Genomic DNA, 133,713 nt, shown 5'->3' with positions numbered 1-133,713 from the left:
ACGATGCAGCTAACAAAAACATGGAATAATTTTATTTACGATTCAACTTTGTAGTCACAAAATCATATGAGTAACTACCACAAAGTAAAAGGGAGGATGGCAGATGTCTAAGGTGCAAAGCATAAAAATCGTGGTAAAACTTTATGTGCGTATCCCTGAAACGATTCCAGCCAACTGCCCAAGTTAAGTTTACTTTATGGTAGTAGAAAAAATAAAACAGAAAGCAGGGAGAATAAAATAATAAAAACTGAAATTAATGTTGGACGAGGGGCTGGAGGACATGTGTGCGCATAATTTATACAGTCCCAAGACGGAATAAAAAACGAATTATTTTCAAGGTACTTTAAAATTAACCTGGAGGTTTCTAATAAGAAAATCTGAGACTTGATTTAGATAAATTTTGCTTTTACATTTAAGTCCGCATTTTGCTATACCTAAGCTTTCGTTTGAGATTTAAGCTCATTACTGACTTTAATTAAAGGAATCGAAGTGTAAGAGCTTAAAATGTATGAATTATGTTTGACCAAGTCATTGCACTAAAGTGTTCATTTGAATGGAAAATAAACATTTGGTAATAGCTATAAATAAATCAATTCACCTGAATTTTCGAGATTAAAACGTAAGTTCTGATATTTAATTGATTTGGATTTATCGGAGTTGATTTAAATGTCTTTAATATGCTTTCGTAAAGGCTTTAATTTAAGCCCACATTTAAGCTATTTATCAGATTTTCTCTTAGTTGTTTAATAAATGTTATTTTAAGTTTTATTTAAAATTCTTTAATTACATACCTTTGCAGTCTTAAATAAAGAACGCAAGTCACAAGGAACCGAACTTATAGGCAAGAAAATATACCTTACACATTTTGTACAACCACTCGGAAGTATTTTTCTTGTATTGCACGGTGTTTTAAAGAGTTTTGGCTCTGGAGTAAGCCAAAGCCTACTTGACTGCAGTGGCCTTGGACCACTCCATCCCAATCCAGCCCTGGCCGGCCTCATTTCCATCGTTTTGTCTCCGCACCATTGTTCGGCCAGCAGCTCGTTTGGCCTGTGCCTCGGCAGCAACTCATTAAAAATTCCATTTTCATTTCGCCCATCATCCATTTTGATTTCATGGTCGAGTGGATCGCGCTGGGCGGCTGGGCTGCAGTTGGATTCTGGTCGGATTGGTCGGAATTGGATGAGATGGGCTTGCCAACTGTGCGTCGCACAATTTCAAAGTGTTTACTTTCTTGCACATTGATTTCGATGGGACTTTCACTTTGGCTTTTGCCCCTTGCATTTTAACGCTTTCAATTTTATATTTTATTTAAATAACCGCCGCCACTTCTTCTTTCCCCATGCATTTTTGACAGAATTTTTTTACGCCAACGTAATTAAAAAATAAATACGAGAATTATGAAAATTTTCCAGCATCAGCTTAATATGGTGTGTATATACACATATTTTTGGCAAACATGAATGAATCCATACGCAGTCTTGTTGGGAATTGGAGGGAAAGCGGTAGCCACAGTTAATTATTTGCCCTGCCAGTTTGGCGAACGTGACGTATACGTAATTTTTATACCGACTGTTTCACTGATGAATTATTTGCCCAGCACTCAATCAATGTATGTACACGGAACTTATATGCATGTAAATATGCATATATATTAATGCGCGATTGTATATTTGTTCTTGCGTATGCTTCAATTTATTTGGCCATTCATTTTTAAGGTTAACAACGAAGTCGATACTGGTGTTTAATTGGCGATTCCCACTGCGTGGTAAATAAGCTTGATTTAAATTCCAAAGTGTGTATAATGCTATTGCACAGCCAATATTGACGCTTTGTATGGATTAGATTAACTATGCTCAGACAGACAGCAAAATGTACTTACTATTAAATGACTTTCTATTGGTGCAATTTAATAAAAAACACTTTAATGGACTTTAAATAAAAGCGAAAATAAATAATGTTCTTAATTACTAATCCATACAAATGTGCTAAATGAAAATTGACATTTAATCGAAATGCCATCAGCAAATTTCAATAACTTATTTATGAAAGTTTTGTTATAAACGCTAAGTCATTTGTATTAATAAATGATTTATAAGCTGTACAAAATTTGTATATTGAATATATTTGATGTTTAAATATTAATACCTTAGACATTTAAGTCACTACAACTACACAATAAACAAAACAAAAACAATAATAAAATTACGTATAATAGTTAGCTAAAGAAGATGGACAAAATAATGATTTGCATCATTGGATCGGGCAACTGGGCAACGACTATAGCTCGGAATGTGGGCAGAAATGTGATAAATTCGCAAACACTTGATGAAAGGGTGCCCATGTATGTGTACGAGGAAATATTTGAAGGTCGTAAGCTCACCGAAATTATTAACACCACCCACATAAATGCCAAGTATATGCCGAACTTTGAACTACCGCCAAACATTGTGGGTGTAAATTGGTTAAAACCGATTGTCCAATTTGTAATATTTCATTTCCTTTGGCAGGTGGCCGTTGATGACATTGTGGCCACGGCTAGGGATGCCGATATTATAATATTCGCCATTCCGCCGACTTTCGTCAGCAGCTGTTGCAAAACTCTATTGGGAAAAGTCAAGCCCACGGCCCATGCCGTTTCTCTGATCAAGGGATTCGAACGCGGCGATGATGGGCAGTTCGTCCTGATATCCCAAATAATTATGCGGCAGCTAAAGGTTGTAATCAATGGTGTTATTTTATTAAGATGGTCTGGCTTTAGAAATAGATATAATATTTAAATAGGTGATATATTTGATAACATATGAATTATTTTAAGCTAAAAGGGGTTAAGCTTAATCTGGCTTAACAAATGTGTTCATATTTGTATTCACATTTGCAAGTATTTTAAATATCATTAAGAGTATGGCTAAAACTGAGGTATCTGATGTTAGTTGGTTTAAGATCATAAATGGGTTCATTTAACAAAAGAGGACATTCTTCAGATACTATCATTATCATTACATATTATAATAAATTTCTATTTATATCAAAATTGTAAACCTAAATTTTTAGTTATATTTTTTTTCGTATAGATTTTGGTTATGTATTTTATTTATTTTCCTTTTTATTGTCTTATAGATTCCATGTTCAGTCCTGGTGGGTTGTAACTTGGCCCACGAGATAGCTCACGATCACTTTGCCGAGGGAACAGTAGGCTGTCGCGATCAGAAGTATTATCGAGTGCTGCACGACATCTTCAAGTCACCCACATTTCGTGTGGTGGTCACCGAGGATGCAGACTGTGTGGAGATCTGCTCCACTTTGAGGGTAACCCTTTACAATAAAAACATGCTATGACTCAGTTTCTTTTTTACAGAACATAATTGCTTTTGCGGCTGGCTGTTCAGATGGAATGGATCTAAATGAAAACACCAAAGGCGGGATTATTCGGAGGGGATTTCTGGAGATGCTTCAATTCGTGGATGTTTTTTATCCGGGTTGCCGAATGGGAACCTTTTTTGAGTCCTGCGGAATATCCGATTTGGTCACCAGCTGTTATGGTATTTAAAATATTTTAAATTTTAATGAAGATTCAAGACTTGTATCACTAATCAAAAATAGTGTTACGTTTGTATTTAGTATATTTATATTTTCATTGTCATTTCCTTAGCCAATCGCAATCGCAAGTTGGCAGAAGCATTTGTGAGGACAGGTAAGCCTCTAAGTGAACTGGAGCACATCCTTATACCAGGACATGAGCCACTCGGTCCAGTGACGGCTGAACTAGTGCATCACATGCTCAAAAAGAAGGGCTTGGAGGACAAGTATTGGATACAATTAAATTCGCCTAGCATTGACCTTAAAGTAATCCAACATTCTTTCACAGATTTCCGCTTTTCACCACTGTTTACAGGATCTGCACTGGGGACTATCCGCTGCACCGCCTAATGGAAACTCTGATTAAAGCACGCGAGGACATGTAAGGAGGATCTCTATGGAAATATTAGCCGATCTAGTAGTAATAATTCCATCCCTGCAGCTTTCACCCGCTTCATACTTTCCAGCTCTGAGGGGCTCCTTTCAATGTTAAATAAGATTTAAATAAAACAGATTCGGAACCAGAATGCAACCAAACAATTTGCTTTCTTACCGTTTTAAAAGTGGGAAAGTGGAGCACATGCGGTTGGGCTTTGTCTCGGATATACATAAGTACATATATATAAACTATTTGCCAACAAATGCGGCAGGACGCTCCGCTCGATGTTCAAACAAAGCCCCTCAACATTTGTATTGTGCGTCTTTTCTTGCTGCAGTTCAAGTGTTCCTTTGCGGAGAGTGCACTCCATTGAATGCACCAACGCTCCGAGCATAACAAAAAACAACGGAAATCACTTCAGTCGGGGATCCGGATGCGGATGAATGGAAAAGAAAGCCGCCCGCTTTTCCATCTCATTGTTTTCGATGGCTCAACTATAAATTTATGTGTGTTTCTCTGTGTCCGGTAGTTTTCTCTTTTCTTCTCAGCATTGTATTGAGGATGAAGTGCTTTCCAATCCGAATTGAGGAAATGGGAGCAACCACTGGAGGACTTGTCGAGATCCCTACTGGGGTTCAGTGAACTACCCAAACAGGGCTCTATATGTCAACACGATTTATTGAGCCAGTCTACGAAATAACCCGGAACGAAAACATCAATATATGAGTCAGAGCTCTAATATAATATTTTTCCCAAAAGATGACCAACAACTCATCTGATCTCGTCCAAGAAAATCAAAAGCCAATAATGCAACGACGTCTATTCTATGTGCTAGCAGTAGCTCCAATCATCATGTTACTGATTTGGATCCTAATCAAGAAAAATGAACCAACTCTGGAAAAGAGGGCTGTCGTAGGTGATCAAAATGCTCATACATCTGGACTCGGGAACGTGCTAAACGAGATTTATTACTATTTCTGGAAGGATGAAAGGCCCAGCACTAATGTGAAGCCAAAAAGCTTCATTGAAAGAATCTGGAACAATGTGAAGTCCTAAACTCGTATGTCCAAAAATTAGAAAAACATCTTATATTACACATTACTGATTTTTGCAGGCTTAATTAGAAAAAAACTAAAAAACAGCGGGGAGTTGCGGTTGCCGAATAAAAATCAAATACTTCGAGAGTGGGAGACGGGTTCCCAATGCAGACGAGATTAATTACAATTTTTGAGAGGATAAACGCCCCAAAACTGAAGCTCAAGGCAAATCCATCGGCTATATTAAAAACCATCTGGAATTACTATATCATACATCAGTAAAACAACTCCACAAATGTTACATGCGAATTATTTTGTCAACATATGACACACCTTTTATTCTGTTCACTGTCTGTAATAGTCAATTTTGAAATTATTTAATAAATGTTTTATGCAATTAATTTAGTTTTCGGCTTTTCGATTTTGCTCTCATTTTTTCAGGCATAATTAAATCAAAGCAACAAAGGCGGTAATCATCGAGCAGGGGGTGTGATGCGGTGGCTTGATTGCATCCGGATTATGTAAACGGATTAGTTCAAATGTCGAAATTGTCCAAATTGATTACATTAGCAAACAACATTTAATCCGTGCCGAATGACATTTATTGTGGATGAATGCTTTCTGTGATATATTTTTAAATAGCGTGCACGTGTGAAACAATATGTAAATTATTTATTATTATGTTTTAATATCATTGAAACTGGTCGAGAGGCACATATTAGCAGAAAAAGAAACGAGAGATAAATGCACAAAATATATCGAAAGATTATTCCGATGAAATCACTTTCTTCATTAAATATGCATTTAATTTTTTGTAGAGATGCCAAAAAAATTATTTTATGCCACATTATGCTCACACAGTCCAATGGCTCTTCAATTTATTTCGAATTAATTTTTATAGTAAATCTGAAAAATGTTTTCCATTTCAATTGCTTTATTAGTTCATTTTAGATTTGCAGTTTAGGCAAGCATACAGCAAATATTCAGCTTACGTGATGCCCGGGAGCAGGTGCAAAATGGGATGCTAAAAATGACATGGAAATCCCCGAAACCAAATCAAACTGTCCGGTTCGGTCTGACTGCGGCTAAACAAATATGCCTGGGGTACCGGGCAAACAGAAAAAGCTATGAAAATTTGCATATCAGGTGGGGACCAGAAGTGCCTGGCTTATTGGCCCATATCTTGTTGCATTTTGCAGTGTGCTGTGGGTTAAAAAGGATTGGGTTTCGGGTTGCAGTCGCCTTTGCTGATAATTACACGGTAAATTTGGTAAAATGTGACGTCAAATAGCAAACGAGACGCCAGTGAAGGACCCAAACAAGTTGCACGTAGCTTTTAGCAATGTATCTATGCATCCCGACACCCATACATTCGTTGGCGAAAAACACAGATACGCCGGTACAGGATCCACAGATACACCTTTGCTCAGAGGCAGTAGCGCAAGCACTTCAAAAAATAAATAACAATTTGGTACGTTACACACGTCTCGGCTTATGCAAACGTATCTGCAACTTGTCCCTCTCCCTCTGCCTCTCCCCATCTCTTTCTGCATTCATATGCCCATCTCTTTCTACTAAAAGAATGCTTCATTTCGTGACCACCCACTTGGCAAATAGAAAATACACAGGACATGTAGGACGCCCGACGAAAGAGGCTCTCGGAATGGTGTTGTTTGTTGATTCGGTTATTGTTGCTGTCTGTTGTTTGCCCTCAAATTGAACAAATAGCTAAAACAATCATCGCTTGAATAGATATCACTCGGGTGGTACAGGGAACTCTGATAAAGAGGATGGAAATTTTAAAAATATATGTGTGCTTTCTTTTATGGCTTAATTCACAGTGAAATAGTAGGATAGTACCAGGCACAGATACATACCTTTATCATCATCCAGAACTTTTGTGTTCTAATTGTAAGGAAGTAAATTCAAAATGAAATACTATGATTTATGTAACATTAATATTGCCATGTATATTTTTTTCGAATTTGTTTTTTCATTCTATTTACATTTGTTTTTTTAATCATTTTTATCAGGCAAAACACAATATTATAGTAGGAATCTATGGAATCGGCCTAAATATTATGCATATTTGTTTGGAGAAAATTTATAGTTACTGGAATAAATTGATTGTAGAAATCGGAGCAACGTATTCGGGGATTGGGATTGTGCCATGGACCAGCTGTCGATCAACCAAAAGGTGTTTATCAGACGATCCGATGGCAGAGTTCACTTGGCAGGCATCATCAAACTGGAGGGAGGTTCCAGTAATCTGGTGACGGTGGAGTGGCCCGAAGGACTTACGATGCGGGGTAAGGAACTGCCACTGGATCTGGTGGTACTGATGAATCCCCAGATCTTTGATGCTCCCCGCTGCAGCGGAGCACTGGCCAACCAAACGGCCTCCATACCTCCACGTTCCAAGAAGCAACGGATGACGGCTGGCAGTTTTCCACCACGAGTGGTCACAACCAAGCCCCGCCAGGTGCCACCTGGTAGCACCTCGATTCCAAATCGACAGGCTAATGTGGTGATTCAGGTCGATAACATGCGAAAACAACGGGAACGAAGGAGGGAACTCCAAAGCCGGGTTCGTCAAATGCGTGAGAAGGCAAAGAGCGAAGATCCGGGGAATCCCGACTGGGAGATAGCCAGGATGATACGCCAGCAACGTCTCCAGACGAAGAGTCATCCTGTCAAGAGCCGCACTTCGGAAGGTCCCACCAAGGAACACCAAATAGTGGTTTGTGTGAGGAAGAGACCACTGGGTCGCAAGGAGCTGGCAGATCGGGAACTGGACGTGGTCAGTATTCCGTCGAAGGACATGTTGGTGGTGCACGAGCCGCGCAAGCACGTGAATCTGGTTAAGTTCCTGGACAATCATAGTTTTCGTTTCGATTATGTCTTTAATGAGGATTGCTCGAATACCACTGTCTATGAATTCACCGCACGTCCTTTGATCCGGCATATTTTTGAGGGCGGTATGGCCACCTGTTTCGCCTACGGACAAACCGGAAGTGGCAAGACCCATACGATGGGTGGACAGTTCATCGGAAGACGACAGAGCTCCTTGGACGGTGTTTATGCGTTGGCCGCAAACGATGTGTTCAGCAATCTTACCTCAACATCTTATGTAAACTTGAAGTTGGGCGTCTCCTGCAGTTTCTTCGAGATCTATGGATCCCGGGTGTACGATCTTCTGATGCCGGGCAAGCCACAATTGCGGGTCCTGGAGGATGGCAACCAGCAGGTGCAAGTGGTGGGTCTGACCGAAAATGCCGTGAAAAACACCGGGGAAGTACTGGCACTACTCGAATTGGGAAATAGCGTACGAACCTCGGGTCAAACGTCGGCCAATTCCAAGTCCTCGCGATCCCATGCGATTTTCCAAATTGTGCTCAGATCCTCGACGACTGAGCGTTTGCACGGGAAATTCTCACTCATAGATCTGGCTGGGAATGAAAGAGGGGCGGATAATAGTTCGGCGGACAGGTTAACCCGGCTGGAGGGATCGGAGATCAACAAATCCCTGCTGGTCTTAAAGGAATGCATCCGCGCTCTGGGTCGCCAGTCGACTCACCTCCCCTTCAGGGGCTCCAAACTCACCCAAGTCCTTCGGGATTCCTTTATCGGAGGCAAGAAGGTCAAGACCTGCATGATAGCCATGATTTCACCGGGTTTGCATTCGGTGGAGCACACTTTGAACACCCTACGTTATGCGGATCGGGTGAAAGAATTGACTGTAGAGGGTGTTGTCCCAAAACGACTGATCAATCCTTTGGCCTCAGCTTCCAGTTGCGAAAGTAGCTTCATGCCAAACATTATCAGTCAGTCAGAGAATCATAATGTCTTTTTATCTGCTTCATCCATATCGCTACCCGGTCAAAGGGTCCAACCTCAGGATAGCAGTAATGCACCCAACGACTTAAATAGAAACCAAGGAGAACAAATCCATTATTCCACGCCAGAGCGACCTTTGACCCAAAGGAATTTGCGCTCCATCAAGAAAGCTTCTTCAATGCTGGCCAAATCCCTAGCACGATTTCGAGGGCGTAACATTTCCTAAAACCCAAGAAACAAATACCCATCAGGGTCTGGACACGATTTCTACAACTATTTAATTTAATTCAATTGGATAATTTGTCAAAATTATGTGGTGAGACTTAAATACATAATAGATAACAAGAACAAATTTAGAAAATAGGAGTAATTTATTGGGAACATTAATGTAACTAGTCTATGTAACTGATTAACTTTGGTTTGGTTTTTTAGCCACAACATTTAGTAAGGTCTCCGTAAATGTAAGCCAACTATATAAAATTACGCTTCCGAATTCAGTTAATAAATTAAATGTAACCCAGCAACGGAACTCTATTGTAAAAGGACTTCATTGTAATTTCGACCAGAGTAATCTCTGCCGATTGAAGACTGTTCACCACACTTATTCCGGCGTCTTAAAGTTGCCACCACCCAACGTTCCTCCACTTTTCTGGCCCAGTTCATTTGTGTGCCAACCTGTTTCCTGGGCTTTGGGTCCTAGGCCCACTTGCATGTCCTTCAACCAACACACGTAGCGCTGGGTTCATGTGTGTGACTACATTTTCCTATGCCGAACTCAAACTAAGCGCAAATATTTTCCGCATAGTTGCGCATTAAGCCAAAAACTTACTTTTTCCTTTCAGTTTTTCTGTGGTTTTTTTTTCGTGCAGAAGGACGGATGTGGGAAAGTGGAGAAGTGGCTCCTTTGACAGCTGTCAATATACAATATTGGGGATTATGATGGTGCCAAGACACGTCTTACGACAAAGCTTTGTGTCAATATATTAAATTATGGCTTAGGGCGGCTTTTCCTTAACTCCCCGCCCCTTCCGCCCTCTCGCTTAACTTTTTGGCATTTTTCGCGCAAATCCTCACATAAATGCTTAAGGCTGAATGAATATGGATGAAGCAGCAAATTTTTTCTTATTCCTGCGCATTTGACACTAATTGAAATCGGGAAAAATGTTTCTAAAAAGCTGTTGTGTCTGGATAATGCAATTATTTAAATTAGTTTATTTTCTAGATCTTTTCATTCGCTTCTCCTTTTAACTAATATTGCTTATACGCACCGTTGGACGTCTAAAAATTTAAAAAGCACACTTAAAAGAATGTTTTAAACAAATAGTCAATATTTTCTTGATTTTAATTAATACTAAAGATTTATACTGGTTGACATAATTCATTGTGTTTGTATTTATCAAAACAACAGAATGTATTTTCCATGTATGCAAAACGTGTTATAGAATTTAAAGTTTAAATTAAACTTAAATATTTTATAATTGCAAATATTTACGGCTTACAAAACTGCCATTATATATAGACGGTAATTTAATTAAATATTTTGATATTTCGTATATGTTTGTGTATATGTCACTTTCGAAAGCTTCCATCTTGGCATGTCAACAATTTAATGTTTGCAATTTAATTTTAAGTCCCTGCTGTCTTTCGCATCGTTAATCAAAAGCGTCTTTAATCTTATGTCAAGTTATGTAAATAAACAATTACGAGCATTTATGTATGCACACTCACAGAAGCGTACATACACACACACACATACGCACACAAGAGTACAAATTTTGCGGCTTAAAGTTAATTCATTTCGCAAGTGTTTACCTAACCTGGCATTAAAACGGCTAGGAAGACATACGCCCACGGGTTGATGGGTCTGCCGAAATTCCCGCCCTCGTCGTTTTCAAATATGCCATTAACATAGCTACCTAAATAAGTAAATTCGATAAGCACATAGATACTCACCCACACACACACAAGCAGAGAGTAAACAAAACCGGAAGGAAGCGCGTGCAGATTCAGCGGAGTGCAAACATTTCAATTTGGGGAAACTGATAAGTCCTATAAACGTAAACTTAGCGTTGGCTGAACAAATTTTCAGAATCCCCGCCCCCAAAACTCGGAAAAAGCGAGGCGATAACTCAAACACATCTCCTGATTGAAGGCTTAAAGCATTTCGGCAGGACTGCTCCTCCATTCAGTATCGATTACTTTGTGTCTAATGCACTTTCGCATCTGGACGGCTGCTGCTCCATCGCATTTTCCCCCTTTCCTACCTTTTGAAAAGTAACCGAGACTGTTGTCCAGGAAAACTTTGCTCGCGGCAGTCGGAAAAGTGCGAGGCACTAATGGCTTCAGCTGAAAGATATTGCAAAATTCAGAGATATATAAATTTGGGAAATAATTTTATCAATTTTACTTTGTTGCCATCAATGGATAGCAAATAGTTTGTATTTTTAACATTGAACTTCAAAAAAATTTTAATTTATTAGTCAACAATCTGAGTTTTAAGTTTTGGTTTTATAAAGATGTTCTTAAAGTTTATATTTCACGAAATGCCATTGAACTTTGTGAGTTGAATGCTTTAAAATTAAATGGGATGACCCTTAAACTGTTAAACTTAAATAGTTAAATTTAGAAAGCTTTCCACTAACTGAAGGTAAAACTATTTTAATGGTCTTAGTTCAATTTTCAATTTTTCTGACAGTCGGACAAGAAACATATGTGTATCTATGTCGGAACTAAAAAAAAGCTGCTTAAATGGCAAGTTTAAAACATTTTTCCCCCTTCAGTTGTCCATTCCTCATTTTGCTGAAGTCATGGCAAAATGTTTACAATGATAATTGTCCTGCTCGGTCCTTGTCGTTGTCATTGTCCAGCCAATAAATTCTTGGCAGCTGCATGTTTGTTAAGCTCCGGGCTCAATCCTTTCGCCCCCCTCCCCCTCCCCACGACCATGTTTTTCGTCTTGTTTTGACCAGTGGCTATTGCTCCAGTGGATGTTGTCCGTGTTTTCTCCGAGTCCTGTCCCTTATGTCGACGCTTCAACCGCTTGTCTCTGCTCGGGGCGAATTATTTATGTCTCAAATTACTATTGCAGTTAAAACAATTGTACGGGAAATGAGATTTTCATCTTTCGAGTGCATTCCATAGCGGAAATTGATAACTCACATGAATTTAAATGTACTGTGCTGTGGACTAGACATTTGGCGCCTTCAATTTCCATAACTTGGCAGGTCCTTCTTAAAGGCCTCTCACAATAATTGAAATGTCCCTATTTAAGCTCTCACTATATCCTTTAATCCGGGCCAGTCCTTCTGCCAGTTGAGTCCAGTAAGGGGCGTTCCCTCTTGTCTTAACCCAAATTGTTCGCCATTAAGCCGTCAAGTGCTAAACATGCAAGCGATTCTCAATCCCGCCTCGCCTTTTCTCTCGGACTCCTACTTTCTCTCTGACTTTCTCTGGCCCTTTGCAATTTCTTCTATTCGCGTGCCGGTATATGGAAAACGTTGGAGAGAAATGTGCCAAGATAAAAAAGCAACTTTGCATATTTACTAACCCTGTCAGATGTCGGTGGAAGTCTATTAAAAATGGTGTGAGATCAACATGGAAATGTGCTAGGAATAGTTTCATTTCAATTTTCACAGGATCATTATTTAGCAGTAGAAGGATATCGATTTTTATGCAAATTTGTTATTTATCTGTTAACCAAGTATTTTAGAACAAAGTAACAAAACAGGGAGCACTAAATAAAATAAACTATTTTCCCATTTAGTGCGCATTTGCTATTTCACATTTTAATCGTATTGTTCCAAGTTGGTCTTAAAAATATCATAAGAATTTAAACAAGAGAATGCACATTTTACTAGCAATTTTTTTGATGTTATGAAGACGCATTTTTCTTTTCCATAATTTTATCTTACCCAAGCTAAAAAAAACCGTGGACAAAACAAGCTCATTTTGTTAAGCCCGAATTTCAGCGAGCGCCACAAGCAACATAGCAAACATCAACTTGGTTGCACTGCAGTGTCCTTGCAAATGCATCTGTGTGTCTGTGTGTGTTGATATGGTTGTGTTTGTTTGTCACGCTAACCTCAAATTGCCGCCAACAATTTAACAAGCAGACGTTGTGTGAAAAATATGTCAAACCAGAGCACTATGGGGTTTTTGACCACTTTATGTGGCATTTAGTCATTTTTTAAAAGTGCTCTAATTAAAAAAAAAAAAATGGGAATGCATTAACAGAACATCAAACTGTTATGCCTCATACTCAAAATGTTAATACTTAACAGCATATTTTAGCATAACAGCTGTAAAGTCAGCTGTTGCATCCGAAAGCACCAGCGCTAAGTTTGCAATTTTTTTAAAGCGTTCTTTGAAATTAATTTACTCGTGTAAAACACCATTTGAAAAGAAAAAAACAAATGGAAACTGATCTCACAGGCTTGTACTATATGTTAAATGTATTAATTGTTTAAATTATGCGTGTTTATACTAATATTTTGTCATTTTATAAATGCACCTTAAGCTGAATTTTGAGGAACAAATTTCAACTTTGGGAAGAGTTTTGAAATAGAAGTTTGCATTAGTTTTCAATGCGCCCAAGTGTATGTTGTAGCCTGGTCAATTCTGAGCAAAAATCTGTTAGTCTTATTGTGCACTTTTCCGCACTATTGGTGCAATTTGAATTTTTCTTAGATAACCTCACTTTCTCCAACGCCGACTTGGTTGCTCTTTACAATAGCGAGAAGGGCCGGCTTGAGCAAGAATGAACAAATTATTTATAATATGAGGATCATTTTGATATGTTTGTCCTGTCAGTTGCCCATCAACTTGGACAAATTCGAATCATTTTGCCTACAAACTGGCGAATTGTTAGTCGATATGTATGCATGGCTGCCGTTGAGTTTTGAGTTTGATGAAATTTTTTCTTTTTGCTTTTGTTGCACTTATTATCATCAACTTTTATAGGGCTGGAGCAACAAATTTCAGCTACTTAAATTTCATTAATTTTTTTTTAGTTTTAACCGATTGTTCCTATGGGAGCTATAGGATATTGTTTCCTGATCCAAACGATTTTCACACTATATGTGCCTAGGGACAAATAATGACGATTGGTAAAGTTTCATGTCGATATCTCCAAAACTGACCGAGTTATTAATTAATGCCACAAAAACAGGTCAAAAACCCCATAGTGCAGAGGCGAAGGCGGTGACATTTTGTTCGCTTTTTTTGTGAATACGAAAATTGCGTTAGCCCTCACACAAACACACATGTATGTATGTATGTACATGTACCCCGAGTTAGCAACACAAAAAGTGGCAACCCACACAAGCACACACACACACAGAGCAGGACAAACAGTTTTCCAGCCACGTTTTGAATTATGCATGTCTGCCATACATGACTCGAATTTTCTCACTCCCCTAACACTCCCTCCCATTCGAAGTCTAACGCGAAGAAAAGTATACATATTCACAAAAAAAATGAAAATGACACAAAGAAGCAAACGGGCCGAAACTATTCGTGGAGCAACTTGGAAGTATTAGGGTGAGATGGAGAAAAGACCAGCCAAGCAGGAAGGATGTGTTAGGATATTATGGTTCCCCAACCTCGTAATGACTGAATTCTGTGTGTGTCTGCCTGGAACCACTCCAAGCTAACATGTTGCCAACATCAACTCTGTGGCAGGCACCTGTGATTGCCCCAAAATGTCCAAGGGTAAGTGGATTATGCATCTTGATGGAGTTCAAGCAAAGGGGAAGCTCATTTTAAAGTCAATTACCTTTACGTGTAGAGGAGCTCCTCCTCTGCTTAATAATATTTCCATGCAATAGTTTTTGGAGGTCACAAACAAACATTAAATAAAGTTCACTTTAGGGCAGTGTATTTATTAAAACTATGAGATTTATATATAGATTGCCTTCACTGTACGAATTGTCGAAAAAATGTACTTTTGAAAAATGTTATTGCAGTGATTATTTTGATTATTAACTTATAAAAACATTTTGTGGCTCGGAAGATAACATTTTTTCTATCCTATGAATCACGATTACTTTTTATGCGTTTCCGCATTTTTAAAAAATTTAATCATCACAGATTCTAATTATCATAAGATTTTAATTTCGGGGTTAATAAAAATAATTATAAATAAAATAACAATAAACTTTTAATTAAAATAAATAAAAATGTACAGAATTGTACAATTGGAAAACCAAACTATAGCCTGAAAAACATTTGCCCATCACATCATATCCGATTGATTGGGCCAAGTTGCAAATATTATTACTGGTAAAAATGGAAGGGGGAGTGGAAAAGAGGACGGCACAAAATAGTAATTAAATGGAAAACGCACTCGAAGAGTCAGGCGAGCTGGCAAAGTGAAACCATCTTGTGCAAGGCACTTGACTTTGGGCCACAATCGCGTGACTTTGAGCGAGCTCCTCAAAAAAACTCTCAAGCACAAACACAAGTACCGTTCAAGTATGAATTTATTTATACGTAATGCGTATACATGATTTCTTTTTATAATTTTAATTTGCGGCAACCTTGGCCCGAACCATGATAGCCTTGAGTGCGGGAAACGCACAAAAAGAAAATAAAAAGAAAAATACGAGACGGAAGGGGGCTTGAGTTGATTTTGAGTTTCTTGCTTGCCGTTGAATAATAAATGCCGCTATTGATTTCCACCATACCAGATCCCGAAAAAGGAAAATACAAAAATAAGCCAGAAAATTAAACTCCAGCCGGAAAAGAAAGATGGGGGGCCGGCAAAGTGAGACGGCGAAACTTTATTGACTCGCTTCAGTGCCACAAATTTACTTTCTCATCTGGGGGAGCCTAGAGGAAAGTTGTCGGCTTAACTTTACGATCTTGGCACTTGTTGTTACCCCTCAACCAACATAATTTGGCCAAACAGCAATCAACTCCACCCCGACAGCATATTCATATGTCAGTTGCCAAAAAAAAAAAAACAAGAAAGAAAGGAATGCCTTTCCGTTTGTCAAAATGTAATAAAGTGCAAACAGTAGCAGAAAATAATGTGAACACATAAAAATAAGCAAAAAGTTTCCGTCTTTATTTCTCTATATATATATATTGGTGTCGACCCTCACACTTCCTCCCTCCGATTCTATTGTTTTATATTGTTTACCCTTTCTGCAGGGGGAAAACTTGAACTTGGCATTGACAGGGCGTGGACAGAGTTGGCCAGTGGGGATTCCTATCTTATCAACGGAGTTGTGCAAAACTTTCCTCTCACCACTCGGCTTTTGTTAGACACTTCCGCTGACAGTCCCCCAGCAGCAATATAAGCTGTTATAATATGTTTAATTAAGCCAAAACTTTTGGAACTAAGTAGATCTTCAAGAAGGAAATGAAAACCTGCAATTTCTTTCTCGTTAAAAACTGTAACTTAGAAAGAATTAGTAATTTTACATGCTAGTACCTTAAAGTAAAATTAATATATCTGGCTTTTGAAAAATTAGCTATCAATAAACAGATGTGGACATATATCTAAAACAAATATTTGAAATTATTTTTCTTAAGAATTTAAACTTATACTAATTGTTCTTATAGAACCTTTATCATAGCATATGAAAATATAGACAAATTAATCTAAACGTGTTCATTTTCATATTTGTAACTTTCTTAAAAGGCCGGGTTTTTTCCAACATATATTTCATTAGCCTAAATTTGACTTCTGTTTCTTGACACTTTAAAAATCAAAAGCCTGAACTTTTATTAGATTTATAGACATTAAAGAATAGGCGACCACTAAAAAGAGTTACTTCCGACTTTCATGAGACTTGAAATTTGTAAAACAAATAAAATTCCATTTAGTCTTGTCTACAAAATGCACTCAAGTCACCCAAATTCGTAAGCAAAATAAATACAAATCCCAGTAGTCCTTTAAAAATAAAAATCTCAACTATTATTTACGGTCCATGATAAAAAAGTTATCTTTAAATCAATTGAATTTTATTCCAAATAACTTTAGGGCGAACAAAAAACTAGGCGGAGAATTGTATTGATTTATTTCGATAACTTTTGCCTATCTTTGGGGAAACTTCAAATGCTAAAACATCTTTCAACTTTACTTTATTGCTGTGGATATGCAAACCCTGCCAACCAAATATTTTTCCACTGAAAAAGTTTTCCATTTTATTCCATTCGCCGCTGACGATTTAATTTGCGGCCGCCGCTTTTGCGCCACAATTGCGAAAACAAAAATTTTTAGTTGAGGAAAAAGGGGGTTAAGGGCGGGGGTTAGGTTAACAGCAACTTATGCAAATGCCTTATGCAGCCGAGGATCTTCCCGATTCGTACCGCCCACCGCCCCATCTTTATAGTTTTCCCTCTTCCGCTAGCTGAGGCGAAGTCAAATAGAAGGGAAAAATAAAGCGAACTTTTTGTTAGTTCGGTTTAAGTACCGTGGAAAAGGTTGCAAGGGTCTTTTTTCAATGGGAGATGGTTAGTGGGGGTCAGTGGTGCTTGACTCTGCAGCGAATGCCTTTTGTTTCCCAGGGAAATACCCACAAAATGGAATTTTGGTTTGCTCAAATAACTCAAATGGCCGAGGAAGAGAAAAATATTTCCCTCATTTGCATTTTACAAGAAGCTTTTCCGGCGATGGGAGTTATAGTGGGAGTTAAATTCGGCAAGATTGCTAACTGTTAACCACACATTCCTTAATCTTCCATCTGCTGCAATGAATCTTTGCCCTCGTCTCGGTTTTAGGTCTTTTCAGCCGAAGTCAGGCCAATTTGTGGCCACTAATTCGGCACTTGAATAGTCACTTGAGAGAGAGAAAAGCAGTGAGGAACTGGGCAAAATTGGGGAAAAGCTGGGGGAGGGGGAAATTGAAGAAGACGTACTCCATGAGAAGTGTACTTTGGTAGACTTTTAACGATGTCATCGCTATAAACTTGAGGCATCTCATCCCCCTACTTTCCGCCACCCCCTAATTTTACTTTTTTGCGAACCCGCATTCCCTTTATCAATTACGCTTTCATTTTTTTAATGATTTCGACTGCAGTTTTGTTTGGTTTGGTTCGAGTTGAAGTCTCTTTATTCTACCATGATTTCTTCGCCACTCTCCTTTCCCAGCACTTTTCTTCTGCTGACGAGTGCACATTTTTTCAGTCCCGCCCTGCTTACCATATTCCCTGCTTTATGGCCCAAGAAAAGCGCAAAGTTTGTGCTCAGGCACAGGACTTCGAAATAAGTTTGAAGGAGTAAATACTTAGTTGTCTTTTTTTCCTTATTGACTAAGTTTGAAGAATGCATTTTTTCTGTCCCTTCCTTTTCCTTTGCTTTAGTCTTCTTTGTTAGCTTTGCAAATTAGTCAGCCGTGAATGCCCCGGGAAAGTTTTAAATTTTTCTATTAATTAGTTGGTAAAAATTATTAATTATTTTCTTTATGGTTACATTCATCTTGGTAATTAATCATTGTTGGCCGCGTATTAATATAACATCTTTTAGACCTTCCAAGCTACTATGTTAAAGGTTTATTTAATAGCTGCCTTTTTATTTGGACCCCTTTTAGTTTCTCCCCTCAGCTATTTTGAACCTTAAATTCCACTTGCTTTGATGTTGCTTTTCTATAAAGCCCCCGCATTTTCTACTCTCTGAATTTTCCAGCACTTTCCTTTTCAGCTTGTGTTCTAGATTTCCACATAGTCCACATGGGCCTTATCGCATTGCGATGATCTGATATGATAAATCCTACCTCAAATATGAAACGAATTCGGGGAAAAGGAATTTTCACTTGAATACACATTGCTCGTGCGGTTGTTTCCCATGTGTCTGCGCAACTTGTTGCAAATGCTTATCAATTAATAAAAATCATTGCCTACTTTCCTGGGTTTTGCTTTGCTTGGCCTTCCTCGGGGAAATTTTTTGCCTTGGCTTTTCCTTTACTCTTCTCAAATAAGGGTACAGATATTTTGACCAAAGAGTGCATCACACATTAAAAACTTTAAAGTTTCAATGTTATACACTGCGAAACACTCAATTATTTTCGTTTTTATTATCCTTAAATTTTATCAGCAAAAAAGAAAACCATTTTATTCAAAGGCAATAAATCATTGGAGTTTTTAAAATGGAAATATTCAATAGATATTTTAAAACATCAATATCTTATGGGGTTAAAGGTTAAATTTAACACGATGAAAAGAATATAAAAGTTAACAAAATTTGCCTTTTTAAACACAATATTCATGTAATATGAAACCTTCAAAATAAAAATTGAATCCTCCTTCATATATCTGTCATAAAAATATAACAAATTAAAAGTTATATAGCTTAGAGTAGACTAAACTTCGTTTTATTTTTATTCCCACATTTCCCATTCCTCGTACAATCGGAATTCTTATTTATGGTGAGCATTTGGCTTAATCCACCATCATTTATACCAATTTGCGGGAAAATAGTTGCCATATGTGAACAGGCTGGTGGGCAGTTAGTCAGTGGAGAGGAAAGTTAGCCCCGGGGGGCCAAACCAGAGCTTAGGCAACACTCGACGGTCTTTGATGCGACGACGCCTCTGAAATAATGTTGTCAGTGATTTATGCGGATTTATTTGTAACATATCAAGACACCCCTTCACCAACTCAGTGAGAGAACTGTCCACAAAAGCAGCTTACCAAAAAAGCTCTGTATGAAACTATAAAAACATTAAAGTAAATATTGGTTCTGGCCTCATAATTCATTGATAAACTTAACTTTCGGTCCATTTACCTTTCACTAATTGGAGGAACGAAAAACTGTGTGCTAAAATGTGTGAGTCAAAAGGCCTAAAAATCAGAAAAATTTAAAGCCTACCAACCAAAAAATGTAAATTTTGGCTTTCAGCTGGGAAAAAACTTCTATAACAAAGGCCAAGTGCCATAAATGCCGATTAAAAATATGTAACACGACCGCAAAAATTAACGTTTTGTATTTATTATTTTGGCCATTTTGTGGGCAATCGATTGGGTATAATCATTTTATTTATCGCATAAAAGGGATTCACATTAATAGGTGGAAGTTATTATTACTCATCAAAAATGAATAAAACATAATTTTTACTAAAAATATTTTTGAAAGTACTTAATTACTTCTTAAGGGAAAATAGTTTTGATTATTGAGAGATAAAAACAAATATAAGTTACTAGCAAGGTAGCCCGCAGCTTCGCCTGCGGAAATTAAGATTAGCAATTTCCTAACTATATCGCTTAAAACTATACTTTTGATTAACTTTTTTATTTGCTACTTTATTTAAACTAAAACCATTCCACATTTCCACACCACCATAGAGGTAGAGGTTTTGGCGCGTTTTTTTTTTTTGGTTTCCCCATGAGGCCTATTCCACAGTGCATTTTAATTAGAAATGTTTAACATTTTTGCAAGACTTCTCTATAAACGATATTTTTTGATTTTCCTTCTGGCGCTAAAATAATTAAAGACTCAGAGGAGCTAACTCTTGAACAGGCCACATAAAACTGACCATGAGAGAAGCAATCGTCCCTTAAATCTAGTCCAGCTAGTTTTAAGGTCTGACCTTGCGATTTATTTATCGTTATTGCAAAGCAAACTTTTACAGGGAACTGAAGTCTTTTAAACTGAAACGGTAGATTTGATGGTATTAGGGGTATTCGTGGTATAAAAACAATTTCTCCTTTGGCACAGCCAGTAAAAACCACAGCTTCGATTAAATTGTTATGAAGAGCTTTTACTTGCAATCTTGTACCGTTACATAGTTTTGGAGGTCTTAAATTTCTCAACAGCATAATTGGTGCACCAATCTTAAGCTTTAGAATGTGTAAGGGAAGTCCAGGTGGATTTTGTTGGTTGAGAAATTCAACCGGAAAATGAACTGCTTCATCAACTTCAGTGACTGAATCAATAGACTTATACGTAACTTCAATACCATCAAATGATTTTAACAGTATGTTATTTATTACCACAGCTCTATCATTTCTAGCAGTTAATATTGCTCTCTCCGAAAACCAATCTAATGATTTGGTTGAGATTTTTGAAATTTCCGGAAATATATTTGATGTGAGCTCCTCAAGGGAAGTTACAACAGTTCCTAAACCTGAAGGAATAATTATTTTTCCTTCGACAGTTGGAAAAAGACCGTCTCCAATTCTCAATAATGTATGTGCAAAAATTCCAGCAGTTGTATCGCCTTTTAAATGCACACGCATGTTTTTTGTTAGGCACAATTTTTGAATAGTAGGCCAAAGAAATGATGATTTTAAGCAGGCTTGTATTTCATCTGCCCTTGTTCCTCGAGGAACTACAGGAAGCGTTTGACGAAAATCTCCAGATAATAAAACCGTCATACCTCCCATTAGAAAATCATTACCACGAATATCTTTCAACATTCTATCCAACGCTTCAAAAGCACTCTTATGAGCCATTGTGTATTCATCCCAAACAATAAGGCTACATTCTTGAAAAACCAATGCCATATTACACCGTTTAGATATTGAGCAACATGGTGTTTCTACATTTATTAAATCCAATGGGAGTTTAAACACAGAGTGGGCTGTGCAACAGCCAATGCTACATTATTATTATGTCGTAATTTTGCTAACAACAAATTCAATAAAAATGTCTTGCCTGTGCCACCGGGGGCATCCAAAAAAAATATTTCACCGTTTTCATTTTGAACACTTTGTAATATTTTTTGAAATACCATTCTTTGCTCATCGTTAAGGGAATTTTCGTCTTTACTTAATTCGAATTCATTAATATTGTAATTTATTTCGTTTAAATATTCCCTATTTTGAAGTGGTCTACTAACTCTAATCGGTTCGGGCAAACCATAGTCTAATAGAGACGTACCTCCAATGGACAGTGTTATATCTTCGATTAAAATAAGACATTTATTAAACACTCTATCCAGTAGATCTTGATTGACTTCTGCCACTATTAGAGAAAACTCGTACAAAATGTATTCTGAAAAGCTTTCTTTATACATTTCCCAAAGATGTGCGGCATCAGCCATTTGACAATTTACTAACATCACCGCAAATAAATCACGTAATTGAATTGGCGATTTACATAAAGCTGCTTCCTTTAGGGTATATTCCCAGTGTGTGTCATCTTCTAGTAAGCCCAAAGCCTTACATGCCAATTGAAATGTAGCATACGTAATGTTATTAACTGTTTTAAGAAATTAGAATGAGGTTGGTCCCCGCACTTCATGAAGAAGTAGTCTTAGGTAATAGCATTCACTATTTTTAGGGTGTATGGTATACACTCGACCTAAAACATCATCCATTCTAATTCCAGGAAAACCAGGTACAATATTACCTCTCTTTCTCCTTTGGAACTTTTTATTGTTCCACGTGAAATAGGAAGGTACTTCAACATAAAGAAGGGTCCTTGCAAATGAATCCGTTTTACAAAGTTCGAAAAACCCAGTCAGTGTCGTTATTGAAGCGTTGGTTAACTGGTTAACTAATTGATTTTGATTATTAGGATCAAAATATATCCGTTGACCATTTTCCAAATGCACGGCCAAATGTACAATTGCCGGATACCTTTCATGTATGGGGAATGCAAGAATTCTCCACACTGCTTCAGAACTACTGATATATCGACCGCTTTGATATAGTTGAACCTCATTAGTAGGGCTTTCCACAGTAAATGTAGCTTGATCACTGCCCTTATTGATGTATTTGCAAACGTATTTAATGGATTTAATTGAACTACAGAGCTCTACATTAATATGAGCCTCAAAGGTCCGCAGGAGAACACAATTATAGGGCATACCCACCTATTGTCAATTATGTTTCCATTAATTTCCATGGTGAAGCCACCATCTTCAGGTGCTCTTCGCCTATATTTAGGGTAACCATCTTTTCCAGTAACAGTTTCATTAAGCAACGATCGCGGAAACTTTTTGGAACAATTACCCTCGTTCATACAGGGCGATTTTAGGTTTAAGCGGCCACATGGTCCATGAATCATATTAGCCTTAACAATCTCATATAGGAGAGGATCCTTTTCAGAATCTGGAATTTCTGCACATATAATTGAATCAATTTGTTGAGGCGTGATCTTAGACTTTAACCAAATCAGTATATGTGCATGTGGGAGACCACGTTTCTGCCACTCTATCGTATACATAAAGCATTGCACTTCCCCAAACAAACTATGACTATTAATTAAAGACATTATAGCTTTGACCTTTAAATGAAAGACTCGAGCAATGATATCATGCCGATCGTGAGGCTTCTGCCCTAAAAATAGTGCACTTTTAATTTCTTTCCATTTAGGATTACAGGTAAATGTAATAAAAGATCAGGACGCCCATAATAACGAACATATGTCATGGCATCTTGAGTTTTTTCGTGCATGTACCGTGGCGAGCCAGTAAAGGATGAAGGTAAAATTACCATCTGTCCAAACTGTGCTAAATCTACATCATTCCTACCTATAGCATCTTGAAGATGTATGTAGCTTTCTGCTCTCAGCTTTTTTTGATTTAGCCGAATAAAATTAAGCCTTTCTGTTTCTATTTTAGCATACATATCAACCAAAAATTGACTAAAGAGAGCTCTAAAATAGTGCAGGTGATTCCATACATTTTCTCTAAGCATTATTCGGAAACTGTAAAAATCTAACGCTGAGACTGTTTTCTTAACGTTTTTTTTGAAACGGGGTCAATTTTGGGTATATCTATAGTGTAACCATCTTCTCCATGACAAAACATTAATGGATATTGTAGGGCGTCATAAGATCGGTGAAGTTCACTGATTCTTTTTAACTGATTATTATAACCCTCAATAATAATGTCCCTTTTTTCAAATTGTTGGTCAACTAATACCAAAGCGACCTCATTTGCTTGGGGTGCGTTATAACGACCTCTATGAGCCCTAACAGGCTTTTTATTGGCGTGAATAACCATTTTAAATTGGCTACAATTCTTCGAAACTCTTTTAAGAGCAGTTTTAAAATCCTTAACATATGGATTACTTTCATGCAGCATCAACTGTAGTGATTTAACTAACGCATTTTTAACTCCAGGACTGTTTTTACACCTGAAATCGGCTTCTACATTGTCCTCACCAATAAAATAAATTTGGAGAAACTGAGCTTCTTCTTTAGAAGCTGGCAAAACGCTACCAACTAAGTGGTAAACTTGCCCCTGTACTTTAAATGTGGGCATATAACCTTCATTAAAAACTTTTGTCGCACCAAATGAAGTCATTTGAAAACAATTATTATATTTTCTGGTAAGCCCCATAAAATGTGTATGGTCTGGGTGATCACCATTTAAAAGACTTAAAAGAGGATCTGGTAATGTTTTAAGAGATGGAAGCTGGACTTTTCCCTCTTTGCAACACATACCTTTTGACTCTTCCTTCCATTTTAAGGCGCCACAAAATGAGCATCTCTTATTCATTATTCCAATATCAACTGATTTATCAGAATTGTATGCCAGATTTAAATCGTATAAAAAAGCGGAATTATGTTTTACTTTCCACGAATGTGCACTCTTTGTATTCTTTTGTTGTGTTTTTTTTTGCAGTTTGAATTTCCTCACGATGCCTAACATGATAGTTCTTATTTTCAATCTTTTTCTGTTTTTTTCGAGAAAAATCAGTAAGTTGACCTCTTCTTTGAATGTTCTTTTTTTTTCATAGAAGGAACTTCTAATATATTTTGAGTGGGAGAGCTTCTATCATTAAAGGTTTCAATAGGCTTGTAGACATCATAATGTCCACCAGATAAGCTTCCACTGAAACGAAATCTTTTTATGGTACTGCCCTCTGTACCAGCAACTGCAATGAGCGTTTGATTAAAGTAAACTTCAATATAAATAGGGTACAATTTAGCAGCAGCTTTTAGTTCAGCATACGAACCAAACGTGTGCGGTTTAATCATGTCATTTTCATAATCCACAGGATTGGCATAATTATCTCCGTTAAAATTACATGTGTCATCAACAAATGAACTAAATTGGGAAACTATTAATCGAACTATTGATTTTCGAATGACTTGAGCATAACTTTCATTGTCAAACAAAACGTAGGACACAGCCCGGAATAAGCAAGCTCCATCACCTGTTATAGGTATAACAGAGTGAGGTACCGGAGCACCATCTATATTTAAATACTCTACTTCCATTGTAAGCAGTAAATCTAGAAAAAAATCAATATTTCAAAATGCTATTAAAATATACTTGTAATTTAAATAGTTATTTATCTAACTTTTTAAATATATAAGTTTTTGCAATAGTAATATTGATGTTTATATATTGCAAAATATATTGCAAAATATATTGCAAAATAATTTCACACTGCACAACAAAGATTTGCAGATATAAAGATATTAATTCAGTTAGTTAAGACTAAAAAGTTACATGCGTATCATATGTTATTTAAATAATTTTCATGCAAAACTAAATGTAACTTAATTTTGAAATTTTAATAAATTTCAAGTTTTTAAGAAGTCTGCCGATTACAGATAGATTGTTTAAGGCAACAGTTTTGAAAATTATATTTTTCAAAATGTATAACGCTTAAATTACAATCTAACAAACAAAAGTTTGTAATTTTGACCATTAAAGCTATAGAAGCAGCTATAGAGTTATTTTCTAAACTCAAGGTCTAACCGGTTTAATATAACTTTTTGTTGTTTAGCTTTTGTAATAGGTTTAATAGACGTTACTCAAATTATTTTGAGATTACAGAGTGTGTTATACAAACTTCGCCTTGGCAACCAAAAAGCTAACCAAATTAAAGCTATTTAGATTTTAAAATATTAGGAAATTTTAAGTTTAAAAATAATCTGCCGATTACAGATAGAATGCGTAAAGCAACAGTTTTGAAAATTATTTTTTTCAAAATGTTAACGCTTATTTTCACAATCCAACAAACAAAAGTTTGTTATTTTGACCATTAAAGCTATAGGGTTAGCTATAGAGTTATTTTCTAAACTCAAGGTCTAATCGGTTAAACAACTTATTTTTATATAGCTTTAATAAATAGTTGAATGGCACCACTGAAATTATTTTCAGTGTTAAGAGTATTGTTACACACTCTCCGCCTTGGCAACCAAATATCAACTTAATTTTAATTAGGAAAGATTCTGACTTACCACAAAATGGTTAACGTAAATAAAGTTTAAACAAAAATTTGCGTAATCACAATTTAACTTGTTTTAATGTATTAAAATTGATTACAACACGTTTTCTTCTTATCATCAAGAGAACTCAACGATAACTAATTGCCAAGAGAAAACTCTGAAACAAATTTGCAGACAAAGTAAAGAAATATGTTTTGCAAAGCATATTACTACACACTATATTTCTCTTAACTTCCTCCCTTAGGAAAGCAAATATTTATGTAAGAAAAATTAAGAAATATGCCAAAGGAAAAGTTAAATGCGTCCCCAATAATACAATTTCCTTTATTTTTATCTTGGTAAACAATTTTAAGAGGCTGTCCATCTATCACCTAATTACAGTTTTGGCGTTTTTGGGCCCCCAACCCCTCTTTACACACCTTCTTTCCACACATTAAAAAAAAAAAAAAATTGGCAAATAATGAAGTATTTGTACACGACCAACAGGTTATGTTTCACTTGAATTAATTACAGCAAACGGTCATTTAATGGGACGTAAAGAAGTATGCAAAAGAAAAAGATTATATTAATAATAAAGACAGGTGGGGGACGCCGTGAATCAAATTGTTTAAACATTTGCATTTGTTTAAACAATATGAGGCACGTGTAATAAAGAGCGTGAGAATCAATTGGTTTGAATATTTAATGTTCTTTTAATATTATCAATGCGATTTGAATTTTAAATGACAAAAATCGGTTACAAAATGTCTTAAATCTGTTGTGGAAATGTAAATTAAATATTCTTTTAGCAAAAGGATATCAGTATTATCTTGATTTTTTGGATATACATATTTCGTGCGTGTGTGTGTACATAGCAGAGCGAATCATTATTTATTTTTGTTTTTTACAAATCCAAAGTTTGTAGATAACTCAACATTTGAAAACAAATGAAAAGATTTGCGATATAATCGATTTTTTAACCGCGCATTTTAAATTTTTTTGTGACTGGTATTTTCATTTTTTCCCCTGCGCGGTCACACTTAAAATGCTACATACACTCATTTACGACTTAATGCAAAGTGCGCCAGCAGAACATACATACAAACATATGTGGAGGCCGTGACGTCACGCATAAGAGAATTGGAAAATATTGGGGACTTGGTTAAGGAGGCTGAATTTCCAAAAAATTTAAATGCAGTTAGTTGCGGCTATGCCATAAGATTATGATCATAATTTTTTTAAACCATTTTAACAACATTTATAACAGAAAAATGGCAAAAGAAAGAATTTAAAAAAAAACGAATCGAATTTTGGGGCACTTTGGGGTCGTTTATTGTTTTAATTTGTACCTCACACACGTCTCCTAATTATTTCAGAATTATGCGGATTTTTCTAGATTTTTATGTCAATCCGCTCTGGTAGGAATTTACCACTGACCCATTTTTTATTCGAAGACTTTTATATAGTAGTTTAGAAGTTTAGATAAAGACAGGTGGGGGACGCCGTGAATCAAATTGTTTAAACATTTGCATTTGTTTAAACAATATGAGGCACGTGTAATAAAGAGCGTGAGAATCAATTGGTTTGAATATTTAATGTTCTTTTAATATTATCAATGCGATTTGAATTTTAAATGACAAAAATCGGTTACAAAATGTCTTAAATCTGTTGTGGAAATGTAAATTAAATATTCTTTTAGCAAAAGGATATCAGTATTATCTTGATTTTTTGGATATACATATTTCGTGCGTGTGTGTGTACATAGCAGAGCGAATCATTATTTATTTTTGTTTTTTACAAATCCAAAGTTTGTAGATAACTCAACATTTGAAAACAAATGAAAAGATTTGCGATATAATCGATTTTTTAACCGCGCATTTTAAATTTTTTGTGACTGGTATTTTCATTTTTTCCCCTGCGCGGTCACACTTAAAATGCTACATACACTCATTTACGACTTAATGCAAAGTGCGCCAGCAGAACATACATACAAACATATGTGGAGGCCGTGACGTCACGCATAAGAGAATTGGAAAATATTGGGGACTTGGTTAAGGAGGCTGAATTTCCAAAAAATTTAAATGCAGTTAGTTGCGGCTATGCCATAAGATTATGATCATAATTTTTTTAAACCATTTTAACAACATTTATAACAGAAAAATGGCAAAAGAAAGAATTTAAAAAAAAACGAATCGAATTTTGGGGCACTTTGGGGTCGTTTATTGTTTTAATTTGTACCTCACACACGTCTCCTAATTATTTCAGAATTATGCGGATTTTTCTAGATTTTTATGTCAATCCGCTCTGGTAGGAATTTACCACTGACCCATTTTTTATTCGAAGACTTTTATATAGTAGTTTAGAAGTTTAGATAAAGACAGGTGGGGGACGCCGTGAATCAAATTGTTTAAACATTTGCATTTGTTTAAACAATATGAGGCACGTGTAATAAAGAGCGTGAGAATCAATTGGTTTGAATATTTAATGTTCTTTTAATATTATCAATGCGATTTGAATTTTAAATGACAAAAATCGGTTACAAAATGTCTTAAATCTGTTGTGGAAATGTAAATTAAATATTCTTTTAGCAAAAGGATATCAGTATTATCTTGATTTTTTGGATATACATATTTCGTGCGTGTGTGTGTACATAGCAGAGCGAATCATTATTTATTTTTGTTTTTTACAAATCCAAAGTTTGTAGATAACTCAACATTTGAAAACAAATGAAAAGATTTGCGATATAATCGATTTTTTAACCGCGCATTTTACATTTTTTGTGACTGGTATTTTCATTTTTTCCCCTGCGCGGTCACACTTAAAATGCTACATACACTCATTTACGACTTAATGCAAAGTGCGCCAGCAGAACATACATACAAACATATGTGGAGGCCGTGACGTCACGCATAAGAGAATTGGAAAATATTGGGGACTTGGTTAAGGAGGCTGAATTTCCAAAAAATTTAAATGCAGTTAGTTGCGGCTATGCCATAAGATTATGATCATAATTTTTTTAAACCATTTTAACAACATTTATAACAGAAAAATGGCAAAAGAAAGAATTTAAAAAAAAACGAATCGAATTTTGGGGCACTTTGGGGTCGTTTATTGTTTTAATTTGTACCTCACACACGTCTCCTAATTATTTCAGAATTATGCGGATTTTTCTAGATTTTTATGTCAATCCGCTCTGGTAGGAATTTACCACTGACCCATTTTTTATTCGAAGACTTTTATATAGTAGTTTAGATTATAATATCCACGTATTATTATAGTAGTACATACAAGATAAACAAATTACATTTTATTTATAATTCCAAGACAAATTTTAGTCTACAAATATGTTTAAATTCACTTAAGGTTAATCATTGCCGAGATTAAAATAGTGTCCAATAATAAGCTGTATTTGTGAGCAATACATTTTTTGCCTCTATCGGAAAATCAGATTAGATATGGAGAAATTAAAACCGTTTAAGGCTGGGACTTTACTTCCAACTCCAGTTGAACTGCTGAAAGGGAAATGAAGTGGCAGCGAGAGTACTGAAAGCACTTTCAGCTGCTAATTCACTTCGAGAGGCCGTAAAAAGGGGAAATTGAATAAATTAATAAGGCGCACACAAAAACCGAAGTCGGCCAGCTGTTGCCCAGCCAAGGGACGCCGAGGACCTTGCAAGTGTCCTGCCAAGTCCGGGGACGTAATTAATAAAGTTATTACCAACAAGGCACAGTACTGGCAACGGGAACAGCTTACACGCGGACACCATTAACTTGTAATTATGGCCGGTTCTCTGTTGCGCAGAGGAAGTCCGGCTTTATTGCCAAACTTATTGGCAGTCGGGTGGAGCTTTTTAGGCAATTGCCAACTGCATTGCCCCCACAAACACAAACACACGAACGTTGTGATTGCAATTTGTCGGTACACTTCCACTTAATGGAGAACCATGGGGTAACTAGTTCTTGAAAATGATTTCCCTGGAGAATCTCATGTACCCAGGATTGAAATTTTGATGTTAAAATAGTGCACAAATGATAGGTTGCTGCCTATATTATGGAAATTTAATCACAGAACTGTTGCTTTAATTTTGGTAGGGGACAAACTTTATTTATTTAGATAATATGCTACATTTGCTTTAATTTTGAAATTTAGTTACTATTGTAATACTTTCTATAAGCTTTCTTAAATATTGGACTGCGTTTATATTTTAAAGGATCCTTTATTTTATTTGGGCTATGGTAGAGATATAAGTTTAGATAGTGTTGGTCGGAAAGATTTTTGTGAACTAATCGCAATCGGTTGAATTTTGATGGCGGAGGGAGTATTTTTTGTTCTGTTCTAAAGTTAAGATTGTATGTGTTGTTAATGTTTATGGTTTGGCACTATGCGTTGCATTTTTAAAAAGTTGTAATAACCATTGCGCAGTTTATTTTTAAAATATAATCAACTTATCCATTTGCAGATATGAAGTTTGGGTATGTTAGTTGCATTTTTATTTTGACTTACAGAAATCACATATCATTCAAATTTATTAACTTATCTTGATATTTTAATTGTTTTAAATTGTCTGGTGATTTTAATATTATTTTGTAGTATCAATTAAAATTTTTGTAATATTTTTATTTCTATAGAATGTTTTGTTGAATTTATGTAAGGACCTAGTAAAATTGGTAACATACAAAATAAAGTATTTTTAGGTGCATTTAATAGCATTTATTGGTAGTTACTATTATATTTTGTAGGTACTTTGGATTGAGCCCTAACCGAGTAATTCCGAGTAATATATGCTGTAACCAATACATTTTTATTGGATATCGTAATCGAGAACTCCCCCAAAATGGACTCCGGCAAACGATCGAATTACAACTGGCCGACACAAAAAGCTTGCGGGCGTTTTCCTAACGGAGACAATATTTGAATGTTTTCCCCATTTGGAGCATCGATATGGGTGATGTATATGCGTGTGGTTTCAACCAGCGCCTACGCATTGCCATCTGTTGGCTGACAAGCTAATACAGCTTATTGAAAAATGATTGCGTACTTTTGGCCGAAACGGGAATGGAAAAGGCACTACACACACAGAGCCAGAAAATCAGCCAGACAGAGCTATCTGCTGTAATGATTTATGCTGGCACATTCCATTTATTGCACATAATTCGTGGTAAGCCACTCACCCATTTACACCACCCCCCGGGCCATTCATTTATCTTAGCGTTTTGCTGAATAATCGAATACAATTTTTTAGTGTCGCTTAAATAATATTTATTTACAGTCAGCGCCAAAAGTATAACTTGGCACGTAGTTCACCTAGCGGAGGCAGCCAAAAGTGCTAATGTCAGAGAGGGGGCAGCGGGGAAAAGGGGCGTGGCAGGCGACTAGAGGGCAAGGCAGCCTTGTCGTTAACATATTGTGGCATATTTATTTTCTTTCCTGCCGTCGACGTTCACGTTGCACGTCAAATTCGCAAAGCTAGTCGGCCAAAAATAAAAAAATAGAGGAATAGAGTTCAATAATCAAGCCAAAGCTTTAATACACTACATTTGTTATACAAAATAAATTACAATATAAAAATATTACCATTTCTACTTTTTTTTTTAAATCCCATCAAAAAATGATACTTTAAATACAATTTATTGACTTTAGAAAAGATACTAAAAAAAACTCCAACCCATTATTTCAATCTTTTAAATTGCATGTATATATTTATTATTTAATTCTTTTTTTCAACCTGGAAAATCCTAGCATTTTTAATTATTTTACTAAATTTATTTTATTTATTGTTACTCTAAGGGCAACTGCAAATAACATTACCTTATATTTACTATACCTTCTTTTAGAGTATTCAAATATCCAAAATGGTCTAGAAGAGTGGAGGGAAAAACAGAGGAGAACAAGGGAAAACAGTCGAAGTAAACGAATTTCTTTCGTACGTGCCTGACATTTCATTGTTTTCGTTGCGGAAGAAAGAACGCAGTTAGAAGGCAGGTGAGAGGGTGGAAAAAATGAAAGGACGAGGACGAGGACTCACGCACCATCATCGCCGAAGCAACCTTCGAATGTCGATGTCGACACAAGTTCCCTTCATGTGGTGGCAATTTGTACCCTAACACATTCATAGGTAATAATAATTATGGGAACATAAAAAGTTATCCAAGCTTCCGTAAAACATATAACAAATTAGTTTAAAAACTAAAAAAAATTACAGATGTAACTTAAATTTTTACTATTAAAATATTATTGGAATATTACTTCCAAAGTAGGAATATTGTCTTATATTGATAGCCAAACTAACATTGTTTTAAAAATAGTAGGTGGGCAAGTAAAAATAAAAACCTATCATTAAAGTATATAATTGCCTATAAAAGTAGATCAAATATAAAAAGAACTTCGTATTTTTACAATTATAAATAACCCCAACCTATTGTTATATAATGATAGGTATAGTTTTGAAAACTACCTCAAGATATTAGCCCATTGTTTATTAATTCCTACCAAAACAATATGGAAGCGTATAAACGTGACAATATTTACCTCATAGCCCAAAATTTCCAGCTGTATGCGTAAGCGTGGGTGTTAATATGGGAGTGTGAGTTTATGTGGGAATTTTATTCGTCGCTATCGCAATGTGGCATGTCAATTTATTTGTCAAAGAGAAAAATAAGGCAGGTAAAAGTGTAAGCGAGGTAAAAGAGAAATAGCAATAGCTGGAGCATAAAAGCGTCAAAGATACAAGGCGGAGAAAGTTGCAGGGGGAGGAAGAAAACAATGACAGCCTCAAGTTGCCTCCCATCGAGGTGCTTCGCATGTGTGGGTGGTTTTGCATGTCTATGCTTACAGTGCAATATCCTTAAGGTGAACGTACAGCTAGGAGAAATCAAATTAGGGATACATATTAATACCCTTAAGTTGCAAAACAATAACTACATGGATTTGAAATATTATTAAACAGTGTCTTAGATATTTGAGAGATTTGGGCAATGATAACATACAACCCTTAAACAAAAGTGTTTTCCAATTGAACTTTAATTTTATGCGTAATGCGTAAACAAAGCTGAGCTATTGGCTAACCATGTTTAATTAATTGTAATTCTAAGAATTAAAAAAAAGATTTAGATTAACAAAATTGATAACAAAAAGAAAAAATCTTCATTAAAAAAGTGGTTCTATGGATTTATTTCCTTTAATACATAATCCAAAAGAATAGTTGCCATTTTTGTTCACCTAAGTTACGTTACATTCGTTGAATTTTGAAATAATTAATTAATTTTTACTATAATCTTAAAGGATAAATAATAAAGAAGATGTACTGTAGCTGCTCCTGTGTGGGCGACTGTGATGGCAGCTTTAAGCACTTGGGGCGATGCCTGACAGTAAATGTAATCGATATTTATAGTTATGGAAATCGCAACAAGGCCAGAAAAGCAAAAAGGAAAGAGAAAGGAAAAAGGAACAGAGACGGAGATAAAGGAAGGAAGGGGAACTCGACCATTGGTTGAACATCACGTTTGTCCCGAGATAAGAAATAATATCGTACGTTGCCATGAAAATATACACACTCTCACCTCGGCTATAAACTGTTGCCTATAACCTGGCTAAGATTTGCCTCTGATTTTCGGATTCTCTTTTACTTTCTATGTGTTCCTATCTACTTTCCTTTTTCGAAGACCAACTTAAAGGCCATATTTAAAGGATCCGGTTCAGACTGCATGAATTTTTGGAGACATATAAGTTTACATGTCATAAACACATTAGGCGATTCTATTAATAGACTTACATCGAAGTTAATCATGCAAATATATGACTGCAAGTGATGTAAATGCCAGCAAAGGTAATGTAATTAACGCCTGCCGTTAATTAAACAAGATAACGAGGTTGTATTCCTAGGTGAAAGTGTTTAATGCCATGCCTTGTTGGACTCGAACTGGCGATTCTCGGAAGTACTCATTAGGAAATTCGTTTCAGTTTGCAAATTCCTCAATGAATAATTCGCTTATTAATTCAATAAGATTTCTTGGGAAAAATTAATTCGGAATTTCTAGAAATATAATTTGGGGAAATATGAAATTAGCTATAAAAACAATATAGATTATGTGAGAATAGTATAACATTTATTTTTTTTGTTTTTGGCTTTCATAAATAAAATATTTACCAGTGTTTATGCTCATTCAAAAAAGGAGTTGGTTTCATTTTAAATAAAATAATATTTGTGTAAGTCTTTAAAGAGCTTTTTAGATTTCGTTGTTTAATTAATACATGGGAATACTCTTTAAAAGGTTGATATTTTTGTCTTTAATTAATAAAAGAATTGTTTATGTTATATTTAAAACAACAAGAGTAAGCAAGCAACTCATACCGCTATAATTTTGTAATTCCTATCTTTTTATACCCGTTACTCGTAGAGTAAAAGGGTATATTGTATTCGTGCAAAAGTATGTAACAGCTAGAAAAAAGCGTTTCCGACCCTATAAAGTATATATATTCTTGATCAGGGTCACTAGCCGAGTCGATATAGCCATGTCCGTCTGTCCGTCTGTCTGTCCGTATGAACGCTGAGATCTCGGAAACTATAAAAGCTAGAAGATTGGCATTTTGCATGTAGATTTCAGGAGTTCCTACGCAGCGCAAGTTTGTTTCAAAATGGTGTCACGCCCCCTCTGACGCCCACAAGCCACAAGCTGTGACCACAGTTTTGATGCTATTATGAAAATTTTAATTGATATGTATTTGTTTCGTCAATAGCTATCGATTGGCCTAATAAAAGTTTGCCACGCCCACTCTAACGTCCAAAAACTCATTAAACGCTTAAGCCTGGCTAGCGCCTACATTTCCGCAATACAATAGCGCCATCTAACGGATGACTTTGGAACAGCTGGCTAAGGTGCTCAACAGAGTCAACGTTAATTCTCGATAAGGATTTCTATTGAAGGAAATTGCGATGGTTATCATTTGTCAATACCGAACTATATCCCAAGAACTATGCAAATCAATTCAAGTTAGCCAAATTGGAGGTCTGAGTCAAACAATGGCGTATGTGTGTATGCTGGTGGAGGACAAAAGCTGCCTGCGCTAAAGCAGCGCTGGTGCTGATGCTCGTGCTGTAAAGCTGCCAGATCTAAGAGATCGCCTAATTCAAATTGATAATTTGAAAATTTTGTCCTTTTTTCCTGTGGTCACTCTAATTCACATTATGTTAATGCAAAATCTAAAGTTGTTTAGCTGAGTAACGGGTATCTAATGTCGAGGCACTCGACTATAGCGTTCTCTCTTGTTTCAATTAAATTGCTCATCCGGTGAACTCCATTGTGTTCGCCTTTTTAACTCACTTTACTTTTGTCCCTCGCTGCTCTGCATTATTGACAGCTTATTAAATTGATTTAATTTAGGACTTGGCAAACATGTCATGCTGCATCGTCATCATCGCCAGCAGCATCACGCACAACTTTTGTCATGACAAAGGCATCCTCCTCAGACCGTTGCGTTGAGGTGGTCCCCAGTTGGATGTGGGATACCATCCTCATCCACATCCTCATCCGCATCCCCATCCACATCCAAATCCACCCCCCACTGTCATGCCGTTGTTGACTTTTTATTGCGTGTCTCAGCCCCCGACCATCCACACTTTCGATATATCCGAGGGCGGGAGTGTCCCAAGTTAAGTGCTCATAAAATATTTGTAAATGTTTGAGCTGCCGTGGAGAAGAAAAACTAACCGAAAACATTTTAAAGCATACTTATGAGCCTCGACTCGGGGGCCTGTCAATTTTCCTGAATCCTAATGCTGTCAATTAGGGCCTTCTAAATTGTTAAGCACTCTCCTTGCAGCCGTCCCACAATAATCCCATGAGCAGCCAGAAGCCTCACTTCGGAAAACCAACTTGGCCACAAAAACCATAAAATTGTTTCCCTTTTTGTTGGGTTATGAGTACAATGTGTTATTGTGTGAGTGTGCATATAACTAATATTTATATCATATAAAGTGGAGTGAATCAGTGCGGAACTTTGACTTTTTTGCCGCATCGTTTTTGCTGGCTAAAAGTTTGCAACACATTCATTAGCCTGAAAAGGGCGAATCATCTTCAACTTTTTTTTGTTTCGGCTTAACAGTGACATTAAAAAGTTGCAGGAGAAAGAAGAAAGTTGGTAAAAGACATCAAATTAAGGAGGTTGTTATTTGAACAAAAAAATTAATAATTTTTTATAATATACATGGTTTTTGAAAATCATAGATTATGAGTGAATGATATTTATACCGCTTTTTTCATGTTCCTGAATATATTTTTTTGAAAACAATTCCCGCCTAATTTTGGTTCTAAAGACTGGTTACCAATCGCATCTGGCACATGGCAAGAGCTCAACTCCAATGGACCAGGCTAGAATCCTGGGCCAAGACAATGACCTGCCAACTGCACCTGATTGCCCCTAATAAGCTGCCCATTACGATAACCCCGGTGACACAAAAACCCATCAGAGCGAGCCACGGACCACTGCATCACTTCCAATGGCATCACATGGCGTTGGGTGCTTTTATGGGCGATGGTACGGAGCCATTCAATCGCCCCGCCAGACAAGCAAATTTCGTTAAAATCCCATCATAAAAACACACGAAGCGCTGCACAAATCCAAATACTGTAAAAATACAACATTTGGGTCACTTTTCTTTTCTTCTCAATTTTTCCGCATCTTTTTTTTTTTGGGCGAATTTTGTTTGGTTCCAGTTTATTTTATGGCAGCTTTCAAAGTTTTTACTCATCGCCGGACAGCTGGAGTTGCTGCTGCTCTTGAGGTGGCAATAAAATAAATGGCAGCACTTTCGGTTTTACACAAACACACACACACACACCGTGTTACCTGTGGAAAAAGGCAATTTGGAAAGGTGGAAACGTGGAAAAGCGAAGCCTGCAATGGCCATATATCAAAAGGCGAAAGAGTAAAGCACATAAAACCAGCCAAACTAAACGAACGTGAGATGTGGAGAGATCGGACGAGCAGGACAGAGAGATTTGCTGGCGGCAAGTTGGTTAGCGGCAAATATTTGTGGTTCTTTTAGTTGGCCACTGAGTGGTTTATGACTTCTTGGGTCCGTCCCAAATCAGAGGCTCAGGCTAAGCCAGAAGACCCGGGCACTAAAATCCTGTCCCTGCACGGAAAACAAATGCCATCGAAGGTGGTTATAAATTCACTATTAAAATATTTAATGTTTAAAGGAATCAAAGTTTAAAATCATTTAAAATTGTATTATTTTTAAGCATATAAATATATTTTTATTTATTGGGTATAGCAAACATTGCTTAGTTTTTTGATCCTACAAAACTTATTATAAGCTTGTTTTGCTTGAATACATTTATAATAATAATTAAATGACTAAATTTATTTGTAATATTTTTTTCGGTGTGGAATTTTTGTTAAAGGTCTCAGGTGAAACGCTTAAAATGAATGCCTCATCTCATTGTTCAAAGTATTGACAACATTGTAGTTGGCAAAAGAGGGCGAGAAAGGCATAAACCAACGCATAAGAGGGAGCGAAAATGTAATTTCTAAAAGGATTACCCAAAGCTTTAAAGCAAATCCTGGCGACAAGGACTCCGAAGGAGCTGGTGACATGAAAAATGAATTGCAAGCCACGACAAAAAAGGCGAGTTTTCATTTTCCCAAACACACATACACACTCACACACGTGGAGTCATCGTCTCGCCAGCGTAAAAATATGTGAAAAATGAACGGAAATGCCGCAGCGACAAAGCGGAAATGAAAAATGCACACAACCACACTCACATGAATGTGAGTACCCGGGAAAATGGCGGCTACCTCAACGCTTGAAAAGCCAAAATCAAAAAGCAATGGAAAATGGAAAAGCGAGGAGAGTGGGAAAAGCCCTACAAAAACCGAAAGAAAGTCAGTCACTGAGAAAGTCAGACCCGACGAGTACATTGTAATTAATGATGAGGCATAAAGCGCATAATCGAGATGCTGGGACCCTTCGCACAGATGGAATTTCCATGTGAATACATAAATAGCACACCGGAAAGCCCAGGAAGTGACTTTAATCCGCCTTCGGTTAAAACCAATGCCATGTAAGAAATCCAAACTACTTGAGCAGGGACAACCCTCAACCTCTTTCAAAAACACCTTCCACTTAAGTCAATGGCCGAACGAGTTTTCGGCATTTTCCGCATTCAATTTAATTGAAAATCTATGTTCGCACATAGTTTACGGCTAAACAAAGCCGCTTACATTAATTTCACACACCACAAACCGAATAGCAGGTCAGGACTTAAGAACAGCTCGTCTTCTATATATTGAACTTTTAAGCTGTCATTTTCCTTAAGTCATTTTTAATAAGAAAATGGCAGGCACTGTAAGTTTTGGACATGTATTTGAACTTGATACATATTTATTTTTTAATAAAACAAAATCTTACACAAACTTCAGTTTCACAAACAAAAGTCTCAACAGTTCATATCTAACATTTGGTAGTTAGGAGTGTAAATTAGGGAAGTTTGACTGTACAATGGGGAGAAAGGGTTAGTCCACAGACAAAGTGGCCAGGAAACTTGTTGAGAGTGATTCGGAAAACTCACACACTGGTAGATACTCGAAAAGCCACTCAGTCAGGTGTTAAAACTAATTTACGACAATTTGACCAACAAACAACAAAAGTTGCCCCCGGACAGGGCTCTCTGCTCTGAGTGCCCCGCATATTTCACACGATGCATGAAAAGGGTCCGCAGAGCATCCTTGAGAGGGTGAAAGGACGAGGGTTTCCTGCCTCCACCCACTATCCACACTGACCACAAAAGCATCGAAATCGAACAGAAGCCATGTCCGACAAGAACTCGAGGACAACTCGAGCCCAAGTTCAACCACAACTTGATCCCAATTTGGCTGTGAATTTTGCTCACCGCTGTCAGTTTCCTTCTTGCTCTTTGCCCGCAAATAGACTTGAATTCGTTTTTGCAGTTTCTAGTTTTTTTTTTATTGCGGGTAGGCGAAGGGGTTTTTCTAAGGAAATTAATCAGGCACACGGGCACACAGCAAATAACAGCCAGAAATGCAATTCATTCAGCTCGATTCTGTCGAGTCATTCTTGTATAATTAGCATGTAATTAAAGCGAATACGCCTCTTGGGTGGAAAAAACAGGGAGGAATTTGCTAATGATGATGAAGTAACAGTCCGCCAATGCATACAAATTCGTTATACAATCATCAGTGTTTGCGAAATACATAAATAATGATTAGCATTGTTGGGTTAAGAATTAATTCAATTTTTTAACTTAAATTGGCTTTACTATAAATCTTAGGCAAACAACTGGGAATATCATTATTCATTTATATATTTTTATCCATCTGCATTCGTAGAATATAAGTTAAGTTTAATTAATTATTTAATAATATTAAAATATACACATTCAATATTTACTATGAATTAGTTCATTTCTATTTTAGAACTAAACTATCCCGGTTAAATTTATAAAAAGGTGAAAGATATTATCGGGCATACTGAAACTCTTTAATTACTCTTAGAGGGGAAACTCTAATCTCCAGTCAATGATTAACCAAAGAAATCTATCCAGACCCCCAACTCTGTGTCCATTCATTTACCTGTTCTAATGAATTACCAAACCTCATTCAAACCAGGCACAGAAAAACGGAGGGAAATAAGACGGGAAAAGGAGTGTGAAGGAAGCAAAGGTAAATGGAAAGTCATTATGATACACATTTGGCCTAATGAGATTTTTTATGGTGATGCCAAAGGTGGCGGGTGAGGGGTGAGGGATGGCCGCACGCAAACGTCTTCCTAATTATTCACAATGAACGAATATGCCAGCGGAAAGGTGCGGGGAGATCGAGAGCATTTTGACACCTTTATGGCTCAATAAATTGGACCAAAGGCAAAGGAACCCAGAACACGCCAGTTCATTAGAAACTCACACGGGGGATTTTGATATCGCCACTGATTACGTTTAAGATGTCGAGGCCACTCGTAGCTCATTCCCATGTCACTGCGCACAAGGAAAAAATATGTCTCCCTTCTGGTCATCAGTTTGGAATTTCCTAATGCCAAATATGGTTCTTGGCAATAATATTCACATTACCTATAATTCAATCTTATATTCGAAATCACTTAAAAGTTGACAGCTATAAATGCAAACGTGCAACACCTCATAAGCTATAAATGATGTGATTCTTACATTAAAATATTAATATACTCATTTTAAATTCTCATATCTAATCTTGCTTTTTCAGAAACCTTAAAGTTATGGCTTAGTTTTTCTATTTCTTGATAATAAACATTAACATTAAAATGTTAGTGGATCATTCTTATGTAAATATTCGCATTTTTACTGCATTATATATATTTAAAGGTGTTTTATGGACGAATTTCCTTTTTCTGTGTGTATGCAAACTGGAAATGTGGGCACGTAAAGTTTACAGTTACCCAGGCATTGGACTCGTTAGTGCTCGTATATAGTGTGTGTTATAGTAAAAGCAACGACCAGCCGAAGGACCTCATGCCGTTTGTGGGGGGAGGGGGGTTCGGGGACACTTGGACCCACCGATGCCGATGTCGACGTCGTCGACTGCTTATGAATAATGTTTTCATTTTCAGCCCGGCGAATTTGCCAACGTTTCCTTGTCCCGCGCCTTCGTCCTCGGCACGCAATTGCATGTTAAGTGCATATGATTCCCGGACTGGTTCCACTTGGCAGAAACCCTCGGCCCTCAGTGAGCCACGACTAATATGCGAAAATTATGGGTTGTAATGTAAGAGGCACTTTTGCTTCATCTTTTTAATGACATCCAACAAACGCTACATGTTTTCCTTCACTTGAGAGAGCTGGATTGGCGGTGGTCCTGGGTTCAAAATGATTAGCGCCGCGGGCCCAAGACAAACATTAAAAACTGTCATCATTTATATTAATTAATGGCGTCTGCACTTTAGTTGCAAGAAGTAAAACTTTCGAAATTACTTTAGAAACTTTACGCTAATAGGGACTAGGCTAACAAGTTTTACAAATTGCAAAAACACTTTAAAACGAATTAAATAGTTTGTTTTATTTTGTTGTCTCCAAATTACATTTTCTTTAATTCATATTTTTTATTTCCATAATTAAGTATATTGAAAAATAAATAAAATTGCTAGCTATTTATAGATTCACATTATTTTTTATCATTGAACAAATATATTTATATAAGTTTTAGTGATTGTTGACAAAACATTACATTAAATAACGATAACACAGAATTGACCTTTTCAACAATTTTTAATAATAATACCATTTCATGTTTAATATATTTAAAAAGCTAAACAAATATTGTATTTGTCTTAGACTTATGTTTATTTTTAGTGATTAAATACATTTTTTTTTATTAGTATCAAGAGGAGTTTTTTTTTTTTTTTTTTTTTTATGAAAGTAAAAAATTGTATATTTATTGCAAAGCTTAACAGGTATACTGCTACCTATGTGGCAGCTTGAGCAGGTTGTAAATTACAGGGGAATAACAAAATTTAGGTATACAAGATTATACATAAATTCTATATATTTACATTTTAATTTTTAAGCTTCAAACGGTTATATAGATCTTAAAGGAAGGTCATGTGGGTGATATTTTTTCAGTCTTCTTTTTCTAGGTCTCCATATAAGCCTCTTCGCTAGGGAGTTAGGATGAGAACCAAGTCGTGTATAGTACTTTTCTGCGTGCGTACGTATTACATCGCCTATCTTTGGGATAAGAGGAGTTTGTAAATGTTAAGCTAATAAATTTCAAGTGCATTTCCCAGATCAGCTATGGAGCATTCATCTGTTTTCTGTACAATACAATGCTTAATCAACTCTGGTGTCCGTTCGTATTAGACTTCCATCAAATGGAAAGTGCACTTTCCTATGACATGCAAAGCCCCAAAGTATGCAACAGTTTCCGGCTGAGTGCGGCATTGGATTTTCATACAATCAGAAACCATTTTGAACGCATCCGCTTCCGTTTTTGCATGGCGGTTTGCATTTCTGAGTTAAAAGCGTGAGCTTTTTTTGCAATTTGATTTGTCGCCTAAATTCACAACATTTTTGACACCCGTCGTTCGCGAAATTCCGCGGCAGTTGTAGTTTTTGTTGCAGCATGGCATTTGACAGGATGACAAATGCAAAACTATAAAAATTCATTCGTTTTTCAGCCATAACAAATTTAAATTAAGAAGAGCATAAGCCTTGTATCGAATGCATTTTAAAGTGCATTCTGAAAGAGGAACTTGCATTTTGGATGGTATGCAGCCAGTAACCTAGCCCCGCTAACAAAACTCTCGAGACATTCGACGGCATCAGCCGCAGATGATGACCTGAGGGCCTTCTTCCGCTGTTTAATATGCACTTGAGAACGTCGAAGTTTCAGTTTCAACTGCAGCTGCACTTGTAAAAATCGTTGATAAGTAGAGGTTTAAAAAAAAAATAATCATGTAGGAAAAAATTCAATTATATAAAGGCAAAAGATTTTTGTTTAGCGCTGTTGAAAAGACAATACATAAATTAAAACTAAAAGAGGAAAAAACCACATTATGAAATCATTTGAAAAGGAGAACGGTTTAATGTGTATATCAATAAAATATATATTGGCCATTTTAAAGTAATCTTTTTTCTCAATGTAGCTATGTGAGGCTCATACCTAGACCTCCTTCCTTCGCTCACGTTTCCGAGCCTTTCACTAAAAATAAGTGTTGAGCAAACATTCTACGGGCTTGGAAGTTCGCCTCTGCCACATCAGCATCATCTCCACCATCTTTGTCCTCTCGAAACAGGGCCATGTTTGTCAAGCCATGAGCTGCGGAATCTCACTGCAAACAAGAATGCAGTGCAAGATGTTTAACACTTTGCCCAGATCCTTGCCCAGGGGTAGGTCATGGGGTTGCCAAGATGGGTAAGATAAGGAAAACGGACTGCCAAGAATAACATACATAAAATAACGAACTATTTACCACTTTTGTTTAAATACGATAAGGGGTAATTTTTAAGAAATATTTTTGCCAATCCCTACATGGCCATGTAGGGAGTAAAATAGTTATTTGGTAACCTTTAAATTCAAGTGTATAATCAATTATAAAACACTTAGTAAATTAATTGATTGCTGATTAAATAATTTGGTTGTCAACCCTTTACTTAAGGTATCACAGACAGACATCAGTTCATTAGGTCAAGCGAATTGGACGGCAGTACACGTAGTGACGATGCGCACCGTGAGCAGCTGAATTAAAAATACCGATCGGAAGGTATTACGTTGGCTAAGGAAAGTGCATACCAACACTTTAGGTATATCAATTGGTTTAGGAGAAATAGTAGAAAAATTGTTAGAGTGAAAAGTTTAAAATTTGTATTTTAAACGTATTTTCAAATGTATTTATACCCGTTACTCGTAGAGTAAAAGGGTATATTGTATTCGTGCAAAAGTATGTAACAGCTAGAAGGAAGCGTTTCCGACCCTATAAAGTATATATATTCTTGATCAGGGTCACTAGCCGAGTCGATATAGCCATGTCCGTCTGTCCGTCTGTCTGTCCGTCTGTCTGTCCGTCTGTCTGTCCGTCCGTATGAACGCTGAGATCTCGGAAACTATAAAAGCTAGAAGATTGGCATTTTGCATGTAGATTTTAGGAGTTCCTACGCAGCGCAAGTTTGTTTCAAAAAGGTCCCACGCCCCCTTTAACGCCCACAATCGCTTATATACGATTTTAAAAATTTAAATATTTCGGAAAAGTAAAAATGCAGTTTTATTGTGTTTATCAATACCTATCGAAATGTAGAAGAAATTTTTCAAATCGGACCATTCGTTAAAAAGTTATGCGTGATCAAAGTTTCTATCTCCATCTCCCTCGCACTCCCTTTACCTGAGTAACGGGTATCTGATAGTCGGGGCACCCGACTATAGCGTTCTCTCTTGTTTTAAACTTATTTCTTTGCCCTAACATATATGTATGTATAATAGCCAAATTTATGTTTTTGCTCTGTTAGCAATGTGGTTAACAACACCAACTGAGATTTCGCTCTAGTCTGGAGCTTTAATGCCTTTTAAGATTTCCCAACTTTTAATATAAACCACATTTTTATGGGAAAACTTATTCCAGATCTGTATAATTATAATAACATGGCATGTTATGTTTATTTTAATGCGCAGAAAAGTATGCTAAGCCAATTTGATTATGAAAAATTCCTATTAGAGCTTTTTTAAGAAAAAGGAAAACAAGTTTATAATCTACAAAAATATTCTAAGGAAAGCTTCTAAAAGTGAATTTATTTAGTCAAATAATTAATCATTTTTCGTCACAAAATTTGATATCAAAAATAGTTTAAGTTAAAGGAGCGATCGTCACGACATTTATACTTCGTTAGGAGCTATTTTTGTTTGATAATACAATGAAGACCATTCCTGACCACTCAACTTAGTGTTCCACGATGGCTGACTTGGTCAAATGGTGTCTGTACATTGTGTATTATTACGGACGATTTACCGGCCTGGTGAACTTTGAGATCGATTTGAAAACGGGAAGGACACGTGTCACCAAATGGGCCACCATTTATGCAGCCTTTGTCCAAATTATTTTATTCACCATACTGTTTTATCACACATTAGGAATTCGATTTATTACCAGTATGTGGGTAAAGGCCAACTTGCTACACGAGTACGTGTTTATGATAATGTCCGTGCTTCGGATCCTTTGTGTACTGATGGCTCTGATTAGTCGCTGGTTTATGCGTCGACGATTTGTGCGATTGTTTAACTCATTCCGCCGCCTATTTCAAAGTAATCCGGAGGCGATTCAATACTGTCGAATGGGAATCGCTGCCAAGTGTCTCTGCAGCAAGGCTACGGAAATCCTGCAGGTCACAATTGCTTTGGTAATTGTGAAAAAATATTTAACTATTCACCTAGTGCTTGGCATCTGGTCGGTGGTATCTTTGACGGCCATTATTAATTTGATCATTACCCAGTATTACATTGCAATTGCAAATATACGTGGGAGCTACATGCTCCTAAATAAGGAGCTGCGATTGATTTTGTCCGAAACGCAATCCCTGATTCCCAACCGACGCGGAGTCTTTGTGACCAAATGTTGCCATTTGGCCGACCGTTTGGATATTATAGCTCGAACACAATCTGAGTTACAAGATCTCACAGATCGCCTATCGAAAACCTACGAGGTACAGATTTTCTGGATGGCCATTTCCTACTACCTAAACTCAGTTGGAAGCATCTACATCATGTTCAGCTTCGGCAAGTATAAAAACATGGTCGAAGATTGGCCTCTGTCGGTTGTCGTGTTGGGAGTAGCGTATTTTTTATTTTTCTATTTCGATAACTGGATAAATATGTACGGAGTTTTCGAACTTTCGGACTTACACGCCGAAATGTTAATTCTCATGGAGCAGCGAACTGTCCTTTTGCCATGCTTAGACAATCGTTTGGAGGCAGCAGTAAGTTGTTTCATCTTAACAAAGTGATTTACTTTCTGATATTCCCTAATTTATTCGCAGTTCGACAGCTTCGGGCTTAGCCTGGCCCGCAATCCTTTCAAGCTTCGATTTTTTGGAGTATTTGAAGCCAATCGAAGCACGTTACTGCCATGGGCTAACTCTTTGATAATCAACTCATTATTTCTCATTCAATATGACATGCAGAATTTCTAAACAAATTACTCATTAAATTAAATATCTCTAGATTTAAATAAAATAGGTCTTAATAGAAAACAATCATTTTTGTAAACGTATATTTACTTATAGAAATCAAGAGAAAACGACTAAAACTAAATTATAAAAACTACATTATAAAACAATCATTTTTTAAACATCAAGCAACTACAAAATTAAGAGCCTATTTATTTTACAAGCCCAATCGCAGCCCTGTCTCACTTTATTTTAATTACATATAATGATACCGCACTTTCGCAACAGGAAACGAAAGCCTTTCCAGGAAAAATATAGCTTTGCTAGTAATTAGACTTACTGATCCGATAAAAAAATGTGATATTATGGACAGCACTTATCACTCTCAAATATCAGGACATTGCAGACAACTTATTTAGAAATCCATATTCACGTACTGTCGCTCCAGTTTAGTATTTCGCCATGGTCGACTTAGTCAAATGGTGTCTGGTCATTTCATATTATTACGGACGATTCACCGGCGTGTTGAACTTTGAAATCGATTTCAAAACGGGTAGAGCACGAGTCACCAAAAGGGCTACAATATGTTCAGCCCTTGCCCACATGATAATGTGCCTTCTTTTGGGTGTTCAGATGACAAATGTACGAGTAATGGCCAAGCTGTGGTCCCAGGCAAACTCTCTTCATAATAATATGTTTTGGGTTATGTCCTGCGTTCGTATGACTGGTGTTTTTCTGTCGCTGGTTAATCGTTGGTCGCAACGTCGCACATTCATAAGCCTGTATAACTCGATCTACTCCCTTTACCAACACGACCCGAAGATAATCCAGTATTGTCGTAGAAGCATCGTGAGCAAGTGCTTCTGCGCCACAGTTTACGAGACTCTCCAGATTATCATAGTTCTAATTGTGACATCAAATCAACTAACTATTTCATTGGCATTTGGCATTTGGTCCATTTTAAGTTTGACGTCTATAATCAATGTGATTATAACCCAGTATTTTACAGCCATGGCATTAATTAGGGGACGCTACAGACTTTTAAATAAGGAGCTCCGATCGATTTTAGCCGAGACTCAATCATTGATACCCAACAAAAGTGGAGTTTTTGTAACCAAATGTTGCTATTTGGCAGACGAGTTGGAAAACATTTCCAAAGCCCAATCAAGTTTACAAGCTCTCATTGAACGTTTATCAAAGGCTTACCAACTTCAAATTATTTGCATGTTTATCACCTACTATCTAAACTTTGTAGCGAACATTTACTTACTATTCAGTATCAGCAAATACAGCTCGATAATGGAGAATTGGCCAATCGTTGTCAAAGTTGGTGGCCTGGTTTTCTTAGTATTTTACTACCTCGATTGCTGGCTTAACTCGTACAATGTTTTGTACCTAATTGACGCCCACGGTGACATGATCAAATTGCTAAGTCAACGGACTCTTTTTCAGCCAGGTTTGGATGAAAGATTGGAGACAGTTGTAAGTATTTGAGGCTTCTAAAAACTAAAAACCGCATTTTTAATTACTCCATTATCCATTTGCAGTTTGAGACCTTCAATCTGAACCTGGCCCGAAACCCATTTAAGATCCGTTTCTTTGGCTTATTCGATATCAATCGTTCAACATCATTTGCTTTGGGCAACTCAATATTAACACACTCAATTGTATTGATTCAATATGATGTACAAAATTTTTAAAATGCGGTTAAACAAATATCGAAAGAAAAAAAGATTTTGTTATTAAAATAGTCTTAATTTAATTATTAAAAAAGTAAATTATCCCAAAACTACTGTGAAATTTTAAATAATAATTTGTATTAAAAAAAAACTAAAAAGCACTCCAGCTTATAATTCATAACGTTAACAGACCCTATCAAAAGCCTGTTGTATGCCAAGGAAGGCACCCACTACTCGTTATTTTTCAGGGCTTCTAATACAAAGTTAACTACTCGTTGTAGTTGCAAAGGAGTACCGTGCTGTAGTCGGAAATCAAATTGGAATTTACGGATCGCTCTAGTTACATTCTCGAAAGTGAGTAGTCTGTTTATAATCAGCCCTTCCATAATTTTCCCCAGAGATGGGAGTAGACTGATGGTCTTCCAGGCTTGAGTATCTTAATTATACTCGCCGATTTACAGGCTTTCGGAAAGTATCCATTAATTAATATACTGTTGTATATCAACACAAGGAACTGCAAGGCTTGATCCGGTAGAAGACGGATGGCTCTGTTGTCAAGAAGGTCTTCCCCAGGAGTTTTCTTTGGTGACATTTTAGATACTAGGACTTTTTTTCTGCCAATTTTACAGGGCTAACAGGCACGCTCATTTGAAATGGAAATTCCAAGTACTTATCAACTTGTCGACATAGACTTTCCGTCGCATAATCATAAGGCCTAAAACGTAGCTTTAGGTTGTTAGCGAACACGCCAGTTTTCTCTAGGCTCGGTCGAAGAAGCTAGTGCATTTGCGCCAAAATATCCCAGACTCCTCAGGATGTCATAGTTCTAGTTCTTGTACTAAAATTTAAATCTGTTTATAAGGCATTCGGCGATTGGTCCATATTGAGCTTGACAGCTAAAGCAATCTTATTCATAACGCTGTATTTATAAAGCCATGGCAATAAGAGGATAATATTTTATCTTAATAAGAAGCTCCGATCGATCTTAGACTAAACTGAAATCCTTTTTTTCTAACTAAATAGTCCACATTTGTGACCGAATGGCTATCTAGCAGATGAGTTGGAAGAAATTGTACGAACACATTAAAATTTACATGCGGTTATTGAGTATTTATCAATGACTTACCATTATTAAGTTATTAATCATATTAATTTAGCGTCTAGCTTGAAATCCCTGCCGAAGACATCAAGAGAAAACGACGCATTCGGCAACAATGACAATTATAATACAATTATTTAAACGGTAAAACTAAAACCAACTAATAAATTAAGTGCTAATTTATTTTACAAGCTTTAGTCTCACTTTATTTTAATCATATATAATCATACCCCACTGATAGCTGTAAGCAACTCCATTGTATTAGTTTTATTACTCTTCAGTAAAACTGGGCAATCGGAAACGTAACCCTTCCAGGAAAAACGTCAGAAATGTAGCTTTGCTAGTAATTAGATTTACTGATTCGATAAGAAAATGTGATATTATGGACAACACAAACTTATCACTTCCAAATATCAGGACATTGGAGACAACTTATTTGGATATCCATATTAGACCTTTCGCTTGCTTTCGCTCCAGTTCAGTATTTCGCCATGTTCGACTTAGTGAAATGGTGTCTGGTCATTTCATATTATTACGGACGATTCACCGGCGTGTTGAACTTTGAAATCGATTTCAAAACGGGTAGAGCGCGGGTCACCAAAAAAGCTACAATATGTTCAGCCTTTGCCCACCTAATAATGTTAATTCTTATGGGAGTTCAGATGGCAAATGTGCGTATAATGGCCAGGCTGTGGAACAAGGCAAACTCACTTCATAGCAATATGTTTTGGGTTATGTCCTGCGTTCGTATGACTGGTGTTTTTCTGTCGCTGGTTAATCGTTGGTCGCAACGTCGCACATTCATAAGCCTGTATAACTCGATCTACTCTCTTTACCAACACGACCCGAAGATAATCCAGTATTGTCGTAGAAGCATCGTCAGCAAGTGCTTCTGCGCCACAATTTACGAGACTCTTCAGATTATCATAGTTCTAGTTCTAACATCAAAGCAACTAACTATTTCCTTGGCATTTAGCATTTGGTTTATAATGAGCTTAACGTCTATAATCAATGTGATTATCACCCAGTATTTTACAGCCATAGCATTAATTAGGGGACGCTACAGACTTTTGAATAAGGAGCTCCGATCGATTTTGGGCGAGACTCAATCATTGATGCCCAACAAAAGTGGAGTCTTTGTAACCAAATGTTGCTATTTGGCAGACGAGTTGGAAAACATTTCCAGGGCCCAATCAAGTTTACAAGCCCTTACTGAACGTTTATCAAAAGCTTATCGCCTTCAAGTCATTTGCATGTCTATCACCTACTATCTAAACTTGGTGGGGAACGTTTACTTACTGTTCAGTATCAACAAATACACCTCGATAACAGAGAATTGGCCAAACATAGTTAAAGTTATTGGCCTGGTTTTCTTAGTATTCTACTACCTCGATTGCTGGCTTAACTCGTTAAATGTGTTTTACCTAATTGACGCCCACGGTAACATGGCCAAATTGCTAAGTTATCGGACTCATTTTCAGCCAGGTTTGGATGAAAGATTGGAGACTGTTGTGAGTATTCAAGCCTGCCAAAAGCTAAAGACGTTCTTTTAATTTTTTCCATCCATTTGCAGTTCGAGAACTTCAACCTGAACCTGGCCCGAAACCCATTTAAGCTCAGTTTCTATGGCTTATTCGAAATCAATCGTTCATCTTCATTCGCTGTGGGCAACTCAATATTAACACACTCAATTGTTTTGATTCAATATGATTTACAACATTTTTAAAATGTCGATAAACAAATATAGAAAGGAAATTATGGTTTCGTTATTTATTTTGACTTAATTCTATTATTAAAGATGCAAATTATCCCACAACGGCTGTGATAAGAAAAAAGAAAAATTAAAAAAAAAACGAGGACGGAAGCTAACTTCGGCAAGCCGAAGTTTTAATACCCTTGCAGACTTTGACGAAATTGCTAAAAGTGAAAAAATAGCGAAAGGAATAAGGTATACATAAGTAAACTAGATTTGCATCGTTTCAAGTCAATTGCTTTTATACTGCAAAAATGTCTTATACAAATAGAAAACAAGAAAGGAAAGCTAACTTCGGGCGGAGCCGAAGTTGAAAAACCCTTGCAGAATATTCTGCAAATTATATTCTCCAAAATTATTCATATGATGCATTTTTAATACTCATAAAAAATCCCACCTTCCTAACTTTAAAAACACCAAAGTTATTTCATTTCCGATCAATCAGTTATATGGCAGCTATAGGATATAGTCGGCCGATCCTTATGAAATTTAATATGTCGAATTGATTGGGCAAAAATAAAACCCATAGAAAATCCCAACTTCCTAACTTTACAAATACCAAAGTTATGGCATTTCCGATCAATCAGTTATATGGCAGCTATAAGATATAGTCGGCCGATCCTTATGAAATTTGGTAGGTCGGATTGATTGGCCAAATATAAAACCCATAGAAAATTCCAACTTTCTAACTTTACAAACACCAAAGTTATGGCATTTCCGATCAATCAGTTATATGGCAGCTATAAGATATAGTCGGCCGATCCTTATGAAATTTGGTAGGTCGGATTGATTGGCCAAATATAAAACCCATAGAAAATTCCAACTTTCTAACTTTACAAACACCAAAGTTATGGCATTTCCGATCAATCAGTTATATGGCAGCTATAAGATATAGTCGGCCGATCCTTATGAAATTTGGTACGTCGGATTGATTGGCCAAATATAGAACCCACAGAAAGTCCCAACTTCCTAACTTAACAAACAGCAGAGTTATGGCATTTCCGATCAATCAGTTATATGGCAGCTATAGGATATAGTCGGCCGATCCCGGCTGTTCCGACTTATATACTGCGTGCAAAGGAAAGAAGGGTGTGTGCAAAGTTTCAACTCGATAGCTTTAAAACTGAGAGACTAGTTTGCGTAGAAACAGACAGACGGACAGACGGACAGACGGACATGGCTATATCAACTCAGGAGGTGATCCTGATCAAGAATATATATACTTTATAGGGTCGGAGATGTCTCCTTCACTGCGTTGCACACTTTTGACCAAAATTATAATACCCTCTGCAAGGGTATAAAAAGGGATACTTTCGAAGCCTTTAACAATTTTTCCTATCTCCTTTAAGATATAGACTTCCGAGCGGCAAGCGCTTTTACCCTAATCAAGATATGCGTAAATAAATATGAATTGGAAAATTTTATGTTAGTAGCTTACACACTGCGCGAAATATTCTGATAATCATCAAATTTGGACCGATTTCACCCTATTGTTCCTATGGGAGCTATAGGATATAGACGTCCGATCGGCACGCGCTTTCACCTTGATCAATGTATGCATAAAAAAATAGGATTTGGAAAGATTCATATCAATAGCTTGTATACTGCGTGAAATATCCTAAAAATCATTAAATTTTAACCGATTTTACCCTTTTGTTCCTATGGGAGCTATAGGATATAGACGTCCGATCGTCACGCGCTTTTACTCTGATCAAGGTACGCATAAAAAAATAAGATTTGGAAAGATTTATGTCAATAGCTTTTACACTGCGCGAAATATCTTCCATTCTTGCAAGTTATATCCGATTGTTCCTATGGGAGCTATAGGATATAGACATCCGATCAAGGCGGTTTTCAAACTTGATCTGCGTACACATGTTTTAGGACGACTGTGAATGTTTCAGATCGCTAGCTTTTAAACTGTGCTCGTAAACGGTATTAAAACAGACGGACAGACGGACATGGCTACATCGACTCCCCTATTGATTCTGATCAAGAATATATATACTTTATAGGGTCGGAAACGTCTCCTTCACTGCGTTACAAACTTCTGACCAAAATTATATTACCCTCTGCAAGGGTTTAAAAAGGGAAAACGCTTTAGTGGAATGCCACGGCTATAAGATACCCTTCATTTTAGACAGCGCCATCTGCCAAACTTAAGTGCAAGCACCTCTCACAGTTTTCGAGCTCTCCGTTTTCAAATATGCAGCATTGACATCATAATTAACACTTAAAAAATTCTATAACCTGAAAAGTAATGGAAAGAATTATATAAAATGTTTTCCCCATCGCTTTGAGGTTGCCCGAAACAAAAAAGTGGTGGGCTTTTTGGGCGTTTTTTATACCCTTGCAGAGGGTAATATAATTTTGGTCAGAAGTTTGTAACGCAGTGAAGGAGACGTTTCCGACCCTATAAAGTATATATATTCTTGATCAGAATCAATAGGGGAGTCGATGTAGCCATGTCCGTCTGTCCGTCTGTTTTAATACCGTTTACGAGCACAGTTTAAAAGCTAGCGATCTGAAACATTCACAGTCGTCCTAAAACATGTGTACGCAGATCAAGTTTGAAAACCGCCTTGATCGGATGTCTATATCCTATAGCTCCCATAGGAACAATCGGATATAACTTGCAAGAATGGAAGATATTTTGCGCAGTGTAAAAGCTATTGACATGAATATTTTCAAATCTTATTTTTTATGCATACCTTGATCAGGGTAAAAGCGCGTGCCGATCGGATGTCTATATCCTATAGCTCCGATAAGAAAAATAGGGTGAAATCGGTTAAAATCTTATGATTTTCAGGATATTTCGCACAGTGTGTAAACTATTGACATACATTTTTCCAAGTCTTATTTATTTATGCATAAATATATCAGGGTAAAAGCGCTTGCCGATCGGCCGAACTTAGCTTCCGTCCTCGTTTTTAATAATAACTAATAACAAATTTAATGTTTGTATTCCTTTTCCATTTTTTGATGCAACGAAAAATAAGCAACACTTATTCAAAGAAAGTCTTTCTCTAAGCTTATAGCAATAAAAAATCTGTGTTTATGAAAAATGTTTTTTAAATAACTATTTATCGAGTATAGAACCAGCAAACTACAGCAAAAGCACTTTCCACTTTTTATAGGGGGATTTCCTTATTTAATGTAAACTTTCTTTTGGTATTACTCACAATTCTGGGGAGGGCGGTTTTATTTAGTTAATAAATTAGTTGAGTCGAGATGAAATGATAGACTTTAACTAATGATTCACATATATCAAAGGAGTCAAAACATTGAAACTGGCTAACCATATGCAACTTGCAATGAACTTAGTTTTAGTATACCGCAATGGTTTGCTTAGTAAAATTGTGTCTAGAAATTTTTTACTATTATGGACGTCTTACCGGCGTTTTGAACTTTGAGGTCGATTTTAAAACGGGTCGAACGCTTGTCACCAAACGAGCTACAATATGTGCAGCCGGCTCGCATTTATTCATCTTCATCACACTCATTTATCTTCAGATAAATATACATGTTTTTGGCCGTAATTGGAAGTATATAAATTCCCTTCATAAATACGTGTTAATGGTTATATCGGGTATTCGGATGGTTTGCGTATTCCTGGCATTGGTCAATCGGTGGAGTCGACGTCGCAGCTTTATACGGCTCTTCAAAGAGTTCCGAAGTCTTTATCGCCACAATCCGGAAATAATACAGTTCTGTCGGAGAAGCATCATTAGCAAGTGCTTCTGTGTCATGATATTGGATGCCCTTTGTGTTATTGTCACTCTTCTTTTGGTGCAAAATCAACCAGACATTTCGGTGACTCTTTTCTTTTGGGCCATTTTTGGTCAGTCGGCTATTATAAATGTGATCATTTCACAGTATTTTATTGCAATGGCCAGTATTCGAGGGCGCTACGTGCTCTTGAATAGGGATCTAAAAGCCATTGTAGTCGAAACTCAATCGTTGATTCCAAACAGAGGTGGAGTTTTTGTGACCAGATGTTGCTGCCTCGCCGATCGCCTGGAGAAAATCGCCTGCGATCAATCTAATTTACGAAACCTCATCGAAGAATTGTCAAAAGCATACCAAGGTCAGGTCGCATGCATGGTCATTACCTACTCTTTAAATTCGGTGGGAATTTTGTACATGTTATTCAGTTGTAAAAAAAATGCGGACATATTAGATAACGTTTCATTAACCGTTATAGTTTTTGGTATTGCTAACGTAGTATTTTACCAACTCGATTGCTTTCTTAACTCGCAGAACGTATTTTATCTGCTCGACGCCAACGAAAATATGGGCGCACTGCTGAGTCAAAGGACGCTCTTTCAGCCAGGATTGGATAACAGGCTAGAGATGGAAGTAAGTGGCCAACAATCCTTACAAATAAAAAGCCCGTTTAGATGTTAAATCTCTTTGCAGTTTGAGACCTTTACTCTCAACTTGGCGAGAAATCCACTAAAGCTAGGATCTCTGGGCTTATTCAAAATAGATCGATTATCAGTATTTGTCTTAGGATGCTCCCTAATAACATACTCAATGCTATTAATGCAATATGATATTGAACACTTCTAAACTGTAGGAAGTGAATTCTATTATGAATAGTAAAATAATATACAATGCTTTAAAATTGTAATTATTCATGTGTACAATTAATTATGTACTAACACTATGACGAAGTGAGTTCTTTTCACAAATTACGGTTCTAAATAATTTGCGTTTTTCTGGCCTTAACGTCACAGAGTCCATCATTTATACGGCTGTTTAACTCATTCCGCTGTTTTTACAATACAGAGTTTAATCTTTTACCTATAATTTGTCGTAAAAAAATCGTTAAGAAAGCCAACAATGGCTTAGGTTCTAAAAATTTGTATGTTTCTAGTTTTTATGCAATCTTTATCAGCTATATAATTGTTTTACCCTAGATGAGTTTAACAGGAAATGACCGCAAGTGTAATTATTACGCAATAATAAATAATATTCATCTTTATGTTTATAAATAAATTGCATTCTTTATTCTGAACCTGGCTTCAAACCTTTTAAAGCTTCCATTTCTTTATAATGTGAATGCGGTTCAATACCATTCCCTATAGGCAAACTTATATTGATTAAATTATTATAAATGTCCGTACGTTACTGAGTTCGTAATTAGAATTAAGTACTGGAACAATGTTAACCCGTTCTACGACTTGCTTTTGGTGTCGTATAGTGAGCGTGTTAAACTTGTTACTATGTCAACCCGACATAGCTATGTAGATCTGATCCCTAATCATTTATGCCTATCCTCAGTAATAGCCCCATGCTATTAATCTTTATCATAGTCAGATTTCTACTCGAATACAATGCATCATATTACTCTACGACTAAATGTAAATGGTTAATATCCTCTAATACTCGTTAGTGGTAGAGTTAATTGGTATTCCTTGAAATTATGTAACAGGTAAAAGGGAGCTTTTCATTACCTAGAATGGTCGACGCACTCGAATGTAGCTTTCGTTCTTGTTTTCCAATGTAATCAATCATCGACTAATTAGCTTTTCCCCATTGGTCTAATCATATTGATTGAATTGCGTACGTGCTCATCACTGAGTTTGCACTTATTCCGATGCGAATTCAGTACATAAACATGGTTAACTCGGTGCAGGTGATTCTGCGCTTAGCGTATTGGTATGGTATTGCGGTGGGAGTAATGAACCTCGAAGTGGATTGGCCGACCGGAAAAGCTATGACCACCCGACGGATGACGATATTTTCAGCGGTGCATAATATAAATATAATCACCCTGCTTGCTATGCTAAGTCTTAGCGATAACAACTTGAAAACGACCTTAAGTAACGCTCGATTATTGCATGAGTACTTCTTCCTCCTAATCACGGTTGTGCGCAATTGGGCAGTGATGGTCTCTCTGGTCACTAGATGGGTTCAACGATGCAGAATCCTCAGATTGTGGAATCGAATAATTGAATTGGTTCGGGAAAGACCCGCTGTGGTTCTACAGTACCGCCGCCGGATTATTGTTAAATTTGTATTTTGTGTTTTATCCGACTCCATGCACACGATTTTGGAACTAAATGCTCAACGGAAAAATATCTCTTTTGGCTTGGTTGTAAACCTACTGATGGGGGCCCTATTTACCACCATTTTCAACATGATCGTGGTTCAATACTATATTGCCGTACTGCAAATTCTTGGACTTTATAGTGTGATTCACAAAGAATTGCGACTCTTAATTAGAGAAGCTGAAGCCACATGCTTAATTCACAACCGTCGCGGAGGAGTTTTTGCAACAAAATGCTGCTCCTTGGCAGATCAACTGGATAATTTGGCTGAGACACATTCTAAATTGCAGGACACACTTGGCGAAATGTCGCAGATATTTCAAATACAAAGCTTTAGCATGTGCGTGGTTTATTATCTCTCCACAATGGGCACCATATACTTTTCCTTCTGTTCGATTCTGTACAACACAACAGGATTCGGTTCTACAAATTGGGGACTTCTGCTGATTGCTTTGTCCACAATTTTCTTCTACGCGGATAATTGGATCACCATCAATATTGGATTCCATACTCGCGATCACCAAAATGAGGTAGTCAGTATATTGTCAGACCGCACTTTATTCAGCCAGGAATTGGATAAACGACTGGAGACAGCGGTGAGTTTATTTGGTTTTTAATTTATTTTCACTAATATTATTTTCTTTTCAGTTTGAGAACTTTCAATTGCAGTTGGCACGCGACCCTTTTGAGTTCTATGTTTTGGGACTATTTAAAGTAGAACGCGGTCGATTAATGGCCATGGCGAATTCAATTATAATTCATTCTATTCTTCTAGTTCAATGGGAGCTTAATCATAATTGAACTAATAATTGAAAACAAAAGTTGCATTACCATTATCAGATCATTATTATATCTAGAAAGTTATGTTAATGTTACCATAAAAATTTGGAATGGAGAACAAAACTGTTGAATAAATGTAGGAAAAAATCGAAATGACTTAAATAATTACTCAGAGGTTTTGGGGCCATAATTAGAAAAGCACAATGAAGAATGAAGCTTACATTTAGGATGCCATTCTGTGCCAACTAGAATATGGTTTAGACCATCAACAAACTACTGAGTGCCAAAGGCATGTGTATTGGGACGTAGAAAACCGATAATGGCCGTTTCATGCACTGCCAGAGGAATGCGGCAGTTGGTAATGGAAATTGCCTGGCCGGGATTCCTTTGTACTGCCAATTGCCAGGCATTTATAAACTTGGTCCTGTCTTGCTGCTGGAAAACTCCCGACGTCGTCGAGCGACAGTGACAAATCCAGCGACAGCATCAATACTTTGCCGCAATTCGAGCAATATAAACGAGCTTCCATTCAATTTGCCCCTCGCCATCAGTTCGCTTAGCATAAGTCGCAATTTAATCCCTCACCGACATCCAACAACAGGCCACGACATTGCACTGCCAGCATCCGGAGAATCGGAATCGGAATGGGAATCGGAATAGGAATCGGAGGAGCAGACAGGCAGACAGACAAACAAACGGATGGAACCGGAGACATTTTAGCATAATGCATTGCCACTGAGTTACGACTCCTCCTCGTCGTTATCCTGCGACACACAATCCGGCACTTGGTTCGAGAGGATGACTCCGATTGGTTGGGCTAACAATGCAACATTTTTTAACTTCAATGGGGATTATCGATTGTCTATGGATCACACAGCAATATTGCATTAACAGGAGTCCGCAGAAGGTTATCAAATAATAAAATAGGGATTCACTTGGCTATAAACTACACATCTCATTACAACAATAATGTACACATTTTATAAGTCATCCTTAATTAGTTGGACATTTATGTCCTGTTTGTCTTATGTCCCTGCAATTTGACATGCTTTTTCTCAAATCATTCTTTATACCTATTGATTTTTATAGATTTTCTTTACATGTCATTTCTATAGATTTCAAGTAAAGAGATTATCACTCAACCAAATAAATAGCACTAGTTAACATTGAACAAACTATCACTATAAATTCAATTCGAAACCCAATTATGTCGCACATGTAAGATCTTCAGAACTTATTAAAAGGCTAAAAAATATGTAGTACCTCTTTTTTAGACTCGCGCTGAAACTCAATTGCCAATGTGGCGGAACAAACAGTCCAATGGATTCGCTAGTTAAGCCGATTACTCAGGAACTTAGTTGTATGCAAAAGTTTTTCAAAAAGGTGAGGCACCAACAGATAGCCGAGCTTTACCATAAGGAGTCGGAGATGTATGAAGCTGAATTGAGAGCTTGGAATCCCACCATTTGGCACGAAGTAGGTTATCGATACTGCAAATGACTTATACTTCTAGGATATGCACTTTGGACTTTGTACTATAGAATCACAATATTTCAGATGGAATTTTCCAAACTATTTCTTTATATGGCAGGAAGAGTGGATTTTTTCCAAAACAGTTTTTATATATTTATATATTTTATATATTGTATATATTTTTGTAAAAAAAAAAACAGGGCATAAATAAACTTCATTGGTATATTTGGTAGAATAAATAAATGTTCTAATCTGCGGGCTGGACTTTTTCAAAGATTACTGCACCAATAGGAAAATAACTTTCTGTCGGCTGCCAGAAATCAGTATCCCAACACAATTTCTGCCGTACCATAACTTACTCGATATGCAAAGGAGCAAAACGGCGAGGGCTTCAGCAGAGAGCTTCAAAAATTCATAGGATATCCCACAGCAGCAGCCGCAATGCCACGAAAAAATGAGAATTAAATTGAATTTTCAAACGCCACGCACATAAATCCAAGTGCTAAGGCAAGCGAAAATGCAGCCGAAAAGGAAAAAAATTGTAGTTTACTTTTGCCGCAGGCCACAGCGGCAGCAAAATGTTGCTCAAACATATCATAAATATTTGATTTTCTTTCATTTTTACAAGGTCCCTGCGATTTTGACTCCGTCTGAGCGAATGTGTGTCTGGTTCGCAGAGAAAAAATTGATAAGTTTGCAATGATTTTGCCAGGAGATTGATATAATTTGCGCGCAATTTCTCAGCAATTGGCAAAATTTCGCGCACGTGATAGTGGCATTTCGGTTTGCCAAAGATTAAGTTAACAAAGCTAAATGCAATCTGAAAATCAACCCAGAAATCTCTCATTTTCTGCATAAATGTCAAATGGCTTTACCTGAAAATATTCATATATTAACAAATTAAAATCGCATTCCGTTCAATTTTAAACAAGTTCCCCGACTACGAAACTTTCCAATTAGTAAGTTTGTTCAAATTAATGCAGAAACCAAGCGGTTCAAATTGTTCCGATTAGAAAAGTTATACGGTCTTAACTTTGTTATGGAATACTTTAATTCTAGTCGGAAGTTTGCAAAGCAGCGAGAAAGAAGTTTTTAGATTCTCTGCATGAAAATTCCAAATATGTAGATATAAATAGTAAAATAAATCATATATCTATGAAAGACCGGAAAATGAAATGAATGGGTCATTTTATATGCAAATCTGCTTAAATCGTGAAAACTTTTTGTTTTTGAATAATTATTGTAGGATGCAGTAAATATTTAATTGTAAATTCGAGGTGAATAGAGACAATTATTATTATTTAATAATTAATAATAATTAATTAATTTCTCTTGTGATGGTGTCAAAAAAAACTAATAAGACAATGAGTCATCAATTTTCTATTCCTTTGCTTCTAAGATCCGATCATATTGTGCAAACGGCCTTGCTATTTTAAATAAACAAATCCTAAGTAAAGTTTTGAAACTTCATTTAATGGATCGGTTAATTAATTTATCTAAGACCCTAAGAAAAGTAGCAATATCGTTACTTTTCAACACCCATCGATAAAAGTTGGGAAGTATCGAAAAATGTTCGCAAAAGTGTTTGCTGCAACTATCATCTCCAAAATTTGTCTTTCCGCTTGTCATTCCTTTCCGGAGCAGACGTTCCAGTGATTTGAAAATTTTCTTATTTAACTTTTGGAAAACTCTTTCCAAGAAGGATGACCAAGGGAACTACTAGCTTTGGCAAGCGCCACAACAAGACGCACACAATCTGTCGTCGCTGCGGAGACTCGTCGTATCATCTCCAGAAATCGAAGTGCTCCCAATGTGGCTATCCCGCGGCCAAAACTCGCTCGTTCAACTGGTCCCGAAAGGCGAAGGGTCGCAAGGCTCAGGGAACCGGAAGGATGCGGCATCTGAAGAAGTTGCGCCGTCGTTTCCGCAATGGATTACGTGAAGGAAGTTCCGCGATGAAGAAATCTCACTAAATCTAGGAAAGGTCTTGGCTGATCCCAATAAAAACCCTAATGAAGGCCCGAATTCCGTAAAGTGTTCCCAAGTGTTTTAATTATGTTTTGAGGTTAGTTCAAAATTGGACATGAGACAGGTATTCTATGTGGCGACATATGATACATTTTAGTATTTTAAAATGTATGTTTCGTGTGTGTAGTGTGCATGGTGGGTGCTTTCGCATTTTGTGTTTGGTTCTTGGCTTGCGAGCCATGCATTTTATGAATTTTTTATGGCCTTTAATGTACACACACACCTGGCACCGCCTGCAAGTGTATGTGTGTGTGTTTAGAGAGGGACATAAAAAGAAGGAGACAGGCGAAGCAACACCTTTTTATATGCCCCAGCACATAAAGCTCGTGGCGGAAATCTGCTCACGCCCCAGGACAGTATTTCATCCCGACCTGGCCTAATCCGTCGCCATGTGGATTTTGGCCGCAGAATCCTGGCATGAAATATTCCCCGGGATTGCCGGTGAAAAAGTTTCCGCTTGATTTATCTCTCGGGCGCAGCGATGAAACTTAAAGACAGGAGCGTGCAACAATTGCTCACCGCCCACTCATTAATTTTTGGCCAGGTCCAACATCCGGCTGCTTGGTATACGGTATGTATAAGTATATGGATTCATTATTATGCAACGACTGAATTTTTAAAATAATGATGTCTGCCTTCACGCTGGAGATGGCGCTTTATTAATGCGACAGTAAAGTAATGCAGATCCCAAGTGCAGTTCGAGTAGATTGAGGAGATGGGAAAAATAGAGTTCATAACGGAAAAACAAATTTTCTTGTTAACTACAAGACATATTTTCAACGCAAGGAATTGTTTCTTAAGGTTAGTATTACTCAAAGAGTATTTATGGTGTATGAAATATAAAATAAATATTCAGAGACAGCTTTTTAAGTGTTTAAAACTAAATGTATTAAAATTAGAATTTCACATAAAAAATTCTCGGAAACTAATTGCAATACATTAAAGCTGTATACTAAAAAGTTTATCGTTACACATAAAAAAGTTCACTTAAAGCCGCCATAAAAAGGACCCAAAAGCGATTGACGATTTTTTCATAAATGTTGGTTGATTTGTGTTGTTTTGAAGGGGTATTTTTAGGGTATTTAGAATTTATTTCTAGTATTTTGAAAAATATGTATGAAAAAACTCAAAACAAAAATCACGAATAACTAAGGCACTTGTTTTAATAGTTCCCCTTAACTGAATTACATTTTTGTAATCAATCTATTTTATAGGCACACTTCCAAACATTTTAAAGGAGTCATTGCCAAGAAAGAAAGAAGGTCTCTTAGGTAACGAGTTTGCGATATTCGATGAAGATGCGCATTGGCACAATCACTTTCGCCTTTTTCTGTTTTCAATTTCCATTCCATTTCGTTTGCAAAGGCCGACCTCTCCGCCCATTTCCACCATTTTCCAGGATAAGGCATCGGAAGCTCTAATTGCATCTGATTGCAGTGACAGTTTTTCCTACCAACTGACAGCTACGGCGGCAACAAAAAGGAAGGGGAGAAGGAGTTATAGTATGGGTCTGAGTACTGAGTACTGAGTACCCGTACATCCGTTCCGTATCCGTTGATTTTCAATCCGCGTTATTTCTTCCTTGGCTGTTTGCTTCGCTGGTGCCCTGCTCACTCGCTGCACTGCTCATCCGGAGACAATCGTGAGCGAAATTTAAATGCTGCTGACTTTGCAGCTCACTGAATGCCAACTATACAGAAACTCGAAAAAATAATGAAGAAAGCAACAAACGCAGCAAAAAAATTCGATTGAAAATGTTCAATCAACAAAATGGCATTTCTGCCGAAGAAATAAAATCCATTTTGAATATATGGCACAGGTCTAGCAACAAAGTTTAAATTTAAATTAAAAACTTATCAAGGTACAATAATATATCAAAATGGTTTGCTTTTAATCTGCAATTTCAGACAGCTTAAATTTCGGTCTGTGTAAAGCTTTATTTTCTCCCATTCTTCAAAAACCTATATTGGCAAACTAAATACTTAAAAAAGGTTCCAGATTGTAAGCACTATACTCTAATTTCCCCTAAACAGATTTAATAAAACATAAGAAAAACTATGTATATATGATAGTAAGGCATCCCATTCATCTTAAAAATGATTTTAATGGTCCATTGGCAGAAAACCCCGATTTAAACTTGTATTATTAAAGTTTTTGCTTTATTTTATAAAAAAACAAGAAAGAAAGCTAACTTCGGGCGGAGCCGAAGTTGATATACCCTTGCAGAATATTCTGTAAATTATATTCTCCAAAATCGGATCGGTTATTCATATGATGCATTCTTAATACTCATAAAAAATCCCAACTTCCTAACTTAACAAACACCAAAGTTATGTCATTTCCAATCGTTCAGTTATATGGCAGCTATAGGATATAGTGGCCCGATCCGGCTCGTTCCGACTTATATACTACCTGCAATAGAAAGACAACTTTTGGGAAAGTTTCAAGCAGATAGCTTTAAAACTGAGGGACTAGTTTGCGTAGAAACGGACGGACGGACAGACGGACAGACGGAAGGACAGACGGACATGGCTAGATCGACTCTCCTGGTGATGCTGATCAAGAATATATATACTTTATAGGGTTGGAAATGTCTCCTTCACTGCGTTGCAAACTTTTGACTGAAATTATAATACCCTCTGCAAGGGTATAAAAACTTGGCAAATAATAATTTATGACAATTTGTAATTACAATTCCAAGCATTTTAACGATCAGAATAATTTTAACAAAAATGTAGCATCATCATTTTGTAAAATGGAAATTTTATTTAAATAAACTTGAAAACCCTAAATACATGTTGCAATAACTGGGTATAAATGAAAACTAATTTTGAGACCATGAAAATCACTCCTTCATCGATTTTAATTTCCCAAAAATTACAATCTAAAGGTATCTTTGATACATGAGGTATTCATTCTGTTACTCCAACAGGACCTGCTAAAATTATACTCCAACAAGTTGCTCCATAATGAACCTGTGCAATGGCAAAAAGCCAAATTTTCATAAAATTCATCGGACACAGAAAACTTTATATGAAGGAGCCGGAATTGTAATGACCTCATCAAGTTTCGCAAAACCACATTTTGTGGTATTTGTCGTGTTCTGCGGTTGGGATTTGTTGATGCTGTTACTGATGCTCTTGCGTGTCGACATGGCATGAAAAATTCCAATTCCCGTGAATCAATATGATATGGACCCAGGGGCTTTCAGGCAGCCATGGTGTTTGAAAAAACATGAATTAAAATTCATTAGGGTGTGGATAGTGGAATGATCGAGTATAGTAGGAGAAATAAAAATTGGCAATCCATACGCAAGACTCTAATCCCTTTCAATCTCTGCTGGATAAATATTAAATGGATGAGTTTAGACTCGAGACTCGACTTCGTTGCGACTCAGCAAAACTGAAATGTTTGGCATAAAAAATGCATAAATTATGCAAACCATTTGAGAGGCAAACAAGGAGGAAAAATCGAAAATGCCTCAACATTTTCGCTTCGGTCAAAGCTTTGACAAATTGATGCTGGCCAGCCGAAAAGTGCGACGACTGACTCAGCTCGCAGTGTGTGTGTGTGTGTCTAAATGGACATCTGGGCAGGAAGAAGGTCCAAAGCGAAAGGAGCAGAGGCGGAAAGTCTCTTAACGTGGCTTTTAAAACTGCTGCCACCCGTTTCGACCAGGCAACTGGGAAGTATAAAATATTCATGCGTTTTATATATGGAAAAGAAAGAGGCCGGTGGGTAAGTTACCAGGCCTATGTCACAATAAAAGTCAAGAAGCTTTTGCGTGCCGTAATTAATGTAAATCCCCCTTTTTTCCTATACCTTACCCCGTTAACAGGGCGAGTGCGTTGGTCTTGTAGGCCACTTTGCTTGTAAAATGGTTTATTATGTCTTATAAACATGCAACTAGTATTTAATTGATTAAATATTTAATATAACCAGTATTATAGTTTTAAAAATATGATTATAAACAATTAAATATATTCAAATTGTATCTAGCTCTGTCAATACAATTTGAATATATTTAATTGTTTAGAATCAAATTTTTAAGTTCTATAATACTGGTTATATAAAAGAGTGGGTTGTTTATATATATATACTTATTCCATCAAATTAAAAAATATTACAATACATAATAAAATTCGTTTTATTGTATTATGTTAAGCTAAATGTAAATTTGTATATGGGAGTCATAAGTATATTAAAGCTGTTTTAAACATACCACCATTTAAAATTTTATATTAGGTATTAAAGCAGTCTTAACCAATTTTATACACCTTTTTTTGACCTGTCCTATTGACAGCTGCAAGCCGCCAGAGGGCGCCTGTCAACCTTCCTCTATATGTATGCAGTGTATAATTGATTTTCTGTTTACGCACTGCCCCAAAATCGGGAGCAGATGGAAGTGGGCGTGGTCGGGCAGCTAAGTTGCCGAGCCTGATGCTTCCGTTTATTTCTTGTTATTATATTTCATTTGCCGTCAACTTTGTTGTGCTGCCTGATTCTTACACAACCCAACATCAAGTCAGACTTACAAAGATCTAAAACAAAGGTAAGGATCTTTAATACCTATTAAATTGTTTAACCAAGTTAAATTTCGTTTATTTTTGTATACCTCAACTTTTCAATTTTCAGTGAATTAAAAATAATGGAATTTCAAAATTACAATACGTAAAAGTAATATTCATCTGGATTCTAAAAATTTTAAGTTAATAAAGTATAAGCTAACTTTAAATTATAATATATGTCATACCCAAATTTAAAATTACTTATAAATTAAAATGTTTGTTATTATTGACTACTTAAAATATAATACAACAAGCTAAAATGTGTACACAGCATGTTGCACAAAACTGAGTTCAAAAACATTTTTAAACACTTTAAAAAACATTTTAATAGTGTCTTGGTTTTACGGAATCTTAATCACTTGTTCCATTCTAGTTTATCCTGATTTCCAGGGTTTCTAATGGGTATGCCCAAAGTTTCCATTGCAACTTTTGCGATATTTCTGCTCGGTGGAGGGGAAGAGACCGACTCCGAGGTACCGCTCCAAAAGGGGCAGGAAGTCCGGCGGGATGGAGGGCACATGCCAACACTTGTTTTCTGTTAAGTGATTTAGGCAAAACTTTTGCGCCCTCTCCCTCGATTTTGCCGCTGTCAGGGAGCGTGTGCCATTCGTGTTTGGCATTTTGGGCTTAGAAGTAGACGAGGGGCTCGTGATGGGTTCCTGCGATGGAGCTGCTACTGTTGCAGGTTCTTCTGTTGCGGTTCCGCCCCGGTTCGGTAATATTCTGAAACATCGGAAATGTTTTACAAAACTTTCGCGAAAGCTACGGCAGTAGCAACAAATTGAACGAAAACCGTTTAAATGCTTGCCACATAATCGCCGTCAAGTGAAATTCATTTTCTTGACAAACAACATGAACTTCAAAGGAACTTGGCCAAATCCCCGCTTTTGAGTTCCTTAAAGGAAATTGAAATTATTAAATGTGTGCGGGAAACTAGAAAAACTGTCAAACTGGTTTACCGACTGTAAAGGATTGATGTATTGCGCATCTCACGTTCCGGAATTTTGGATTGATGATTTCCTGGAAACGAACAGGCTTAGAATCTTTTACATTTAATGTACAACAATAATAATTTTAAAGAGCTTTTGATAAAGGTAGTAAACTTCACGATTGATGAGTTGTATATCTGCGGAAACCCGATTTTTTTGTAAAAGGAAGAAAGAAGGAATTTCTTGTTTTAATTTTATTGTTCACATTTTTATCGACTTAAAGAAATCGTTTTTTTTCAAGGTAAAAAAAATCAAAATTAAATATTAGTTAGAAATTGATTAATTTATTACATTTTACTTTAACTGAAAAAAAATACCAATGCGTATAAAATGATAAAAAAGTGTGTGCACGTCTCAGGAAAAATTCCGAAGACTTTATTCCATAAACAGCCATCGCAAACCCATCCGAAACCATTATGTATTCAATGCATACTTTTGACAGCGTAATCGACATTACCTGCGCATATTTATCCTGTTAGAATTCCACATAATATTCGATATATTCTCTACTTTTACCCCGCCGAGGAGCCTGACAAGTTTACTTACTTTGCTGCTATCTGACAGCATTAAAACTGTCTCCACGAATTCTGACTTGCCAGAAGAATTTCCCGGCTAAAGTTTGTTTGGGTAACCATATTACATGGATAACACCCACAAAACACTAGCAACATCACCAGCAGCCGCACGCGAGAAATGTTTCGTGACAAAGAATTCCAAGAGTTGAAAAAATAAAATAAAACAGAGCAAGCCCGAAAACGAAAGAAAATTGAGCTAGGGAAGAAAAACGTTTGCGAGACATAGTAAAGCGTGGCAAGTAGGAAACTTTGAAGTTTTATTAAAAATACACACCGCAACATTCCTCAAGAACTTTTCGCACACGAAAACGTGAGATAATTTACTAGAAGCGAGCCGGACGAGGCTGCTCCCTTGCAGGTGGAAAAGCGTAGCCAAAAACCGGCAGCGAAGTGTCAAGTAGTTTGGATAAACTTTTGTGACAGCTCAATTTGGAAGGGAAAATGTATGTAAGCCGGCATTCCCGTCAAGCTGCTCCTTTGCCAACAGGAGAATATTAGAATATTAATAGCGAGCTTTGCAGGGGACAACTAATGAGCGGAAGTCCTCTCTCGGGGGATAGTTGCGAATAGTTAAGTCCGAGGAAGGCCTTGATGTGGGTTCCCATAGTTGAACGTCAGGAACAGTTCGGATTTAAGTCAGAAAGTTTGGACAACAAATCTGAAAACGAAAGGAGGTCACTGGCGTCGGGTGTCTATTTCCAGAAGCTCGTAATCTTTAATTCATAAACAAATTTATGGTTATTAAGGTATAACGTGAAATCAAAAAGATACGTATACAGATACTTTGCAATATACACCGAGAAAGGTGTTACATTAAATTAAAAATTAAATAAGATTTTTAATTATGATGAGTGACCCTGTTGCCAATCGACAGTCCGTCTATATAATGTTATGTAAAACATATTGTCTAAGGACAACAATAGGGAAACACCTTCTAAGGTAAAGTTAAACACAGCTGCACGACGTCAAGGATCCAGAAACATGCACTTAACTAACCAGTTCCGCCCAGCCTTCCGATTTCCATCGCTCCACTTTGCTGGGAAAATGAACAACATGTTGTGGTTATGGAAATTAGCTCAGAAGGATGACAAACACTGTGCGTGCCAAGATTTATGCCCCGATGTTGCCCGAAACTACTTCAGATGCACTGAACATCCTGCGAAATGGGGGCACCGAATCAGGACGACGGCAACAAAGACACATGGCCTGTGTTGACAGGCAGGACAATGTGAACCGGAGAGCAAACCCTCTGGCTAATTGGTATTTATTGCTACTTAAATGCTCAAAACTTGTTGATACTTTTCACCTCGTATTTCAAGCATTTTCCAGCCACTCGAGAGGAACGCCCCCAAAATGTCGGCCACGCATTCGAAGAGAGCAGACCAGAAGATCATCAGCCAATGGAAGATCGGTTGGCTATAATTAGGCGCATCGCTAGAATCGCGGCGATCTCGGTGAGACATATGTTTCGGATTCGATTCTGGGGATGGGATCTCTCGACGACGAAGGCAGGGCGCACTCTTTCGATTTTGAGGCTAATTTCAGTGGGCACACGACTTTGGCACGGTTTAGTATCGTCGCGACAATTATCGTAATTAACTCGTTTATGTGTTGTGAGCTAATCCAATTACCAAGTTCGCACAGGATGCCCCCAGTCGTGGCAGGCGAAGAGAACACAAATTAATTCAATCAATCGCACAAATAAAGAACTGAGTTCGAAATTAAAAATCTGTTGCATTGTCTCGCGATCGCGATCCCAAATTAGTCGAAAGTGTTTTAGTAAATTGATAAAAGGCCAACGACAACAGTTCAACCTTAAATTCCAATTTCGCAATTGATTTGCTAGACATGTTAAACTACCAGCAGCAATTGCATTCGCTGCCCGTCGGCAATCCGGCGAATTTCTACTACGGACCGACGGGATCGCACTCTATCACAGTTTCCGGCGAGGTATATCCAGCACATCAGTCGCAAAATCTTGAGTCGGAGAATAAACTGAACGATCGGGAGGGCAGTGCCCGAGATCTGGACAAAATGCACAGATTTTCGGTAGACAATATCATGGAAATCAAGCACGACGCTTATACCAAGGGCAAACTTTCCATGGAACTCAATAACAATTACGGTGAGTTCATAGTGTAAAATAAGCCAAAATTTAAATTAAATTAATTAAGCTGTGCAACATTTTACTTTAAACAAAATTATCATAATTAAATGGCACTGCTTTGGTAAAATAGAAGCAAGCTTAAAACACCATAAAGTACAAATCACTACATACCACCAGCATCGCTCATAAACGTAATATTTCATATTCGATAGAAACCTTGTTTTATCGCCAGTTTGTCTCCAGGAAAAAAGAAAGTTCAAAACAGAAAAAAATGTATATACATATGTCCAATTCCATTTTCTTCCTCTTTATGTTTCAATAATCTCTCATTGCATACCAACCAGTATCGCTCATAAACGTTATATTTCATATTCGATAGGACCGTTGTTTTATTGGTGGAAATTATAAGAGCAATAGTTTGTCTCCAGGAAACAAAAAGTTAAAAACAGAAAGAAAATGTCTACATATACGTCAAATACCATTTCTTTCCTCTTTTGTTCCTAAAATCTTAATTTTTTAACGACAGCACAAGAGAAATATAGTTTATCTAGTTTGTCTCCAGGAAACAAAAAGTTAAAAACAGAAAGAAAATGTCTACATATACGTCAAATACCATTTCTTTCCTCTTTTGTTCCTAAAATCTTAATTTTTTAACGACAGCACCGTTTTCTACCGGTTATTCAATTACATATGTTCCACTTTAATTTTAAGTAAGAAAATTATATTTGTCAAGAATACATTAATGGTCAACTTAGAAGGTTTTTAGCTTTGTGTAATTCTATAAAGTGAGAATCAGTGTTGGTATGGTTTTTAGAAGTCGGTAAGCCTGGCAAACAGAAAAGTTTGTAAATTATTCAGGCGGCGTCAAGGAATTAACCGAATGTCGGCATTACTGTTCAAAGTCTTCGGAATTTTTTTTGAAAAATTATTGTATACATAATTATTTAAATAGGAATGTGAGAAAAGCTTTAGCCTAAAAGTAAAGTGAAGCTTACATTTTTCAACTACAAAATGTTTATGGTTAAGAAACAAAATAAATCAATGTCCTTCTCAAATTCTACATTCTCCTTAATATCACAATAAATGCGATTCAATTTTCACTTAGAGCTGAGTATAAACGCGTCCTGCTCTGCTATACTAGATTTAATATCTTAAATGTTAAGTGTGGCTTAGATTTAAAATAGCTTTAATCAGAGTGACACTTTGGTTCATTTAACTTTAAAAGCCTCTTAATTGGCATAATAACCAGATGTTCTCAACAGAATGCGTAATGCCAAAGGAGTTAAGGTAGATAGACTCGTACATATATATTCAAAACTAAGACTTTGGGCGGCTCTGGCCTAATTCATAAATGATAGATTCATATGAAATGCGAGCCAAGAGAATTTATGGCGTTATTCGCACAACTGCATAATCGTAGCTATATCCTTACACATGCATACACAAATGGGTATATTTGGGATGGAATGGGATAAGATATAAATGTGTGGCGCAATTCATGGATGACAATTAGGTGCCAGATGTGGGCGACATTCGCTCATTTCTGCCGATCCCGGTGCAATGTCATCTCCGTGCATTTTTCCTGTTGCGGTTGCGGCTTAACCCCTCCTTGCCACCAGTTTTCCAGAGGAAACTGTCAACATATTGCTACTGGCTGTCAGCTTCAGCTTAATTTGAAGCGAAATCCTAGCCGAAAACGAAAATCTCACGAAACTCGTAAAAGAACTCTAACAATTCGTAACCAGTTCGCATAAAGTTTTTCTTTTCTCGCTCCCGGTTGCTAGTTTTTTTGTTTCTTTTATTTTTTGTGTGGCAGAGGAAACATTTCCGAGCCGACAACACTTCAACATTGTCAACATGACAAAACGTAATCAAAGCTGACATGATATTCCCTCAGTGGCCGCATGCCTTTGAAGCATCCGAGGTAGCGAGTAGCTACCACGACTATAATTTCCAAGTGGAGCATATAAAACGCCAGTCCCACTGTAACCAGTCCCAGACACAGCACGCACTCCATTCCCTTGCCCTCCCTCGTTTATTTTCGTCGCTCGATTGGATTGTAACATGTGCCGGTTGCATCCTAGCACTGAGAAAAACATTTTACTCCACCAAATTTCAATGCTGATCGTTATGTAATAATTCCTAAAAAATCTAACTAAAATAAATAGAAAAATTTTACAAAACATTAAATCATTTTTTTTGACAATTTTCTAGATTTTAAATTTTTAAGCAATTAATTATTCCGACTCACTGACTTTTTCAAAATCTATCCTCTTATTTAATTTATTCATACTTGTAATAATATTTGATGAGCAAGAGATTTTTTAGATTTAAGCTATGACTCCTTATTGAAATGATATTCATTTGTAATAATTATTAATTTTTTTTTTATCAAAACTGTTTCAAAACTTGCTTGATCAACTCTTACTATTAAATGTATAATAAATAATCTTTTTCGAAACATGTTTTAGTCATTAAAAACGTTTTCCCCAGTGTATCTCCTTGGCCAATCTTCACCCCTTGCTGTTGCCGATGAACAAATCTGATTGAGGTTTCCCTTTCGATTTGTTGGTTTTTTATTAAGCCGCAACTGTTTTTTATCGCTCGTTGGCAATTCAAATTAAAGATCTTCCCTTCACTCACTCCCTAAGCGCCCTCCCCAATCCCCGGGGACATCGGTTGCCGATGCAGTTGCTCTGGTCTCCCATTTTTTCCGTATGTATTCGGAGTACTCAGAGCTGATCTACGATGCAGTTCCCAACTCCGTGGACAGCTTGGCTGACAAATTGAGACAAATGGCGTGGGTAGGAAAATATCTGATGTTGATAGGGATAGTCACGGCAATGGCCACCCTGAAGCTGAACCAAGAATTTCCAACAAGCTGGATGCCGGAGATATCAGGGGCAATTTATCGATACATCTCGGAAATAGGAAACAAAAAAGAGTGAAAAGTCTTCAATTAAAACGTTTATAGATTTAAATTACGAAATGGCTTACAAACGTAAAAAACAAAAGAATACAAAATCAAAAAAATATTCGAAATCTCTTGGAAATCTCTTCCTACGACTTTGTTTAGGAAATACATAATATTGATTAAAAAATTTTTAGATTAGGAACTTTTAATACCGTAAGTAAAAGTAAGACATGCTTACCTTTTGCTTTAAAAGTTAATAAATTTAAATATTGTATGAACATTATAGTTTTAACATTAAACTAAATTTAATTATATTTGTTTTTTTAGAGTATTAGTATATAAATTTGTATTTAGTTTTAAAAAGCAATGTCTTCAAGCTTGATTATATGAATTATAGAATTCTTAGGGGAAGTATTTAAGTTTCCTTCTACTGTTAACTTAAGTCATGGATCTTCTCCAATTATCTCCAAAATAGAAAAATTCAAGGAAAATTCGTTTAGTCTTTTGTAAAACGATTTCCAAAGCAAATTCTATGAAAATCAATTAACGGCAGCCAGAGACAAAGAGCTCGCTTATGGCCGCTTAATGTCACAATTTCACTTTAATTAATAGATCGTAAATGTGTTAGCTCATGTTTGTTGGGCGACGAAATTAGTAGACAGCTGTCCACCGATGTCGTCAAAAGATATTTTATGGCTCATGCCATTTGTTTACGACCCTTCCCCTCACCACACCTTCGAACCCCAACCGAAGGATCAAACGGAATGCAAAATTTTATGTGCTCCCAATAACCCATAAAAGTAAAGAAATTTCCTAGCTGGCTGCCAAATTAATTGATATCCGTTGGCTCTTATCGATTATTTACGAGCGGGTCCCCCCTTTTCCAGTCACTGTCCGTCAAAGAGATTTTGCATTCACTCCCGCAGGCTAAAACCCAAAAGTAAAAGTGAAAATTCCCAATTTAATGGCTCCCTGATTGCAGGCACCACTGGCGGAGGAAGTGGTGGAGCTGGCTGCTCCGGAAGTCTCCCAGTGGGCCACTCGAGGAAGCCGCGCCGCAATCGCACCACCTTCAGCTCCGCCCAGCTGACGGCCTTGGAGAAGGTCTTCGAACGGACCCACTACCCGGATGCCTTCGTCCGCGAGGAGCTGGCCACCAAGGTGCATCTGAGCGAGGCAAGAGTTCAGGTGAGTTATTAATAATATCATTCTTCAAACAATGTATTGCCTTGGTTTTTTTTAAACATACAACACAGGCAAATTAATTAAAGTGTTAGCACCCACTTATTTATTCTTTGGCTTTCCATGTTGTTTATTTTGTAAAACTGAATTATTTCGCTCATCTGGCATTTTACATTGGTAAATTTCACAAGTGAATGCCAATAATGCTTTGTTTTGCTTTTAGGGCTTTTGTTTGGATTGATAAATCTTATTTATATTTATTTTTACAAGTAACAGTAGAGAAAAACATGGCTTTCCTGTGCAATCCATTGTTTTAAGCTCAGCAATTTGATGATTATTATTGTCTCTGCCAAAAATGAAATATTTACAAGAGAAACAACATCCTGCTTTTTCAATTAAAAGTAGATAATTCTTTAATTCTGACTAAATACATTTTTAAATACCAAAAAGTAACTTTAAATGATGCAGTCATAAATCCACCGATCTGACGAAATTCCAGTTAATCTCATGCTTATTGCACAAGCTCATTTTCGAAATTAGCCGCTACTCGCATAGTTATGTTAGCCACCCAATAGCCAATCCATTCCAATAAAGCTAATTCCTCTATCAATTACTTGGACGCATGTTTCAGGTCTGGTTTCAGAATCGGCGTGCTAAATTTCGGCGGAATGAGAGGAGCGTGGGCTCGAGGCCTCTGTTGGATACAGCTCCGCAGCTGGTGCCGGCGCCCATTAGCAATAATATGCACAAATATGCGAATCTGCCACACCCACCGCCTCCACCGCCCCCCGGGGCGTATGCCCTGAACTTTGGGCCCCTGGAACTGCGCTCGTGCCAGAACTATACGAACTGCTATGGAGGATTCGGAACGAATCCTGCCACCAACAGCGGAGTGTGCTCCTTCTTCGGAGCGGCCACGAACTACTGTGTGGCAGCCAACTACGCGAAGAACGCCTATCCGCCGCTCTGATGACGACGGCTAGCTTTTAATGGGCCCCACGAGGTTGCTTCATGCATATGTATTTCAATTAGCCAAATTGCATTAATGCTTAAAAATGTATTAAGACTAACCTATTCGCCTACCTGACTAATATTTATATTTATACGACACGGCGCCACATGTGACGCACTGAAGGAAGCTCCCAATAAATAACATTTTCTAAGATAATATCAGGAGTTTATGTTTAAATTGGGAAAAAGGGAATATTAAAGACGTATTATGTGAATTTTATGATTTATAGTAAATTTGTTTGTGGTTGAATGGTTTTATAACCCTGGTTATGACTCGTTTTCTATCTGCTTTCATAAAAACGACTCACATCCTTGTACTTTGAAGGGTTCATATGTGAACAAATTCTAAAACTAAATTATCTAATGTTATGACATACAAATCTTAGAAAATGCGGATAAATATATCTTGGATATAAGATATTATCGGAGGTTTAAGTTTGAATTGGGAAAAAGGGAATAATAAAGATGTATTATGTGAATTTGATGATTTATAGTAAATTTGTTTATTGTTGAATGGATTTATAACCATGGTAATGACTCGTTTTCGATATGCTTTCATAAAAATCTAAAACTGTGAGTCGTTTGTATTTTGAAGTTGAACAAGTTCTGAAACTAAATTATCTAATGTTATGACATACAAATCTAATAAAATGCGGATGAATATATCTTGCATATGGCTGTTAACAGTTTGTGTTAACCTAGAATTTCTAATTATTTTGATTACCTTACAACTTGTACATACATACCTATGCCAATGCTTACTTGTAATTAGGTTTACACCTTTTGCGACTTTATCTCATCCTTCGATAGAAAACAGTTTTGATTGAATTCTTCATCTTGTGAGCCAAAATCAATTAGCTCCTCCTCAATATGCTAAAGTTTTCCATTTATTAAACTGTCACTGGCGTATGAATTTGACATGGCTTATTTAATTATTGACTTAGTAATATGATTTAATTAAAAATTCATATGCCCACACCAAAGCACACCAGCTAGGGCGCTTCCATCTACGAGTATGTGTTTTTTCACCCGCATGTGTTAATTTGTATAATAAAACTTAATTAAAGTCAAAACAAATAAACAAACGAGCGAGCGAGGCACACAAACACTCGAAAGCAAACAGTGAGGGAAAACTTTTGCCTAGCCGCAAACGTTGGCAAAGCGAAGCCGCAATCAAAGTGGATTAAGATTGTGGAAATCTCGGTTTTCCAGGGCAATTAAAAGTACAGATTGCCGTTCGAAGCACAATAGAATGTGCATTGCACTCAAACGCATTCCCAAAAGTCAAGGAATAGAGCCGCAAAAGAACATCCCTTGATGCCAGATAACAGATCCTAGCTCCCAGCTCCCAGCTCCCAGCTCCTAGATATATCCGGATCCACTCTAGAAGCAGGAGGAGGTTAACAAGTATGTAATATATTTAAATGCAAATAAAAATTCCCTTTTATCCGCAGGCCAAACATGACAGAGCCAAACAAGCTGGGAGCAAACTGAGCAGCAGGACGAAATGCGAAATGCAAATTAACATTCGGAATGTGGAACGGTTTGTGCAGCTAATTTGCATAAAGCGTTGGCGCTCCGAGCGTAAAACATTTTTACAATATTTACGAAATTGCAATAATGTTTGAAAAGCAGAACGGCAGCGATGAAAAAATGCGTTTTGTCCCTTTTTGCGATGCGGCAAATTGTTTGCCGGGAGAAGGACGACATTTTGCTGACAGGCGAACATGTTGCAGAAGTCCTCCTCGAAAGGGAAATACAAATTTATGGGCCAAGCAACAACAGACACACACATGCGAAGTCCTGTCAAATCAAATGGCAAACGGAAATGCCAGAGCAAACGAAGTCCTTATGCGAGTTAAAAGGTGAGTTATGCGACGGTGTATTCCCCTTTTGAAAGCATGTTGGAGTGCTCACCTGAAGAGAAACCGTCTGAATTGGACAGTTTATATTATTCATGGACATTCTTTCATTTGCAAAGTGGAGCTGAAAACAAATTAAAGAAAATATAATCATTTAAAGCCATAAAATACTACAAACAAAAATAAAATTAATCTACATACCATTGATACTATATTTGTAGTTAATCACTCCTGTATAAAGTTGGTCCAAACCTAATTAACTGCTTTAAATTAATGTAAAACAATTTACATGCAAAATTTGTTATTTTTTAATTAATAGATTTAGCATATAGCGAAACTCCCATTCTCTGAATGCGTGAAAAGGTGAGACAGTTGGAATCCCCCGTGTCAAGCTCTATAATTAGGTGATAATTTTTGCCTCTGTTAAAAAGCAATTATTTATAAAAGACCTAATGAACGAGGGCTCCGCGCAGATGCGAAGTACACACACTCGTCCGATGTTGAAGGCCCCACACTCCATCTCCATATGTGGCACATTGTAGATGACAAGGGCAACATTGTCAGATGAAAGGGAAATGCGATGCGATCGTGCGAGGAAAAGCATGGAGATCCCGGTGACGGCTTCTTAAGTTCCATGCCGACGAAGGCGAAAGATTTGTGTACTGTCAGCGTATTTAGGTTTGAGCACTGTCAAAATATGTCACATCATGATGGATACATCACATGGATCATAAAAAAGGGGGGCCACTGAAATCGAGAAGGAGGACTCCGTTGGGACATTAAACATAAAAAAAATAAAAATGTATTTAATATCTCATAGGTAGAAAAAATTTAATTTTACTTTCATTGACACCTGTTAAATTTACAAAAGAAAAGGATAGAACGCCTACCAACATATCACTTTTGCTTAATTAAATTAAATATTAAATACTTACAAGACTAATAATTTTTATTTGGGATGTCACTAGAAATGTACTAGAGATTTAGAAACAATTCTAAATAATTATATAATTAATTAATTAATTATAAATTCTAATTATAGGAAATTGTTCTTAAATCTCTGAACATTTCAGAGCAACCCGAAAATGTATACAAACAGATTACAGCACAGGCAAAGCCTGATCGACCAGACCAAATTCAGAGTTATGTAAATATAACTATCGCCACCGTAGAATGAGAAGTATTGCCAATACTACCGAAAGGAATAGAATAAACATGTTGGAACCGCTTGTGATACCTTCGTTGTTCTTTGGTTTCATCAACCGCAAACGGCTTTCGATGTTTGCGAAATGCAAGACCGTGTATGAGAATTCCTCTTCCTCGTTTCCGGGTTTGCAGGCCATTTCCAGTTCTTGGGCCATGCGAAAGTAGAAGTCCAAGCAGACCATGCAACTGGATTTTGTATGAACAAAGCTCAACGAATCGCCCGGTCCCACGCACTCAAACTGGTTAACTCCAATCACCTTTAGGAATCTGCAGGATCTCACTTCATCGCTGCCAGTAATGACCAGTAGATCCTTGGAATCCTCGTCTTTTGGTCTGAACACCGCGTAAGGGTCACCAGGCAACGATAGCTGGCTATTGAAACGGATTCTCACATCGTTGGGATAATCGCCGGCACAGATCAAGCTCCACGTGACCTCAGCTAATCGTTTGCAGCGATCAGTGAGTAAATAATACGGGTTCCTCATGTTTGATGTATAATTTTTCGAAAGGGAGGTATTTTTGTGACTCGAAACTCTCCAATGTCTGAGCTACATCCTGCCATACAATCAAGGTGCCTTCCATCGCAGAAGGGCGAGGAGTACGAGTGATATTATCAGATACAGTACGAGTGCTGGGGATTCCAGCAAACGTCCGGCATTTGTGGATAAGCTCATATCGAAGTTTACGTCCTGATTGGTGTAATAGTAACCCGACTGCTCATTTAGTTCCAAGTCATCCGCGCCACAGTGCCTCTGAAGGTCCGCGGTTAGTTCCATCGTATAGTTGTAGCACATGCGATGGCTAAAACCAAAAAACAAAGTACTTGTTTGACTCCTGTGATTCTCGCAATCGAGGGTGTGCAGATCGTTGAGCTGGATGTTACGGCACTCGGAAATGTCCTGGAATTGAAAGACCAGCAGATAGGTGCTGTTTTGAGTAATTAACTGGAAAATACTGTAGGGATCCTCGGGCTTTATTATCCGATTGCGATACTTCTTGCTCAGGTATTCCGGTATCGTGGCCGAGCAGACGAACCTCATGGGATGCGTAAACATTGCCTTACAAAGCTGCATAAATTCATTGCTGCCTGGCATTTCTCGCGGGGCGTTTACAACTGAAATTTTGAAAAACTTTTTAGTCTTGTTTATGCTGTCTTGTTTTAATATATTTTATGAATTTGTGATTCACAGCAAAGTGACCTGCTACCAAGACATCACAGAAGAGGGGATCGAAGATCACTTCAGAACCGGATTGAAATCCAACTGGGATTAGATGTCAAAACAATCATGTGTTTACAAATTTCGATGACAAAGATTTATTATCGTCCAAGGTCAGGTTATTGACATCAACAGCTCTAGTAAAAATATATAAATCGCAAAATATGCATGTATTCTCAATTATTTTAAAGTGCCGATGAAAGACAGTTGATGGTTTTAAGTAGAGGACCAAAAAATACATAACAAATACAGAACAATTTTGGATGCAAAACTCAAAAAACATCCAGCTCCTCATTAAAATATTCCCTTTGGCTCCAATATAAAACAAATAATAAATAATACAAACAATATAAACGAGGTAAACATAGTTTTATTTATGGCGATATTGATGCCCAAAAGACCAACCAGCAAATCGAATAGAAAACCAATTAATGACAGTCTTGATTAGCATAATGTATGTTAAATGAAATACAAAGTATGTGTGACTAAGCGAAAAACAAAGTCCGGCGAAATTTCATACCTATTATTATAAAACTTTTTTGTTTGTATTTTATTTTATGCTAATGGGCAAGCGGCAAAACTCGGCCCGAGTACTTCCCAAAATCCCACAATAAACGCGTAAGTTTGCGAGAAGGGTAACCCCAAACTCCAAAACCTGAATTCCCGAGGGGATGGTCGGCGATATTTTTATAATTGGAAAGGGTATTATAATTTCAGTCAAATGTTTGCAACGCATTAAAAAGTAAAAAAAAAGTATATATATTCTTGATCAGCATTACCAGAAGAGTCGATCTAGCCATGTCCGTCTGTCCGTCCGTCCGCCCGTTTCTACTCAAACTAGTCCCTCAGTTTAAAAGCTATCTGCTCGAAACTTTCCAAAAAAATTTCTTTCTATTGCAGGTAGTATATAAATCGGATTTTAAATTAATTTGTTTTAAATTTTTTCTTTGGGATTAAAAACGGACATATCAAATAGCTTCGATAGGAAAATCGAAAAATAACAAGAGAGAACGCTATAGTCGGGTGCTCCGACTATCAGATACCCGTTACTCAGGTAAAGGGAGTGCGAGGGAGATGGAGATAGAAACTTTGATCACGCATAACTTTTTAACGAATGGTCCGATTTGAAAAATTTCTTCTACATTTCGATAGGTATTGATAAACACAATAAAACTGCATTTTTACTTTTCCGAAATATTTAAATTTTTAAAATCGTATATAAGCGATTGTGGGCGTTAAAGGGGGCGTGGCACCAGTTTGAAACAAACTTGCGCTGCGTAGGAACTCCTAAAATCTACATGCAAAATGCCAATCTTCTAGCTTTTATAGTTTCCGAGATCTCAGCGTTCATACGGACGGACAGACAGACGGACAGACAGACGGACAGACGGACATGGCTATATCGACTCGGCTAGTGACCCTGATCAAGAATATATATACTTTATAGGGTCGGAAACGCTTCCTTCTAGCTGTTACATACTTTTGCACGAATACAATATACCCTTTTACTCTACGAGTAACGGGTATAAAAATGATAAAAAATGTATTTTGTTGTTTTTCAGTTTAACAAAATATTCCTTTGAGATATAGTAATTAGTTACTATATCAGAATTACGCTTTTAGTTTTGTCAAAATCGGACAACAATATCATAGCTGCCGTTGAAACGATGGCTAAATGCAAGGCAAAATTGACAAAGCATATTTAGTAATACAAGCATAGAAATCGAAATGTAATCGTTTTGTAATAACTGTAAGGGTATTTAAACTCTGGCTTTGGCGAAGTTTGCTTTCTTTCTTATTTGTTTTTGACGCAGTTACCCCCGCCTCTCGCTCCGAGAAGTGTGTCATTAATTGAAGTGAATTGAACTTGCGCGCCAACAACTGACACCTCCAGAACCAGACGAGCAGGTTGTTGAACCAAGGGAATCTAGTTATATAATAGACCTCAGAATCCAAATCGTTACACAGTCTCAAACGGAGAGATCCAAAGTAAACAAGCAATCCAAGATGCGTGCAGCCGTCGTGTTCGTTGTTGTGATTTTCGCACTCCTCAGTGTCCTGGAGGCTGTGCCTGCTCCGCACTTTGGTGGCGGATTTCCTGGCGGCTTCGGTGGCTTTGGCGGCGGCTATCCCGGCGGCTACGGCGGCTACGGAGGCGGATATCCTGGCTTCGGAGGCTACAACCAGGGCGGATACTCCAGTGCCCAGTCATCTGCCTCGGCCTCTGCCGGTAGTTACGGTGGTTACGGTGGTTTCGGTAGATAAACCCCTGTAGAGATTATATTCCTTTTCAAATTTTATTTTAATAAACCAACTTCAATATTCTTGTAAATCTTGTTGTGTCTATGTGTAAAAATATCATTTGGGTTTGAATTCCTAGATTTCTTTTAGGATCACAATTCAAAACGATTTTAATTTTATAAATTCCAAACGGCTATATTATATAACTGCTATAGGATCTACAAATTTATCCTAAAATCGGGCTATCAGATCGAGCGACTATATCATATAGCTCCCATAGAAACAAAGGGAAAAAATTCAATTAATTATAGCTTTGTTGCTTTTAATTTTTTTTTGTTCTTTGGGATTTGGTAATATTTAAATAAAATGGAAGTACGGTTTTAATTAAATTAAAATCGGACAACAATATCATATAGCTGCCATAGAAACGATGGCAAAATGCAGCGAAAAATCGACATAGCTGCGTTGTTTTCAGTAATATAGGCATAGAAATCGAAATGTAGTCGATTTGTAATAATTGCAAAGGTGTATAAAAACAGTTGATGTTAAGTAGAGGACCAAAAAAATGCACAACAAATACAGAAAAATGATGAACGCAAGACTCAACAAATAACCAGCTCCCCATTAAAATATTGCTTTCGGCTCGAACTTAAAACAAATAATAAATAATGCAAACAATATAAACGAAGTGAAAACAGTTTTATATATGGCGATATTGATGCCCAATAGTCCAACCGGCAAATCAAATAGAAAACCAATTAATGTCTTGATTAGCATAATGTATGTTAAATGAAATACAAAGTATGTGTCACTAAGCGAATGTGATAGCCGAAAATCAAAGTCCGGCGAAATTTCATACCTATTATTAAACAATATTTTTGTTTGTATTTTATTTTATGCTAATGGGCGAGCGGCAAAACTCGGGCCGAGTACTTCCCAAAATCCCACAATAAACGCACAAGTTTTCGAAAAGGTTAACCCCAAACTCCAAAACCGGAATTCCCGAGGGGATGGTCGGCGATATTTTATACCCTTGCAAAAGGGTAATTTGCAGGAGTGTCGATCTAGCCATGGGATTTTAACTCACTGGAATATCAGAAACCAAAAATTCCAATAGAATTAGGGAGAATACATATTTGGCTCTGGCACAAACTAGGTTTATTAATTTCGCACAACAATTAACAAAATGGCGGATCTTTGAAATTTTTTTTTTGTAAATCGCCATTTTTCAGCCGCATATCAAGTTGAAAAGTAAAGAAGATTTGCACCGATTTGATTTATCCTAGTTCATGCCATAGCTATATATATATGTAAAAAAATGTATTTTGTTGTTTTTCTGTTTATCAAAATATTCCTTTGAGGTATAATAATTAGTTACTTTATCAGAATTATGCTTTTAGTTTTGTCAAAATCGGACAACAATATTATAGCTGCCATAGAAACGATGGCAAAATACAGCGCAAAATCGACATAGCTTCATTGTTTTTAGTAATATAGGCATAGAAATCGACATGTAATCGCAAGGGTATTTAAACTCTGGCTTTGGCGAAGTTTGTTTCCATTCTTATTTGTTTTTGACGGAGGTACCCCCGCCTCTCGCTCCAAGAAGTGTGTCATTTTCGATGGGATCGATTAATTGAAGAGAATGGAACTGGCGCGCTAACAACTGACACCTCCAGAACCAGACGAACAGGTTGTTGAACCAAGCGAATCTAGTTATATAATAGACCGCCGAATCCAAATCGATCCACAGTCTCAAACGGAGAGATCCAAAGTAAACAAGCAATCCAAGATGCGTGCTGCCGTCGTGTTCGTTGTTGTGATTTTCGCACTCCTCAGTGTCCTGGAGGCTGTGCCTGCTCCCCAGTTTGGATACGGTGGATTTCCTGGCGGCTATGGTGGCTTTGGCGGCGGCTATCCCGGCGGCTACGGCGGATACGGAGGCGGATATCCTGGCTACGGAGGCCTCAACCAGGGCGCATTCTCCAGTGCCCAGTCATCTTCCTCGGCCTCTGCCGGTGGTTACGGTGGTTTCGGTGGTTTCGGTGGATAAACCGCTGTAAAAACATACGTATTCCTTTTTTAAATTTAATATTAATAAACAAAATTCAATATTCTTATGAATCCAAAACTTGTGGTGTTGTGTCTATGTGTAAAAATAACATTAGGATTTATCCGATGATATATCCGAATTTCTCGATTGGTTTTAAAATCACAATTCGAAACATCTACAAGATATAATAATTATAAGCGATTTCAGATTTTAATTTTATAAAAAACCCGACGGCTATATTATATAACTGCTATAGGAACGATTTACAAATTTATCGTAAAATCGGCATGGCATCGTCATCATTGATTTTAAACATATACGAATAATACTCGTTCTATAGAATATTTGCTTGCCAAAAATTGCTTTCTTTCATTATTTACTGCTATTATACCAAATATCCAATTGTGAGTTTTTAAGATTTGATGTCTTTGTGATCTTTTATTAATTTTTTTTGTATTTATAGAGAGTTTTCTCTTTATAGAGGTCAAACTATGCGAGTCATTCCACAGATGCAACGAATATTTAAACATTTTTGGGAGAGGGGGCAAAAACTTTTCAGCCCAAAAATAACTTTCACTTGGACGGAAATTTCGATTCGCCACAGCTGTGGCTTACATTTGCCCAAGCTGCAAGTAAATCAATGCAGAAGCTCTGGTCGCCTCCACCAAGGATGCCAAAGTCAGGTCAAATCCACTGAATGTGCATCGAACTTGGTTCAAGGACTTTGCGGCATCATTAAAAACTTTTGCCTGGCATCTTGAGAAGTCCTTAAACGGGCTTTTCTGCTCAGCCCTGACTTTTGGTCGCACACATCTGGAGGACATCTACTCATATTGTTATTTTTTAAATTTATGTCCTGCGGCTGAAAGGCAACACAGAAAGGAAAAGGCCAGGGAATGCAAGTTAAGCTGAATAGCTTCTTTGCCTGTGGACGTTGGCTCAAATTTTCATTGATGGACGCGAGGTTGGTCCTTCTCCAGCTTTTGCTCCTGCCACTGGCCATTCAATGTCGCGGCTCTGGCATTGATGTTCAACCATTGTGTCCTGTGTGTCCTGTATGTCGTGTGTGTCGTGTGGCCACTGCACAATGCCCTGCATCCTGCATCCTCCATGGTCTCTATTCAACGAAGCCCTGCAAGTCATGGGCATTCAAAGGCATAATATAATAACGCGTTTATGTCCTCTCAGCAATTTTATGATGACCGTTGCTGCGTCCAAAGGGAGAAAACTGTATTCTGGGCAAAGCCAGAGTAATGATGACCAGCAGACCTGGCCGGGATATGTGTCCGTCAGTTGTGTGAGTAATGACATGGTTGGATGGTTCATATAAATAAGATTTTTATTGCACTATCCACGATAATCTTCTGAATGCTCCCATTAAATATCCTGGAAATTACCAAACGGCCTTACTTGGTCGCTGAAAATAAGGGATTTAAAAAGTGAGAATCAATGCGTTATTTTCACTAAATAAAAATATTTAATTTCTTCTACAGATAATAAAAAGTGTTCTTAATATGATGAGCCTAACTATTCTTTTGAAATTGAAATACTTTTCTAAACTTTCTGTGGTGTGAAGCTATTTGAAAATGTTTATTATTGATTTTAATCTTGTGACTTGAAAGCTTTTCTTAGCGGAATAAGTAATATGTTTTATTTTAAGTCTTACTAACGATTGAAATGATTTTTCGACCAAAATCAACTTCTGTCTAATCCCAGCCAATTTACAATGGTTTGGCAATGGCAATGGGAATGCCAAATCAAGGATTCTTTTCAGCAACACGTAAAGGGCGGATCCAAAGTTTTCGGAAAGGGGTGAAGTGCAAACTGTTCGCCTAAAATATGTCAATCGGAATGTAAATCATTGCGTAATTTGCATTTTGAGCAAATCAGCTTCAATTGAAATTGTCGATGCCCGGTGCCGCAGCTCCTCCTTCGCCTCCTCCACCTTTCTGAATTCCCCCCTTGATCCACATGCATTTGTTTCTGTTGCTGGCAACACGTGAGTTATGGCGACGATTTTGACAATTGTCAAGCGACGGGACACGCCCACCTACCCAACGGCAATGGGCGTACAGCCGTCGCATCCGTTACGTGCGTATATATGTTTGCTTCTCGATTCGGGCATAATAAATCTTGGCTCTTGTTATCCAACATAATTGTGTTGACGTGCCTCGATGTGAATTCAAATCATGTTAATATATATTTACAGAAATGATTGGCGCGAGAAATCATCTCGGTTTAAAGTAGTTTATTATTAAATGCCGTCATTTGAGTTAAAAATGTAAGACATTAACACACCATTTGCCTACGTAAATATATGTAGCACTAATGCACGAAAAAAATGGTTCCTTGCTAATTTGATTCAATAAATATGGCCATTTACTGACAGACAACCTTTATTCTATGTTAGTTCATTTTTAACATTTTAAGAAGTATGTAGTTTAAATCAATTTAAATATGCATGAAATAACAATATTTTGTTTTTATACCCTTGCAGAGGGTATTATAATTTTGGTCAAAAGTGTGCAACGCAGTGAAGGAGACATCTCCGACCCTATAAAGTATATATATTCTTGATCAGGATCACCTCCTGAGTTGATATAGCCATGTCCGTCTGTCCGTCTGTCCGTCTGTCCGTCTGTCCGTCTGTCTGTTTCTACGCAAACTAGTCTCTCAGTTTTAAAGCTATCGGATTGAAACTTTGCACACACCCTTCTTTCCTTTGCACGCAGTATATAAGTCGGAACGGCCGGGATCGGCCGACTATATCCTATAGCTGCCATATAACTGATTGATCGGAAATGCCATAACTTCCGTGTTTGTAAAGTTAGGAAGTTGGGATTTTCTATGGGTTTTATATTTGGCCAATCAATCCGACCTACCAAATTTCATAAGGATCGGCCGACTATATCCTATAGCTGCCATATAACTGATTGATCGGAAATGCCATAACTTTGGTGTTTGTAAAGTTAGAAAGTTGGGATTTTCTATGGGTTTTATATTTGGCCAATCAATCCGACCTACCAAATTTCATAAGGATCGGCCGACTATATCCTATAGCTGCCATATAACTGATTGATCGGAAATGCCATAACTTTGGTGTTTGTAAAGTTAGAAAGTTGGGATTTTCTATGGGTTTTATATTTGGCCAATCAATCCGACCCACCAAATTTCATAAGGATCGGCCGACTATATCCTATAGCTGCCATATAACTGATTGATCGGAAATGCCATAACTTTGGTGTTTGTAAAGTTAGAAAGTTGGGATTTTCTATGGGTTTTATATTTGGCCAATCAATCCGACCCACCAAATTTCATAAGGATCGGCCGACTATATCCTATAGCTGCCATATAACTGATTGATCGGAAATGCCATAACTTTGGTGTTTGTTAAGTTAGGAAGTTGGGATTTTCTATGGATTTTATTTTTGGCCAATCAATCCGACCTACCAAATTTCATAAGGATCGGCCGACTATATCCTATAGCTGCCATATAACTGATTGATCGGAAATGCCATAACTTTGGTGTTTGTAAAGTTAGGAAGTTGGGATTTTCTATGGGTTTTATTTTTGGCCAATCAATCCGACCTACCAAACTTCATAAGGATCGGCTGACTATATCCTATAGCTGCCATATAACTGAACGATTGGAAATGCCATAACTTTGTTGTTGTTAAAGTTAGGAAGTTCGGATTTTTTATGAGTATTAAGAATGCATCATATGAATAATTTTGGAGAATATAATTTACAGAGTATTCTGCAAGGGTATATCAACTTCGGCTCCGCCCGAAGTTAGCTTTCCTTTCTTGTTATAAATGATACAAGCCTTGAAAAAATTGGCAAAAGGAAAACGTTCACTTTTCGAGTTGTGTTGTGCTCCTCTGTATTGAAATATACAAATATCCCTATTTTGTAGAAATACCAAAATATATACCAAATAAAGTGGTAATTTTAAAGTTTGATTAAAATTGGTATATTCAAAATAGGATTTGCTTATAAGCCGATTAAAATAGGAGACGGGCTATAAATTCCAGAAGCCGCAAATAGAATAGTGAAAAACTTTGATACACGTTTCGCCTGGCAAAAGGAATTAGATTTGCATTCAGCGTTTGGTAGAAACGAATTTATTGCGAAAATTATGCTTTGATTTATTTTATTTCATTTTATTTATGCCTCCCTTAACTCTCGACTTTCCCCCATTTCACCTGCTGCCATTTCCAGTATTTTCCGACTAAGTTGTGCCAGTGTAAAAGTGTGTGTAAGAGTGTGCGTGTGTTTATGACACAACTTTCATCACGTACAACGTAGAGCAGATGTGCATACGCCAAAAAGTATGCAACAGCAAAACGTGATTTCGTTTTAAATTTCAACTGCGAGTGCTGTCAATGCTGAATTTATTTGCTGAACGCATTCATTTGGAAATTATCGAATAGGAAATTATTGGCTCTTGCAGAACAGAACGCTTTTGTTGCTACATTGCTCAAATTGTTGCCCGTAAGCGGTACAAACGTGAGCATTCAAATCCTTACAATTTCTTGTCAGAAAATGATTAGGAAATCACAATAGTTTGGGGGCATTAGAGTGCCAGATTATCCAAATTCAATCTTGGTTGTTTACTTACAAAGTTTTGCAATAAAAAACTATGCACTACTATGTTAACTTAACAATTTAATTGAGGATGCATTTTAACAACAATTGGAACCAATTAAAATTTCTTAATTTAATTAAGCGCAATTATAACAAGTTAATGGAATTACTTTCCCATAACCATATGAAACTGCAATAGCATTAAAATATAGTAAAACACACTGCTGATCGTGCTAAACCAAAGACTTCGATTCGGTTGAAAAAGCCCACAAGTCCTGAGTTGTAACTTCAAACTGCTGGCATAGGTCACATATCCACTTATCTATATTGGAAATTGGATCGAATGATTAGCATATTTTTAAGAATTACAACCGAGTTCCAGTACCTCTTTTGTCCAGCGCTTTTCACTCCATGCGTGCTTAGCCGAACTCTGATACTCCATCACCAAATCGCACATGTTGTCGATGAGATAATTGTCCAAAGCACGAATATAATATCCAATAAATCCCAATACTATCCAAAAAACGGGGGTGGACACTCCGAAGGTGAAAAACGCTCCCCAATAAGCTTGGACTACGCCGATTGTAAAAAAATTTAAACGAGATGCCAACATCTGCGGACCATAGATCCTATTTATTTTAAGTGATGTTTTGGTGAGACCAGCATGAAGTAACCAGAGTTCTTCCACCTCCTTCAATTTCCTGGGGGATGATGACGTTATTATTTCATCCAAGCGTTGATTGACATAATCAAATCCTCGAGCAACGTGCCACAAGGCAAGGAAATAACCCATTGGCACCGTTTCCAGAATATTAAGATTATTACTCAAGAATAAAAATTTTGCAATATTATTCAAGTTAATCGTATCGGTTGTATAAAACATAAATATGGTTTCGGTGATACACAACCAGAATACGGTGAAGAACTTTAGATAAATTAGAATCATTAGGGACCGCCGTATCCTTGTACATTTATTCTGCCTTTGACGTAACTTTCGTAGCAAAGGTTGCACTTCCTTAAACGCTGTATCCCGAAATCCTCGCGACAGGACCGTATATAGAACGACCAAATAGGACACCACATACCTAACATTATAGGTAATCAAAATGAGATTCGGAAAGTGCATTTTCGCCTGAAAATCCAAACGAACTCTCAACATAACTATGGGCAGAATGGTAAGCGTAACGACATTCGCAACCATGACATAGGCCTGGGTGAAAAATGTACTCTGGAACTCATGGTTGACCAGTTTTTGCGAAGTAATTCCAATTGCCAGCGAATAGCCAAAAAATATTTTCACCAACGAATAAACCATGACCACGTCCTTTCTCAACCAGTTTGTAGGCTCAACTGAAGTCATTTATTTTCCCAATAAAGGGAAGTGCTTATATCGATGAAATGTGATCTAAAGATGCGGAAATGATAGTGCTACTAGGAAGTTAGTTAGCATTAACTAAATTATACAAGGTTTCTGTTCAACTGCAGATTAAATTGTTTTACAAATAATTGGTAAGTTAATTATTTGTAATCTGATAAAATAGAAGGTCCTCCGAATTTTCTTGTCGAGTCTTCACAACTTTACATTTCAGTGAGAAGTACCACTCTAAAAAAAATGCACTCGATGACTTTGTCCTCAGATTTTCATTGATTTTTATACCCTTGCAGAGGGTATTATAATTTCAGTCAAAAGTTTGTAACGCTGTGAAGGAGACATTTCAGACCCTATAAAGTATATATATTCTTGACCAGCATCACCAGGAGAGTCGATCTAGCCATGTCCGTCTGTCCGTCTGTCCGTCCGTTTCTACGGAAACTAGTCGCTCAGTTTAAAAGCTATCTACTTGAAACTTTCCCCTAAGTTGTCTTTCTATTGCAGGTAGTATATAAGTCGGAACGATCCGGATCGAGCGACTATATCATTTTAAAAAAATATAACTTTGTTTTTTTAATTTTTTTTTTTTGTTGTTTGGGACTTGGTAATATTTAAATATTATGGAAATAAGGTTTTAATTAACTTAAAATCGGACAACAATATCATATAGCTGCCATAGAAACGATGGAAAAATGCAGCGCAAAGTCGACATAGCTTCATTGTTTTTTGTAATATAGGCATAGAAATCGAAATGTAGTCGAAATGTAGACGAATTGTAATAACTGCAAGGTATATAAACTTCGACTTGCCAAAATTTGCTTCTTTTCTTGTTAGTCGTCAATCTAGGATGAGATGGCCATAAAATGTTCAGCATATGGAGAACTCGAATCATTTGTTGACAAATCGAAACCCATGAAACCATGCATGATGGGGTGTCCGACGATATATTTGCACTTTTTCTAATTATGTGAACGGTTCTAAAGCGCTGCTGGTAGACAAACGCATAGCCACGGCAATATTACATGTTCCGACACCAAATACAAATAAACGTTACCGACCCTAATGTTTATCCCCATGATAAATGAAATGTGTCCGACCAGCTCATCAAAAGCCCGATGTGTTACCTATTCAAACTGGTACAAAAACTGATCAGCCTGCTTTTGGAAGCCTATTGAAAATATGTGCAAAATAAAGCTTTAACAACATAGATCTACAAAAATTACGTATGGTTCGCTTTAAAGTAGTTTATTGATAATCCATAAAAATGTAGCTTTAAGCCATCTATTTTTTGCTCATAACCAGATGAAACTGGAGCAGCATTATGGTGTGTACTACGATAGATGCTATCATTTGCAGCCATTTGTTTCTATTGACCGGATAAAGTCCACAAACCATAAGGTCCAGTCTCGTGCTGCTGTTATATATCAAGAAAGAACTCATCTGAAAATATAAACAGACTTTAAGAAGGAAGTTTTAAAATGTACACTGTATAACTATTCACCTCGTTAGACATGGAGCCCTCGGTGACGAAGTACTTCGGTTGGTTTTGATATTGAGTGACCAAATCGCAAATATAGTCGTTTAGAAAGAAGTCAAAGCTTCGAATCCAATATAAAAGAGCTCCGAAAAACTTGTCGATCGAATCGGATTGGTCATAATGGGAGTAGACTGTCCCCAAGTATCCGTTGATAATAGAGAACATAAAGTAATCAAAACGGGAGGCAAGCATCTGTGGACCATAGTGCCTATTTATCCCACGGGCTGTCCGACTTAGGGTCGCATGCAGAGCCCAAAGGCCACGGATCTCTTCGGCTTGGGCTTTTGGATCCATCGACTTATCTAGGGATATCTCTTTCAGGCGCTGGCTCACGATATCATAGCCTCTGGCAATTTGCCAAAACGAAATAAAATAAAAATACGTGTTCAGAATCAGGATGCTTAAGAAAATGTTAACTAGAAATCCAATCCAAACATGCGACGAAGGCAGTCCGTATTGGCAAATGAAAATGCCCAGTAAATACGACAAACACAAGTAACTCAACGTAAAGGTTTTCAGGATAAACAATTGTCGCAGCTTTGAGTTAATACCCTTTCCCGTGCGCGACATCTCTCGATTTACTTGTATTATAACGACCTGTAAGTCTATCAACATAGCGTCCCTGTAGCATCTCGAAATCAGGGTGTGCGCGATTACGATGTAGTTGATTGAAAACAGGACGTATGGAGTTATCCACATGTAAGACGGCAGCCATTTGGCCATCGTCATTATTTGGGCCGATTTCCAAAATCCCATCGGTAGCAAAATCAAGGTGATGGCATTCATAACCACCGCGTAAGTCTGCGTAATCCTTGTTTGCCGGAATTTTCCTCCAACTGCTATGTATGAGGTCATGCCCATGACCATGCCGTATGAGTTATAAATCTGAACGATCAACCTCATTGTCGCTTTCCGAATAAACCGCCGTCCAAGAGTTTCGAAGTGCAACTAAAGTTATTGGTTCGTATTTTTCATTGGGCATTGGTCAATTAAGCAAAGTGTCATTTGGCTGGCCGATCCAAATCAGCTTTGCGATAGCAGTGGCGTCTCCTTATTATTATAGTAGGAATTAAAAATATCTGTAGGATATAACCATATAAACTAATTTATACGCAATACATACAATGTTTTTGCATTTGAAGTAAATTAAATTTAAATGAATTCACATGTTTTCTAATAATAAAGTTGTGTTATGCATAATCAATCACTCAACATCAAATAGAATTGCAGCAGCAAAATGGAGTTGCTGATTATAAATTCCATCATTCCAAGCCATTGTTTTCTGTTGGCCGGAAAGAGTCCAAATACTTTTAAGTCGAGTCTGGTGCTGCTCTCATAGATTATATAGGCACTAATCTGTAATTATAACCATTAATTTGTGAAATGTTTGTGTTTTCTGGGACTACCTCTTGGGTTATGATTCCTTCGGTGACTTGGTGTTTCGGATAGCACTGATAACTCGATGCCAAGTCAGATATGAAATCGTTAAGAAAGAAGTCAGCAATTCGAAAAAAATATATTGAAATTGCATAGAAATAACAGAAATTTATTCCTTGATATAGGTAAATCATACCAAAGTAGCCACAGACAATAGTAAATATAATGAAATCAATGCGTGAGACTAGCATCGGCAGTCGATAGAATCTATTTATTCGGTTGGCCATGCAGCTGAGGCTCGAGTGAAGAGACCACACTCTACGCAGCTTAATCGAGACTTGAATTTCAGTATCAGATCTTAAGGCAATCAGCTGCTCTAATTCTTGGTTAAGAAAATCAAAGCCGCAAACAATTTTCCATAACAATGTGAAGTTAAAGTACGCACTGGCGGTTAGAAAGTTGTTGCCAATAATAATGAATATGCTATTACAATCATTAAATTTCCCAGTTAAAAGTAATAAAAACGGTGCAAAGCACACATAAGCAACAGTAATAAATTTGATATATAGCAGCCGCTGAAGTTTTAAACTTGTTTTTTTTCCAGCACACTCCATTTTTCGATTTAATTGATTGGTTACCTTAAACAAATAAAAAACCTTTTTTTCACGATAGCACCGCGCGATTAGGATATACACTATAGCCACATATTTGATCGAATAATGAACGACAGAAATTAAAAACATTGATTCCGGGAGAAAGGATTCGCTCTTGGCAGCTCTCATTACTCTCCAAAATACCGGTGGGAGAATAACGATTATAAAGATATTTACGGCTAAGGCATACGCCTTTGTAATGTTCGTTTGCCGAAATTTGCCATTGATATTTATGTACGACGTCAAGCCAATTAGAAATGTGTATCCATGGTAGACTTGGATTAGCCTCTCCATTATCATGGTTCTAAAGATCCGCTGCTCAGGAAAGTAGAACTCAAACTGAACCGTCCTAGTTGGTTTTTTTAACGTCGCATACAAAACAAATTAATCTTGGGTTATCATAGATGTGGTATTCAGTGATCAATTGGTTGTAGATTAACCAACCTGATTCTATAAAGTACCATTCAGAGTTTAAATTCAGTAGCCAATTGTAGGTACATAAGAATGCCTTTGTGTATTGTCAAAACGTTTAACAAGCATTTACTTAGATTTGGTAACTTATTTTCTTACAAAACTTCATTGTTCTGTATTTATATAAAGAAAGTTATTGGAACGATTTAAGCATATAAATTAAGCATCAACAAAATTGTTGCAGGAATATGGAGAAACAAACTATAATTCCCATCATTCCAAACCTTTATTTTTGCTATAATTAAAAACATAACCTATTTAGGCCTTCTTCAAATCATCTTGGCATTTAATTAGCTACTGGGTTATGATTCCTTTGCTTACAGTACGAATTAGATACATTAAAGGGGCATTTAATTTGATAAGATTCATTCCTTGACGCAGTTAAATCATACCTTCGTAGTAGGGCGATTAGCTACTTTATTTATTGATTAACAAAATCAAAGCCTTAAAATAATTGCCCGGAATAAGAGGAACATAGCCGATATTAACTAAAAGCAATTCAAAACAAGACACAAAACTGAGAGTGTTACTTAAAACACGATTAAAATGATTGTCTAAATTGGCAAACTCAAAAACATTACATTTAAGATACACACTTCAACCATAGTGTACCGAATGAAAAACAAATTGTGTTATGCCACCATTATTCCTTTGGCCATACAATGTGGTGGTTACTATACTAATTTCTAGAGCACTTGTTTAAAAAAAATTTGGATTATATAGAGTATTTCTATGTAGGGTTTATCTAGATTCACCCTCCCAAAAAACTTTATTATGCAATAACTCACGCTAAGACATGTTTGTTCGAAACATTTTAACATGCCGTTAAGTCATAACTTCGGCAAAACAAACGGATTAAGATTATGTCTTGACCTTTTTACCCCATATCAGGTACTTGCTGAGATGGACCTTTAAATTAGCGCTTAAATCTTACCTGACTTGTGTACTGACCGTATATATATTACGAGTTATTTTCTTCTTTAAATCATTCGCAATCGGCAGATGAAGAAGTCAATACACTTAAAAATGGATGGTCCTCTGTCGTTTTTCCAAGCCGATCCCGCCTGTCTGATCCTCATTGTCCTGGGACTGTCTCTGGTTGAGTACATATTGAACAATTGGTCCGATGCGAATAAAGATGTTGCCGACTATCCCCAAGAGTTCACAGTTTCCACCAGGAAGAGCAAACGGTGCGAAAGTGAGACTCCTTTGGCCAGAAACTGTGGTTTGAGACATCTGCAGCTGCGGCATCGTGCAAAACTTTTACCTGGCGTCAAACGGCGGCTTGACCTGCAGTTCTAAAACACAACACATTATGTTTAACATATACGCATAAATAATTAGCCTTAAGAAATTAAAATATTACTAATATAATACAATTATACGGTCAAATAAATATTCACCTTTTTGGCGCAATGAACTGAATTTATCGACTTATCGCTGGGCTTTCGATGCATTTTCCAAGGAAGTAGTGTGCTGCCAGATGACAAGGTTTTCTGCTATAGTGGCACCACTATGCCGTTCTAACTATTTTCCCGACAGATTTAGCTATTATTTAATTGTGATTTAAAATGGAAATTTTATTGACATCTGAAAATATCTTTAGATTTGTATGTAAATTTAAATATTTTTAGCCATCACTATAAATAGATCCCAAGTTATTTATCGGTTTTTTAATATATCACAGATGTTGGTTTTGTAGCCAAAAAAAAAGTTGTATATAATTTTTTGTACTATTTTAATGATTATTTATTTTAATTTAATTTTATTTTAATAATTATCCTAATTTTAAACTTTATCTTATGTTATTGTTATCTAGCTATTTATTTAGCTAGAATAAAATAGCTATTTTTAGACATATCTAGGTGCATATAGCACCTCTTTTTAACAGCATGTTGCCAGCACTGTGGGAGTTATTTATTTAGCCGGTTTTTTATGTTGAGGAACTTGTTGAGGTCACGCTTTTCCCGCACAATGTCTTGCTTTTCGCAAGTGATTAACCCGATAACGGGCGAAAACTCCTGGCAGGAGCGCGGAGATGACTACGATTACCACCTGGAGGTAGCCAACGCGGGATTCGGCGACATGCTGCACGACTGGGAGCGCAATCAAAAGTACTTCGCAGCTCTTAAGAAGACCATTGGCGGAATGCGAGCAGCGGGCAGAGAGGTGCATGTTCTGGACATCGGCACCGGCACTGGGATTCTCTCCATGATGGCAGTGGCAGCAGGAGCGGATTCGGTGACCGCCTGCGAAGCCTTCCTGCCCATGGCCAATTGTGCGGAGAAGATTCTGGCCGCCAATGGAGTCGGCGATAAGGTGCGGCTCATCCGAAAGCGTTCCACCGACATCCACGTGGGTGAGGATATGCCGCAAAAAGCCAACCTTCTGGTGGCCGAGCTGCTGGACACGGAACTGATAGGAGAGGGCGCCATCGGGATCTATAACCATGCCCATGCCGAGCTGCTCACCGAGGATGCCCTCTGTATTCCCGCCCGCGCCAGGTGCTATGCCCAGGTGGCCCAATCTCCGCTGGCGGCGCAGTGGAACAGCTTGAAAACACTGGCCAACTTGGACGGCGAACCTCTACTGCAACCGCCAGAGCAGCTTAAAGGTTGCCAAGGAGAGGCCGGTCTGCACGACGTCCAGTTGTCCCAGCTGCCAAGCTCCGCCTTCCGCCCACTCACCGATCCCGTGGAGATTTTCCAGTTTGATTTTCAGCGTAAACAGGAACGTGAGAAGCAAAGGGAGAAACGACTACAACTCCAATCTAAGCAACCTGGAGCCGCTGAAATGGTCTTCTATTGGTGGGACATCCATCTTGATGATAGCGGCGACATACTACTCAGCTGTGCTCCTTACTGGGCGCACCCCGAACTTAAGGAACTGGCAGCCGAGAAGGGGAAGGGTCACCCGCTACCCAATGTGGTGCCCTGGCGGGATCACTGGATGCAGGCCATTTACTACATACCTAAGCCCCTGCAACTGCTCGAGGCAGGTAAATCCTTCCACCTGAGTTGCCATCACGATGAGTACTCCCTTTGGTTCGATGCTCGGGAAGAGGCGCCGACGAAAAGTGTGCGACGTCATACGTGCTCCTGTGACCTGCACATGACCTACTCGCGGAGCAGGATTGGCCAGATTAACCAGGCGCCTCGAAACAAACGTTACCTGCGGTACTTGGAGGATAACATTGAGCCGGGAAAATCAAATGTATTGGTCCTCGGAAACGGCTGCCTGTTGGGTCTGGCGAGTTCTGCTCTGGGAGCTACTTCTGTCCAACTTCACGAACCTCATCGTTTTTCGCGAAGATTACTTGAATCGATTATACAGCACAACAAGCTGAAGAATGTCCAGTTCGTTGAGAAAGTAGAAGAACTTGAAGATTCGCAGCTGACTGCCCTTACCCACATCTTTGCGGAGCCCTACTTTCTTAATGCGATTCTGCCGTGGGACAACTTTTATTTTGGCACCTTGCTCATAAAAATAAAGGACAGGCTGCTGGAAAACGTGAGGATTTCGCCTTGTTCAGCACGGATATATGCCCTGCCTGTGGAGTTTTTGGATCTGCACAAGATTCGAGCACCTGTTGGCAACTGCGAGGGATTTGATCTGCGTTTGTTCGATGAAATGGTGGAGGTATGTCATTAAATATGATTTAATGAAATTGAGTAAAGATGTTTTTCCTTACAGAGATCTGCAGAGCAAGCAGTTTCCCTGGTGGAGGCGCAGCCTCTCTGGGAATATCCCTGCCGCGCCCTTTCTGAGCCTCAGGAAGTGCTTAGTGTGGAGTTTAGCAATTTTAGTAAAGAGCTTGACCTAAAAGGAAGCATAGAACTGAAACAGTAAGTAAAATCCTTAAGTAAAAACTGAATGGAATACCAATCCCATTCGTTTTTTCAGTCCCGGAACCTGCAATGGAGTGGCTTTATGGGTGGACTGGCAGTTGGTCGATGACAGCAGTCCCAGATCCGTTGTGAGCAGTGGTCCGAGTGAACCAGTCATTCCCGGTGACTTTGTAAAGTGGGATATGTTCGTACGCCAGGGGGTGCACTTTCCCAGAAAAAGCAAAGAAGTCAACACCCACGTCGAATGGAGCACGGATTTTAAACCACTGCTAGGCGAACTGAACTTTAGCTTTAGCCAAAAGAAGCTTTAAAACCCTGTTTGGAATTTTAGCATTTATTCACCAAAATTTGGACAAAATTACAACGAGCAATGAACGTCAGGGTAAATGCATTGAATGAGTGATATTTTAAAAGACAGTCTAATCCTTGGGAATCTCTTCCTCCATGCGTGTGAGAGTAATGTTCCTGTCTGTTTGGGAGGAGCCTGTCACCTTGGTACCAAATTCCCCTCCTCGGAGGCGCATACGCAGATCTAAAGCCCTGATGTCCGTCATCAGCGAGTGCTGCTTGTTCTCCAGATCCACGTCGATCCTCTTGCCGTGCTCCTCTAGCAGATTAAAGTTGGTCTTGCTTTCGTCGATCTTGGCCTGCAGGCGTCGTCGGATCTCGCGTAGCTTCTCCACCTCCAGGCAGAGCATGTCGTGCGCCTGGTCCATGCACAGTTCCATTCCCGACCTCTGGGCCCGGTTCTCCAGCCGCGTTTCAGCCAGTTTCAGGGCATCGGTCTTGTCCCGTAGTGCATTCTCCGAGGTGCGAATCTCACACATCGCCTTCTCCATCTCGTCCTTCATCTTGAGCTGCTGCCACTCCAGTTCGTTCCTGGCCCGCTGCGTTTCGAAAATACGCTTGCGAATGGTGTGCTCTGCCCGCTCCTGTTGGGACTGGAGCATGTTGCGTGCCTTCTCGCGGCACACGAACAAAGCCTCCCGGATGGCGTACGTATCCGCAAGCTCATTCTCCGCCAGCAGCTTAATATTCTTCACGTTCTCCAGCCAGGTCTCGTAGGAGCAGGAACTTAATGAGTGATTCGAAATTAATTTAAAAAGCCCTTAGCTAAGTCTCACTTTATAACTCACTTCTTTGGGTTCCTGGTGGGATCCGGCTTGTAGGAGATATTCGCCGAGTTGCGATCGAGAGCCAACTGAGAGTTGTCTAGCTGCACCGCCTCCACCTTAAATTCGATCTCCAGGCCGATCTTGAAGCGCACCTCCTCCAGTCGATTTAGCTTTTCCCACGCCTTCTGGCAACGATCAGCTAGCAGCCTTTGGTTATTCTCCAATACGACCAGTTCGTTCTTTATCTCCGTATCGGCCTCGTCGTAGGTGATCTCCGACCCAAGACGACCATCCCTCATGGTGAGGCATTCGGCTATAACGGAGATCGGACCCGCCAGTGCCTCCAACTCCCGTTCCGTGGCGTTCTTCTCCTCCTGCAGCATAAAGATCTCGCGCTCGATCCTCTCGAAGGACTTTGAGATTATATCCCTCCAGCGATTCAATTCTGATATACTGGTACACAGGAAAAATTTTATTTCAACTTTTATAGTGCATGTAGATATCGCTAATAAGAATAAACTCAGGTCTTATATAAAAAAAAACATAAAAATATATTGCAAAAAAAGGTTTAAAAGCAATTCCCAATTCCTAGTGAATCCTAAATTCATTTTGGTGTGGAAAGTAATAAATTCCAATAATATTTTGCTTGTGTCTAAAATGCAATTCAATTAATTGCGATGTAACTTTTATAGTCTCACCGATCTGTCAGGGCTTCATTGGTCTCGTAGTTGGCCCAGTCGCCCTCGATCCTCGTCTCGTTTCTCAGCGATCTGGATGAATGGCGCATAGCGAAGGCGTCTGACCTCCGGGCATCCGCCACATTGCGCATCTGGTTTACCCGGGCGTACCAGTCCGTCAGCGATATGTGCTGGAGCGGCTTCTCCATCGTTACCACCGAATGGAAGGCCATTGTGTATGTTTTAAAGTTTTCAATTAAACAATTGGATTTATTCTTCAGTAATTTCAGAAAATGTATGCTGTCAACTAGAACTCTCAAAGTGGACTGAAATAGTCGGCCGAAACATCGATTGCAAATGGTTGTTTGATCAACGAACACTAGATCTCCAAGGTGTTTGGGTCATTGTCAAGGACAACGCCCTGTAATTTGTTTGTTAAGGTTTAAAGATACAGAATTTGGTATATATACATTTCATTTCGCGTATTACCATAGTAATATATAATGAAATTATGTTTACTTTTTGCATGGTTTTTAAACACTTTAAAGTTGACGGGATTAGATTTCTGAGAAGATTGTTTTTTTTTTTGGAGTTATCTCAGCTAGTAGCCCTATGATAAGGAATTTCAACTCAGAGGTATTACAGTAATAAAGTACTTATACCCGTTCTTCATAGAGTAAAAGGGTATATTGTACTTTTTAAAAAGTATGTAGCAGGTCGATTAGGACCCTATTAAAAATATATATTTTTGACAGACTGACATGTCTATTCGTCCGTATGAACTTCAATATCTCAAAAACTATAACAACCAGATATTTAGCATAAAGATTCTAGGTTCTAGGCGCTTCCTAAAATTGATTTATTTTAAAATCTTATCTTAGGTATCTTATAGTCGTGGCACTCGACTATAGCGTTTTATCTTGTTTAAATTTAAGTTTATTTGGAGGTACGACACTAACAAAAGAACACAATCATTACTTAATAAATGGTCCTTGACCCTAATGACCTTGTGGTGGTGACTCAGGTGCCCCAAATACCCAGTGCTCTCCAATGAGTCCGTAGTTTTTTTTCAGCGTGTGTCGGAAGAGATAAAAACACTTTTAGCGGGGGCGGGGGAGCAGCTCTTTCTCAGCTTGTGTTGATCTCAGTTCGACAGACGGCGCTACCTAAAATGGATTTATTTTAAATTCTTATCTTAGGTATCTTATAGTCGTGGCACTCGACTACAGTGTTTTATCTTGTTTAAATTTAAGTTTATTTGGAGGTACGACACTAACAAAAAAACACAATCATTACTTAATAAATGGTCCTTGACCCTAATGACCTTGTGGTGGTGACTCAGGTGCTCCAAATACCCAGTGCTCTCCACTGAGTCAGGAGTTTTCTTTTGGTATCCTCTAAGAGGCTAGCACTCTCAACCTTTTACTCGTAACATGTAAGGGATCGAACTAACCGAGTTAAGGTTTTATATATATAAATCAATCAAAGAACCTGCCCAGATGATTATTTATTTAACTCGGTCTACGATTCGTTTGCCACCCGCTGGTTAAGCAGCACCTTTGATTTAAAGCCCGAGGCGACAAGCGGAGCCACTTCGAAGGGTTCGCGACCACGCGTCTCCGGCAAATATCGTTTCGTCAGGATGAAGAGCAGCAGGCAGGTGACCGAGAACGGCAGGAAGACCAAGGCGCCCCAGAGATTCTGGAAGGTCGGAAAGGTCATACCAATGACAAAGTTGCACAGCCAGTAGACGACGCTTCCCAGTGACATGGCAGCTGGACGAGAAGCCAGCTCAAACAGTTCTGTAGAGTCAATATAGTAGACGATTAAGCCGCCATTATTGGACAGATCAACGCACCTGCTCCAATGAAGAAGGGTATGGGACCCAATCCAAACTGGAAGAAGAATATATACAGGAATATGCAGCCAATGCAACCCATGGCGAACCAGCTATAAATCTCCTAAAATGAATTGGGTTAATACTATGTATAGATAACTATTAGGCCCCATACTACTCACAATAAAGTACAGCATCATGGCAAACAGAAACAGGAAGACAGTGCAGAAAAAGGTGGAGAAAAGCATCAGTGGTCGCCGGTTGACTCGTTCCAGTAAGACGGGACCCAACATCGAGGTGGCCAAGTTGAGGGAACCTGCACCCAAGTTGGCCCACTCCGACGCCTGGACGGACAGACCCGCCTTGCGGAAGATGGACACGGAGTAGTAGAAGATCTGAGGAACAGAAGAGGTTGGAAATTACACTCTGGAATGTCCGAAGACTAGTCCAATACGTACTGCATTTATCCCCGAAAGCTGCTGGCCACCCAGGAAGGCGCAGACGATGATCAGCGGTAGACGCAATTTAGGATCCCGCAGCACCTCCACCAATCCGCTAGCCGCCACCTTGGAAGCAGCCTCCAGTTCCATTTCGTCCATCTCCACCTGCAGTGCGACGCTGTCCGCGGAGTAACCCCTCAGCTGCTGCAGCTGGCGACGTGCCTCCTCCTTGCGCCCCTTGACCACGTACAGCCACTTGGGGCTCTCGGGATACCACCTAAAAGGGGCATAGCATGCCGCCACCAGGAGGCCGTAAAGGGCCAGGCCAAAGTGCCAGGTTTCGGGACCTCCAAGCACCGACCGCAGGCTGCATACCTGCGCCACCACAACGCCCAGGGTCAGGCCCATCGGACAGAGTGGAGCCAGTGTGCTGCGCTGGGAGAGAGCCGAGATCTCACTGTGCCACATGGGCATGAAGGCCGTGAGGAGACCACCGGCCAATCCAACCAGCAGCCGACCCAGCAGCAGGAGCTCCACGGAACCCAAGGGTCGGCACGAGTAGAAGCAAATGGCGCCCAGCGCCAGAAGGATGCCACAGATGTTGAAGCAGCCGCGGCGTCCGAACCTGTTGGCCATGGTGGCGCCCGTCACCGACCCGATGGCGCCTCCCACTAGGAATATGGAAACAAGGGCCGACCACAGCAGCTCCAGACTGGACTCGCCCAAGTTCACATCGTAGCGGGCAATCAGAGTCTCGTTGCACCAGGAGCGCATGAGCTGGGGGATGAGTTTGGCTTCTTGAGGAACTTGAGTGCCGCTGGCGGAATGGGGTGCTACTCACCTCAGCGGGACTGTTCATCACACCCGTGCAGTATCCCACTGGAACGGCTGCTCCGAGCGAGGATCCGATTGCCGCCCACTTAAGGGACCAGCTCCATTGGGGCTGCTCCTCCTGGAAACAAGGAGTAATGGGACCTCTTCCAGGATATCAACCTTCAGTTACCTTACCTGATTCGTCTTTCTGTGTGCCATTAGGGGCTCCTCTGGACTCAATGATCGTTCATGAGGCGGTTCGCCGCCTTTTTGCCTTTCCATTGCGCATCTGATGGGTAAAACGTTGCTTATGGAGCTTTTGTTGGCGGAACGTTGCTGGGAAACGGATCATCGCAGATCGTATATCATTAGGAGATTAGGAATCACGTTTATCAAACGTAAAGATAACCGATGGCATAGTCATCCGAATGCCCGATGGGCTTGGCATACAATGCCTATAATGAAAAATGGGAATGTACCAATGTGCATCAACATGATTGCGGCTTCTTATGGCTTGTTTGGCCATTCATCTTTACGAAGTTTCCTTAATGGTTTTGATTTACAATGAGCCAAACGGTACGTTATTTGCATTATCTAATCAATGTCACGATGGTGATAAATGGTGTTGAATATACCTCAGCTCCGTATCACAGAAGCCGCAATAAAAGCCTATGACTACTGAAATCTCGTTTCGTTTTATTTCGTAAGTTGGATTAGTTGGAGGAGCGCCGCACGTTTAGTAGCTCAATAAGGAAAGCCCGTATGGACAGGCTGACTTATATTCATTAGAGGTATACGACCGTAATTGAAATAACTTTGGAAAGGCTAAGGGCGAAAAAACCGTGATGAAATTTCTGATATCAAATTTTTTCCAAATTTACTGAAATCGGGATACGGATTCTAACATCGGGACACAGGCCCTGGGTTCAGGATATGGATCCTAGAATCGGGATACAGATTCTGAAATCGGAATACGAGCCCTAAGACCGGGATAACAATTCTGAGATCAGGATACAGATCCTGAGATCGGTATCCGGACTCAGAGATCGGTATCTCTACTTTAACAATTTCTCCAGATTGACAACGAACAACACATATGTTTAAAAAACCTCATAAGTGCATTCCTGCAGGACTCTAGTAGAAATACTACAGGATGGAAGTGTCCATATGCCATAATTTTGCTTATTTTTTAAGAACGTCAGGCAAATTAAAATATATAAAGTTGTCGTTTATCTACTATTTTCACTCGTAGACGAAATGTGTTGCAATTTGCTCTTGAGTATGACAGTCATTATTCATATAAATACAAAAATTAAAGTATTATCTTTAGTTGTTGTCTGTTGTCTTATTATCCGTCTAAAAAAAAAAAATATTTTATTTTTTTTTAAATCAGGAAATATGTGCCGGCGGAATTTAATCGAAGTTCTTCTCCATGGGTCTTGACATCGCTAATCTTCCATTCAAGTCAGCCACCTTATGGCTTATACATTTTTTGGTATTTTCGGAAACATTTGTTGGTATTTCAACGCGGTCACACTGTCACACACACGTGTTTTTCTTTTCGAGCGTTTTGGTTGCCGCGTGTTAACGGACCCAATCACATTTCGTTTAAAGTTGTATTAAAAAGTGCAAGTACAGCAGCTTAAAATGGGCAAACCAGGTGCGCAAACCTATCAATTAATGGGTCTAATTAAAACAATCAGTTTATCTACGATTTAGACCACTAAACTTAACCTCTTACTGTGTAAATATTAAAATGTGATCATTTTTCTTTGCAGGATTCAGTCCTCGTGGTGGCGGCGGCGGCGGTGGAGGAGGTGGTGGCTTCCGCGGGCGTGGCGGCGGCGGAGGTGGTGGCGGTGGAGGAGGATTCGGAGGCGGCCGTGGACGCGGCGGCGGTGGAGATCGCGGAGGTCGAGGCGGATTCGGTGGCCGTGGAGGTGGTGGAGGCGGACGTGGTGGTGGCGATCGCGGAGGCCGTGGTGGCTTCGGAGGACGCGGTGGAGGCGGTGGCCGTGGTGGCTTTGGAGGACGAGGCGGAGGCGGTGGTCGCGGCGGCGGTGGACGTGGTGGAGGCGCCGGCGGCTTCAAGGGCGGCAAAACGGTCACCATCGAGGCCCATCGTCACGAGGGTGTGTTCATTGCCCGCGGCAAGGAGGATGCCCTGGTCACCAGGAACTTTGTACCCGGATCCGAGGTGTACGGCGAGAAGCGCATCTCCGTCGAGGTTTGTCTTCCATTCCCTCTCCTTAGTTATAATCCAGATCCCCAGCTGATGATGAGGTTGTGCAGGGGTACAGAACATGGCATCATGTGGCCATGAGCATCCTTGGCGGCCACCTGTGGCTGTGTGCACTCCAGGTGCACGTGAAGCAGTCGCGGGTGCTCCAAGGCCTGCTTAGAACAATGCACAACTGAGGCGCTACCTATCCCAAAACAATCCAAACCCAAACAAATCCACCATTTTGAAAAGTGATTTTCGGATAGTTTCAGACCGCTTATCTTCGAATACCACATGTTTATTACCTATCTTCTTTGAGAATTCAAGTGCTGCGTTTATATGGTTTCTGTTTTTGATTGATTTGCCTAAAAATTAGTTAAAGCTACTTCGTGTTTTAAAAGTATATTATTTTCAAAACCCGTAATTTTAGATAATAGTATCTATATTCATATTACAAAAAAAGAACAAAAATATTTATTACGTGTGTGAGAATTATTTAAACTTAGAAAAATAACTTTCTTTTTTAAGTTTTAAAACAATGAGAATAATCAGATCTTAGTTTTTGTTCATACATAATTAATTAACTTCAATTTTGTAAAAACTTTCCGGGTCCTATAAATAAATTTTTACCATGTAGAAATATATAAATATTAAGACCAATGCCTGAAATTATCCAGCGATTATTTGTTCCTCCTATCATTTCCCAGTCTTTTTTAAAACTATTTTAATATGAATTCGTCAGCATATTTTTAATTAACTTACATTTCTTTCCAGACAAATGGCGAGAAGATTGAGTACCGTGTGTGGAATCCTTTCCGCTCCAAGCTGGCTGCTGCCGTCCTGGGTGGAGTTGAGCAGATTCACATGCCGCCAGGCTCCAAGGTTCTCTACTTGGGCGCCGCTTCCGGAACGACAGTTTCCCATGTGTCGGATGTGGTGGGACCCGAGGGTCTGGTCTACGCCGTGGAGTTCTCACACCGATCCGGTCGTGATCTAATCAACGTTGCCAAGAAGCGCACCAACATCATACCCATCATCGAGGACGCTCGCCATCCACACAAGTACCGCATGCTGGTTGGCATGGTGGACACGATTTTCGCGGACGTTGCCCAGCCAGATCAGGGTCGTATTGTGGCGCTAAATGCCCAGCACTTCCTGAAGAACGGCGGCCACTTTGTCATCTCGATCAAGGCCTCCTGCATCGACTCCACGGCGCAGCCTGAAGCGGTATTCGCCGCCGAGGTGAAGAAGATGCAAGCGGACAAGCTGAAGCCGCAGGAGCAGCTCACGCTGGAGCCCTACGAGCGAGACCATGCCGTCGTTGTCGGCGTCTACCGACCACCGCCCAAGCAGTAAGCAGATGACTTCTGCCGGGCTTAGTTTTAAGGCTATTGTACTAATACAGACGTGTTGTATTAAGTTTCTTTTTAAATATAAAACCATAGTTTTAAAGATAAATCAAAATGCAAACTATTTTTGTAGCAGACGTACAAAATATATACAGAAACCAAAAGCGTGACGGAGGGCGTATGTATAAAATGTGGTTTTGTAAATCAAATGAAAACGAGTCATTGGCTTGTAAAAAAGCCAAGGAAATTGTGTGGGTTGGATCGAAATTAAAGTAGTTCCTAATTAAAATTTTCCTTATTTTATTCCGCCAAGATTTTTGTACAATTATCAAGTCAAAGTGGGTCGATCTACGGCCTTTTCAAACTAAAACCAATAAAGCTACAAATTATCAAATCCAATTTTTAATAAGTTTATAGTAAAGTCAGACTAGGTAAAATAATAAAAACATTTTCCAAACATCACGGAAAAATTAGAATTAAGTAAATAAGTGTACCAATGAAAAATGTTACAAATAAAATAAACACCCAATATTTGTATGATCCGCAACAAAATAAACTACTACATAATAATAACAAAAATTAAATTTACAAAATAAAAAAAGAACAATTCGCTGCGGACAGGATTCGAACCTGTGCGGGTAGAACCCAATGGATTTCAAGTCCATCTCCTTAACCACTCGGACACCGCAGCTGTGCCAGCGATGTGGCAAAGTTCAAACTTGTTATAAATGGGAAATTTTAGCACTGTTCCCAACCCCTTCTGGTCTATTGAACGAAAATGTTTCCAGGGATGGCTTAATAATTATAAGAGCCGAGAACGCTTCTAGGATCGTGTCTTGGCTAAACATATTATTTACCTATATTAAACGGTAGTGGGAGTTCCGCGTTCGTGGCTGAGTGGACTATAGGAAGCCAAAAAAAATTAATTTAAAAAAATATATACATAATTTTACTTTTTAAATTAACTACATAATGATTTTTTTACAATTGAGTTTAATATATCCTTCAATTTTGTTTTAATCTGATAGTATTATCAAATAAAATTAAATATGCAGAAGTTTTTACAATGGAACTAAAATAAATAATAATAAAACTAACTGTAATGGTTATAGTAAATTGACTGCCATTTTCATTACGAGACATCTGCATAAAATTATGCAGCACCAATGATGACATAACAAATATCCCACCTTTTGATAAGGCTGCGGTGTCCGAGTGGTTAAGGAGATGGACTTGAAATCCATTGGGTTCTACCCGCACAGGTTCAAGTCCTGTCCGCAGCGATATGTGGTTTAACAATTTTTTTTAATTTGGTATTGTTTCAATAATAATCATGGAAAAAGATAATCGAATTTTTCTTGTTTTCTACAATATTTTTCGGTCAAGTATTATATAAATTTCTAGTTGTAAATAAGACTAAATTGCATGTAAGCGGACAGATAAGGGTCCACACGGACGGACATGCCTATATTTATATTGGTGCTGGCCAAGGTTGTACAATTCAATGTTATTTGTTATAAGTGTTGTTAAAATATTATGTTTTTTTATTCTTTCTGCATTCAAGAAATTTGTACTTTCAAGTCCATCCAAAAGCAATTTCGTTAAAACATTAAAAAATATATATTTACTATTTAAATTACTTTATTTAGCCGTTTTGCAGCGATCTCACAATATAACAATATAGAGGCATAGAGCATTTTTCTGTGTGTTGATAGAGTACGACATTAAGCTTAGCCTAGGAATTTCCCTTGCGGGCGCTTGAAGATTCTGTCTTGCGAAAGACACACAGATCATAATCATTCCAAGAGGACATTGGTTTTAATTTTCTCGTTAAACTTTAGGTCTTAGCATCTAGGATAAAATCGTAATCGCGTTGATTTTTGAATAAATGTATATCACCGAATTCGTCAGCGACTCTGCAAAAGAGACGCCTACAACTTGGCGCGCTTGGGCACGCCGATGGCCTCCAGGACACCACAGGTCTCCAAGTGATTGAAAAGCGTCTGCAGATACTCATCGCGATGCTTCATGAAGTGGGCAGCATGCTGGGATCGCTCCCAGCGCTTGAAAGTCACCTTAATGTCTGCACGCTCCCAGTTCTCGCGCACCGCCTGGTTGGAGGATGGCGGGCCAATGGGATCGTTGTCGGACACGAAGAACAGCGCTGGGGCCTTGAGCAGTGTGGAGTGGAACATCTGGCTGGATCGCATATAGTGGATGGTGGCCTGGTTGTGGAATGTCTTCATGTGGTACAGCGTATAGTTGCGCAGGGCGCTCTGCATGCGCTCGTTTCTTGGGAAAATCGATTTGGGCACACCCACTGGGATCTCGGTGATGTCGGCGGCGCTGTCCCAAATCTGGCACACAAAACGCTCCAAGATGCTGCCATAGCGATCCATGTCGCGTGACATCTGTAGCATGATCTCGCCCAATTGGTAGGCGCCCACAGAAAAACCATGCATCACGATCGGTTCATACGACTGGTTGTTCTCCAAAAATCGCAGAGTCTCAGCGGCCACCACCTGGTTAGAAAAATAGAGAATTATTAGTGTCTGGTAAATTTAAAAGCGAATTATTACTTTGATTCACTGGTACACTAGACTTTCTGCAGTTTCCAATTTATCAAAATAATATTTATTTTATACCTGAGTTCCCTTGACCGGCCAGAGCAATTGCCAGGGCGTAATGTGGACCACCACCACATCGAATCCCATCTCCGTGTAAATCTGGGCGTACTTCTTCAGATGCTTCTGCTTGGCCATCAGCCAGGCCATCATGAGGACCAGTGGGTTGCCAGTTGGTTTCTTAAAGGCCAGCGTCTTGGGATCCACCTCGATTTGAGTCTTGTTGTTGGTGTACAGAGTCATATTCTTGGTAATATCCTGCGAGGATATATACCGACGATTCTTCGACGGGGCCATGGCGCTCTGAGTAGGAGAGAGATTCACTATTAATCTTAGTTAGGCACACTGATATGACATGATTAGTGAGGTTAGAGGAAATGAAACTTCAACAACAGAACAAATAAATTAAGCGCTTTGTACACATCATAGATTCAACATTACTTAGTATATATGCATACAATTTTAACTATCTCCGCTCAGTAGTCAATAGGCCCTAAAAATAAATTACCAACCGCGTACTATTTCATAAGCTAATCGCACTAGAAACCAACGATTGGATAGGTCCAGTCGCTACCTGAAACCGCGGCCGATTAGATTTGACAGTCTGAGAGGTTAAAATGGTCTGATCGGTTAGAGTCTTACGGTAGATTGATTGCGGCACCAAAATCCGTGCAAATTATGCGGAATATTAGATATAGCTAAGATTTATCCACGGCAACAGCTGCTGACCTTGAAAAAGTCGCTGAACACGTGATAATAAACAGCTGTCCCTGATAAGATTACTCCAGGTGTGCGTTTGGTCTTTTTGTGGGAATCGCTAGTGTTAATGAGTAGGATATTAAATTTCTATGTTCACTTTGCGAACGCCTGAACACAATATCACACGCCTAATTAGAATACAGATCTAGCTGACAAGTGTACTTAATGGTAGTCTGTTGAATAATGTGTACTGCAATCGTTTTATTATACAGTTTCGCTTCCGTCCAATACTTTTTAGAACCGAAATATCAGAAATAGCTTCAAGCACGCGACTAATTACCAGGAAGGCAGAAGACTAAATGAAGGCGGTGCAAAGGTTTTAGGTTCTTTTCCTATATTTTAGAAGGCTAAACCGACTGATAGCATTCTAAGTTCGATGATAGGCCTGCATAATCTAACGATAAGCAGTTGCAATTTAGATTAGAAAAAGAGGAAGATCAAATAATTGAGGCACCGGGTGAATGAGAGAAGCTGGAAAAAAACTTTCACTTTGGCTTGACATTTTGAACTTGAACCGAAAGTTCACGGCCACTCACTCGTTTCGCCCGATGATAGATTTTTAGCAATATAATTGCCAATATGACCAGCAATGTTATCTCAATTAGGAAGTCCATATTGAAGATAAAACTAAGCAGGTGCAACAACTTTGACTAACTGACTGATCCACAATATATAGCATATACCCAGCGATCCACTGAAAAGTGGAACGATCACGGATAGTTGAGCGGAATTGAGTCGAGCTTACATTCCCCATGGAAAATAGTTATTTCAGCTGATGTGTGTGTATATGGAGGAATATGTTTTTTTACTCTTTGCGGCATTGGTTTAAATTACATTGCCGCACTGGAAGCCTCAGTCCCCTTTGAGAAAATGTTGAGTCCCGACTAAGAAATACCATCTAAAAATATACTACACTGTGTTAGAGAGACGCGATGTAAAAAGGTTAAGGGTTTGATCCTATTAAACCAGATAAATAAGACTGGAATTGTCTATAAATAGTTTTTAATTGATAATAACTTATTTATGTACAGATCTAAGACCCAGAATACCCTAACACACAAAAAAGTTTTAGGTATGATAGACTTGCTGCCTAAAAATAAACAGAGAACACAAATGTTTGGCGGCTCGGGCGAAAGCTTGTCATTGGGCGCCATCATGATTTGAATCATTGAAAAAGCTATGCCCACAGCTCAATTGAGCTTGCTCAATGCGAGGGTAGTTCCAAAAATACGCCTAAGGATTACGTTTGGAGCTCAATGAAATTCGATATCGGTAATATGACTTGCTGAAATACATATGTACATTTGCTCAATAATTTTCTGGTTAGTTCAAGCGGCTAATGAGCCTTTACTAATTGCAGGCCATTGGTAAACAACAATTAAAAAAATATTATAAATATATATAAAGTAAGCGGAGCTTATCTGTACAAATTATCATAGAGGAGGATGAGAGGTTGTGGGGGATAGAGAGCCGAAATCATTAACCGGGTGCAAAGTGCGAGGAATACAATTTTTTGAAGCATGCAAATTTTAACAATCACAAAATAAAATATGCACGAAATGAAGAAGCTAAATTATGTAAAAGTTTAAATTAAGATCAACAGAGGTATAAGACAATTTGCTTGAGAACTTAAGTAACGAAAATATGAAATACCCTGACAATTTAATCTTTAATATGAAATCTATTTGATTTGTAGATCGGACTTTAGCTAAAATGCATTTACAACTTGCTAACTTTACTGAGATTTCTTAAGAAACAATTTTTTTTACCCAAGTCTTGATTGAATGACAATAGGAAAATAAGATGGATTATGTGTTTCATGATTTTGTGTTTTTATCTAAGGAAATTATAAGTCATCGTAGTATTTTTAAATACTTGTCGCTTATTTAATTATTGCTCGCGGTTTGTAATAGACATATATAACCATATTTAATCTCAAGTCCATCTCGGACATTCAGTCTTATCTTTTTGATAAGTAGTCACTCCATGAAATAGATTTTTATAAGAAATACTTTAATCGACGAGCGATTTAATTCATGTTGTCCATTTACTACAAGACTTTCAGAACTTATAAATTAAAGTATTTAAACACATGAAACTTGAACACGCTCAGTAAAGACAATGACTTTTATAATAATGCAAATTTAACCTATTATGTGCCAAGGCTCATTCGATCATAATATTTTGATACTTTATTTTCTATATTATCAAATATTAAGTCAAGTCAAATGTTAATAAAGATAATAAAAAGTGTAACAGTAAAACTTTTACAGCCTTGTTCTTTAGTATTTTAAACTCAAGATGAATTGTTTCAATTAAAGTATGCTTATTCCCGCTGTATAAATAATTAAATTAAATATGTTTTTGGAATAATTGAAGTTTGTTGAGGAGTAAGCGATGGGTTATATAAAAAAGAGGGCACTAGGGAGTGACTAATGCACTTAATAAAGATAAGTGTTTCTTTTAAAAAACAAAATATTGTTTTTTAATCGGAAAATAAACATGTTTTGAACTGCACTCAGATTGATCGGTAAGATATTGCCTGAAACCTTCTTCTAAGCCAAAATAATATTTCTAATAATTGGGACCGTTTGGTGGAGAGCAATTGATCTGACAAGGAATGTCTCATAAAGGAAGGGTATTTGATATTTAATAAGAAAAAATTGTGTCTGAATTTGGACCTCTGGTGATCTTAAACTGAACCTGCTCACTGGAAACCCCAAGAGATACATTGTTTTGGGATAATGCTTACATTCGGAACCGGCTGCTGCTGCTGATGGCCTGTCTGCAAGCTCGAAAAGTTCCTGATCAGCGGGGGCTGGATCTGGCGGATTTGGGGGCTCTTCAGCAGTCCCTGGGTTTGGCAGCCCCCGAAAAAGCTGTCCGCGTAGACATTCTCGTACGGCACGGCTGCCCGGCTATTTTGCGCTATTTAATCGCGAGGAATGGAATGTGCAATGCAGAAAGACAATTATAAATAAACGGAAGCGGAATCGGAATCTGGGAGCAATTACCACCAAAGGACAGGCCCACGGCTAGAGTTGCGGCTGTCCGTCCGGCGAAGGGCAGGCTCATCGATTTTCTCGCCGCCGTTGCGTAAAATGCAGTGCGAAAAAAGTGCGCAGCCATTGCGGAAAATTGCACGGGAAATTGCAGAACGGGGAGTACTTTCACAAAAGCGCTTTGGACACAGACTGAAAAATGATTTGCAATGCAATGGTTTTTCTTATTTGCGTACTGCACACACACCCGGCCGCCCTTACACGCATGGGCACTCACACAAACACAGGCCAATGCACACGGATTGAACTTTGTACCCACTGCAGACGAGTCTCAATTTTTATTATTAAATTGATAAATTGAGATTCAGGTTCTAATTTGTCTCCTTTGCCTGTGCGTGTGAGTGCGGCTGTGAGTGTGAGAGTGGATAAGTGCGGGGTGTGACTGTGTGGATGTTGATGACTTTTCAATTGGTAACAAACTAAATCGATCGCCGTAACACTTACGCTAACGTCGTGCTCCCGTGTTTCGATTTGTTTGCTAATAATTTCAATTCCGCCCCCGACTACAAACCGCTTAACAGTGGGGCCACTTGCTTTTAGTGTTTCTACGCCATCAAAAAATAATTCCTGGTTGTGGTATGTTTCGGTATTTATTTAAAACGTTTTAAACTTTTTCTACACGGAAAGAAAATTTGTTGTGGCCTAATGACCAACTTGATAATTCAAGGTCCAGTTTTAAAGAAAAATTCTTTTTTATCCAAATATCCACTGAAGAACCTCAGTTAATAAATTAAAATTTTAAATTATATCATTAGTTAAAACATTAAAAAAAAATGTACAGTTGGATTGTAATCGAAAATTGACAACATAAAAAGTCATGTTAAATAAATTACATGTAGCAGTGAACATTTTTTCTGGGGCTCGTCTTTGTCAATGATTTTGTGGTTTTAAAATCTAATAATAACGGTACTTTTCGGTCTCTGAATTTGATTTATTGTTTAGGACCGGATAAAATGTCAAAGCAAACTAATAAAATTATTTGATTGCATTTAAAATGTAAGAATAATATTTATATGGCTGAAGTGATATCTGTGTTAGGACTTATTTTACCACAGGCAAATGGCAGTTTACATGAGCATGTCGCCACAGATTTTTGGTTATTTTAGATATCATAGAAAGGTCTTGTAATAAGATAAAATTTGAACTTTCCAGTGCACATTTTTTTTAATTGCAGTATTTTCTAAAGCAAATGTACCAAACAGTATATTTTGGGTAACCCCCTGCGGTCATACTGATTCTTAGAGCAGGGCAGGAAAAGGTAAACACCGACAAATGGAGCACGCGGTGGCTGTTTCTGGGGAGGATTTATCGCCCGAGGAAATTAAATGCAGTCCGCCACTCAAACCGTCGGCAAATACAGCCATAAAGTGCCTGAAATGCGACAAGGTGTACATATTTCCCGCCGACAAAGATGACTGTCTGGCACACTTATATCTGGAGCACCGCCTGGTCATAGCCGATGTGGAGGATATTGCGCTTTTAGAGGACTATCTGCAGTACTGGGGGAAGGAGTTTCAGGGTATGGATGACCAATTCTTAAGAGTAACCTTTTAATTGTATAACCTTAACCATAGAACACGAATTTGAACAATATTGCACTACTATGTTTTTGGATCAACTTCCCGATGGAAAATACGCCAAGAATGAGAAATACTACCTTCTATGTGATATTCTACCACAAGACTACGAGCTGCGACAAAGATTAAAGGAGAAGCGCCTGAGTGAAGCCCTCAAGCGACATCAGTTCGAACTCACAGACAGAAATTTTTCCAAGGAGTGCCTCTTCTGCAGGACCATAATCAATGGACTGAGAGCAGACTACCTGGACCATCTTTTCGACAAGCACTTCCTGCTGGTGGGCAAGCCCGAGAAGCTGGTGTACGTGGACGAGCTGCTGGATCACCTAGAGGAGAACCTTAACCGCTTGGTGTGCCTCTACTGCGAAAAGATTTTCAGGGATCGGCCCACGCTCAAAGAGCACATGCGAAAGAAGGGACACAAGCGGATCAACCCCAATAGAAAGGAGTACGACAAGTACTTCCTCATAAACTATAATCGTAGACCAGCGGCTCCAACGCCCCGAAAACAGCAGCACCAAAAGCGAAGACAGGAAACTGCATCCGTGTCCACATTAGCTGATCCGGAAACCGGCAGCGTGGACTTTGACAAGCACTTTGCCCGTCCGGATTCGGAGGACGAACACGATTCGGACTGGTCGGATTGGGCGGCCGATGGTGAACCGAGTGCTATCAAGTGCCTCTTTTGCTGTCATCTCGGAGACAATTTTGCCGGCCTCAAGGATCACATGCACGATGCCCACCGTTTGGATTTTGACAAGGCCACCAGCTCCTTGAACTTCTACCAACGGGTAAAGGTTGTCAACTATCTCCGCCGGCAGATGTGCATGCTGCGCTGCGTGACCTGCGACCTCCAGTTCGACGAGCAGGAGTTGCTGGTGGAGCACATGGCTCAGGAGTCTCATTGTGGTGTCGGAAGCAAAGTGAACTGGGACAAACCGGAGTTCTTCTTTCCGTACATGGAGAACGATGGACTGCTTTGCGTGCTGGACGATTCCGCTGGTGATGATCCTGAAGCCGAAGTGGTGCGCATCATCTCCGAGGATAGTCTGGCGCAGATCAACAAGGATGCCGAGCGATTGTCTCTAGAGAATTTTAAGCTGTAAAGTGTTAAATCGATTTAGTTTAAGGGAAACTGAGTAAATAGTTATAAAACTTAGAGCGGCATTTATTTATTTACACGTAACAGTTATGAGACCTTTTTAAAACTCGTTGGATTGAAGATGACTCTAAGAATTTGAAAGATTTCTGAATGATTTGAACCATTTATTGAAATAGTTATTGAAAATCAATAGTTATTGAAAATCAATAACTATTTCAATAAATGGTTCAAATCATTCAGAAATCTTTCAAATTCGTAGAGTCATCTTCAATCCAAGGAGTTTTAATTACTATTAAGAGTTTAGTTTGACACAAATTATTTTGAATAAGTGAAAGTACATAAATACCACCATTTATTATACCCTTGCAGAGGGTATTATAATTTTGGTCAAAAGTGTGCAACGCAGTGAAGGAGACATCTCCGACCCTATAAAGTATATATATTCTTGATCAGGATCACCTCCTGAGTTGATATAGCCATGTCCGTCTGTCCGTCTGTCTGTTTCTACGCAAACTAGTCTCTCAGTTTTAAAGCTATCCAGTTGAAACTTTGCACACACCCTTCTTTCCTTTGCACGCAGTATATATGTCGGAACGGCCGGGATCGGCCGACTATATCCTATAGCTGCCATATAACTGAATGATCGGAAATGCCATAACTTTGGTGTTTGTAAAGTTAGGAAGTTGGAATTTTCTATGGGTTTTATATTTGACCAATCAATTCGACCTACCAAATTTCAAAGGGATCGGCCGACTATATCCTATAGCTGCCATATAACTGATTTATCGGAAATGCCATAACTTTGGTGTTTGTGAAGTTAGGAAGTTGGGATTTTCTATGGGTTTTATATTTGACCAATCAATTCGACCTACCAAATTTCATAAGGATCGGCCGACTATATCTTATAGCCGCCATATAACTGATTGATCGGAAATGCCATAACTTTGGTTTTTGTTAAGTTAGGAAGTTGGGATTTTCTATAGGTTTTATTTTTAGCCAATCAATCCGACCTTTCAAATTTCATAAGGATCGGCCGACTATATCCCATAGCTGCCATATAACTGAACGATTGGAAATGCCATAACTTTGGTGTTTTTAAAGTTAGGAAGTTGGGATTTTTTATGAGTGTTAAGAATGCATCTTATGAATAATTTTGGAGAATATAATTTACAGAGTATTCTGCAAGGGTATATCAACTTCGGCTCCGCCCGAAGTTAGCTTTCCTTTCTTGTTTTTTGTTATATTAGTGTACATTTCTGCAACTACCTAATTTTTGTGTAGAACACTTATTTTTCTACAATTTAAAAATTTGTATTTTGAGAAACATTTTTACAATTTAATTTGTGATATTTTAAAGAAACAAAAGCTGTCCCTAATCTTGACTTAAATATATTTTTAATTGTTTTCATTAAAACCTAAGACATGATTTTACTGGTCTTCTTGAGTAATTATGTATAATTTTATTTAATGTTTGTTGAAGTTTTGACAACAAATGTTTTATATGGTTGTTTCTCCATTTTTTTTCATTTTCAATTTAATTAATAATACATTTTTAGTTTGCAATAATTCATTAAAATATATAATAATATAAACGGTTTTATATTTATTGCACTATTTAAGGGTTAATAGCCAGTGAGTACACACCAAATGGCAGAATATGGCAACAAGCGATGGTATCGAATAAACATCGATATTTTTGCTTCAGATCTATAGACTGACATCATTCCCGCACACAAAACACCAAAATAAAGAGAAATCGTGCGAAAATGGAGGCCCTGGACATTCTGGAGAAGCGCATCGACGCCCTGACGCGAGTCCTGGGCCCCGTGCAGGACTCGGAGGCGGGGGAGGGCGTGGTGGACGCCCTATGCTCGGCACACGCCCTTTTGGGCGAAGCCACAACGGGAAGTGTTCCACTGCAGCAGTGTGTGAAGAGATCCGGCGAACTGGAGAAGTACCTGGACCCTAACTTCCTCGAGGAGCAGCAACAGGTGCGCTCCAAGGAGGTATACCTGCACGCCGTGGCCCCCGAGCTGCACACCCAGGCCGAGCAGCTGGACAGGATCAGGCAGTTGGAACCCGCTCTGGGTGCGGAGTACTTCCGCAGCATTCCCGCCGAGTGCCTGGATCAGCTCAAGGGCATCACCCAGAACAATGGGGAGTACGCCCAGCAGAGCGAACTCATCGAGGAAAGCCTGGTTCTGGCCATGAAGCGGTACGGTGAGATCCAGGCTGGATTACTCAGCTCCCTGGATGCTATGAGCGAACGGTTGGACCAGGTGGAGGAGCGCATGGAGCAGAGAAAGCGGGCGGAGCTTAGCAAGGATGTTCCGCCTAAGGATTGAGTGCCTATAGCTCCAAAGACTGCTGAAAGTATTTTATACGACCCTGTTTCCAAATCCTTTTCTAGTCAATTTTGCTTATGGATTCAGTTCTCCAAAAAAGACTCGGATCTTTTTCCAGTAAACTTGATTTTACTCAGCAAACTGTTTTATTCAAAACTGAACTTGCAGAGATTTATAAGCAAATTGATTGGAATTGTAAATGGAATCCGGGATTTTAGATTTCCTAACCACTCTTTAGCGAAAAGTGGCTAATGATGCTCTTTCAATTGTAAGTCCCCCTTTTAAGAAATATTTAATAGCACAATAAACAAAATAATAAAATAAAACTGGCATCTAATACAAATGCTTCTATTTAAAGAAGAATGGCGACTGCTGAAATTATTTGACATATGTGATCTTACATTTCGTAGAAGCTATTCACATTTCTTAATTTAATTCCTTTTATTATTGGTACGCAATGTAAATAAATTTAAAAAGTTTATTCCTTAGAATTTCCCAAGAATATTCAATTTTTTATTTTATACGTAATGTTTTAAAATTCAAGCTTTGAAACAATCTGAAATTGTATAGATCGTGTCAGAATCTCTCCCAATTGGAAAATTTGAAAGTATATTAGAACGTCTTTAAAAACAATTTAAAATAATTGATAAAATGTATCTGTTTTTTTTGTCCAAATTGTAAATATTAAAACCACATACGTTTATTGGCAAAATGTTTATCACCTAACAATGTATGTAATAACAAGAAAGGAAAGCTAACTTCGGGCGGAGCCGAAGTTGATATACCCTTGCAGAATACTCTGTAAATTATATTCTCCAAAATTATTCATATGATGCATTCTTAATACTCATAAAAAATCCCAACTTCCTAACTTTAAAAACACCAAAGTTATGGCATTTCCAATCGTTCAGTTATATGGCAGCTATAGGATATAGTCGGCCGATCCATATGGAATTTGGTAGGTCGGATTAATTGGCCAAAAATAAAAACCATAGGAAATCCCAACTTTCTAACTTTACAAACACCAAAGTTATGGCATTTCCGATCAATCAGTTATATGGCAGCTTTAGAATATAGTCGGCCGATCCTTATAAAATTTGGTAGGTCGGATTGATTGGCCAAATATAAAACCCATAGGAAATCCCAGCTTCCTAACTTTACAAACACCAAAGTTATGGCATTTTCGATCAATCAGTTATATGGCAGCTATAGGATATAGTCGGCCGATCCTTATGAAATTTGGTAGGTCGGATTGATTGGCCAAATATAAAACCCATAGTAAGTCACAGCTTCCTAACTTTAAAAACACCAAAGTTATGGCATTTCCGATCAATCAGTTATATGGCAGCTATAGGATATAGTCGGCCGATCCCGGCCGTTCCGACATATATACTGCGTGCAAAGGAAAGAAGGGTGTGTGCAAAGTTTGAATTCGATATCTTTAAAACTGAGAGACTAGTTTGCGTAGAAACAGACAGACGGACAGACAGACGGACAGACGGACAGACGGACATGGCTATATCGACTCAGGAGGTGATCCTGATCAAGAATATATATACTTTATAGGGTCGGAGATGTCTCCTTCACTGCGTTGCACACTTTTGACCAAAATTATAATACCCTCTGCAAGGGTATAAAAATGACAATTATCTAAAAATTCCACGAAAACAATGCTCTTTCAATAGTCAATTTCTTTTAAAAACGTTATTTATTGGTAGCACAAAAAATAACATTACCAAAATTAAAAATAGTTTAAGCACGTTTGAATTCAACCAGTAATCCTTTCTACTAAAATAAGAGGCACAGTCTTGACTTCTTCTCTTCCCAAGAGAGAAGTCCGTCGTTCCTAGAAGCGGAGCTCGTTCCTTAGTATCCGCTCATAAACGGATAAGGTGAGCGGAGCATATACACCATCCGACTGGACGTAGTATAGTTCATCCTCTATAAGTTCCGGATTGAAGCCCTGCTGTTGGAGCTCCACTTTGCGGAGCTTGAAGGTGCCCGTTAGGTCTATTCTTCGCAGGAATCTCAGGAACTGGGGTCTCGCATAGTTGGGCAGGGCATTGGCCAGTTCCTCACCCAACTGGGTGACCTTTACCTCGCGAGCGGGATCGTAAATGGCTGCCATTCCGGCTCTTCCCTCGGTGTGGGGCACGCTTACTCCGTACACAATCACATCCTTGTAGCCAGCTAGATTGCTTAGCTGCGCCTCCACCTCGCTGGTGGACACATTCTCACCCTTCCAGCGGAAGGTGTCGCCGGTGCGATCCTTGAAATATAGATAGCCCCGTTCGTCGGCCACCAGCAGATCGCCCGAAATGAAGGCCATGTCGCCCTTGGAGAAGACGTCGTGCACCACCTTCTTGGAGGAGGCCTTCTGATCAACATAGCCCAGGAACTCCCGACACGGATTTCCCCTCACAATCTTTCCTATGAAGACGCCTGGCTCGTCGGCCTCACATCTTTCGCATAGTCCCTTGCTGTTCCTCAAAGGCTCTCCCGTATGGGGATCTGCTTTAATGATCGATATCGGATAGATCTGCGGCAGTATCCGGGAAACAAAGCCAATGGCTCCCACGGTGCTGTCATTATTCATTATGTTGGCATTGCCCTCGGTGGCTCCGTAGAACTCGCCCACTTTTTTGATCCCGTATCGCTCCACAAACTGTGGCCAAATCTGTGGACGCAGCCCGTTGCCAAACACCATGCGCACTTGGTGCTGCCGATCGTGAGGAGCCGATGGCGTGGCCAGGATATAGCGAGCCATCTCGCCAATGTACTGGCCAACCTGGAGAATATATCATTAAAAGTTATTACAAATTATAGATTAATAAAAGTTTTTGTAGTTGTTACCGTGCACTGGAATCGTGAGCAGTCCGAAAAATATCCGGAGGCGCTGAACTTCTTTCTTACGACTACCGTTGAGCCAAAGAGCAAGGCCTGACCAATGCTCATCACTCCGCCAGCGGTGTGATATAAGGGTAATGGGGTATAGAACACATCCTGATCCTTAAAACCAAGCGTGTAGTGGATGCCGGCAGCTATGAAGAAGTATCTAAAAGGGAAGAAGTCGTTTCAAGGGACATTAAAGGATACTAAATCGAAGATCTCACCGAGAATGGGTGATGACGGCTGCCTTGGGCAATCCCGTGGTTCCCGAGGTGTAGATGTACACCAGCTTGTCATGATGATCCGCTCGAGAAGCGCCAGCGGCCACTTTATCCTTGGCAGCCGTCTCCAGAAGACCATTCAACTGCTGGGCCAATCCCTGGCTTAGACCCTCTGAAGCCACAATTTCCTGGGTGGCCTCATCGTTGAACTGATAGAGTCCCACATGGGCGGGCAGATCCTTGGCTATATCCATTACGGCGGATCGAAAATTAGCGCCGTAAATGAGAGCCGTGCACTGGCCCACCGTAATACTGTGTTGCAGGGAGGCTCCTCTGAGATTCGTGTTTATCAGGGGCGTGATCACCCCGATCTTGGATAGACCCAGCCAGGTGGCCACGAACTCCGCTCGATTTTCCAGCAGCAGGCCCACCACATCGCCCTTTTTGTAGCCATGGCTGTGGAATACGTTGGCCACTCGGTTGGAGTGCTCATTCACCTGCCGGAAAGTCCATTGCTGGGACTCACTGACTATGGCCAACTTGTCCGGCTGCCGGGCCACATTCGCCTCGAAGATGTCTCCTATGTTCAAATTCTTCCGCTCCTGCCGTTTTATGAACATTAACACACGAATGTAGGCGAAGAGGGCTCTGTAAATATATAAATATAATATAATTTTATTAAACATCTATTAATTTCCATAGTTCAATAATTTAAATTGGGGTTATATATGGTATTTAAAAATGTATATTAATAGAGAAGAATTCAATAATAAAGAAAACGTTTACATTATGTCTTAAAAACAATTTAACATTTTAGGAATATATTATTTTGTACCTTCTTCAATAGAATGTATTAATTAACTTACACAGTATCGCGAGGAGTGGTGACCGCTGCTATATAGAACCATCGCCATCCTGGACGCACCAGCAATGTGGCTATTAAGCTGGCATACAGGGTGGCCACTCCATACCAAGGTCCTTGGTAATATAGGATCAGCCCAGTTACTGCGCTCAATGCGGGAGTTAAGATCCATTGAAGATAACGCCGCCAATCAACCTCCTTCGGTTGTTTTATAATTTCCGGTGAATTTATGCTAATTGCAACCTAAAAAATACAAAAAATAAATAATAATTCAGAAAGTTTTAGATTATATTAAACAAGTGAAATTGTAACATATTACGCAGGGAGTCCGTTTATGGTATGTTTTAGGATTATTAAATTATGTAGTGCAGAAATAAGCCCAAAAAATATGAACAAATTATCATCGGTATACCGCGAATTTTTAAGAATTTATAGAGACTCGTTTTTTAGCAGTAAGCCATGATTCTCTTTTAATTGAAATAACAAAAAGTTAAAAATATATAGTACACGGTCACCCCTATAATACGTGGACTTCCACTGCATCACTCATACGCCGCGTAAGCCCTCTTGAACGGTGGTTAGATAATAAATAGAATAACCCCTCAGCCTGACCCATCCTAATGAAGTTTATTCAAAGCTTTTCCTGATATTCAGCTAATAGCTTGTTGTTTAATTTGCACTCTAGCGACAGCTGCCCCATAACTTATTCCGCATCAATCATTTAGCACTTTATTTAAGCAATTTGCAAACAAACAAACCAAAACAGAGAAAAGCAAACACACAAAATATAAAGTGTTATGTGGGGATAAACAAGAGCTAGTGGCCAAATCGGTGGTCATTACGGCCCGAGGAGAACTCGCGGAAGTGCATCAAAGCCTTCTTCTCGGCATCGGATGCCAATTGGTTGGACAATCGGATCAGAACACATATGGTCAGCGCCGAGATCAGTCCCAGCATAAAGAAGACGATCTAATGTACGGGGGATATAATGCACAGCATGTGTGGGGGACTCCCGATTACCTTGTGCCAAATGGTCAGTCGATGCTGGGTGGTGGTCAGTCCCCCGTCTTCCACCAATGGATCGTTGTCGGTGCCCATCATCATATTAGGCAAATCTTTGCTCAGCTTTTTTGACCATTAGCGCTTGAATGGCACAGACGTCTGTTTTTTCGGGGATTTTTCTTATTTAACTGACAGTTGGTTCGGAGAAATATTGTAACATTGAATTTTTAAAAGGTGTGATAAGTTCATGTGAAAAGGAAATGTTCCGATTTAAAAGGGATTTCCCAATAATAATTTGTTCAATTATTTCAGATTTGTTTCCGAGGAGTATGAAAATATTTGTATCTCATTAAATATTATTGCCATAAATATTGGTCTTCAAAAAATACCTAGTATCGAACAAAAACAAAACAACCTTAGTTAAACACAACTTAATGAAATCCCTTTTATTAATCCATTTTAGAACCTTCTTAGCTTAATTAACAACACCTTTAGTTACTGCGTTTTTGTCATTTAGGTATTCTTAAGGTAAATTGGAGCTTTAAAGTGTTTTTGTGTTTCTTACTTTAGACATACCACTTATTTGTATCTTGTAGTGCATTAAAACTAGTTCTTTTAATTCAGTTTCCTTTTTTAAAAGCAGTTCATTTTAATAACCCCCATTAACTTCCATTTGAAGTTACCCTGATCTTGACTTTCAAATATTTTCGGACCAAGTGAATACAAAGATACCATTTAAGTTGCAATAATCTTTTATATAAACCAGATTATGAGCTTTAACCGAACAGATGACCGATCGCATAATACTCGAGACCCAGACCTAGTCCCGGTTAAAATAAACAGGCCAAAAGTAAACTGGTTTCGGTTTTTTCTGCGGTTTTCGTAGATGTTTGTTTCTGATGGCAACGTGAGTATTATTTTGTTGTCAGATAAGGTTTGGCCCGATGACAAGGGGGAGGTGGAGGGGCTGCGACCCACCAAGTGAAAACAACAAAGCGAATCAAGCGCGAAACGAACCGAAAATATGTATGTTGACCACATTCGTGCGAGTAGATGGGTATATGTTATTTACCTGTGGGGGGTTCAAGGCCGTCGAACTTGGGGCGGCGGCAGCACCACTGTCCGCAGTATCAGCACCACCTGTAGCAGCACCACCATCAACCGCAACGCCAGCGGTGCACATTTTTTTATTTCGAATTTAACAGCACATCTGCAGAGGCTGCGAACTGATGTTGATTAACAGCTCGGCTTGGTTTGGTCTTCAATTAACTCCGCCGCTATTGGTGGTTTTTATTGTGGTTTCTTGATGGTTACACAAGGAAAAAATAGTACAAATTGTAGTTAATGTCTTTTCAATAACGAAAAAATCTGTGCAATATCAGCTAATTATCTTAGAATATAAACCTTAAATTACTTTTTTTTCCCACATTAGAGACCATCATCTTCACAACATGATATTAAGAAATGTATATAAAAATCATCCATATTCACAAAGTTTTTAAAAAATATGTTGTAGTTAATCCTTAAATCTATCAACAATTGCTGCACTGATACAATGTGTTAAGCTGAGAACTTTTTATAAGTCATAATTAAAATTTAAAAAATTTGTATATTTTTAAATTTAAAGCTTATTTCTCTCAAAGACTTATTTATTTTTTATTCACCGGAAATTTTTTCCAGGTACCCCGATTATAAGATTTAAATATTGTATTAAATGGAGAAACAAATTGCTATATTTTTACAGTGCACTTTTGAAGCGAAATTATGGGTAATTAGGCGACGTGCAGCAGTCGGAAGGGGCAAACAAAACGCAAAAAGAGAAAAGGCGAAATGTTGAAGAAAAAACCAGAGATAACGATGTGGGGAATTTGCAATTGTAGTGCACAAGTGACACCAGCAGAAAAGATGGAGAAAAATTGCCTTTTTTGACACGGCTTGAATGATGCTGCGACGATTTTCAGTTCAGGTATGCGACAGTGTGTTTGTAAGCTCAAGGTGAGATTTGGGGTCTGCTGCGGTTGTTTATGCGCGTCGAATGGCAAAAGCTAAGTTAAGTGTACCTCCAGGTGGGCCATAAAACTCATTTAATGAAAAAGACAATTAAAGTATGTTTAGTGTGTAGGAAGTTGGATTAGGATGATGGATCTTGCATTTAAATAGGAAATGGTTATCAGTAAAGATAAAATCTGAATAAGGCTTAAAAAGTTAAGAATAAAGCTAATTTAACACATTTATTTTAAAACAACTTTATATATAGTTTCATTTTAACGAATGTTAATAATGATATTTGTCCAATTTATTCAATATTTTATTCTTTTTTTAAAAATATTTTGAATATAATTTTGGAAAAACTCAAAATGATTTTCTTAATAAAAATCTAAAATTTTTTTTAATTTCTACTATAAAATAAAAACAAACTATAAATGATAATTAGTTTGTAAGATGTGATACATGCAATATTATATACATATAAATATTATCAATAAATTAGCAATAGGAAAAGTGACTATAAATTTAAATAGCTATAATAAGTAGTGGCCATTTAAAATTGTATTTGTCATGTTAGGCTAATGGTTTCTATGCCAAAAAATAATTTATTAAAATATGTTTAACCATTTCTCTTTTGTCTAGTTCACTAATTTGCCAATGCATGAACATGGCTTTTTCTTGGCCTGCGGCTGGTGCAAAACTTAAATTTCAGTCCTCGTGTTGCAAATTATTTTTTTTACAACATTTTACTCATGCAAACATTTAACTTTTGTTTTTTTCTGGCACACATATAGATAAACACATAAGATCGGCAGAGATCATTAAGAGATGCGGATGTTGGTGACGCTTCATCACTTTCACTGAAATCTTCTTCTCCTTTTCTTTTGTTAAATTTCTTTGCCTTTTGTGGGTCCCCACACATGAAGCTTGGAATTTTCAGGGGATTAAGAGATAGGAGATGAGATGTGCGATGCAATCAAATTGCGGTTGAAATTGTTGTTCACTCTATTAACTTGATGGATTTATTGCACGCACAAACGGAAACGAAATAATCATTCAGCTTTAGCTGGTTTTAAAAGTTTTGCATTTAAGGTATACTTTGTCAAATGTTCTTGATTATTTGTATTTTTTTAAAGCAATAATTACAAATTACTTTTAAGATGTATATCACTTTCTAGATAATTATTAACTGGCCTATAAAGGTAGTTAAAATTTTGTGAAAGATTTGAACTTTTTTATTTTTACTGAGGCTTCTTCATTAAAGTCAAACCACTCAAAAATATATGGAAGCCTTGAGTTATTTTTATGTTTTTGAACTCCTGTCCTTTAAAAATATTTTTTTTTTCATTTAAAGCGAACTACAGTCGACTTTCCATAGCTTGAACGACTCATTATATGGCACCAAATAAATTCAGGTTATGGAGACTTTAAGTTGAACATTATTTTGCATTCCAGACAAAATAAGTTTGACTTTTTGAATTTTCCAACTTTAATTCATAAAAAAATTAATATTAATCGTCCTTTCTAGACCGTTTTAAATTTTTTTCTTTGGTAATTTACTTGTTTAGATTTTTTTTATATCAGGTGGGTGATTAAGTCGGAGTTTAAGCCGGTCGCGTCTTTCGGCCAACAGCTTCGTTCATCAACTGCGCCCAAAAAGCTAACTGCCTCTGCATCCGTCGCTGCCCGAGCTCTGCCAACGCCGACGTCGGCGTCGGTGGCAACAGGTCGCCGCAAACACAGATACACACTGACACAAAAAGCCAAGCTTCGGGTCGAAGCTCTGCTTCTTAGCCAAGTTAACAATGTGCTGTTGTTTCGCTGAAATTGTCAGTTGCGATTCTGTTGTGTGTTTGCACGTGATTATGCCGCATGCAACATGTGTATTGTTTTATTTGCCCTGCCTCTTAAGCGAGTTTCCTTTGTGGCCATTAACATGTCAACAACCACAGAGCGTCAAGAATGTGGCTATAATGCGCTAGAGGGGTGGGGTGGTGGGAGGAGGTGGGTGGGAGGATTGTGTCGGAGTGGGTGGCGCAGGGAGAAGGCCGCGCGGAGAAGAGTGCGCATTTAATTCAAAACACGTGTCTCACTTCGTACTCTCTTTGTGGCTGTTGCCCTCTGTTTGCGATTCTTTCCCTCGCATTTCTTTCTATGTATAAATGCACTGAGAGAAATCATACTTGATAACCAGTAATAAAACCGAATACCATTTTGGTGCAGGTTCAGTTACCGGTGCCGCACCGAATTGACTGTTTTAGGAAACAATTCCATTTCGGTTTTAATGTTTTGGTTCCTTTTCTAGAACCGGTTCGTACCTGTACAGTTGCAAAATCTTCAAAATTTGTGTTGATTTATACATTATACACTTCAATAATATATAAAAAAAACAAGAGAGAACGCTATAGTCGGGTGCCCCGACTATCAGATACCCGTTACTCAGGTAAAGGGAGTGCGAGGGAGATGGAGATAGAAACTTTGATCACGCATAACTTTTTAACGAATGGTCCGATTTGAAAAATTTCTTCAACATTTCGATAGGTATTGATAAACACAATAAAACTGCATTTTTACTTTTCCGAAATATTTAAATTTTTAAAATCGTATATAAGCGATTGTGGGCGTTAAAGGGGGCGTGGCACCTTTTTGAAACAAACTTGCGCTGCGTAGGAACTCCTAGAATCTGCATGCAAAATGCCAATCTTCTAGCTTTTATAGTTTCCGAGATCTCAGCGTTCATACGGACAGACAGACGGACAGACGGACAGACAGACGGACAGACGGACATGGCTATATCGACTCGGCTAGTGACCCTGATCAAGAATATATATACTTTATAGGGTCGGAAACGCTTCCTTCTAGCTGTTACATACTTTTGCACGAATACAATATACCCTTTTACTCTACGAGTAACGGGTATAACAATGCCTGGCAGTAAAGCATTCATAGAAGCCAGTGTTTTCTATTATAGGATCTGAAAATGTGAATTTTATATACTCGTATATACACATTAATACTTATAAATAATTTTCTAGTGCTTGAAACTGTATTTTAACATTAAAAAAATCATTGTTTTAATTTAATTAAAATAAGATTTACTATAATATAAAAGAAAAAGTAGGGACAACTTTAAAAATGTTAAGATTTTGTATCTTATTTATTTATCCTCTCTTGTATCCAACTTCTTAAAACCTTGTCAAAATAATATATAATTTTTGACTTGTGTATTTACAAAGTACGTATGTACATGCATTTTGTGCGAGCAATTGATGCGTTACCCCAATACCGACCTCTTACTCCACCCCGTCTCAAAACTCCATAGCAAGTGCAACGCAAACCGTTTATTAAATATAATTTTGCATGTTGATTTCTTTGGCTCAGATCGGTTGCCATGACTCGGCTAAATTGTTATAAACAGTCTGTGGGACTGAGAAAGATAGATCTTAAGAGCTAGCTAAACAGTTAGCCTATAGGCGGGGGGGGTTTGGATCAGAAAAACTAGGTCAATTGGGTGTTGCAAAACAATTTTAGGTTGCTTGCGGTGAAGGTTTGCAGTCAAATGACAGCTGTAAATATTTATGGCACTCTTAATTTAAATTCAGCATCACTAGATAGTTTATATTGGAGCAAAACACTAATTTAAGGCACCAACCCATTTTGCTATTTAGTTGCTATTGCTTGTAAGACAGGAATATAACTGACCCAACGTTTTTATGGGTTACTTATAGTGGGAATCGATATTCAACAAGCTTTCATATCGTGAGATCATATTACAACAAGTTGAACTCACTCAACAAGATTTTCGTTCAGGTAGATAATTCTAATGACACGGGTATAACAATTCAAAGCTCTAATAATACGATAATTGGCCAAGCTTTGACTCTAAAACAAACACAAATGAATCACGATAAGTATAGAGCGGCCCAAAGTTCAGGTCATAGATATAGACGTGATCATACAATTAAATGAATAATCAGTTTGAACTTTTTGGGGTTGAAAAGGGGTTGAATTAGTTTAACAAGGTATCTAAGCTTTTTTTTAATTTTTATATTTGAAATCTACTTATGGTCCTCTTTTGAAAGTTCAAAAATATCACATTTTTATACCCTTGCAGAGGGTATTATAATTTTGGTCAGAAGTTTGTAACGCAGTGAAGGAGACGTTTCCGACCCTATAAAGTATATATATTCTTGATCAGGATCAATAGGGGAGTCGATATAGCCATGTCCGTCTGTCCGTCTGTCCGTCTGTCCGTCCGTCCGTCTGTCCGTCTGTCCGTCTGTTTCAATACCGTTTGCGAGCTCAGTTAAAAAGCTAGCGATCTGAAACTTTCACAGTCGTCCTAAAACAAGTGTACGCAGATCAAGTTTGAAAACCGCCCCGATCGGATGTCTATATCCTATAGCTCCCATAGGAACAATCGGATATAACTTGCAAGAATGGAAGATATTTCGCGCAGTGTAAAAGCTATTGACATAAATCTTTCCAAATCTTATTTTTTTATGCGTACCTTGATCAGAGTAAAAGCGCGTGACGGTCGGACGTCTATATCCTATAGCTCCCATAGGAACAAAAGGGTAAAATCGGTTAAAATTTAATGATTTTTAGGATATTTCACGCAGTATACAAGCTATTGACATGAATCTTTCCAAATCCTATTTTTTTATGCATACATTGATCAAGGTGAAAGCGCGTGCCGATCGGACGTCTATATCCTATAGCTCCCATAGGAACAATAGGGTGAAATCGGTCCAAATTTGATGATTATCAGAATATTTCGCGCAGTGTGTAAGCTACTAACATAAAATTTTCCAATTCTTATTTATTTACGCATATCTTGATTAGGGTAAAAGCGCTTGCCGCTCGGAAGTCTTTATCTTAAAGGAGATAGGAAAAATTGTTAAAGGCTGCGAAAGTATCCCTTTTGTATATGACATTTTTGCAGTATAAAAGCAATTGACATTAAACGATGCAAATCTAGTTTACTTATGTATACCTTATTCCTTACGCTACTTTTTCACTTTTAGCAATTTCGTCAAAGTCTGCAAGGGTATTAAAACTTCGGCTTGCCGAAGTTAGCTTCCGTCCTCGTAATATATAAATTCTTATCAAAGAACTACAATATATAATCTAATAATATAATAAAATAATATAATATAATCTAATTTTTACAGGATTACTTTGATTTTGTTTTACAAAAATCATAATTAGAAGTGTTTTACAAATCAAGGCAATCCTTAAAAAAGATAGTGCGTTCTTTTTGTTTTTTTGTGTCAGTTACAAAGTTGCGTTGCCCTTCGTCGTGACCATAATTTCGTAGTACATTTAGTTACCTGTAAAACATAATTCATATCTGTCAGCAGAAACTTTCAAATTGCATTTCATGGCTCTTTCTGCTCTAACAATTTTTATAGTTCCTGGCAATCAACAGATCGTCGCACTCCCTTCGAACCCCCCTTCGTACCCACAAGATACCAATAACAAGGCTCCAAAGATATGCCCGACATTCAATGGTCTTTTTCACACATACCCGACCAGACATAAAGTGTCTGTGCAAAAAATGCAGGCGCACATATTCAGTTTATATATACTCCGCCTCTTTTATATATAGTTCGGAATATATTTTACCCTTCGGGGGCTTGCCCTTCGCCCTTCCCCTTCTCCCCTCCTCAATACTTGAGAAGGGAACTTGCCTGCTCTTGTGGATTTTGTCAAGTGGATTTTTGTCGAGTTTCTGAGATCATTAAAACAACATCGTTAGGGCGTCCATAATGAAGTACTAAAGAGGAACCCAAGAAGCAATCCCTCGAGAGCGGTACTAAGTCCCGAAATGAAAGAATTCAATTTCAAGGCGATGTTTTATGGGTCTAATGATTAGTTCTAGAGACGCACTGTCGCCTCTTTCAGCTGGGACTAACGCAAATCCAAGGAGATATATCGTACTTTCTCATCCAACTTTATATGGCGTATTGTGTTACGACGCGCTCTGCGGGATTGATGGATGCGACCGTGAAAAGCGCGGCGTGGAAAACTCTCGCTTCAACATCGACGTCGATGTTCATATCCATCAGCGGTGCCATGAATAATTTTTCGCATTTTAATCATTCATTTGGGGTATACACGATTGGTTAATCATTTTGTATTCATCATTAATTGCAGGAACAATAATTATTTTTTGAGACCATAATTTTAAAAGACTACTGTTAATTGCAATTATAAGTGTCACAAACAAAATTATATTCTCTTTTGCCCAAATAATGTTAATTTGGAAATAGTATTAAGGCACAAGAAGTCCTTTAAAAATAAACTTTTAAATAAAGGTTATTTTATGTCCCCGAAAGAGCAGTTTATTTGGAAATAGTATCAAAGCCCAAGAAGTCCTTTAAAAAAAAAAGTTTAAATAATGATTATTTTGGGTCCCTGAAAAGCGTATTTTTTTTTATTTGCACTGACACTATATAAACTATTTGGTTTGTATGCACTTTACATGTCTTGACTGACATATAAAAACAATAAGCTTCTATTAAATATTAAAATAACTTTAGCTTAAAAAGTGTTTTATTGTAATCATAAAAAGTATATTTATGTATATTAAATGTAAAAGGGTAAAAAGGGTATATAAACATTCGACTTCCCGCCGTCTAATTGATTTTTTTGTGTTTGCCGCCATCGAATCTTGTTCTTCTGCGTCTATATGTTTGGCCGCCTTTGGGGACGCTCCCGCGCTGTCAGAAATTAATCTTTTGCCTTTCGCCAGATGTTGCCTGCTGCCTACTGCGGTTGGCCAAAGGGAAATACCGGGGGAGGGGCAAATGGAGAGGGGTAAGACGAGATCTTCGCGCAAAGTGTCAGGCGTTTACATCAGAGATGATCGGGTTCCCAGAACAGGGAATTCACCATTTTGATTCTTTTGATTTCCCGTCTTCATTCTTTTGTTTTCCCTTTCGGGCATTAAGCGATTTTCTTTTTGCACACAGTCAAAATAAGTTTGCTTTCATTCTGCTCTAATTAAGTCTTTTATATTGACTTGCAAAATAAATCTTTAATTTACCCTCTTTAGCATTAGTTTTAAATGTTGATGCTGAATCTATTTATTTTTACATCGAGCAACTTAGCTTAAAAAATTGAAATTGAAACATTGATCAAAATAGTACCATCTCACAAATTGAGAAGAACTTTTAATTCGTATTATATTTTAATTGCCCTCAGTATAATGCATGAATCATAGCTGATAAGTATAGATCTTCGACGTTATTGGAAATATATGGGTTTGATTTTTAATTGAATTTTTTCCTCTGCAGTTAAGAAAGCGTTTTACTTACTTCCTGACTTTTAGGGACGTTGGTGGAGTGGGGGGAAGTCAACAGTTTTTGCCTGCGGGCCAAGTCACTAAAATGTTTTTATGTAAATAAACAAAAGTTTGGTTTGGTTTTCCCTCTGTCTTTGTTGTTGCATTGGATGTTCCTTTTTGGATGTCGACCGCCGTCGTTGTTGGGCTTTTTTATGGATTGTTTTTTGTTTATAGACAACTACAATCGGGAAAGTGTGTGTATGTGAGCGAGTTGCTTTTTATGTGCCTTGCGCATCTTCGGCTGAAAAAATATAAAAGCAAAATATTTATGCGACCGATGCGAGGCACAGCCCGCCCGTCAGTCCGTCCGTCCGTCCGTCCGGAATTGGATCCGTACCGTCGTGGCAACGGGGCGGATGAGTGAGCGAGATGCCCATAGTAGCGATCGGTTTTCTCATACCCCTTTTTTCACGCCCCCGAGCAATTACTTGGAGTCAAATACCCTGAAAGTGCTACTGAAATATATAGGGTATATGCAAACGAGATAAACGATACGGAGTACAAAAATTGACTGGGGTAACATGTATTTTTAAAGGACCTAAAAAGGCCCGATCATTGAAAATAATACAAAAATAAATGGCATCAATTAATATGTTGTATAGGAATGTTTTTAAGAGCATTAAAAATAAATATTAAAAACATAAACAGCTTCAATTGTTTTTATTTGACTGAAAAAACTTGAGAATTAGTTGTAGCGTATTTAATTAAAATTTTTTAAAACTATAATACTCTACCAGGTTTAGTTAAGTCTTTAAGAGAATAATAAAATGATTAAATATTTGATCAAAAATAAATTTTAAGAGCAACTGGTAGTCGAATGACTAAAACTAAGAATACCATTCACTTGTCTTTTTATGAACTTCCACAGACACATACAGCTAGGCCATAAACAAACATTTTCGTACACATTAATATGTATCTTGTAGATGCACATTCGGTACATTAGCTGGGCTTTTTGTTATTGTTGCTGATGGACAGATCGGCCGACTTCATCATCGGTGGCCATTAGTCAGCGCTGGCCTCCGCGCCCCTTGCGATCCCCACCTCCGGAGCGTCTATGAACTTTGATCGCTGATTGATTGGCCAAATGCACTCGAAATGCAGGCAGCACCTCCATGAACAAACGAGCGTATATCGATGATTTTAATTACTTGAGCCGCTGAGCAGTTTGCATATTTGGTTGTCGGTGCAATCGTTGCGTGAACCAGATGTTTTCCCCAGGAATAGGGGTGCTCAGAAGGGTCAGGCGGAAAAGGCATGGGTGTAGCAAAGGGGTTCAAAAGAAAGCCAAAATATAACTATCAAAATAATCAATAAAATAATGTTCAGCAGAACATAAAAATTTAGCCAATAGGTCTCGAATTTAAGGTTTTTAATTAAGGTTTAGTCATAAAATCAAGAATCAAAGTGCATCAGAAGTGTCTTCGATTGAAATTTGTAAAAACATAATTAAAACAATCCAACCGAAATATGAAAGGACATTTAAAAATATCGATTAGGCGGTACTGGAACAAACCAGAGGAAAATTTTTTGATCATTCATGTTTAATATTACATTTCTATCCATTTTTAACCAAATGGAATAAAACCTCCTCTGCCTGCACTAGAGCACTGGATTAGTGTACCAACCACCTATATTTTATCTTCCTCAGTACTAACATTTATTTTTCCCCCCAATAAATGTTTCTATCCACGCCCATGGATACAGGACTGGGGCGGCCAGCTTCCCACTGGCAATCAATCAGCGGGGCACAAATGAGTCTGCGAATGGGTCACAACAATGCATTGCGATCTCCAAGTGGGCAGCAAACGCTTCCGTTTCGTTTTCCTCTCGACTGTCTGGTTTTACTTTGAAATCGGAAACGCTTCGTATAATTTTTGGACACACCGTTTTGACTTTAACATGGACACGGACACGGTCATCTGCTCGTCTGGGAATGGCTAAGGAAACTCGAATGAGAATGGAAATCCGCGGCAGTAAGCGGGTTGATCATATTTCAGAATTTTGCAAGGAATTCGTTGAAATAATAAAAGTAGCTTCTTTGAGTTTTGATGAAATTTATTTATGCAACTTTTGAATAATTGTTTCAAACCGAAAAGTGGTCAACAAATATAATTGTTTGTTAAGAGTGTTATTCACTCAGATAAATTGTTTCATATAATATTCCCTTCATAAAAATAGATTTGTTTTTATCAATAAGTTATCAAGTCATTAGACCAAATCGTCTGTCAATATTTTTCCTACTAATGCACTTGAAATTTCATTTGCCCCGAAACCAAAATATTTTCCTGTCTGACATAGGATGCTGAATTGAAAAATTGAAGGGGGAAAGTCGTCTTTTTCCACTGTATTAGTTTCAGTTACTGCAATTACCGCTTTGAATTTCCACTGAACATTGTTTTAGTTCAGCCCCCGAAGGGGAAAAGGGAATAAATATCTAGGGAACCACCTTAAGGATCCAAGAAGGGGAATAAAGTGAGTTGGGACTCAGAGCTACCTAAAAATGGGAGACACAAAACTGTCAACGCCCCCTCTCCGGCTCCTCTGATTTTACCACTCTCTTCCTTTTTCAAAAACAATTCCAGGGGTTTTCTTAAAAAGTACTGGAAGAGCGGCTCAAATGACGAGGGGTCATAAATCCCGTAGCTAAATTTAGAACGTGCTGAGGATGGCGAGGATCACCGCAGGTCGTGTGAGATCCCTGCGAGGACGAGGGCCATTGCCATTGCCTGTTTATGTGTGATTTTAACTAAATTATTTTTTTCGCAAGGCCAATTCCCACACATGGTAATCAATGGCATGTGCTATGCGCTTAAGGACTGCAAATCTCGCTGCGCAGCGAAAAGGACCTCATGCCAGGGGACAAACCATTTTCGTATTCTTTTCCCAACATATGTGTGGGCGAGCGACTCGAGTCGACTCGTAAATGAAATGAAAACAATGCCAGGATGCGTTTCGGTCCTTTGCCACGATTTTCAATGCCCTCGCTGACTCTCTGAGGAAATAGGCGCCGCCAGTCCAAGGGATGTGCGATCTACGATATATATTGGCCTCTGCCATTCGGATTCATTCATCAGTCATCCGAAAATGGGCGTTCTGGCAACCAATACTCGTATAAATCAATTGTTTTTAAATTCCATCTCTTTTTCTCATGGTTTCTCTCTCATATATCTATAGTTTTCCGCCTTAATTAGATGCTGAAATTCCTTGGAAATTCTTTGTTCGTTGTACGACTATAGCCAGAAAAATAAAATGGTGATTTGGTCTTATTGATGTAGTCGGCTAAAAATTGCCTTGATTAATCGAATA

The 133,713-nt window shown here is 38.1% G+C and overlaps 23 protein-coding genes and 2 non-coding genes across 29 annotated transcripts; 17 read left to right on the top strand and 8 right to left on the bottom strand.

Annotated features, from left to right (window-relative positions):
• The first annotated feature begins 2,161 nt into the window (after positions 1-2,161).
• LOC108038075 (glycerol-3-phosphate dehydrogenase [NAD(+)], cytoplasmic) lies at positions 2,162-4,119 on the top strand. Its single transcript, XM_017114792.2, has 7 exons — positions 2,162-2,450; positions 2,511-2,717; positions 3,121-3,309; positions 3,359-3,542; positions 3,653-3,806; positions 3,869-3,961; positions 4,022-4,119. The coding sequence occupies exons 1-7, from the start codon at positions 2,232-2,234 to the stop codon at positions 4,050-4,052; spliced, it is 1,077 nt and encodes a 358-aa protein (XP_016970281.1). The 5' UTR covers positions 2,162-2,231; the 3' UTR covers positions 4,053-4,119.
• A 2,916-nt stretch (positions 4,120-7,035) lies between these two features.
• LOC108038076 (kinesin-like protein Klp59C) lies at positions 7,036-9,188 on the top strand. Its single transcript, XM_017114793.2, has one exon. It carries the CDS (start codon positions 7,166-7,168, stop codon positions 9,056-9,058), a length of 1,893 nt encoding a protein of 630 aa, XP_016970282.2. The 5' UTR covers positions 7,036-7,165; the 3' UTR covers positions 9,059-9,188.
• Positions 9,189-44,322: 35,134 nt separating this feature from the next.
• On the top strand, positions 44,323-45,555 carry LOC108039487 (putative gustatory receptor 59d). The gene is made up of 2 exons (XM_017116514.2): positions 44,323-45,342; positions 45,403-45,555. Exons 1-2 carry the CDS (start codon positions 44,323-44,325, stop codon positions 45,553-45,555), a joined length of 1,173 nt encoding a protein of 390 aa, XP_016972003.2.
• Positions 45,556-45,993: 438 nt separating this feature from the next.
• LOC108039491 (putative gustatory receptor 59d) lies at positions 45,994-47,231 on the top strand. Its single transcript, XM_017116519.1, has 2 exons — positions 45,994-47,013; positions 47,079-47,231. The coding sequence occupies exons 1-2, from the start codon at positions 45,994-45,996 to the stop codon at positions 47,229-47,231; spliced, it is 1,173 nt and encodes a 390-aa protein (XP_016972008.1).
• A 1,569-nt stretch (positions 47,232-48,800) lies between these two features.
• LOC108039492 (putative gustatory receptor 59d) lies at positions 48,801-50,035 on the top strand. The gene is made up of 2 exons (XM_017116520.2): positions 48,801-49,820; positions 49,883-50,035. The coding sequence occupies exons 1-2, from the start codon at positions 48,801-48,803 to the stop codon at positions 50,033-50,035; spliced, it is 1,173 nt and encodes a 390-aa protein (XP_016972009.2).
• A 5,650-nt stretch (positions 50,036-55,685) lies between these two features.
• On the top strand, positions 55,686-56,919 carry LOC108039490 (putative gustatory receptor 59c). The gene is made up of 2 exons (XM_017116518.1): positions 55,686-56,714; positions 56,767-56,919. Exons 1-2 carry the CDS (start codon positions 55,686-55,688, stop codon positions 56,917-56,919), a joined length of 1,182 nt encoding a protein of 393 aa, XP_016972007.1.
• Positions 56,920-58,064: 1,145 nt separating this feature from the next.
• Positions 58,065-58,457, top strand: LOC108039489. Its single transcript, XM_017116516.2, has 2 exons — positions 58,065-58,116; positions 58,173-58,457. Exons 1-2 carry the CDS (start codon positions 58,106-58,108, stop codon positions 58,396-58,398), a joined length of 237 nt encoding a protein of 78 aa, XP_016972005.1. The 5' UTR covers positions 58,065-58,105; the 3' UTR covers positions 58,399-58,457.
• A 1,543-nt stretch (positions 58,458-60,000) lies between these two features.
• Positions 60,001-60,388, top strand: LOC108039488 (probable 60S ribosomal protein L37-B). The gene has a single exon (XM_017116515.2). The coding sequence runs from the start codon at positions 60,075-60,077 to the stop codon at positions 60,342-60,344; it is 270 nt and encodes an 89-aa protein (XP_016972004.1). The 5' UTR covers positions 60,001-60,074; the 3' UTR covers positions 60,345-60,388.
• Positions 60,389-68,083: 7,695 nt separating this feature from the next.
• Positions 68,084-73,902, top strand: LOC108040082 (protein gooseberry-neuro). The gene is made up of 3 exons (XM_017117322.2): positions 68,084-68,656; positions 72,535-72,740; positions 73,366-73,902. Exons 1-3 carry the CDS (start codon positions 68,380-68,382, stop codon positions 73,702-73,704), a joined length of 822 nt encoding a protein of 273 aa, XP_016972811.1. The 5' UTR covers positions 68,084-68,379; the 3' UTR covers positions 73,705-73,902.
• Positions 73,903-77,370: 3,468 nt separating this feature from the next.
• On the bottom strand, positions 77,371-77,969 carry LOC108040083. The gene has a single exon (XM_017117323.2). The coding sequence runs from the start codon at positions 77,905-77,907 to the stop codon at positions 77,380-77,382; it is 528 nt and encodes a 175-aa protein (XP_016972812.2). The 5' UTR covers positions 77,908-77,969; the 3' UTR covers positions 77,371-77,379.
• Positions 77,970-79,933: 1,964 nt separating this feature from the next.
• On the top strand, positions 79,934-80,314 carry LOC108040085 (protein suex-1-like). Its single transcript, XM_017117326.1, has 2 exons — positions 79,934-79,938; positions 79,999-80,314. The coding sequence occupies exon 2, from the start codon at positions 80,038-80,040 to the stop codon at positions 80,293-80,295; it is 258 nt and encodes an 85-aa protein (XP_016972815.1). The 5' UTR covers positions 79,934-79,938; positions 79,999-80,037; the 3' UTR covers positions 80,296-80,314.
• A 1,740-nt stretch (positions 80,315-82,054) lies between these two features.
• LOC108040079 (neuropeptide-like protein 31) lies at positions 82,055-82,402 on the top strand. The gene has a single exon (XM_017117320.2). It carries the CDS (start codon positions 82,064-82,066, stop codon positions 82,322-82,324), a length of 261 nt encoding a protein of 86 aa, XP_016972809.1. The 5' UTR covers positions 82,055-82,063; the 3' UTR covers positions 82,325-82,402.
• Positions 82,403-87,077: 4,675 nt separating this feature from the next.
• On the bottom strand, positions 87,078-88,226 carry LOC108040078 (putative gustatory receptor 59b). The gene is made up of 2 exons (XM_017117319.2): positions 87,297-88,226; positions 87,078-87,233 (listed from the first exon to the last, which is right to left on the bottom strand). Exons 1-2 carry the CDS (start codon positions 88,224-88,226, stop codon positions 87,078-87,080), a joined length of 1,086 nt encoding a protein of 361 aa, XP_016972808.2.
• A 1,338-nt stretch (positions 88,227-89,564) lies between these two features.
• Positions 89,565-90,723, bottom strand: LOC108040077 (putative gustatory receptor 59b). The gene is made up of 2 exons (XM_017117318.2): positions 89,785-90,723; positions 89,565-89,723 (listed from the first exon to the last, which is right to left on the bottom strand). Exons 1-2 carry the CDS (start codon positions 90,721-90,723, stop codon positions 89,565-89,567), a joined length of 1,098 nt encoding a protein of 365 aa, XP_016972807.1.
• A 2,608-nt stretch (positions 90,724-93,331) lies between these two features.
• On the top strand, positions 93,332-93,716 carry LOC108040084. Its single transcript, XM_017117324.1, has one exon. It carries the CDS (start codon positions 93,348-93,350, stop codon positions 93,621-93,623), a length of 276 nt encoding a protein of 91 aa, XP_016972813.1. The 5' UTR covers positions 93,332-93,347; the 3' UTR covers positions 93,624-93,716.
• A 508-nt stretch (positions 93,717-94,224) lies between these two features.
• Positions 94,225-96,554, top strand: LOC108040086 (protein arginine N-methyltransferase 7). Its single transcript, XM_017117327.2, has 3 exons — positions 94,225-95,960; positions 96,015-96,166; positions 96,225-96,554. Exons 1-3 carry the CDS (start codon positions 94,257-94,259, stop codon positions 96,478-96,480), a joined length of 2,112 nt encoding a protein of 703 aa, XP_016972816.2. The 5' UTR covers positions 94,225-94,256; the 3' UTR covers positions 96,481-96,554.
• On the bottom strand, positions 96,488-98,312 carry LOC108040087 (tektin-B1). The gene is made up of 3 exons (XM_017117328.2): positions 97,983-98,312; positions 97,306-97,737; positions 96,488-97,243 (listed from the first exon to the last, which is right to left on the bottom strand). The coding sequence occupies exons 1-3, from the start codon at positions 98,192-98,194 to the stop codon at positions 96,589-96,591; spliced, it is 1,299 nt and encodes a 432-aa protein (XP_016972817.2). The 5' UTR covers positions 98,195-98,312; the 3' UTR covers positions 96,488-96,588.
• A 1,136-nt stretch (positions 98,313-99,448) lies between these two features.
• Positions 99,449-101,352, bottom strand: LOC108040090 (solute carrier family 2, facilitated glucose transporter member 1). The gene is made up of 6 exons (XM_017117333.2): positions 101,247-101,352; positions 101,080-101,190; positions 100,257-101,015; positions 99,981-100,193; positions 99,820-99,922; positions 99,449-99,763 (listed from the first exon to the last, which is right to left on the bottom strand). The coding sequence occupies exons 1-6, from the start codon at positions 101,331-101,333 to the stop codon at positions 99,483-99,485; spliced, it is 1,554 nt and encodes a 517-aa protein (XP_016972822.1). The 5' UTR covers positions 101,334-101,352; the 3' UTR covers positions 99,449-99,482.
• A 1,246-nt stretch (positions 101,353-102,598) lies between these two features.
• Positions 102,599-104,791, top strand: LOC108040089 (rRNA 2'-O-methyltransferase fibrillarin). The gene is made up of 3 exons (XM_017117332.2): positions 102,599-102,711; positions 102,830-103,278; positions 104,047-104,791. The coding sequence occupies exons 1-3, from the start codon at positions 102,699-102,701 to the stop codon at positions 104,626-104,628; spliced, it is 1,044 nt and encodes a 347-aa protein (XP_016972821.1). The 5' UTR covers positions 102,599-102,698; the 3' UTR covers positions 104,629-104,791.
• A 439-nt stretch (positions 104,792-105,230) lies between these two features.
• Trnas-uga lies at positions 105,231-105,312 on the bottom strand. Its single transcript has one exon. It is a non-coding gene; the product is annotated as a tRNA-Ser (tRNA).
• Positions 105,313-105,822: 510 nt separating this feature from the next.
• On the top strand, positions 105,823-105,904 carry Trnas-uga. The gene has a single exon. It is a non-coding gene; the product is annotated as a tRNA-Ser (tRNA).
• Positions 105,905-106,244: 340 nt separating this feature from the next.
• Positions 106,245-111,620, bottom strand: LOC108040088 (transmembrane protein 53). Of its 3 annotated transcripts, XM_017117329.2 has the most exons (5): positions 111,511-111,620; positions 111,019-111,198; positions 110,757-110,932; positions 107,267-107,548; positions 106,245-107,143 (listed from the first exon to the last, which is right to left on the bottom strand). In XM_017117329.2, the coding sequence occupies exons 2-5, from the start codon at positions 111,131-111,133 to the stop codon at positions 106,553-106,555; spliced, it is 1,164 nt and encodes a 387-aa protein (XP_016972818.1). In that variant the 5' UTR covers positions 111,134-111,198; positions 111,511-111,620; the 3' UTR covers positions 106,245-106,552. The 3 variants fall into 3 exon arrangements, with proteins under 3 accessions (XP_016972818.1, XP_016972820.1, XP_016972819.1); XM_017117331.2 differs by lacking the exons at positions 110,757-110,932; positions 111,019-111,198 and having other exon boundaries at positions 111,511-111,599; XM_017117330.2 differs by lacking the exons at positions 110,757-110,932; positions 111,019-111,198; positions 111,511-111,620 and adding an exon at positions 108,541-108,633.
• A 683-nt stretch (positions 111,621-112,303) lies between these two features.
• Positions 112,304-113,802, top strand: LOC108040080 (zinc finger protein 277). Its single transcript, XM_017117321.2, has 2 exons — positions 112,304-112,585; positions 112,641-113,802. The coding sequence occupies exons 1-2, from the start codon at positions 112,339-112,341 to the stop codon at positions 113,747-113,749; spliced, it is 1,356 nt and encodes a 451-aa protein (XP_016972810.1). The 5' UTR covers positions 112,304-112,338; the 3' UTR covers positions 113,750-113,802.
• Positions 113,803-115,433: 1,631 nt separating this feature from the next.
• Positions 115,434-116,453, top strand: LOC108040076. The gene has a single exon (XM_017117317.2). The coding sequence runs from the start codon at positions 115,512-115,514 to the stop codon at positions 116,088-116,090; it is 579 nt and encodes a 192-aa protein (XP_016972806.2). The 5' UTR covers positions 115,434-115,511; the 3' UTR covers positions 116,091-116,453.
• A 1,322-nt stretch (positions 116,454-117,775) lies between these two features.
• On the bottom strand, positions 117,776-124,694 carry LOC108038563 (long-chain fatty acid transport protein 1-like). Of its 3 annotated transcripts, XM_017115388.2 has the most exons (6): positions 124,614-124,694; positions 122,137-122,366; positions 120,067-120,305; positions 119,204-119,848; positions 118,944-119,145; positions 117,776-118,878 (listed from the first exon to the last, which is right to left on the bottom strand). In XM_017115388.2, the coding sequence occupies exons 2-6, from the start codon at positions 122,245-122,247 to the stop codon at positions 117,937-117,939; spliced, it is 2,139 nt and encodes a 712-aa protein (XP_016970877.1). In that variant the 5' UTR covers positions 122,248-122,366; positions 124,614-124,694; the 3' UTR covers positions 117,776-117,936. The 3 variants fall into 3 exon arrangements, with proteins under 3 accessions (XP_016970877.1, XP_016970878.1, XP_016970879.1); XM_017115389.2 differs by lacking the exons at positions 122,137-122,366; positions 124,614-124,694 and adding an exon at positions 121,083-121,220; XM_017115390.1 differs by lacking the exons at positions 117,776-118,878; positions 118,944-119,145; positions 119,204-119,848; ... (1 more) ...; positions 122,137-122,366; positions 124,614-124,694 and adding exons at positions 120,776-121,031; positions 121,083-121,220.
• Positions 124,695-133,713: the final 9,019 nt, after the last annotated feature.

Source organism: Drosophila rhopaloa, unplaced genomic scaffold (genome assembly GCF_018152115.1).
Source record: "Drosophila rhopaloa isolate 14029-0021.01 unplaced genomic scaffold, ASM1815211v1 contig_115, whole genome shotgun sequence".
Lineage (NCBI taxonomy): Eukaryota > Metazoa > Arthropoda > Insecta > Diptera > Drosophilidae > Drosophila > Drosophila rhopaloa.
Note: the sequence above shows the minus strand (reverse complement) of the source record. Positions and strands in the feature narration are given on the sequence as shown.

What these genes read in the sequence shown, in the direction of transcription:
- LOC108038075 (XM_017114792.2), top strand. Translation starts at nt 2,232, where the DNA reads ATGGACAAAATAATGATTTGCATCATTGGATCGGGCAACTGGGCAACG. An exon ending in TTTGGTCACCAGCTGTTATG is followed by an intron (nt 3,543 to 3,652) that starts GTATTTAAAATA and finishes TCATTTCCTTAG; the next exon opens with CCAATCGCAATCGCAAGTTG. An exon ending in ATTAAAGCACGCGAGGACAT is followed by an intron (nt 3,962 to 4,021) that starts GTAAGGAGGATC and finishes CCATCCCTGCAG; the next exon opens with CTTTCACCCGCTTCATACTT.
- LOC108038076 (XM_017114793.2), top strand. Translation starts at nt 7,166, where the DNA reads ATGGACCAGCTGTCGATCAACCAAAAGGTGTTTATCAGACGATCCGAT.
- LOC108039487 (XM_017116514.2), top strand. Translation starts at nt 44,323, where the DNA reads ATGGCTGACTTGGTCAAATGGTGTCTGTACATTGTGTATTATTACGGA. An exon ending in ACAATCGTTTGGAGGCAGCA is followed by an intron (nt 45,343 to 45,402) that starts GTAAGTTGTTTC and finishes ATTTATTCGCAG; the next exon opens with TTCGACAGCTTCGGGCTTAG.
- LOC108039491 (XM_017116519.1), top strand. Translation starts at nt 45,994, where the DNA reads ATGGTCGACTTAGTCAAATGGTGTCTGGTCATTTCATATTATTACGGA. An exon ending in ATGAAAGATTGGAGACAGTT is followed by an intron (nt 47,014 to 47,078) that starts GTAAGTATTTGA and finishes ATCCATTTGCAG; the next exon opens with TTTGAGACCTTCAATCTGAA.
- LOC108039492 (XM_017116520.2), top strand. Translation starts at nt 48,801, where the DNA reads ATGTTCGACTTAGTGAAATGGTGTCTGGTCATTTCATATTATTACGGA. An exon ending in ATGAAAGATTGGAGACTGTT is followed by an intron (nt 49,821 to 49,882) that starts GTGAGTATTCAA and finishes ATCCATTTGCAG; the next exon opens with TTCGAGAACTTCAACCTGAA.
- LOC108039490 (XM_017116518.1), top strand. Translation starts at nt 55,686, where the DNA reads ATGGTTAACTCGGTGCAGGTGATTCTGCGCTTAGCGTATTGGTATGGT. An exon ending in ATAAACGACTGGAGACAGCG is followed by an intron (nt 56,715 to 56,766) that starts GTGAGTTTATTT and finishes TTTTCTTTTCAG; the next exon opens with TTTGAGAACTTTCAATTGCA.
- LOC108039488 (XM_017116515.2), top strand. Translation starts at nt 60,075, where the DNA reads ATGACCAAGGGAACTACTAGCTTTGGCAAGCGCCACAACAAGACGCAC.
- LOC108040082 (XM_017117322.2), top strand. Translation starts at nt 68,380, where the DNA reads ATGTTAAACTACCAGCAGCAATTGCATTCGCTGCCCGTCGGCAATCCG. An exon ending in GGAACTCAATAACAATTACG is followed by an intron (nt 68,657 to 72,534) that starts GTGAGTTCATAG and finishes CCCTGATTGCAG; the next exon opens with GCACCACTGGCGGAGGAAGT. An exon ending in TGAGCGAGGCAAGAGTTCAG is followed by an intron (nt 72,741 to 73,365) that starts GTGAGTTATTAA and finishes CGCATGTTTCAG; the next exon opens with GTCTGGTTTCAGAATCGGCG.
- LOC108040083 (XM_017117323.2), bottom strand. Translation starts at nt 77,907, where the DNA reads ATGCCAGGCAGCAATGAATTTATGCAGCTTTGTAAGGCAATGTTTACG.
- LOC108040085 (XM_017117326.1), top strand. Translation starts at nt 80,038, where the DNA reads ATGCGTGCAGCCGTCGTGTTCGTTGTTGTGATTTTCGCACTCCTCAGT.
- LOC108040079 (XM_017117320.2), top strand. Translation starts at nt 82,064, where the DNA reads ATGCGTGCTGCCGTCGTGTTCGTTGTTGTGATTTTCGCACTCCTCAGT.
- LOC108040078 (XM_017117319.2), bottom strand. Translation starts at nt 88,226, where the DNA reads ATGGTTTATTCGTTGGTGAAAATATTTTTTGGCTATTCGCTGGCAATT. An exon ending in AAAAGCGCTGGACAAAAGAG is followed by an intron (nt 87,234 to 87,296) that starts GTACTGGAACTC and finishes TTTCCAATATAG; the next exon opens with ATAAGTGGATATGTGACCTA.
- LOC108040077 (XM_017117318.2), bottom strand. Translation starts at nt 90,723, where the DNA reads ATGAGGTTGATCGTTCAGATTTATAACTCATACGGCATGGTCATGGGC. An exon ending in AGGGCTCCATGTCTAACGAG is followed by an intron (nt 89,724 to 89,784) that starts GTGAATAGTTAT and finishes TTATATTTTCAG; the next exon opens with ATGAGTTCTTTCTTGATATA.
- LOC108040084 (XM_017117324.1), top strand. Translation starts at nt 93,348, where the DNA reads ATGGATGGTCCTCTGTCGTTTTTCCAAGCCGATCCCGCCTGTCTGATC.
- LOC108040086 (XM_017117327.2), top strand. Translation starts at nt 94,257, where the DNA reads ATGTTGAGGAACTTGTTGAGGTCACGCTTTTCCCGCACAATGTCTTGC. An exon ending in TGTTCGATGAAATGGTGGAG is followed by an intron (nt 95,961 to 96,014) that starts GTATGTCATTAA and finishes TTTTCCTTACAG; the next exon opens with AGATCTGCAGAGCAAGCAGT. An exon ending in GGAAGCATAGAACTGAAACA is followed by an intron (nt 96,167 to 96,224) that starts GTAAGTAAAATC and finishes TCGTTTTTTCAG; the next exon opens with TCCCGGAACCTGCAATGGAG.
- LOC108040087 (XM_017117328.2), bottom strand. Translation starts at nt 98,194, where the DNA reads ATGGCCTTCCATTCGGTGGTAACGATGGAGAAGCCGCTCCAGCACATA. An exon ending in AATGAAGCCCTGACAGATCG is followed by an intron (nt 97,738 to 97,982) that starts GTGAGACTATAA and finishes CCTGTGTACCAG; the next exon opens with TATATCAGAATTGAATCGCT. An exon ending in CCCACCAGGAACCCAAAGAA is followed by an intron (nt 97,244 to 97,305) that starts GTGAGTTATAAA and finishes TCACTCATTAAG; the next exon opens with TTCCTGCTCCTACGAGACCT.
- LOC108040090 (XM_017117333.2), bottom strand. Translation starts at nt 101,333, where the DNA reads ATGGAAAGGCAAAAAGGCGGCGAACCGCCTCATGAACGATCATTGAGT. An exon ending in AGCTTTCGGGGATAAATGCA is followed by an intron (nt 100,194 to 100,256) that starts GTACGTATTGGA and finishes TCTGTTCCTCAG; the next exon opens with ATCTTCTACTACTCCGTGTC. An exon ending in CCATGATGCTGTACTTTATT is followed by an intron (nt 99,923 to 99,980) that starts GTGAGTAGTATG and finishes AATTCATTTTAG; the next exon opens with GAGATTTATAGCTGGTTCGC.
- LOC108040089 (XM_017117332.2), top strand. An exon ending in AGAAGCGCATCTCCGTCGAG is followed by an intron (nt 103,279 to 104,046) that starts GTTTGTCTTCCA and finishes ATTTCTTTCCAG; the next exon opens with ACAAATGGCGAGAAGATTGA.
- LOC108040088 (XM_017117329.2), bottom strand. Translation starts at nt 111,133, where the DNA reads ATGGCTGCGCACTTTTTTCGCACTGCATTTTACGCAACGGCGGCGAGA. An exon ending in AGCAGCAGCCGGTTCCGAAT is followed by an intron (nt 107,549 to 110,756) that starts GTAAGCATTATC and finishes TCTCCTACTCAG; the next exon opens with AGCGCCATGGCCCCGTCGAA. An exon ending in GGCCGGTCAAGGGAACTCAG is followed by an intron (nt 107,144 to 107,266) that starts GTATAAAATAAA and finishes TTTTCTAACCAG; the next exon opens with GTGGTGGCCGCTGAGACTCT.
- LOC108040080 (XM_017117321.2), top strand. Translation starts at nt 112,339, where the DNA reads ATGGAGCACGCGGTGGCTGTTTCTGGGGAGGATTTATCGCCCGAGGAA. An exon ending in CTGGGGGAAGGAGTTTCAGG is followed by an intron (nt 112,586 to 112,640) that starts GTATGGATGACC and finishes CCTTAACCATAG; the next exon opens with AACACGAATTTGAACAATAT.
- LOC108040076 (XM_017117317.2), top strand. Translation starts at nt 115,512, where the DNA reads ATGGAGGCCCTGGACATTCTGGAGAAGCGCATCGACGCCCTGACGCGA.
- LOC108038563 (XM_017115388.2), bottom strand. Translation starts at nt 122,247, where the DNA reads ATGTGCACCGCTGGCGTTGCGGTTGATGGTGGTGCTGCTACAGGTGGT. An exon ending in GCCGTCATCACCCATTCTCG is followed by an intron (nt 119,146 to 119,203) that starts GTGAGATCTTCG and finishes CTTCCCTTTTAG; the next exon opens with ATACTTCTTCATAGCTGCCG. An exon ending in GCTCACGATTCCAGTGCACG is followed by an intron (nt 118,879 to 118,943) that starts GTAACAACTACA and finishes TATATTCTCCAG; the next exon opens with GTTGGCCAGTACATTGGCGA.